Raw genomic sequence first — 126,669 nt, forward strand, 5'->3', positions numbered from 1 at the left:
TGGGCATGCTGAAATCTAACAGCATAACCCTACTTTCTCTCAGACGACATTCATCTGATGTGGATGACTATGTCTTATGTCCCCTGTTTGCACACATTTGGCCAGATACGTCTTTGCATGTGCTTTGCCTTGCAGACCACAGGAGATATGGAATATCTACTTAGGGTGACCATGCATGGTCAACCATATCACAGCTGCAAATGGGGGACACAGGGTGTCGGGAAACAGAGGACCCCTGCTGATCTCATATTGATATGCCATCAATATGAAAGTCCTGGACGACCTCTTTAATGCAGATGTATGTTAAGCCTTCAAGGTTAAAGAACACCCGATTTCTTTAGTTGCGATACTTTTGTAGTTTTGTAGATATTGTATAGAAGAAAACAACAAATAATAACTGTAATAAATATTTTATTCATATATATCTATTCCAGATATTAACGTTTGATCATAGCAGTAAAAATAAAAGAATCGGGAAAATGATTGTGCGAACGTAGGTTTAAAATCTATAAATGTGTGGATTAGTTGATAGGAGCTTGTCAAAAGAACACACAAAGTATGAAATGATAGATAAATATCTGGATGGAGACAAATGCAAATTGGGAAGAGTCCTTCTAGTAGGTCATATGTGTCCTATACATAACATGACCTTAAAAGTTAAAATCCGTGTAGCCAACTTAAAGGGAATGTCCAACATTTTTTTTTAATTAAAATGAGTTAAGTGCTAGATATATATCTTTATAATGGTCAGCGTCAGCGCTCTGTTTTTCTTATACAGAGCTCTAAATCCCTGGCACAGGCATAGATATAAAACATAACATGCTTGCTACCCACAGTCACCACTAGAGGGACCTTACTGCACACTGCTATTCATTGAACTCCATGATAGCACAGTATACCGTGAGCTCATATGTGCCCTCTAGTGGTGGATGAAGGTATAGCCAGAATGTTATCTGCCTACAGTTTCTGATAACTTTTCAGAATAACCTGCTATATGTGTATATAGTTTCAACACTATATCTGACCATTACTATACCTGGCATGTTAGCGGTTTTCTCCACTATATTCTACATCTCTTAATTCTCTGTTGTCCCGGAGCTAGTAGGTGGAGACTACCTGTAATGATGTCTGCCCATGAAATATACATGAAAACAGCAGATTCTCTACCCTATCTCACTCAGAATCACCATATAGGACATTATAGAGAAGTACTGAGCAGTAGTGATGTGAATAAAACACTTAGGGTGAGATATAACACTATTAGTTGCTGAATCATGCCAGTGTCTCTCGATCTCATTCTGCTGATTGCTGCTTCCTCTCCCTAGACTTCTATGGCATGATGTAATCTGATCCTTCAGTGAGCAGGCAAGCCCATCTTGGTCTCACAAGACAGATTTAACACAGAATCCGCGAATAATGTCAGATTAGGAAAGGGGAGGGTGATAACTGGAGAACAAGGCATTTTCTCTGATAAGATATATTACAAAGTTTCTTACATTCAACTGTACTACTGATTTATGCAAAGTTGTGTGAACAGTTAGTGACCATTTAAATCTATGTATAGCATTGGATTTTAATGAATAGGGCTGAACGTCATTTATTGTGTATATGAGAGCTAAAGTATATATGACCAGACAATAGCTACTCATACTTATCACTCTACCAGCTATGTACAGATGAATGAATGTATACAGGAGCCTCCAATCTGTCCCCTTATGGCAGATATCAGGACAAAGGAGTAATTTCTGTAATGTCGGGAGATAAGCCGCTGTCATAAGAGTCTGCCAGCTGCGCGTATCCCCTTCCCCTATCTAATAAACATGCATGCTCAGCCAAAATTAGTGGTAAAGCTGTCTTCCATCTGTTTCCTAGATCAACGCTCTCATCTATGTCCTCAGCTAATGGCGTCAATACTTAGGTGAATGTTATCTGACAACTAAGGCTTTACTCTAAACCACAGGGTTGTCACCAGCAGGTCATCTCCACACAATCACTGCTTGGTTCCCGGCTATGTTCACATTGCTGCTGGTGGCTCATATGACGGATCTGGCTCAGCATCATACTTTTATTTATGAACATGTCTGTCATCAAGGGATAGCGATATTCCGAATTCAGAAGTAAATAGATATGAGAAATATTATGAGAAAATTGTCTAGCCTCAGGATACACTTTATGTGCATTATCAAGAGGATAGTCACCACTGACAGGGGGTTTAAAAATGCATGACTTTATATAAAACATTGTGCAATAGACGTACACCTGGTTGTCCCTCTATAGTGCTGACCTGTCGGATGACCACAGCCACTTACTGGGGGAGGACATGAGACCACCCACAGGGACTAGAGCGCAGTCAGTAACTTAAAGATATTGCAGACTCTGATATTTGGCAATTTTGAGACCAAACATGTTTAATTCCCCAGTAAAGTGAGTACGTGAGTAGTTTTGACCACATTAAACGGTCCACAGCACTAGGTAGGGACTCTTCAGAAGTAGTGTGAATATGTCGTTTTATTCTTCCAGGTTTTGGTGGCGGAGATTGACTGTGACGTGCTCTCAGCGTCACAGCTCAGCAGTCGTCACGTATTCGCACTGCGCATCTGTCAGCAGTTTTGTCCCTATGACACTGGCTGACCTGTTACATGTGCACTTGGCAGCAGATGGCGTCTGTGTTGGTCCCATGTCCATATGTGTCCGCATTGCTGAGAAATATTAAAGTTTTAATAGATGCAAATGAGCCTCTAGGAGCAACGGGGGCGTTGCCGTTACACCTAGAGGCTCTGCTCTCTCTGCAGCTGTTGCGCCATCTGCACTTTAATTGACAGGATCAGGCAGCGTAAACATCATAAAGCCTGGCCCTGTCAATCAAATTTGAGAGGGTTCGGCAGTTGCAGAGAGAGCAGAGCCTCTAGGCCTGTGATGGCTATCCTCCGGCACTCCAGCTGTGGTAAAACTACAACTCCCAAGATGCACTCTTGCTTGGCTGTTTTTCTGAAATCTATAGAAATGAATGGAGCATGCTGGGAGTCGTAGTTTCCCCACAGCTGGAGTGCCGGAGGTTAGCCATCACTGCTCTAGGTGGACCAATAAACTAAGCAGCCAGATGTTACATTTTGGACAGATTTTAAAATTCCCCACAAAACACACACAGTTTCCTGGTGTTTTTCTTTTCCCGTCCCTTTGTCTTTTTTTTCCTTTAAGCATTTTTCGCTGATTTTTCTATAGGGGAAAAAAAGTCTACAAAAAAAACCACTAGTAAAACGTTGTGTGACTATAAAATGCCAGTCCTGGCATCTGCAAATTTCATGGTGTTTTTTTTACAAGCCAAAAAGCCCCCCCCTCCCCCCCTCAAAAAAAAACTGAAAAAAAAAAACACAGAGTAGCAAATATAATATTAATGAGTAGTTTACGTCAGCAGCATTTGTAATAAAGTAATGAAAGAATATAAACTCCCCTATTTCATCTCCTGCTGCTCCAATCCTCCCTGTAGTCATCTTCTTGGCTGCAGCAGTGACATGTGAAGTATACAGGCATGTGGTACACGACCAATGAGGTTAGCGGTTGGCTGCAGCGGTCATGTGACGTATACAGGCATGCGGTACACGACCACTGAGGTTAGCGGTTGGCTGCAGCAGTGACATGTGAAGTATACAGGCATGTGGTACACGACCATTGAGGTTAGCAGTTGGCTGCAGCGGTCATGTGACGTATACAGGCATGTGGTACACGACCACTGAGGTTAGCGGTTGGCTGCAGCGGTCATGTGAAGTATACAGGCATGCGGTACACGACCACTGAGGTTAGCGGTTGGCTGCAGCGGTCATGTGACGTATACAGGCATGCGGTACACGACCACTGAGGTTAGCGGTTGGCTGCAGCGGTCATGTGACGTATACAGGCATGCGGTACACGAACACTGAGGTTAGTGGTTGGCTGCAGCGGTCATGTAACGTATACAGGCATGCGGTACACGACCACTGAGGTTAGCGGTTGGCTGCAGCGGTCATGTGAAGTATACAGGCATGCGGTACACGACCACTGAGGTTAGCGGTTGGCTGCAGCGGTCATGTGACGTATACAGGCATGCGGTACACGACCACTGAGGTTAGCGGTTGGCTGCAGCGGTCATGTGAAGTATACAGGCATGTGGTACACGACCACTGAGGTTAGCGGTTGGCTGCAGCGGTCATGTGACGTATACAGGCATGCGGTACACGACCACTGAGGTTAGCGGTTGGCTGCAGCGGTCATGTGACGTATACAGGCATGCGGTACACGACCACTGAGGTTAGCGGTTAGCTGCAGCGGTCATGTGACGTATACAGGCATGCGGTACACGACCACTGAGGTTAGCGGTTGGCTGCAGCGGTCATGTAACGTATACAGGCATGCGGTACACGACCAATGAAGTTAGCGGTTGGCTGCAGCGGTCATGTGACGTATACAGGCATGCGGTACACGACCACTGAGGTTAGCGGTTGGCTGCAGCGGTCATGTGACGTATACAGGCATGCGGTACACGACCACTGAGGTTAGCGGTTGGCTGCAGCGGTCATGTGACGTATACAGGCATGCGGTACACGACCACTGAGGTTAGCGGTTGGCTGCAGCGGTCATGTGACGTATACAGGCATGCGGTACACGACCACTGAGGTTAGCGGTTGGCTGCAGCGGTCATGTGAAGTATACAGGCATGCGGTACACGACCAATGAAGTTAGCGGTTGGCTGCAGCGGTCATGTGACGTATACAGGCATGCGGTACACGACCACTGAGGTTAGCGGTTGGCTGCAGCGGTCATGTGACGTATACAGGCATGCCATTGATGCAGCCAAACAAACATAGCATCAAAGCAGCCCTGGAAGCAAGGGAGAGAGGTTATATGTTATGTTATCACAATTGCTGCATTGACCCGAACAACCCCTTCCACGGGCGGTGGAAGGAAAATGCCACGCATATGGCTGATGTTTACAGGCCCTCATGGACATAAGTAACCATTGTAAAGCTATACGTTGATGGTATTTTTGGATATCGGCTCTACTGCAGCCGCTACTTGGCCTTATCCTAGGAAAGTTTTTTAAAATGACTATAGCTAATATATTAAGGTGCACCTCTTTGCAGCACTATTTTTTGGGGAAGGCAATTGCTCAGGACCCCCGTGGACAGGACTGGAGCTATATGGCAATTACGTGGGCACTATATGGTAGCATTAATCACGTTATATGTGGCTATTTGGGAGCTGAATGACTGTGAGCACTAGTATGACAAAAACTGCCCCAAAATGGCAAGGACGTCTCTACTTTGCTTGTTCCCCGGGGTCCCATTCACTATAAAATAAATAGTCTGATATAAAAGTAAAAAAAATTGGGGTCTGCTAGTATTTTACAGTTAGTTTATCTTTTACATATAGTGTTCATTTAATGTGCATAGTATTACTTTTCATTTATTATATATATGTTTTTATTATATTGCTTGTAATTTTAAATTTTATACTTTCTTTTCTCATCATAGGCTTTTAGTGTAACTATTTTAAAGGCGATACCTACTAATGGAAACCCGATACTTCTACATATTCCTTTTTTGTAGAATGGTAGATTTCTTCAGTCAGTTTTCTGCACATTGTTTTGGGGGGCGGCCATCTTGCCCGAGCTGTTCTGAACAGCATTTAGACATCTACTTTCCATTAGCCACATGGACCGTAGGTAGAATAGGCTGGAGATGTTCATTGACTTCTAGCCATGTGTCCGTGACCTGTGCAGAGGTCACTGTGGAGGTAGGGGGAGTAGATAAGCTGTGATCATCCCCTATTGTAAATGGTGGTCCCTGTGCTATCTATACATAGGTGTTATCTGTCATTGTAATCCTGCCTCTGGTGATGATGAGATGACTGCTGAAAAGTGACCTCTACAGAACGGGAATTGTCAGCCTATTATTAGGCTTGCAGGATTTTAGGATCTTTTTTTCCAAATATAGATCGTGACATGGAAAATTATAAATATGTTGAACATAAAACATTCATTTAAACAATAGGTCATTTTTAACAAAATATTAATATACGGTGGGAATGGCACTAATTTAGTATGCAGGCACGGGGCAGGTAGAGGCCGAGGACGAAGCAAGGTGTTAGTTGTTGTAGGCAATGCTCATCTTGCGAGTCTGGTATGGGACCTCTTCTTACTGGCAGTACATGGTTAGGACATTCTTCTGGTTTCCTCTAACTAGAAGAACTGGTGGTCTCAGGTCTTGGGACAGGGTCTCCAGCCAGGCCATGTATAGAGAACTGGGACATTTACCTTTTCTGGCAACGGGCATTGCTCTAGTAAAAGAGAAAAAAGAAGACAATATGTCAGACAATAAAGAACCAGATGCAGTTTAATTTCTACTATACACCGGCCATCCCCAAATGAAGCCTAACTAGCTAAGCCTTAGGGTACTTTCACACTAGCGTTTTTCTTTCCGGTACTGAGTTCCGTCACAGCGGCTCTATACCGGAAAAGAACTGAACAGTTTTATCCCCATGCATTCTGAATGGAGAGCAATCCGTTCAGGAGGCATCAGTTCAGTCTCTCTAATGCTTTTTGGCCGGAGAAAATACCGCAGCATGCCGCAGTTTTCTCTCCGGTCAAAAATCCTGAACACTTGCCGGAATGCCGGATCCGGCATTAATTTCCATTGAAATACATTATTGCCGGTTCTGGCCCCAAGTGTTCCGGCAAAACGGATGCTCAGACCTTTAAAAAGGAGAACACAAACAAATACCGGATCCGTTTTTTTTCCGAAAGACGGACAACCGGAAAGACGGATCCGGTATTGCAATGCAGTTGTAAGACGGATCCGTCTCACGAATGCATCCGTTTGCGTCCGGATTGCCAGATCCGGGAGGCAATTCCGGCGACGGAACTGCCTGCCGGAATCCTCTGCCGCAAATTGTGAAAGCAGCCTAACCCTTCTGTTTGCAGGACACGCCCAGAACCTTTCTGCTGTGAGATCGTTTTCTGGTTCTGAGAATGGGGGGGGGTTTATTATTTGATCTGCCATAAAAAAAAAAGTCACACATTTTGACACAATTGTGAAATTTTTTTTGATTTTCTGCTGCTCTTGCCACCAGTTATGTTAGTGTACGCCAGCTTTATCACCTGCAACTTTTTACATAGTCTCACCGAAAAGTTTCCCTGTAGGTTCTATGGACAGTCCGCCCCGAACACACTGCATAGTCAGGCTCTGTTTGCAGTTCGGCATTAAAACCAGAGGTGTATTTTTTGCAGGCTGATACTTCTGCACATAGGCTATGGATGCCAGCAGATCAGCAGATTCTTTAATGGTTTCACATTGCATTTTCGCCCTCTGCTGGGCTTTCCATCGGAGATATACGTGTCAATACCTGAGAATGGTATTCAAACATATACCGTGATCTGGGCATCCAAATGGAGTGCAAATGATTCAGCTTTTATGGCAGAAAGAAAAGTGCTACAGACTGTTGGCAAAAAAAAGCCAGTGCCAAACAGATAGCGGGTGAAATGGAGCCCAAAGAAGAATCCTCTGGACTCCATTTGGCTCATTAAAGGGTTTCTATCACTTCGTATGCCATAATTAGCTGTCAGACACTAGCGATCCGCTAGTGTCTGCTCTGGCCAACCATCCTAATATAAGAGCTTTTTGGGCAGCCGTTTTGCTAAAAAAATAACTTTTATAAATATGCTAATGAGCCTCTAGGTGCTATGTGGGCGTCATTAGCACCTAGAGGCTCCGTCTACCTTCATACACAGCCGCCGCCCAGCGCGTCCCTCCAGCCCGCCCATCTCCTGATGAATGCGATCCTCCGTGTGACGCAACGGACGAATTCTCGCGCATGCGCCGTGCGCGGCTGTATTCGGCGCATGCGCAGAGAATGTCTGACCGCTTCCCTGCTCAGACATCTCCACTGCGCCTGTTCCTTGGAGCACTATGACGTCATCGGCGCAGGCGCAGTGGAGATGTCTGAGCAGGGAAGCGGTCAGACATTCTCTGCGCATGCGCCGAATACAGCCGCGCACGGCGCATGCGCGAGAATTCGTCCGTTGCGTCACACGGAGGATCGCATTCATCAGGAGATGGGCGGGCTGGAGGGACGCGCTGGGCGGTGGCTGTGTATGAAGGTAGACGGAGCCTCTAGGTGCTAATGACGCCCACATAGCACCTAGAGGCTCATTAGCATATTTATAAAAGTTCTTTTTTTAGCAAAACGGCTGCCCAAAAAGCTCTTATATTAGGATGGTTGGCCAGAGCAGACACTAGCGGATCGCTAGTGTCTGAGAGCTAATTATGGCATACGAAGTGATAGAAACCCTTTAAAGTGAATGGTATTGAGTACCATTTTCTGGGTAATTTAAGCCCAGCAGAGAGCTAAAATGCAATGTGAAATCCATACAGAATAAGGGCTCATGCACATGAACGTATTTCCTTTCCGTGTCCGTTCCATTATTTTTTTTTTTTGCGGACCGTATGCGGAACCATTCATTTCAATGGGTCCACAAAAAAAATGAAGTTACTCCATGTGCATTCCGTTTCTGCAAAAAAATAGAACATGTCCTATTATTGTCCGCATTATGGAGAAGGATAGCACTGTTCTATTAGGGGCCAGCTGTTCCGTTCCGCAAAATACGGAATGCACATTGACGTCATCCGTATTTTTGTGGACCGCAAAATACATACGGTTGTGTGCATGAGCCCTTAGGCCTCTTTCACACGGGCGTTGCGGGAAAAGGTGCGGGTGCGTTGCGGGAACATGCGGGATTTTTTCCGCGCGAGTGCAAAACATTGTAATGCGTTTTGCACTCGCGTGAGAAAAATCACGCATGTTTGGTACCCAAAGCCGAACTTCTTCACAGAAGTTCGGCCTTGGGATCGGTGTTCTGTAGATTGTATTATTTTCCCTTATAACATGGTTATAAGGGAAAATAATAGCATTCTGAATACAGAATGCATAGTACAATAGCGCTGGAGGGGTTAAAAAAATAAAATAAATTATTTAACTCACCTTAATCCACTTGCTCGCGCAGCCGGCATCTCTTCTGTCTTCTTTTTTGCTGTGTGCAGGAAAAGGACCTGTGGTGACATCACTCCGGTCATCACATGGTCCGTCACATGATCCATTACAATGGTAAAAGATCATGTGACGGATCATGTGATGACAGGAGTGACGTCACCACAGGTCCTTTTCCTGCACACAGCAAAAAAGAAGACAGAAGAGATGCCGGCTGCGCGAGCAAGTGGATTAAGGTGAGTTAAATAATTTATTTTATTTTTTTTAACCCCTCCAGCGCTATTGTACTATGCATTCTGTATTCAGAATGCTATTATTTTTCCTTATAACCATGTTATAAGGGAAAATAATAATGATCGAGTCTCCATCCCTATCGTCTCCTAGCAACCGTGCGTGAAAATCGCACCGCATCCGCACTTGATTGCGGATGCTTGCGATTTTCACGCAACCCCATTCATTTCTATGGGGCCTGCGTTACGTGAAAAACGCACAAAGAGGAGCATGCTGCGATTTTCACGCAACGCACAAGTGATGCGTGAAAATCACCACTCGTGTGCACAGCCCCATAGAAATGAATGGGTGTGGGTGCAATGCGTTCAACTCACGCATCGCATCCGCGCGAAATACTCGCCCGTGTGAAAGGGGCCTTTTAAGTAGCATGCTACTCATCTCCCTGGAAGTTTTTTTTTACCACGGTGTGGATTAAATTCCGCACAGAACTTGCACATGACCAGGGTTGTGTAAACCCCATTCACGTGCATGGAGTGCAGGGAATCTGTTCAGAATACGCCACGTGGGACCCCGATAATACCAGTTTAGTCAACTGGACAGCTCTAACTTGCCATTATTTCAAGCACATGTATACATTCTACTTTGTACTCACACGACAACCAGTGCAGCATCCCGGGAGTAATCCTGAAGGATCTCGTTCAATCGGATTTGTCTCAAAGACTGTAAAATAATAAACTACGTATATTTAGAAAACATTCATAATGCGGAGCTCTGTTACCTGAAGATGACAGGGTCCTGCTGAAATGGGGAGGAGGCCTCCTTCATTACTCCATGTGCCCTGACATAAATGAGGGAGTGAGAAATTACCCCAAACTAGACCCCCTAAGCAATAGATGCCATGTCAATGGACTGCTTACATCATTGCATTATATGAAAACGTCATTAAGGCTAAGTTCACATCAGCGTTCAGCCTTCCCGTTCTCCTACTCCATTATAGGGGCAGGAAAAACGGAAAGGACGGATTCGGCACATAACTGAGCTGAACGGAGCCCACGGACCCCATAGACTATAATAGGGTCCGTTAGGTTTCCGCCCAAGAGGAAGATTTTTGAAGCGGAGATAAAAATCCTGCATGCACTACTTTTCTCTCCGCTCCAAAATCATCTTCTGAGAGTAAACCTAACGGACCCCATTATAGTCTATGGGGTCCGTGGGCTCCGTTTGGCTCATTTATGTGCCGAATCCGTCCTTTCCATTTTTCCTGCCCCTATAACGGAGTAGGAGAGATGTGAACAAAGCCTTAAAGGGGTTGCGTCACGAAGCATATTCTACATTTTCCAAACAAGCACCTGAATACTTTTGTAATTGCCTGTAATTAAACATTTATTATAGCTACTGAGTTATTCACTGAAATGTATCTGTATAGCGCCACCTGCTGTTTATTCTTTTGCTTATTTCTTGTCCATCTCACTGAGCTGGTCGCACGCGCTCAATTGAAATCTTCAACTGCCACCAGCCATATGTTCTGTTAGAAGCTGTGGCAGTTACAGGGAGAGAGCTCCAGCAGAAAGGACACGCTCCTTAATATAGCAGAATAATTGGAAAAGTAAATGAGGAGATCTCTGGATCCATGTGAGGTACAGGGCGGCTTCTGGTTTTCTTAGAAAGATATTGTCATGCACCCTATGCTGTCTGTTTTTCATTTTTTACATCATGGCATAACCCCTTTAAGGAGCCAATTAGTAAAATTAGATGAGCCTTTTTGCAGGAGCTGTGATGTAAGGGCCCCTTTATACTGCCGGGGAAGCGTTCCTTTCCAACAATCGCCTGCTCATCAGTGGAGGAGAAAGCTGTATTTTCATGCAGCGATCTCCTCCACAGTATAGGGACTGATATCGCTGAGCAGCAGAGTGTTGTTTAGACGGCACAATCTGCTGTCCAGAAACGATAAGTTAGGTGACCGCACAATTGTAATACCCGATGAAAAAGCGATTCGCTCGTTCATCGGGTGATTGGCAGCACCTTTGAATGGCCCGATTATCTCTAACAAGCGTCAGTACAAATGTTCGGGCAGCCGAGCCCTTAATCATTTCCCTAGAATTGTCAGCCATGGAAACCCCTGCTGGAGGCGGCTGCCTGATTTCCGACAGTGTCACTGTATTCACACCTTGGCCCTGTTCCTCTTGATTTCCTCATCTGATATCTTCCATGGACAGTCGCGTCTCATCTCGTTTACCAGGACCTCATCTTTGAAGCCGTCGTTCAGCATGTACGGAGCGATGAGATCTTCAAACCGCTTCACACTGCCAACAAACATCCACAGTTTATATGACCGTCATATGAGATGAAGAGCTGATTTACGGTACCTGCCCCTCCTCATGGGTGCCTTATATACTACCTATAAAGGATACCCCTAGATCAGTACTGCAGTGTGCAGCCCTCCTGGTTATCCCAGGCAGTCCGTAGCTAATCCTGGCAAAGTCCATCTGTACAGGGTACCAATGTGCTATGCCAGCCTTTAGCCAAGCCGAAGGGGCACAGGCAGGAGCAGCCATGTGTGGTCCTGCCTGCACAGCGTTCACTGCGGCCCCCATTGCTCCAGTACAGTGAAATCCGTATGCCGCTAACAAGTCACAAAGTCTGAATATACTGACTCTAGAGCGCATAGGCCCCAACAACTTTGGAAACCTAGTTCTTTAGTAAAACTGCAATATCAGTTAATAAACTATATTAGAAAAATGTTTTTAGGCCATTTCGAATGGTTTTTTTTTAAGTTTATTAAAAGTTTGGTTACTCCCTAATACTGAGATCAAACCACGAGCGACTGATGTGAGCGAGTTATAGTGCGCCTCCATTTCTGACAGATACGTTGACATAATACTTATTCTTGCTTTTTGGACATTTTTCAGGTTCATTGCGTCCTTACCAGTGGCGTAAAATGACCGGACCCCGCAGCAAATTTCTGAAAGGGCCCCCCCCCCCTCCCCCAGCAACTCCTTCGCAACTCCTGACTCCTGTGCAACCCCTGCTCCTGAAGCTAGTCAAGATCGGGCTCTTAGACTAGGCCCGGCAGCCGCTCCGTACATTCCCTACAGTGTCACTGTATAATACTACGTGGGCCCCTACTGAGTTCGGGCCCTAAAGCAGCCGTTTCCCCTGCTTCCCCTATAGCTACGCCCCTGGTCCTTACTGTTCAGGCCGTGGTTTCTGGTTGATATCTGGTAGGACATGCACCTCATGAAATCCAATTCTGAACTTACTCAACAAAGAGATCATCCTGTAACACAGTAAAGGAGATCTGTCAGTAAAATCTGTAAAGTAAAAAATAGTAATGTAAGGTTGTAAGGTAAGGACAGTAAAGGAGATCTGTCAGTAAAATCTGTAAAGTAAAGGATAGCAATATAAGGTAGTAAAGTATGAACAGTAAAGGAGATCTGTCAGTAAAATCTATAAAGTAATAGATAGTAATGTAAGGTAAGGACAGTAAAGGATATCCGTCAGTAAAATCTGTAAAGTAAAGCATAGTAATGTAAGGTAGTAAAATAAGGGCAGTAAAGGAGATCTGTCAGTAAAATCTGTAAAGTAATGGATAGTAATGTAAGGTTGTAAGTTAAGGACAGTAAAGGAGATCTGTCAGTAAAATCTATAAAGTAATAGATAGTAATGTAAGGTAAGGACAGTAAAGGATATCCGTCAGTAAAATCTGTAAAGTAAAGGATAGCAATGTAAGGTAGTAAAATAAGGACAGTAAAGGAGATCTGTCAGTAAAATCTATTGACTCCATCATCTATGTACCAAAATTATAAAAAAAAAACCTCTTCAAAACGTTCAATAAAGCATAACTGATTGAATGAATGCACATACATTATACAGTAAAAGGGGTTTCTGAGACTTTGATATTGATGGCTTATCCTTAATACAGGCCATCAATATTAGATCAATGTTAGCCCAAATCCTGGCACCTCCATGATCAGCTGAGTGAAGGGGCTACAGTGATCAGAGGACTGCCATGTCCCCTTGACTAGGCACAGCTTCATACAGTTGGTAGTGGTTGTGACTGGCACTGCCACTCAGTCCCATTCGCTTGAATGGAACTAAGTTGTAGAGAGCAAATGTATTGGATGGGTACCCTATACGTCAATGTCTGGCCCTTGGAACATGAATTGAGAATTTAAAGTGTAACTGTCATTCTTTGTTTTATTTTTGTAATGTGTAGGGGCAGTGATACTGACCATTTTTTAATATACTTTAATTACTGAAATTGTAAATTTCTTTTAGAAAATAGCTCTTAAGTGTCTCTTTTTGAGCCTTAGCAATGCTTCTCTGTCTTCTGTTTACATAACAGTCAGTATTGAGCAAGTCTCCACAGTTATGTAAGCAGAAGACAGAGGAGTGTTGCTAAGGCACAAAATGGGATACTTAAGAGCTATTTTTCTAATAGAAATGTACTATTTCAGTAATTAAAGTATATGACAAAAATGGTCAGTATCACTGACCCTACACCTTACAAAAATAAAAAAAGAATGACAGTTACTTTAAAGGGGTTTACAGAATTTAAACACCTTGAGAATTTAAAGGGCTAAAGTTTTTCTGGTAAAAAATTATTTTTAACAAATTCCTGCAGCATGGCCACCGAAATAGAAGACTCAAGTCATACTTATCTGCTCCACGCCGCTCCCGTCCTCCGCGTTGCCTCCACTCTTTCCATTTTCTGGTCCCCATACCGTTTGCATCCGGCTGGCTACAGGCATGGTCATGTGCACCACTCCAGCCAATGACTGGCTTCAGTGGTGACCCGTTCCTTGTGGCTACATCATCACTGAAGCCAGTCACTGGCTGGAGAGGTGCATGTGACCATGCCCGTAGCCAGCTGGCAGATGTAAGCAGCACCAGAACCGGAAGGTGGAGACAGCAGGAGCAGCGTAGAGGACGGGAGCAGGTAAGTATATATCTTCTTTTTCAGGGTCCATACTGCAGGAACTTGTTAAAAAAATATTATTTTTACCGGAAAACCCCTTTAAAAGGAATCTGTCACTAGCAATTTACCCAATTTTTTTTTTCATGAATCCATGTTTAACAGATTACCTTTTTTCCATCTGTCTTGTTCTTTTGATTGTCCGTCTTGTCATTTCTTCAAAAAATCGATTCTTATGATATGTAAATGACGCTGTAAGGAGCCCAGAGGGGCGTTCTTCTTTCTCCACGGTGCCCAGGAACACCTCTCTGAAGTGCCGTGCCCGGCTAAATTTGAAAACTAATAACGCCTCCAAGTTCATCTAAATCGCCTCCCAGAGGCGCGGCTAAGTGCTCAACACCCCCCTCCTCAGCGCCGCGCTCTGCGGCAAACACCCCGATCCTCCTCTCGCCGGCATCCCAAATCCCGCGCAGGCGCAGTGCCGTCAGTCATCTTGTCATAGCGCAGGCAATCGCCGGCACTGCGCCTGCGCGGGATTTGGGATGCCGGCGAGAGGAGGATCGGGGTGTTTGCCGCAGAGCGCGGCGCTGAGGAGGGGGGGTGTTGAGCACTTAGCCGCGCCTCTGGGAGGCGATTTAGATGAACTTGGAGGCGTTATTAGTTTTCAAATTTAGCCGGGCACGGCACTTCAGAGGGGCGTTCCTGGGCACCGTGGAGAAAGAAGAACGCACCTCTGGGCTCCTTACAGCGTCATTTACATATCATAAGAATCGATTTTTTGAAGAAATGACAAGACGGACAATCAAAAGAACAAGACAGATGGAAAAAAGGTAATCTGTTAAACATGGATTCATGGAAAAAAAAAATTGGTAAATTGCTAGTGACAGATTCCCTTTAAGCAAAAATTTTCCCCATGTTTCTGGGTTTTTGCCCCTCGTCAGTGCTGAGCAGCGTACGGCTTCGGCTGGGTGAAAAGGCTTTGATGTGGTTCTGAGGAAATTAAAGGGGTTGTACGGGTTCAGAGCTGACACCCATTTTTACCCAGGCAGCCCCCCTGATATGAGCATCAGAGCATTTCTTGAATCGCGCAGGACAAGGGCTTTTTAAGGAGATCCAGTGACGTATCGGGCTCTCAATGGAGACTGCTAGGCGGAGGCTTCCGTTCAGCAGTGTGCCCGTGATGTCAATAGCACTAATAGGTCAGCTTTAGCGCTTCCCTAGCCTGTAAAACGGCTAGGGCAGCGCTAAAGCATGCCCATCAGTGCCAGTGACCAGTGATCAGTGATGTAACCCCCAACACTGCTAGATGGAAGCCTCCGCCCAGCAGTGTACCAAAGTACACAAAAAAAGCCCTTGCCCTGCGCGGTATTGCATGAAATGCTCCGATGGGGCGGAGGGGTGAAAATGGGGATATGTCCAGGTCCAGCTCTGAAACCGGACAACCCCTTTAAGCTTCTCCTTGTGGAGATCGCCAAGTTGTCATAGGGAGCCTCATAGGCCAGGCAATGCTCCAAAGTAAAAAAGCTCCTATCCAGGAGGACAAAAGCGGACTCTCTAGTGCCACCTATTGGATGGCTACCCTATAAATGGCTGAGAAATGTTTTATACATTATCAGGATGGCAACTTTTTTATAGAGCATAGAAACACAAACCACTCTGATTCAGTCCTACTACTGCCTATATTATTTGCAAATTACGCCAAATATCGATCCCATCAGTTGTAACACAGGCCTATACCGTTTTTACAAAAATGCAGCTTTGCGGAGTGTGATCTATTCCAGTTTACTCTTGGAAGGCTCTACAAGCGTTGTGAAGGCTTGCACACTACGTGAAACAATTGTGCACAACTGTACGGTATATTATCTAAGGGCAAGCTTACGCTTTACGCTCTTCATCCATCCTGTTGATCTGTCCTCCCACAAAAACTCGGATTTTAACTTTCTCCCATCTCTTTTTCCGGGTCAGAAGGTAGGGGATCAGTAGCGTCAGTCCTGCCAGTAAGAGAAGGCTTTGGTAAAGCATGAAATGACACCTGTCCTGTCTCCATACCTTGCAGGAGAGGAGGGCAGCCTGACCTCTGCCTTGTGAGCCCTGGGTGCCTATACACCCCCCAAAAATAAGAGGGCTGGTGAGGACAAGCTGGACAGAGAACGTTTCTCCAGAGTGGCATAGGGTAGAAGGGGTTTACTCTATGGCACATACCATCTTGAAAACTAAATAAAACCGCTGTGCCATTAGTGCCGTAGCTGTATACAGTTTCTGACATATCTCATGTCTTTGCTTATTTTGAAGGGCATCTGTCAGCAAATCTATACCTATGACACCGGCTGACCTGTTACATGTGCACTTGGCAGCTGAAGGCATCTGTGTTGGTCCCATGTTCATATGTGCCCGCATTGCTGAGAAAAATGATGTTTTAATATATGCAAATGAGCCTTTAGGAGCAACGGGGGCGTTACCATTACACCTAGAGGCTCTGCTCTCTCTGCAACTGCCGCACCCTCTCCACTTTGATTAACAGGACCAGGCAGTGTAAATCTCATCACACCTGGTCCTGTCAATCAAAGTGCAGAGGGACGTGGCAGTTGCAGAGAGAGCAGAGCCTTTAGGTGTAATGGTAACGCCCCCATTGCTCCTAGAGGCTCATTTGCATATATTAAAACATCATTTTCCCCAGCAATGCGGGCACATATGAACATGGGACCAACACAGATGCCTTCAGCTGCCAAGTGCACATGTAACAGGTCAGCCAGTGTCATAGGTACAAAACTGCTGACAGATGCCCTTTAATATTTCCTTTAACAAATGAATAAATACAGTACAGTAAATGATTTTGCCCCGTATATATATATACCTCCATCATCAAAGAGCCAGTAAATATCTATGGTCTTTTTTGTTTGGTTAATCTGGAAAATGGTGCTGGCCTGCTGCTCGACTGTGAGAGCTTCTGGGTCCACTGCAATTCACAAAAAGGTACAATTATTATAGTAGCTTTCATTTTGTTTTTTATTGGGCAGTGATGTCATCTGCAAATGTCAGGGTTACTGTGAACAGACGGCTAGTCTCACAGCAGCTAACCTGATGATACCCCACAAATGTTCGATAGGTGTGGGTCCTACTGAAAATAGCTGCCTTAGGGTACATTCACACGACTGTCCGTTACAAATGGTTAAACTGTCAGTTTTTCGTGGCCATTTTAGATCCATTTCCTGGTTGTTTTCCATCAGTTTTTAACGACTGTTAAAAACAGATGAATTTCATTGGCTTTTTTTTAAACCCTAACCCCTGCAGTGCCCTCAGTATATGTAATGCCCCCCACAGTGCCCTCAGTATATATATATAATGGCCCCCATAGTATCCCCAGTATAAATAATGCCTCCCTGTAGTGCCCTCAAGACATATAATGGCACCATAGTGCTCCCAGTATAAATAATGCCCCCAAACCACCCCTAGTAGTGACGACAAAAAAAAATACTCAGCGCACTGGAGGCAGCAGGACCTGACGCTTCCAACATGATCATGTGATGTCAGGTCCTTCTGCCTCCAGTGCGGAGTAAGTATTCCCGCACATGCCTGTGGTGAGGTGAGTATTTTTCTTATACTCCCTGAAAGGTCCTTTCCCGGTGCTCATGTACCCGTTTGGTGCATCAGTTAAAGGGTGCACTTCTGTCTAAATGGCCGTTAAAAACTGGCCCATTGATTTCAGTGGAAATAGCCCCGTAGACTTCAGTGGTTCTGAAAATGGCCGTGTGTTGTATGAAAGCACCCACATGTGTACTAAAGGATTACATCATCTATGCCTCCTATGGGCTCTCAGACACCTCCCCTCATCTCCCAGCACCACCCTCCTTATTTCTTTGTATGTTCCTTGATGTATCGAGCGCAGCTGATCAGTTCTGTCCTCTTGCAGAGACCAGGAGTGGAGAGATATGAGAGAAGTGAGTCCATATGGTGATCAGCTGTAGTTATAAATCTCCCCCAAATGTCTCTACTAACTGTGAGTGCTATTTGCAGATCTCCATTGTATGTTATGAGATGCAGCTTCACACTGCTCTTCCCTACCTCCTGCTTGTAAGTATTGACAGGAAGAAACCTATCACAAGCAGGAGGCAGGGGAGACAGGCTGCAACTGCATTACGTAGGATACACTGAGACTCTGCAGTGGAAGTTAGGGGACACCTGCGCTATGTCACTGATCTATGGACTTGCTGCCCTCAGAGCTGTGATGGTGAGGGGACCCCAGTCACCCTGTCTCTGCAAAGCCAGAGGCATAATGGACTAATGGAAAATGTAGGCTGCTTCAGGGGAACCATATCAGAAGGGATGAAGGTGCTAAGATGGCAGGCAACCCATAAATGGTACATCATCTAAAAGAGGTTTACACAAGGGCTCCTACTTTATGTTATAATAATAGACTATGTTGTAGTGTATAGACAAAAAAAAATGCTGGAGTGCTACCTTAAGAAAACAGAGCAGTGAAGGAATGTTTTTTTTTTTTTATAAACCAAAGTTTTATTGAATTTTTTTCCAGTTTTTTTTATACACATTTGTACATATCATATCAAGTTAGACATCTTTCCAAAGCATTATTTCTGGTGCAGTTTTTCAGATATAATCCTATTGCAAATAGGAATATTCAGAAAGGAATGTTTTAATGACACTGTATTGTATCTTTAATGGCTCAGATAGCATTTACTGCAACCTATAGACATGGGTGGACTGGGAACCTTATGTGGCACTTGAAAAAACAAAAATAAAAAACTAAAAGTGGCTCCATGTTGTTTGGTGAATGCAAATTGATGGAAGGCGGGGCAACACAAGTGGGTGGGGTCAGCAATACCATCCCATCAGAACCATATACCATAGTGCAGCACCATATGTTGCCCCAAAAGCTGTCCCTCTATGGTGGCCGTCAATAAATGCCATTTTCTGTACTCCTCCAGTTGCCTCTAATTCAAATATGGAGCAGGGGGCTTAGGAGGTGCAATGCGGGCCACAGCAGTTGAGTTCATGTGTGGTCGCTGGCCTGATACATGATCATTAAATATCACTGAGAGTTCATTATGTACCTGGCCAGTGGCAAAGAGGAGGGCTTGGGCGGCGCGCTGGACAGCGGCAAAGAGGAGGGTTTGGGCAGCGGGCTGGACAGCGGCAAAGAGGAGGGTTTGGGCGGCGCACTGGCCAGCGGCAAAGAGGAGGGTTTGGAGGCGGCGCACTGGCCAGCGGCAAAGAGGAGAGTTTGGAGGCGGCGCGCTGGCCAGCGGCAAAGAGGAGGGTTTGGGGGCGGCGCGCTGGCCAGCGGCAAAGAGGAGGGTTTGGGCGGCGCGCTGGCCAGCGGCAAAGAGGAGGGTTTGGGCGGCGCGCTGGCCATTGGCCCACAGGAAATTTTCCCTGTAAGGTCTATGGCCAATCTGCCCCTGCCCCTACAGATACGGTTCACAGTCTATTACAAACTGATGCACTAGAGTCACTTACATGTTCCTTGAGGCATGCAGTCTGCTCCGTTCTCAGCAGCAGTTTTCAGTGCTGGTTCCTCCATTTGCTCGTAGGCAGGATTTACTACGTAGAACAGTGTGAGCTTGTTAGCAAAGTATAGTTAATGGCAGAGCGAGGCAGACTTACCGTGTGTGAGCGCACTTACTGTGAGCTTGCATGACACGGGACATGTTCAGACCCTCCTTCATCCTCAGCAGGCACAATCCACAGTTAAAGTCAAAAGCATCACTACGAGATAGGGGAAGACAGGAGATTGAGTAGAGACCCAAACCCCAGCCCATTGAAGGAGGGTGGATGGGTCTTACAACTGGCCAAGGCTGGGAGTCAACTGGTAATACCCATTATAATCACTATGAATGACACTAAGATTATTATGTATTATTAGTTATTACTAAGGGGTAGCCTTCTTTGCACAGTCCATGACGACTAGGACAGCGCTAAAGCCCGCCCATCAGAGCTGGTGACACCACCAGGAAGCCTCCGCCTAGCAGTGTGAAAAATAATAACAAACGGCGCTTGCCCTGCGCGATCCAGAGAGCATCGGAGCATTTCATAACAGGGGGGCTTGTCTCTGTGAAAATGGGGATATGTCCGGGTTCAGAGCTGACCCCTTTAATACAAGGCACTTCCTAATGTATTGTGAGTGTCAGTGTCCATATTGCCTCCTTTGCTGGCTGGATTCAGTTTTCCATCACATTATACACTGCTCGTACCCAGGAGTTATGGCCACCGCTGCAACGCAGAGAGGCCGGCGCTGTTTCCTATAGTGTGCAAACATGACTGTCACTACTGGATCACAGGGTGGTCGTAACCATGGACATGAGCAGTATATAATGTGATGGGAAAATGAATCCAGCCAGCAAAGGAAGCACTATGGACAATCACAATACATTAGTAAATGCCTTGTATTCACTTTCTCTACATGATAAATGCCATTTGCTGAAGTGAGAGGACTCCTTTAAACCCCAGCTGGTTAATAGCATTCTGATCATTTAGCTGCCCCGTGGATTCTTTTGTACCAAGCATTCTCTCTTTAAATTCTATATTCACTGCTAAAACACATTTATAATACCAAAAGTGTGCCAGAGTACATTGTAATGAGAGGTATCTGCCACCTAGTGGGCAGAGGTGGTACTGTCAATTTACGGCGGTGTATAAAGCATAATAAACTACAATAGTAATTACAAGATGCCAAACAGCTTTATGTATAAAAATCGCTGATTAATTATTATGAGATGTTCATACATACTGCAGGATGGCCACATAACTTTCCACATTTCTTGGGTGAGATGATTGCCAGTTCTTCTTATATCCTAAAAACAGGACATTTGGTTTCATGTAACCGATCCCAGAAGCCTAAATAATGTTAAAAACAAAACAAAAAACAAGTAATGCATTGAAGATAACAGTACGTAATATATGGGATACGTCCCCACTGCATAAGAATATTGGACTTTACCCAGGAGTTGGTGACTATATATAAAGGCATGAGGTCATTGGAGGAGGGTGTATAAATGAGGGCGCAGTCTGGGTAGATATTCACTCAGGCGTCTGTACCTCTATATGGATCACATCGCTCAGAGGTGACTTCTAATAATCTTTACCTTTTTCTCAGCAGTGGGTACAATATTCTCTATAATTCTCACCTCACCTGCTGAAGTGCTCCATTAAGTGATTGATACATCATTTAAAAAAACACAAGGTCTGCTGTATCTGAGATGTGTATTATGATGTTCTGCAGCAGCTGAGGTGTGTATTATGGTTCTGCAGCAGCTGAGGTGTGTATTAGGAGGTTCTACAGCAGCTGAGGTGTGTATTAGGAGGTTCTACAGCAGCTGAGGTGTGTATTAGGAGGTTATGCAGCAGCTGAGGTGTGTATTAGGAGGTTATGCAGCAGCTGAGGTGTGTATTATGATGTTCTACAGCAGCTGAGATGTATACTATGAGGTTCTGCAGCAGCTGAGGTATGTATTATGAGTTTCAGCAGCAGCTGAGGTGTGTATTATGAGTTTCTGCAGCAGCTGAGGTGTGTATTATGAGGTTCTGCAGCAGCTGAGGTGTGTATTATGATCTCCTGCAGCAGCTGAGGTCTGTATTATGAGGTTCTGCAGCAGCTGAGGTCTGTATTATGAGGTTCTGCAGCAGCTGAGGTGTGTATTATGATCTCCTGCAGCAGCTGAGGTGTGTATTATGAGGTTCTGCAGCAGCTGAGGTGTGTATTATGAGGTTCTGCAGCAGCTGAGGTGTGTATTATGAGGTTCTGCAGCAGCTGAGGTGTGTATTATGAGTTTCTGCAGCAGCTGAGGTGTGTATTATGATCTCCTGCAGCAGCTGAGGTATGTATTATGAGTTTCAGCAGCAGCTGAGGTGTGTATTATGAGTTTCTGCAGCAGCTGAGGTGTGTATTATGAGGTTCTGCAGCAGCTGAGGTGTGTATTATGATCTCCTGCAGCAGCTGAGGTCTGTATTATGAGGTTCTGCAGCAGCTGAGGTCTGTATTATGAGGTTCTGCAGCAGCTGAGGTGTGTATTATGATCTCCTGCAGCAGCTGAGGTGTGTATTATGAGGTTCTGCAGCAGCTGAGGTGTGTATTATGAGGTTCTGCAGCAGCTGAGGTGTGTATTATGAGGTTCTGCAGCAGCTGAGGTGTGTATTATGAGTTTCTGCAGCAGCTGAGGTGTGTATTATGATCTCCTGCAGCAGCTGAGGTGTGCATTATGATGTTCTGCAGCAGCTGAGGTATGTATTATGAGTTTCTGCAGCAGCTGAGGTGTGCATTATGAGGTTCTGCAGCAGCTGAGGGGTGTATTACGAGGTTCTGTTGCAGCTGAGGTGTGTATTATGAGGGTCTGCAGCGGCTGAAGTGTGTATTATGATGTTCTGCAGCAGCTGAGGTGTGTATTATGAGGGTCTGCAGCGGCTGAAGTGTGTATTATGATCTCCTGCAGCGGCTGAAGTGTGTATTATGATGTTCTGCAGCAGCTGAGGTATGTATTATGATCTCCTGCAGTAGCTGAGGTGTGTATTATGAGGGTCTGCAGTGGCTGAAGTGTGTATTAGGATGTTCTGCAGCAGCTGAGGTATGTATTATGATCTCCTGCAGTAGCTGAGGTGTGAATTATGATGTTCTGTAGCAGCTGAGGTGTGCATTATGAGGTTCTGCAGCAGCTGATGTGTGTATTATGAGTTTCTGCAGCAGCTGAGGTGTATATTATGAAGGTCTGCAGCGGCTGAGATGTGCATTATGAGGTTCTGCAGCAACTGAGGTGTGTATCAGGAGGTTCTGCAGCAGTTGAGGTGTGTATTATGAGGTTCTGCAGAAGCTGAGGTGTGTATTATGATGTTCTACAGCAGCTGAGGTGTGTATTATGATGTTCTGCAGCAGCTGAGGTGTGCATTATGCGGTTCTGCAGCAGCTGAGTTGTGTATTATGAGGGTCTGCAGCAGCTGAGGTCTGTATTATGATCTCCTGCAGCAGCTGAGGTGTGTATTATGAGGTTCTGCAGCAGCTGAGGTGTGTATTATGAGGTTCTGTAGCAGCTGAGGTGTGTATTATGAGGTTCTGAAGCAGCTGAGGTGTGTATTATGAGGTTCTGCAGCAGCTGAGGTGTGTATTATGAGTTTCTGCAGCAGCTGAGGTGTGTATTATGATCTCCTGCAGCAGCTGAGGTGTGCATTATGATGTTCTGCAGCAGCTGAGGTATGTATTATGAGTTTCTGCAGCAGCTGAGGTGTGCATTATGAGGTTCTGCAGCAGCTGAGGGGTGTATTACGAGGTTCTGTAGCAGCTGAGGTGTGTATTATGAGGGTCTGCAGCGGCTGAGGTGTGTATTATGATGTTCTGCAGCAGCTGAGGTATGTATTATGATCTCCTGCAGTAGCTGAGGTGTGTATTATGAAGGTCTGCAGCGGCTGAGGTGTGTATTATGATGTTCTGCAGCGGCTGAGGTGTGAATTATGATGTTCTGTAGTAGCTGAGGTGTGTATTATGATGTTCTGAAGCAGCTGAGGTGTGTATTATGATGTTCTGCAGCAGCTGAGGTGTGTATTATGATGTTGTGCAGCGGCTGAGGTGTGTATTATGATGTTGTGCAGCGGCTGAGGTGTGTATTATGGTGTTCTGCAGCAGCTGAGGTTTGTATTATAATCTCCTGCAGCGGCTGAGGTGTGTATTATGAAGATCTGCAGCAGCTGAGGTGTGCATTATGAAGGTCTGCAGCGGCTGAGGTGTGTATTATGAAGATCTGCAGCAGCTGAGGTGTGTATTATGATCTCCTGCAGCAGCTGAGGTGTGTATTATGAAGGTCTGCAGCGGTTGAGGTGTGTATTATGATCTCCTGCAGCGGCTGAGGTGTGTATTATGGTGTTCTGCAGCAGCGGAGGTTTGTATTATAATCTCCTGCAGCAGCTGAGGTGTGTATTATGAAGGTCTGCAGCAGCTGAGGTGTGTATTATGAAGGTCTGCAGCAGCTGAGGTGTGTATTATGATCTCTTGCAGCGGCTGAGGTGTGTGTTATGAAGGTCTGCAGCGGCTGAGGTGTGTATTATGATGTTCTGCAGCAGCTGAGGTGTGTATTATGAAGGTCTGCAGCGGCTGAGGTGTGTATTATGAAGGTCTGCAGCGGCTGAGGTGCGTATTATGATCTCCTGCAGCAGCTGAGGTGTGTATTATGTATAGAAAATTGTCTAAATGTAACACAGCAAGGAAGTTGTCTTACACTTAGACTGGCGCTGGATACGCCAAAGTTATGTAGAGGCCGGCGCCTCTTCATAACCTTGGCGGATCCACCGTCAGCTATAGGGGTTATTAAGACCGGCGTCTAAAATGCCGGTCTTAATAAATGACCCCCATTGTCTGTGAATTCTGATCTTTTGTGATGGGCCAATATGACACTTAGGTTAGATGCACCTGCGGATCTGTAAAATATGGATACAGGTCGTGTGCATTCCGCATTTTCCTACTAGATCTGGCTATTCTTTTCCGCAAAATGGACAGGAATATATTTAGCAAAAAAGTACACAGGGATACAGACAGCACATGGATAAAATCCCATAGAAATGAATGGGTCTGCGTGTGATCTGCAAAAAATGTGGATCGGACGCAAATCAAAGCTACGGTCACGTGCATGAGGCCTTATTCTGAAAGAGATGGAGGAGCGAACATCACTACCTGAATGAGCATCTGGGCCCCGCTGCGTAGGTCATCAGCGATCAGTCCCGTGTAAAAGGCTCTAATCTTTCTCTTATTTAGCCACTTGACATGGCCGTCTGAGTTCAGCTCTTGGAGTTTTTGTTTCCGTGGGCCCTATGTAAGAGAAATGAAGTGTTACCTTTAAGTACTTTTATATGTGGCACAAAGTAGAATATGTGGTATTTATAAGTACTTGCACTTAAAGGGATTGCCCATCTTCTACACTAATAGTCTGGGGTGTAAACAGAAATCTGGCAAATGTACTTATTGTTCAATATGTGCACCATAAAACACCATGCATGCGGTGAGCCAATATCCCTAACCGGTGTGCACCCTGCCGATGAATCTGGTTTAGACTAAAAACAGCAGGTCGGACCTTTTCCAACACTTTTTTAAGTAGAAAAGTTGAGAATTTTTTAATAAACATGTACCACTGTGCACTAGACTGAAACCTCGCTCACACTGACTTGTCATACATTTATTGCTATTTCTCCTTCATACCTGTTTAATCCCTTTCTCTTGACTCTGTAGAGAAAATTGTCTGCCTGCAGCCACCACTAGGGGGAGCTCAGTGCATAGGAATTCATACAGCTAATATTGAACGCAATGGAAGCTGCAAAAATCTCTATGCACTGACTTGCGGAATGGGTGCGGATCCATTCATTTCAATGGGGCCGCAAAAGATGCTGTCCGCATCCGTTGTTCCTATTCTTGCGGACAAGAATAGGCATTTTCTATGAGAGTGACGGCCATGTGTGGTCCGCAAATTGCGGAACACACACGGGCCGGTATCCGTGTTTTGCGGATCCGCAATTTGCGTACCGCAAAACACATACGGCCGTCTGAATGAGCCCTTATAGAAATCTCAGTCCCTCTTCTTGCTACCCTACAAACAGATGGAAGAGAGGCGCAGTGGTGGCCGTGCTTCCACACTATAGGAAAAAGCACCAGCCTATGTGCGCTCCCAAGGCGGCAGCACGACCACCGCTGCTGGATTGCAATGTGGTCGTAACCCCTGGATACAAGCAGTGTATAATGGGATGGAAAAATGAATCCAGCCAGCAAAGGAAGCAATATGGACAATCACAATACATTAGTAAGTGCCTTGTATTAACTTTCTCTACATGGTAAATGCCACTTGCTGAAGTGAGAGGACCCCTTTAAGCTCTATTTTATAATTATATGCAAGGATCCGCTTTGTACTTACAATGATTACGTTCCCACAGATCATTAGGCTTTGCTTTTTTGTAAATGTTCCTACAAAATCCACCAGAGCTGGCCGGAAATTTGGAGGTCCTGTCAGGACTAAACACTGTGGTCTACACAGAGAGGATGTAACAGTGAATCAAAATGTCATGTACACATCAGACGTTATCAGAAGAATACCAGTGGCCACGCTCACTTTTAGTTACTATATCAAATGATATTCTAGCTGCCGGCTGCCACCACTAGATGGAGCTAAAGAGCTCAGTGTGTACTGTGTTATCATTGAACTAAGGCTACTTTCACGTTTGCGTTGTAAATTCGCATTAAACGGATCCGTTTTGACTTTGCACATCAGGATGCACCCGTTCCGTTACGATGCGGTTGTGTGAAATCAAAATGGGAAAAAACGGATCCGTCACTAAATACATTGAAAGTCAATGGGTGATGGATCCGTTTTTTTAGGCTCCATAAAAAACGGATCCATCACCATTGACTTACATTGTTTTCAGTGCCGGATCCGTTTTTTGTTTTTTTTCGTTTTTTATGGCCAGACAAAAATTGCAGCTTGCAGCGGTTTTGTGTCCGGTCACAAAACGGAATGCTGCCGGAACGGAAGACGTCCTGATGCATCCCGAACAGATCTCTTTCCATTCAGAATGCATGAGGACTAAACGGAATTTTTTTTCTCTGGTATTGAGATCCTCTGCCGGATCTCAATACCGGAAAACAACAACAACGCAAGTGTAAAAATAGCCTTAGTGTGTCAGCAGTATGCATTCAGCGCCCACCAGTGGTGGATGATGGTAGTCAGAATTTTATCATCTAAGGCTACTTTCACACTCGCGTTTGGTTCGGATCTGTCATGGATCTGCACAGACGGATCCGTTCAGATAATGCAACCATTGCATCCGTTCAGAACGGATCCATTTGTATTATCTGTAACATAGCCAAGACGGATCCGTCTTGAACACTATTAAAAGTCAATGGAGGACGGATCCATTTTCTATTGTGCCAGATTGTGTCATAGAAAACGGATCCGTCCTCCATTGACTTACATTGTGCGTCAGGATGGATCCGTTTGGCTCAGTTTCGTCAGACGGAGAGCAAAACGCTGCAGGCAGTATTTTGGTGTCCGCCTCCAAAGCGGAATGGAGACGGAACGGAGGCAAACTGATGCATTCTGAGCGGATCCCTTTCCATTCAGAATGCATTAGGGCAAAACAGATCCGTTTTGGACCGCCTGTGAGAGCCCTGAACGGATCTGACAAACGGAAAGCTAAAGTAAAAGTAGTGCGATCACATTTGCATTTTCCGTTTGTATATGTATTTCGCCATAGTGATCTGCACCTGCTGTGCTGACCCAACCCCTTATTTTTTTCTTAAAGTAAAAGTAAGCCTAAGTCTATGGGGGTCATTTACAAAGGCTGCATGCCAGTGTTCTGGTAGAATGTGATGATTCTTTAAAAAAAAAAAAAAACTGTTATATTCACCTGAAATTTTTGATGTGATCCTCCACTTGGTTAAGCCCCACACAGTAAGACAGAGCCATGTTATAGGATCCTGCCTGCACAGAGGAGCCCCAGTTTGCCTCTGTGCGGTAAATAAAAGCAAAATAGTTCCCCATGTCAAATCTCATATTACATACACACAGTAAAGGTTTTCCAGTCCGTTTATAGAGATGGCCTATCCTAAGGACAGGGCATCAATGTCTGATCGGCGGGCATCAGACACCCCACACCCTCGCTGATCTACTGGCACCGGAAGCCGGCGCTGGGACTATATCGTCATACAGCACTGCAGTAACCAGCTCTGTCCTCTACATGATGGATGGCGCTGTGTAGTTCCAGTGTCAGAGCTACTGCAGAAGAGCTGGCAGTGGTGCAGGGTGTTGGACCCCTGACGATCAGATACCGATGGTCTATCCTGAGAATAGGTAGCTCATGTAAAAGGACCGGAAAACCCCTTTATATCTTATATATATATATATATATATATTACTGTAATAAGTACAGATATCTGGAGAAATAAGACCGTATACATCATGATATATAGAACGTCATGTTCACCGTCACAGGGATTGATAAGAAATTAACTATAATGAGTGTTTATGAGGTCAGGAGATCAAAGATTACAACTACACATGAACTGTCAGATGATGGGATTCAAAGAAAACACAAATTGACAGCTTGCAAAAATCCTCTGTGTAGTCTACGGTAGAAATTGCCGCGGATCCTACCGCAGTTTTTCACTTTGTTGCGGTCCAGCTTGAGAACACCTACTGTGGCTTCCAAGCGGCTTCTGTCCGGCCCCCACAACAAGAAAGGAAGTGGCAAGGTTGCTGCAATGGTAGATGAACACTACACGCAGCCGCCACCAGAGGAATTTTGGGGCGGAATATGGCACAAACTTCCATCAGTAATTTCTGCTTCCTATTGGCCACCGCGAGCTGTTACGTGTTGGCCAATAGGAAACTGTAAAGTGCGCTACAAAGACTGAATTTCATGGTGATTTTTTACAAACCCCAACAATAGAAGCTTACAGAAATGTGATGGCCACTTACCAGGCTTCTTGTACAGGACGTACGCCAATAGAAAGATGACAATGCCAATAGCAATCAGGGCGCACTCCCAGGCCAGGAGGAACATGATGACGACAGAAATGACTGCTCCAAACAAGGAGGCCCATTTATTGTAATACTTAAATGAAGGTCTCCATCCTGAAGGGGAATTATTTAGATGATTACTATAGTGAGTTATTACTATTCTACCGTCATATTGTATGTTATTTTATGTTACAATACATCTATAAACTCTACTGTGTTCTCCCCGACACCCAAAAAAAAGTTTCAAATGTCTTTAAAAGGGTTGTACAAAATCCTAAAACCATGGCGACTTTCTTCCAAAAACAGCGCCAACCCTGTGCACGGGTTGTGTCTGGTATTGCAGCTCCACTTCATTGAAGTAAATGGGGCTGAGCTGCAGTACCACACATAACCTGTAGACAGGCATAGCACTGTTTTTAGAAAGCATCAGTTAGTTTTTTTTCTAATCTTGGAGTGCCCCTTTAAGGGTTAAAGTGGTAGGCAGCCTGTGGTCGAAATGGTCTGCAGCAATCAGGCACGTAGTGAGGTGAGGAAACGTCTGCCATCTGCTTACTCTTGATCAATCAGGAGTGTGCCCTGTGGGTTGGATGGTTCAGCAAATATCCAGAACTAGGTTTTCTGGAGAAACTATGACGGCCTCTTGCTCTAAACTTTAAACCTTTAGACTAATTAAAGGGGTTGTCTGATTACTCCAAAAAATCACAGGGTGGCTGGACAATGTGTAAAAAAAAGAAAAAAACCGCACACTCTTTCACAGTCCTACCATTCCGCAGTGCTCACGTGCCATACATGCATACGTCACTGCTGCAGTCAGTCCGTCAGCGACCAAAAATGATGGGAGCTGTGGCACTGGAACAGTGGACTGTAAAAAGAGGAGTGGTTTTCTTTAGTCCTTTTACGCGCTGTCCAGCAACCCTCTTCCACCAATTTATTTTACCTCCTTGGCAACCTCTACCGTACATGTTGGGGCTCGTTTAAATCTGTCGCTGAGGACGGTTATTGGTTGTAGCGGTAACATCACTGCTGCTGTCTGTAAACAAATGGCGGGAAAGGGACCAAATTGGCAGTGAAAAAAACTGTGCCAAAGTATGTCAACTTTTTTATTTTCACAGCATTTAGGGGTATTGGTAAAATGTATCATTTTCTCAGACACCCCCTTTAATAGAAACATTCTAATTTGACCATAGACTGCAACAGTGTACTATACAGTCTATGGCACAAGTTATCTAATGATCGAGTGTTTAAGTTCCCTAGAGGGGCCCAAAAAATAAAATAAAAAAAGGGTAATCTTTTACAGTGAATGCCGTAACGAATAATATCAAAATGCTAGAACCACCATTTTTTTCTGGCGCTACGTCTCCCGTTTTTTATTTTTTAAGAGCATTAAAACAACACACCCTGAAAATCTGATATCGCTGTAATTCTATTGACCCACAGAATAAAGCTAAATTGTCATATTTATCTCCCAGTCAATCCCATAAATTTCAAACCTGTAAAACAATGGGAGATTACATATTTATTTATTTTTTATTCCATTCCATTAATATTTTTTCCAGCTTCCCAATACATTGTATGGAATTTTATTGGTGCTATTAAAACTTGTCCTGCAAAAAAACCAAGCCTGAAGCCCTCAGTTATGTGAATGGAATAGTAAGAGAGTTGTGGCTTTTGAAAGGCAGGGATCAAAAACTTAAAGGGGTTGTCCCATCTCACACATTGGTGGCATATCACTAGGATATGCCACCAATGTCTGATAGGTGCGGGTCCTACCTCTGGGACCCACACCTATCTCTTGTACGAATTCTGCAAAGTGCCAGAGGGTGCACCGTGTATGCACGGCTGCACTCTATTTATTTCTATGGGACTGCCGAAAATAGCCGAGCTCTGGCTTAGCTATTTCCGTCAGCCCCATAGAAGTGAATAGAATAGTGGCCACATTTGCGCGATGCGCTTCTCATTCATTTCTACGGGACTTGGCTATTTTTGGCAATCCCTTCAAAATTAATAGAGGACGGCCATGCATGGGCGGTGCACTCTCCTTCACTTTGCAGGCTCCTTTTAAGAGATAGGTGTGGACCTGCAGCTATCAGACATTGGTGGCATATCCTAGCAATGTGCCACCAATTTGTGAGATGCATCAACCTCTTTAAAATAAAAAAAAGTGTAACTTGTGTTGTGTTATGACAACTTATGTTATCATAAAATTATAAAAAGTGAACACTTACCTGGTGAATTAGTGATCGATGCATGGAAACAACTGAAATTAATCAGAGCATAGGAACACAGAAAGAAATTCGAGATGATGGGAGCAATGGTGTTCAGTTCACCTGCAAGAAAAATAATCACTGAGTAATGGTCTTCGGCCAACAGATATTGAAAGTGTATGTAGGCCTTAGAGGAGTTGTACCATGAAACACATTCTACATTTTTCAAACCAGCACCTGGATCTGAATACTTTTGTAATTGCATGTAATAAAAAATTTGGTAGAGCCTGCAAGTTATTCAATAAAATGTATCTGTCTAGCGCCACCTGCTGTTTCTTTTTTTCCTTATTTCTTGTCCACCTCACTGAGGTGGCTGCACATGCTCAATCTTCAACTGCCACCAGCCATATATTCTATTAGAAGCTGTGGCAGTTACAGGGAAAAAGCTACAGCAGAAAGGACACCCCCCAAAAAAAGACACGCCCCCTCAGCTGCCAGTCTGAAATAAATCTAGCAGAACAATTTGAGTAATGAATGACTAGATCTCTGGATCCATGTGAGGTACAGGGTTGCTTGTAGGTTTATTAGAAAGACATGCGCTGTATGATGTTATATCTATTATCTATCTATTATCTATCTATTTCCTATCTCTCTGTCCATCTATTTAATATCTCTAATATCTATTATCTCATATCTATTTCTCTAACTATCTACAGTGCCTTGAAAAAGTATTCATAGCCCTTGAACTTTTCCACATTTATTCACATTACACCCACAAACTTAACAGTATCATGAAATCCAAGGAACACACCAGACAGGTCAGGGATAAAGTTGTAGAGAAGTGTAAAGCAGGGTTATGATATAAACAAAATATCCCAGGCTCTGAACATCTCACGGAGCACTGTCCATCATCCGAAAATGGAAGGAGTATGGCACAGCTGCAAACCTACAAAGACATGACTGTCCACCTAAACTGACAGCCTAGGCAACGAGAGCACTAATTAGAGAAGCAGCCAAGAGGCCCATGGTCACTTTGGAGGAGCTGAAGAGATCCACAACTCAGGTGGGAGAATCTGTCCACAGGACAACTATTAGTTATGTTCTCCACAAACCTGGCCTTAATCTGACTGAGCTTGAGCTATTTCGGCAAACATTTCAGCCTCTAGATGTCTAAAGCTTGTAGAGACGTACCCCAAAAGACTTGCAGCTGTAATTGCAGCGGAAGGTGACTATTGAATACAAATGCACACAACACTTTCCAGATTTTTATTTATGAAAAATTATGAAAACCATTGATCATTTTCTTTTCACTTAACACATATCATAATTGTTACTTTGTGTTTTTCTATCACATAAAATCCCAATCAAATACATTTAAGTTTGTGGGTGTAACGTGCGCAAATGTGGAAAAGTTCAAGGGGTATGAATACTTTTTCATCCATCATCTGGTAGCAATGTAATATGGCTGACATACCAATCAGAATGAATGCGCTTGCGATGAGAAAAGTTAGAAGGTATCCACGAATTGGCTCATTGTTCTTCCCATATCCTTTCCCAAAGAAGCCGATCAACGGGTACAAATTGTCCTTACAGAGACACTGCGCGAACACAGGGAACAAAAATAATATAGGACACCGACAACCAGGAAAAGTTAGGCCGTAGTAACATTGGGCAGATTTAATAGTCCTGTGTAATATTCAGACAGCGTCTAAGGCTACTTTCACATCTGCCTTTTTCTTTCCGGTATTGAGACCCGTCAGAGGATCTCAAAACCTGGAGGAAAACGCTTCAGTTTTGTCCCCATTCATTGTCGAATCTGTTTTGTTGCGTTCCCATGCTGGACACCAAACCACCGCAAGCAGCGTTTTTGTGTGCATGATGGGATACTGATCAAGACAGATCCGGCATGAAACAATGTAAGTCAATGGTGCCGGATTCCGCGCCCATTGACTTATGGTTTTAGTGCCGTCTTGCTCATTTTAGAGTTAATACAACCGGATCCGTTCTGAACGGATGCGTTTGGATTCCCTGTCGGGCTAACCGGGATGGTGCATGTGACTATGGCAGGGCCAACAGTTTAGTATCCTGACCACACACCACTAGTGGAAATCCACCAGCATTGTTCATTGCCCAGGTCTTCCAGTTCTGCACTGGGTAGGGGCGGCGGGGGGGAAATTTGATGCTGAATACTCCAGATAAGAGAGAAGTTGGGGGTTCGCTCATTAGTTCTTGCCACGGAAATGCCAGTGTGAACAGAGTCTCATCTAAGGGAGTCTATACACCTTTGATGCCTATCAGCTCATTCTTCTAACAACTATCTCTTCCAATTCGCATTACACATGCATGCTCAGTTCGGATGAGCGTGTATGTGTTGTCAGTGGGTAGACTGGGGAAAACTGCTGCCGAACACCTCTGGAAGTCGCTTATCACCCAGGAAAACAAAAAGATCAAGTGCTGAAATTCAAAGCGCCTGATCCTTTTCTCCTCCAAAATCAGAGAAAGGCGGGAGTTCCCCGTACACATTAGATTGATGGCAGGTTTGGCGGAATGTGTATGGGGGGATCTTTAGACCCACAACAAGGTGGCACTTCCATGGCTGCTCCAGGCTTCTAGGGTTAATGGCCTTCTGGTAAATCTCTAATCAGATCCATGGGTACACTATTATACATATAACATACATTCGCATATGATCCCGCTCATGAACACATACATACTGAGTATACTGTACCTGAAATACTTTAGGGGCTGAGACAAGACAAGCCAAAGCAGAGGACAGAGTGGCCCCAAAAATCCCAGCAGTAACAAGGGGAGCAAATCCAGATACCATGCTCATAGCCTGCAAAATACACACATTCTGTAAAGGGGTTATCCCATGAATCATTTTTATACCAAAAGTCCTGGAAATGCTGTTAATAGCAGGTTTAAAGTAATTTACAGTGTTAGCATACAAATACTTTTTGTCCCCCTTTGGTGCTACTGCTAATCTGGGGAAAGGCTCTGGCCTGAATAGGTCTCCTCCCCCCTCTGGCAGCTGACAATATAGTCCCTTCTTACTTTCCCAGCAGAATGAGCCATCTCAGCTATACCGCCATGCTATCGTAGTGGCTCTACTGCTGACCTGACAAGCAGAAAGCTATTTCTATTGGCTGTTCTGCAGAAGGCAGAAGATGACTATCCAGAGACCTGGCTGTGGGAAGTGACTGAGCATGTGTGACCAGCAGCACTCAGATCATTAGGTGGACATTCACATTGGTATGTGTCTTGAACACCAGGTGGCAGCATATTGTGTCAGTAAGTGTCATATGTCTTCAGCAGATAAACATTGCTCTGATGGCAACCAGTGCAGAGATAGTGACTTGTGTGCTGGTGGGGAAGGGGTTAAAAAGTTGGTGTCCTGTGTCCTGGTGGGTGGGGCCACAGAGATGGTGACCTGTGTGCTGGTTGGTGGGGGCGCAGAGATGGTGACCTGTGTACTGGTGGGTGGGGGCGCAGAGATGGTGACCTGTGTACTGGTGGGTGGGGGCGCAGAGATGGTGACCTGTGTGCTGGTGGGTGGGGGCCAGGGGTGGTGACCTGTGTACTGGTGGGTGGGGGCGCAGAGTTGGTGACCTGTGTCCTGGTGGGTGGGGCCGCAGAGATGGTGACCTGTGTGCTGGTGGGTGGGGGCCAGGGGTGGTGACCTGTGTGCTGGTGGGTGGGGGCACAGAGATGGTGACCTGTGTACTGGTGGGTGGGGGCACAGAGATGGTGATCTGTGTGCTGGTGGGTGGGGGCCAGGGGTGGTGACCTGTGTGCTGGTGGGTGGGGGCACACAGATGGTGACCTGTGTGCTGGTGGGTGGGGGCGCAGAGATGTTGATCTGTGTGCTGGTGGGTGGGGGCACAGAGATGGTGGTCTGTGTCCTGGTGGGTGGGGGCGCAGAAATGGTGGCCTATGTCCTGGTGGGTGGGGGCACAGAGATGGTGAACTGTGTCCTTGGTGGGTGGGGGCACAGAGATTGTGACCTGTGTGCTGGTGGGTGGTGGCGCAGAGATGGTGGCCTGTGTCCTGGTGGGTGGGGGCACAGAGATGGTGGCCTGTGTCCTGGTGGGTGGGGGCACAGAGATGGTGCCCTGTGTCCTGGTGGATAGGGGCACAGAAATGGTGACCTGTGTGCTGGTGGGTGGGGGCACAGAGATGGTGCCCTGTGTCCTGGTGGATAGGGGCACAGAGATGGTGGCCTGTGTCCTGGTGGGTGGGGGCACAGAGATGGTGATGACCTGTGTGCTGGTGGGTGGGGGCACAGAAATGGTGATCTGTGTCCTGGTGGATAGGGGCACAGAAATGGTGACCTGTGTGCTGGTGGGTGGGGGCACAGAGATGGTGATCTGTGTGCTGGTGGGTGGGGGCACAGAGATGGTGATCTGTGTGCTGGTGGGTGGGGGCACAGAGATGGTGGCCTGTGTCCTGGTGGGGGTGTAGATATCGTGACCTGCATGCTGGTTGGGGGGAGGAAGATTTGAACATTTTTCTATTAGGCCCAGTCATTTCTAGTAACGCCCCTGCTTAGTATGAAGAGGCAACATTTAGAACGGAGATTTGTGCATCAAACGCAACAGGATCACCTGGTAATAATTTATCAGCCCGTATTTACAGTTCTGTTTAAGGGCGCAGCTGGTGAAGTTCCATCCGTAGTCACATGCCAGCCCAACACAGTTGGTGCCTCCCTCAATAATGGTGTCATTTATACTGCCGGAGGCGTCTCGAACCACACAGGAGCCTGCAACGGGGGGAGAAAAATGCAATTCATGTGTATTTGACTAATCAGTGAATTCACACTGTGCTTGCAATGTCCATTTGCGCCAGAAAATCTCCTGCTGCATACATCACAGATATTTACAGGCCCCTATTTACCCGACAGAGGCCAAAGCAGTGTATTTCGGCACACCTTTTTTTCTGTTGAATACAATGGTGCGGTCTTCAGTGCTATTTCATACAAAGGCACCCAGTAAAAAAAACTTATACTGCGCAGCAACATGGAAGCCTATCAGCAATGGACGCCACATTTTTGCCATCAGAGGTATATATTGGGAATTCCTCCTGACGTATACCTCTGTTGGAATATCTGCTTCTGTCTACAGGTAAGCATGTATAGAAAGTCATTTCGGCTAATAACTGGATACAGGGTAAAATTGCGCATATCACGTGTAGTTATCTATTAAACCTCTATACCGATAGTGGCAGATATAATCAGATAAGAGACGGTCGTCCAGAAGATGGCCATCAGAGTGCCTTTAGGAATAGCCACGGCTGGGTCCTGAGTGAGAAAAAAAAGAATACAAAAACAATTATAAGACCAGCACTTGAAAATGAGATAAAAATAATGCATGCCTTCCGAATTCTAAGCCGACATAATGTGCGCGTGCGTTAGAAATCCGAATCGGCAACTCCCAATCTAATCTTGACATTCAGGTCGCGGTCCTTAGTTGTAAGTAAAATAGGTCCCTGTTTAGTATGTGTGAAGGGACAAATACTGTGTATTTCCATGTGGAATACAGCAAAAGGAAAAAAAAAAAAGTCTTAAAAAATGTGAATGTTTCCAAAAAGTTGACGGTGGCAAATGAGCGGAGCTTTTTGCAATGTAACTTAGGGGTGACTGTATACTGCAGGAGCTACAGGAATGACACTTAACAATCTATGATATCCATTGTACCTTTAGATCTCCAGAGATGTTCGCTCCAGCTAGAATCCCAGTGGCGGAGGGAAAGAAAATGGAGAACATTCCAAAGAAGCTGCCGTCCGGGCCCCTCCACTGAGGCACAAAATTTTCGGCAAAGATGTCAGCTGTATATACGTATACATTAAAGAAGGTATGGGATTACATGAAATGCTCCATTTAGGATCAGCTCCCAGCTTGGCAGAGAGGGTATGATTGGCATATCGCCGACACTTACCTCTGTAGCTGAAGAAACCTTTGGCTTTTTTCTCGTCTGTGGCCGGAATCACTGTCCCGACCAAATAGTTTACAAATGACACCATAATCACAATGAAGAAAAGAACCTGAGCCTGAGGAAAACAGAAACGACATTGTAGGCACTTGATTGTGTAGTGCACTATAGCGTGCAATATCTATATCACAACTTGGAAAAAAAATACCTTAAAGGGCATCTGTCAGCAGCTTTGTACCTATGACACTGGCTGACCTGTTACATGTGCGCTTGGCAGCTGAAGGCATCTGTGTTGGTCCCATGTTCATATGTGTCCGCATTGCTGAGTAAAATGAAGTTTTCATATATGCAAATGAGCCTCTAGGAGCAACGGGGGCGTTACCGTTACACCTAGAGGCTCTGCTCTCTCTGCAACTGCCACGTCCTCTGCACTTTGATTGACAGGACCAGGCAGTGTAAATGTGATCATGCCTGGATCTGTCAAAGTGCAGGGGGCGCGGCAACTGCAGAGAGAGCAGAGCCTCTAGGTGTAACGGCAACGCCCCCGTTGCTCCTAGAGGCTAATTTGCATATATTAAAACCTCATTTTCCCCAGCAATGCGGACACATATGGACATGGGACCAACACAGATGTCTTCAGCTGCCAAGTGCACATGTAACAGGTCAGCCGGTGTCATAGGGACAAATCTGCTGACAGATGTCCTTTAAAGAGATAGCTGCACAAACAACATTTACCACCGACAGAATAGACAATAAATGTACGATCACTGGGAGTCTGACCGCTAAGGCTACTTTCACACTTGCGTTGTTAATTCCGGTATTGAGATCCGGTAGAGGATCTCAATACCGGAATTAAACGGATCTGTTTTGATTTTGCACATCAGGATGCACCCATTCCATTAGGATGCGGTTGTGTGAAATCAAAACGGAAAAAAACGGATCCGTCACTAAATACACTGAAAGTCAACAGGTGACAGATCCGTTTTTTTAAGCTCCTAAAAAAAACTGAATCCGTCACCATTGACTTACATTGTTTTCAGTGCCAGATCCGTTTTATTTCCGTTTTTATGACCGGACACAAAACAGCAGCTTGCAGCGGTTTTGTGTCCGGTCACACAACGGAAGACGTCCTGATGCATCCCGAACGGATTTCTTTCCATTCAGAATGCATGAGGACTAAATGGATTTTTTTTTTCCCCGGTATTGAGAAAATAACAACGCAAGTTTGAAAGTAGCCTAAGACCACCAATGAGTCCCCTGTGTGGATGCATGACCGCCATTCTATTTACTAAAATGGAGCGGTGGGCATTGCATTTAATTGAATAACTCTGTGGCTAACTACAGATTGGCGTGGTATTAAAAAGCAGGAAGAGCTCAACCCCATATGCAGTGGTGCATCTATACCGGGAGGGGGGGGCAGATCCTTGCTGATGGCAATCCCCAGCAAAAATGCATACAATGGAGGATGCCTGCAGCGGACCACAAGTACCACAATAGACATGCTACACGGTATAGCAAATGTGTGGATGTGATAAACAGTAAAAATAATATAACAATAACATTGTATGCATGGTCACATGCTGGAGGTTGCTAGGAGATTGCTGTGAGTCCGACCTTGCGCTCCTATAATTCGCCCACTGGCTCCTGGTATTGCCCATACGGCACAGGTAGGTTTAGCGTTAGGTCCCGAGCTACTTGAGAAACTTTGGTGCGGTGCTCGGGCTCAGACATGTCCTCCAAGTAGGATATGTTGGCTAATCTCTCAGTATAAGGCTCCATTCACACGTCCGCAAAATGGGTCCGCATCCTTTCCGCAATTTTGCGGAAAGGGTGCGGACCCATTCATTCTCTATGGGGACGGAATGTGCTGTCCGCATCCACATTTGCGGATCCGCACTTCCACATCCGTGCTTCCGTTTCCGCAAAAAAATAGAACATGTCCTATTCTTGTCCGCAATTGCGGACAAGAACAGGCATATTCTATTAGTGTCGGCAATGTGCGGTCCGCAGAATGCGGAACGCACATTGCCGCTTTCCGTGTTTTGCGGATCCGTGGCTCCGTGTATCTGCAAAACACATTGCGGACGTGTGAATGGAGCCTAAGGGTTAGTAAGACCGCAGAGTGCACCCGTCTTTGTTATTGTTACATTATAACTCTGTCGCTAAACTAAATTTTTAACTACATGCAATTACAAAAGTATTCAGATCCAGGTGCTGGGTTGAAAAATGTAGAATATGTTATGGCACAACCCCTTTAAGCCGATATGTCCTCCTAATTTTCCTCTGGATACCTTAGTATCCTTTTACTTCTTCTGCGGCTGGGACAATTGTGTTGCTGCAATTTAGCAAAAATGACATCAAACACTATGATAAGATTGTGACACGTGCCACCCTCGCCTGCCACATCCGAAATGCATAGAGAATTGATGCTGCACGCCAAGCAGGACAGGTGGCAACCGTTTGACACTCACCAACTACTGCGCATGCACGATGCTTGCTGGGCAGGAAACGGGCTGGACAACCCCTTTAATAACATGATACGCTCTCCTACAATTTGAATGCCAGCTGATTAAAGGGATTGTCCAGCTTTCACTAAGACATGGCTTATCCTCAGAAGAGGTAAACAAGCAGCTGATCGGCGGGAGGTTTAACACCTCGCACCTCCACAATAAACTGTTGATGTCAATGGGAGCAGTGCTACCTCCACTATAAGCTTGACGGAGCTATGTAGTTCCCATTTCTGGCAATGGCGCTACACCCGAACAGCGGATGTGCAGGGTTTTAGCCCCTCGAGAATCAGGTAGTGATGGCCTGCCCTCAGGATAGGTCATCACTTACTGAAGGCTGGACAACCCCTTTAAATCTGAGCATAAATCACCTGAAAAAAGAAATGAATCAGTTTTCGGTGTAGTCCTTACCTTAGCCTCCCACTCCATGCCAGCTAGTGAAATTCCTAATAAGATCGCCACAGTAATGATGCCAACAATTCGGATGTCATTAGAAGGATCTACAATGGTTGCACCGTTTTCCTATAGTTCAGGAAATGATAAGTGTTATTTGTGGCAGCGTAAATCTATCTGCTAGAAATGACTGAAGGGTTATTAACAGGGAGGGCCAACGTCCGGCACTCCAGCTGTGGTGAAACTACAACTCCCAGCATGCTCTATTCATTTCTATGGAGTTCTGAAAACAGCCAAGCAAGTGTGCATCTTGGGAGTTGTAGTTTTACCACAGCTGGAGTGCCGGAGGTAAGCCATCGCAGGGATAGGGGATAACTATAAGATCGGTGGGGGTCCCCGAGTAGGACCACGAGAACAGGGGCCCCCGTATCCCCTGCCGATACCCCCCCCCCCCCCCCGAAATGAATGGAGCGGCCAGTCAATTAATTTCTGTTGAAATTCTGAAGATTGCAGAGTACAGCGCTCAGCTATCTCTGGAATCCCCATAGAAATGAATGGTGCAGCCTCTCCGTTCATTTCAGGGGGGCTGCATGATCGTGGGTGTCCCAGCTGTAGGACCCCCGACTGATCTAATAAAGGCATGCTCAACCTGCGGCCCTCCAGCTGTTGTAAAACTACAACTCCCACAATGCCCTGCTGTAGACTGATAGCTGAAGGCTGTTCGGGCATGCTGGGAGGTAACAATAAGACCTGCAGATAAGGGAGGGGCAATAGTGGTCTTAGATACCACACAGTAAGACAAAGAATGCCTGAGACAGCTGATGGATACCACTACTTATCAGAAATCAAAGGGAAATCCAGAACAGGAATTTAAGAAAATCCTGACCAACTATTGTGACGTTGGCTTAAAAGGCAACATCCTATCGGAACAAGAACGCAATTTTATCTTGGGCACACAGGAAAGACTACCCATCTTCTACTGTCTGCCCAAGATACACAAATGCCTGGAAAACCCTCCAGGTCGTCCGATAATATCTGGAATAGGTTCACTTACATCGAACCTCTCCCAATATATCGATACCCTACTACAGCCTGTGGTGAGGAGAACCGGGTCATACATCAAAGATACCACGGAGATCATTGGCATTTTGGAGGGCCTGGACGTCCAACCCAATTGGACAATGGGAACTTTGGACGTCCAGTCCCTCTCTACCAGCATCAGATATGACCTGGGAATGTCAGCTGTAAAGTCCCAGCTTGAGATAAACAGCACTATGTGCACCCAACAGATAGATTTCCTGATGGAGGGGATAAAATTTATACTCCACAATTATTTTTTCTTTGAGGGCAGTTACTTTTTGCAGCTCTGTGGGACGGCCATGGGGACCAGGTTCGCCCCCAGTTATGCTAATCTTTTTTGGGCACAATGGGAGCATGATAACATCAGTCCCAGACTGGGGACGGACCTGGTCCTCTGGCGTCGCTACATTGATGATGTCCTTTTTGTGTGGGGTGGAGATGCACATCAGTTACAGCATTTTTTGGGCAACCTAAACCTCAATAATATGAATCTGAACTTTGTGCCCAAGGTGGGGCAAGAGTCCACGGAATTTTTGGATATACAGATTTCACGACGGGACAACAAATACATCTGCAACACCTATGATAAACCAACTGCAAAAAACAGTTTTATACCCTTCACAAGTTGCCACTTACCACAGTGGCTCTTGAATATCCCCTCGGGGCAGTTCCGTTGGATCAAGCAAAACTGCACCGAGGGGACGAGCTTTGAAGTGGAAGCCTCAAAAATGAAGGAACAATTCAAATGTACAAACTACCCTGAAAAGGTTGTGATGGGGGCCTTAGAAAAAACAAGGAAGACTGATAGGAAGGCATATTTTCAACCATGGATACAGAAGGGAGAGACAAAAGAAGGAGAACTCAGAGTGATCCTACCATATAGTGCACAAGCTAAACAAGTACGCCACATTATCAATCAACACTGGCACTTCTTATTGAGGGATAAGATTATCGGCCCTATGCTTCATACCTCACCCCTTATTACATTCACCAAAGTACCCAATCTAGGGTTAAGGATTGCACCTACACAAAGAAAGATGGTATCACGCTTCAAAAATGGTTAAATATGAATGGTTTTTATAGGTGTGGGAAATGTTTGGGATGTAGGAATACAACATTCCCGAAAAAAAAAACACTAGGGTCCAATCCACTCAGAATGACTTTGCTTTAGACATCAAGGGTTGTCTTACATGTGACTCCTCCAGTGTCGTCTACCTTATCCAGTGCCCCTGCCAGAAACAGTACATTGGCAGAACTAAGAGAGCCCTGAAAGTAAGGATCTCAGAACATCTGAACAATATAAAGAAGGGCTTTGAAAACCACTCTTTATCGAAGCACTTTAAGATTGCGCACAATAGTGACTTCAGGGGCATCTCTTATGTGGCCCTGGAGAAGGTAGACGTACACTGGAGAGGAGGCAACCATATTATGAAAATGTCGCGAGCCGAGTCTAGCAGAATCTATGACTTTGGTAGCCTTCTCCCTTCTCTGAATTCAGACTTAGAGATTTTCGGGTTCAATTGAACCGCTGGTCCATCACTGCAGATATTGTACGTATTTATTTTCACACGAACCCATCTAGGGTTCAAAAATATCACTAGATTAGTGACATCGTCACGTATAAATATTTAATGAAGTGCCACACACACATTAGAACCACAAAGAGAGCACTTTTTCACTTTGATATATTTTATCTCACTTGCTCACTCTTAATGGAAATTGGACAAAATACACTCACTTTATGTTTTCTGAAAAATTTCACATGCAGAACAATAAGTAATAATTTTTGCACATATACTACAAAAAACGCAGGCATACTGAGAAAAACGCAGTAAAAACGTATCACTATAAAGATATGAGCCAAAAAACAAGGGATTGATAAAATCGAAAAGTATGAATGTGGTTGGTAAACTACAAGAATATCGGACCAGAGTTAAGGATAAAATCGAGAAGCGTGAATAACGCAAAAATAACATACTGCTTGAATGTAGAACTGTATATTGTATCCATTAGAAATCATTCAAAACCGTTGTTCTCAATGTAGATGCGATATATCCTTTTTTCTTTTTGTACCAGACAAGTTTGGTATAAAATCTGTAACTATGAAGAAAAAAATCGGACACCCCTAAAAAAATCGGATACCCTCTCTTTGAAAAAATCGGACATTCTAACTACTTAATCTAATTACCAACACATGTTAAAACCCGATGAGAACAATTAAGGATGGATGAAGAAAGTATAAAAGTCGAGAGGTTCAGACCACAGGTGACCCACTGAGGAAGAGATAAGCTATCTCGAAACGCGTCTGGGCGGAATATCTGTGCGCTAGATCGACTACACATTATACATGGCCATGTATTAAATTCGACTATCAAGGTGCAAAATATCGCTTCACTTACGAAACCTATAGACGGACCAAGTCTCACGAGAATTGGGACGAGATTCCGAAAGACGCTGCTAAACGAAACCAACATTGCTGGAGCGTGGTGTGAGCTGTGGGACGCCACTGAAAAAAATCTCCACACGCAGAAAAAGTTTTGAATCAGCGCAACGTATCGTGAGTAACAAATGTGTATATCCACTCTCTAAAGACTAAGGCGAAATTGTGTCCTCTATGCATAAAGATTAGAGCTCCTATGCAGACAGATTGATATTAGACATTTGCTACTGGGACTCTTACCTTTACAGACAAGCCTTCATAGGAAACCAAAGCAACAATCGATTCAGAATATTCCATTGATGTTCTATTCTATATTTAATATATATTCGATTTTATATATTTGACCTATTTTATATAATCAATGTATTTTATTGTATTTTATATATGAGATGTATAGTACCTAGGTAATTGTGATTTAATAAATTTGTGTTGCTCTCAGAATGTTTCGAGTGCCAGTCCAATTTTGTACATTATTATCGAGAATAAGGGGTGGCTCTTTTTGACCTGAGCTCCAGTCGCGATTATCCACAGTGAGCCATCTGTTTATTGCATTCAGCATGCTGGGAGTTGTAGTTTTGCAACAGCTGGAGGGGCGCAGGTTGAGCATGCCTGATCTAATAGATTGAAACAATCGGAATACCCCTTTAATACTGATGGGCACATTTTTTTTTCGAACCTGCATTAGATCCCGAACCGTCTCTGCAAAACCAACGGTATGCATGGCGACTGCAACAGCATTAGCAAATGCAAATATGAGTCCAATGGATCCTCCCAGCTCTGGTCCCAGACTTCTAGATATAAGGAAATAGGTTCCGCCTACATTTTCAGTAAAGAAAGAAAAACAACGGTTAAATTTGCAGAAACTAACCACAAGTAGTGCACTTAAATAAAGGGCAGAGGAGTCGTTCTCCACCATTAATGGACTAATCAGCCTTACATTTCCCCCGCTAGTTTTCTATATAGCGCCGATCAGACTGGTTGTTGTGGCTGCAGTGAACAGAGAGTTGGCCGTGCATGCCTGGCTCCCTCCACTGACTTCTATGGCAGCCAAGCAAGTAGTACGACTGTCTTGGAACTCCCATAGAAGTCAGTGGAGAGAGCCACGCATGCACGGCCACCTCTCTGTTCACTGCAACTAGCATTCTCAATTTTTAAGAGGTGGGACCAGATATACATTTCTGTGATGACAATACATTACATTTTTTACGCCCCCCAAAAAGGTAACCGCCACATGCTCCATAATTACTTTACCTGATTTGACCTTCCCGTTGGTGGAAATGGCCGAGATGGACAACCCTGTGATGCTGGTGACCGTTACAGACATGAGGATTATAAGCCAGGTGAGCGCTACGGGGAGAGTAAGCGATGAATGGCTGCGTAAAATATCAAACATGAGCAAGCGTAACGTGGAAGCGGCACGCGGTACTGACCTATGCCGGCCTGAGCTGTTATCCAAGGCAGTCGGAGGTAAAGAATCACTCCCCATATATTCAGCATGCAGCGGATCTGGAAGGGGATAAGAAATGGAACGTTGCAATACAGTCTTGGCAAATTGGATTTTGTATTAGACTAGAGCTACACGACGACATTTGTCGCAGTAATGTCACGCAACATAATTTATAATGCTAGTCTATGGTGTCGCACTGCGACATGCGAAATGCTGCGACACAACAGTAGCAAAAAACCCATCCAAGATGGATTATTGTGTGACTGTTGTGTCACAGTCGCAGCATGTGCGACACCATAGACTAGCATTATAAAATATTTTGTGTGACATAAATCTTGCAAACTCAATCCAGAAAAAAAAAGCTTCCAGTTAAAAAACGTCTTTGCTTTATTAATTGCAACAAATCACATACACAGTCCACGTATCTACACGTTTCGGACCCTACAATCATGGTCCTTACTCATGACATACTTATTTGTCATGTTATGTCATGAGTAAGGACTGTGATTGTAGGGTCCGAAACGTGTAGATACGTGGACTGTGTATGTGATTCGTGTTTGGATTTGGATTTTATTGCCTCATGCACACGACCGTTCCGTTTTTTTTTGCGGTCCGCAAACCGCGGATCCGCAAAAAACGGAAGCCGCCCGTGTGCCTTCCACAATTTGCGGAACGGAACGGGCGGCCGATTGTAGAAATGCCTATTCTTGTCCGCAAAACAGACAAGAATAGGACATGTTATATTTTTTTTTGCGGGGCCACGGAACGGAGCAAACGGCGTGTGCTGTCCGCAACTTTTGCGGCCCCATCGTGTGCATGAGGCCTAATAAAGCAAAGACGTTTTTTAACCGGAAGCTGGACAATACGTTTTTTTTCTGGATTGAGTTTGCTCACAGCCGGGTCCGTGCTTCCAGGTGAGAGCTGCTCTTTGTCTTTTGGATGTTGTGCGACGCGTGTTGCAGTGTAGTTGTACACTATATGTCATCTGACTTCTTATTGTCTTGCGGCACATGTCGCCGTGTAGCCCTAGCCTTAGGGACCTACCTGTTCAGGGGGTCATTACATGCCGCAGCTCTGTACGTAACACATGAGAAAGCAGATTAGACCTGAGGCTCCGGGGCCCCATTTGAGCACCTGTATCAGGTCCCACTATTTAACATGTGCCACTTCTAATACTGGTGCCTTTCTATGTGGCAGAGAGACCTTTGGGCCTCTTCAGGCACCTGGTGCACTTCCTATCCCTGTATCAGGCAACCATTTATACTATTGTAATGATTAGATAATATAAAAATGACTTTCAAAAGTTGAAGCTCCTGGACCCGAAGGCAAAATCTGTAACAGTGGACCTTGACCTACCATTGTGTCCTCCCTACGTGTCTTCGGACCCCAGGGTCTGGGTATGACTACTACTTCTGCATCCCCTTTGACGAAATACCAAAGTGGAACGTACAGAAATTGGCTAACATGATATCATCGTTCTTTCTGAACTCACCATTACTCCTTTTATCCACCCAAATCTGATGGGTTCCCATGATGGTTTCTCCACCACGTTCTCGGCTTCTCCATCGGGAGAGTCGTTACTGGTTTCATACACTGGAGGCTGCAGATGATCTTGCTGAGGAGACAGAGTGGGTAAGGTTACAGGCAAACGCGTAATGGTCAGCCCCAAGCCTAGCCAGAACCTATAGCATACCCTACACAACGAAGACATGGAGAAATGTTTTCTGCATCACCCCCCTGGCTGCAGCCATGTTTATATCGCTCAGAGGATTGCCCGGGCTCGACACACCTTTTTAACATTTAGAATTTTTTAACAGAGGGCATCCGTGAGATCAGGAAATGTTCAGAGCGTGTTTTCAGTACTAGTCCATTTCACTGACAGCAAGAGGAGATCTTGACGAGTGTGAGAAGTTAGAGAGTTAATCTCGGCAGGAAAATGGGGCTGGCTCTCAGAACCGCATTTAATAGCCTGGAATACACGAGCGAAATATTACGGAGTCTGATGTATTCACGCTATTTCAACCTTCGTGCTGACCTTCTTTCTAAGGGCCCAGTCACAAAACCGTATATATTTCTCTCCGTATCCGTTCCGCAATTTTGCGGATCGGATGCGGATCCGTTCATTTCAATGGATGTGGACAGTACACCGTGTGCATTCCGTTTCTGTATGTCCGTTCCGTGCTTCTGCAAAAAAGATAGAACGTGTCCTATTCTTGCCCGTATTTGCGGACAGGAATAGGCATTTCTATTATGGAGGAGGATGTTCGGTTCCGCAAAATGCAAAAGGCACATGGCCGGTATCTGTGTTTTGAGGATCAGCAATTTGCGGTCCACAAACACGTATACGGCCGTGTGAATGAGCCATAACTAGTGTTTACACATGAACCTGACATCACAAGGAAGCCATGTTTTAGACAGCAGGACAGTGGACTAATGGACAAATACCTCTGACAGCTATCCCTTCTGACCCCCCTGTACACATGCGGGTTGGCTGAGTATGCATGTGTTCCCAATAGGGAGAGGGAAACACTGCCTGACACCTCTGGTGGCGTTTATTGCCTTTATGAATAAAAAGCTTGCGCATATTGAAATCCAACTGTCCAATCCTCCTTTTTAGGGCTCTTTCACACCTGCGTTCTTGTCTTCCGGCATAGAGTTCCGTCGTCGGGGCTCTATGCCGGAAGAATCCTGATCAGTTTTATCCTAATGCATTCTGAATGGAGAGAAATCCGTTCAGGATGCATCAGGATGTCTTCAGTTCCGGACCGGAAAGTTTTTTGGCCGGAGAAAATACCGCAGCATGCTGCGCTTTTTGCTCCGGCCAAAAATCCTGAACACTTGCTGCAAGGCCGGATCCAGAATTAATGCCCATTGAAAGGCATTGATCCGGATCCGGCCTTAAGCTAAACGTCGTTTCGGCGCATTGCCGGATCCGACGTTTAGCTTTTTCTGAATGGTTACCATGGCTGCCGGGACGCTAAAGTCCTGGCAGCCATGGTAAAGTGTAGTGGGGAGCGGGGGAGCAGTGTACTTACCGTCCGTGCGGCTCCCCGGGCGCTCCAGAGTGACGTCAGGGCGCCCCAAGCGCATGGATCACGTGATCACATGGATCACGTCATCCATGCGCATGGGGCGCTCTGACGTCATTCTGGAGCGCCCCGGGAGCCGCACGGACGGTAAGTATACTGCTCCCCCGCTCCCCACTACTACTATGGCAACCAGGACTTTAATAGCGTCCTGGGTGCCATAGTAACACTGAAAGCATGCTTCAAATGCTTTCAGTACACTTGCGTTTTTCCGGATCCGGCGTGTAATTCCGGCAAATGGAGTACACGCCGAATCCGGACAACGCAAGTGTGAAAGAGCCCTTACCTTGGTATCTGCCATCACAGAAACAGTTGGACCACCTCCCGCCAAAATAAGTGGGTTTGGCTGACCTGTATCTAATGTGTATGCCAGTGCAGACCTTAAAGGGGTTGGTCCATCTGACACATTGGTGGCGTATCAGTACAATATGTCAGATAGGTGCAGTTTTTCCATATCCCGCTCCTGATTTATCAGGTAAATAAGTATTCAATCTTGGGTTTAATCCTCTTATTATAGAGCGTACTTGTGGTATGTTCATACAGAATGTCCTGCGCTAGTGCGCTTTTTACCGAACTCCAGTGCAATTATGTATAGAGCAATGCACACAAAACCCTAAGGGATGGCCTTATGTAAGGTGTCCTGCGCTGCTGCAGGTTGCGTGAGCTCCGCCACTTATAGTATATGAGGGACCGTGACTTAATTTCTACATTTTTATACGTATTTGCTTCCGTAATAAACTGGTGACAAATTAATGACGCCAACCAAGAACTTATAAATGTTCATACCCTAGAAACCACAGGTACCACCAGATTCCTGAACAGTCAAATAATGGACTCGTATAACCTTTGAAACAGCTTATGTATAAAGATTAGTCTATGACCGACCTCGGAAACTTTCAGTACATGCAAATAATAGGGCGTCGGTGCCAAAGGACCAGTGGGTGCAACAAATATACAACTTGTACTTTTTTTCATTAAGACCCCTGCTCTCTGTATGCCGAGGAGTCCATTAGGCGGTCCTATCAGTGTTTCACAGACATTCACAGGGGCGGACTGGGAACCTAAAGTGGCTATGGAAACCTAAAAGTGTCCCCATGTTGTAGACGGGTCCAAATTGACAGAAGGTGGGCCAACACAAGTAAGCAGAGCCAGCAATACTCTAGTGCAGCACAAAATACCGCCCCCGCAGAACCAAATACCACAGTGCAGCACAAAATACAGTACCACCACCCTCACTACAGCATTCAAGTAGATCAGGAGAGCATGTGCAGCCGCTGGCCAAGTACTTACCTACCTGATACTCCTACATTAATTAATGTTGGAGCATCAGATCATTATGTACCCGGACGGCGGCCGCGAGGAGGGCAGCAACCATGGGCATCTCCCCACCAGGAAATTTACATGTAGGGTCTATGACCAGTCTGCCCCGGGCATGCATACAAAAATAGCTGTCAATCACTGAGTAGGACCGCCCACTGGACTCCTAAGCATAGAAAGAGCAGAGATTTTAATAAATAAAGTGCAAGTTAGACTGAATCTTCTCCCACCAATCTATTGAATCAAATCCTGTTCTATAACGTGATGCTGGCAGATCAGACACCATGAGGGACATTTACCAAGCTCTTTACGCCATTAGTATGGCGTAACAAAAAAGTCGCAAATTATGGTGCACCATAATTTGCGACTTTTCTAAAGTGGCAAGAAAAGGAGGCAGGACTTCATGAGAGGGGAAGGGGCTTACCAAGGCCCGGTGGGTTTACTACAACTTGCGGAAGAAACTGGCCTAAGTTTTAGCTGAAGTTTATGCCAGCTCCTGGCTGGCGTGGACTTCAGTTCCTGGCGCACAGCAGGGCAGAGATGCCACCTGCCTCTAAATAAATGAGGCATATCTCACTCCAGAGCAGGGAGATCAAGACTGGCCTCTCAATGTCCTTGAATGTTTATAAACGCGCCATTATCTAAAATGAAGAAAGATATAGCACGGAAGACTTGAAAGGATACATCCATTTTAATTCTATTTATGGGGCCTCAGTTATAAAAACTGTCTGACAAACTCTGAGAGACGGCAGAGATAGGCCGATGTATCCGGAGCTGTCCTGATATCCTGATACCAAAGTGTATTGGGTGATTACACTTTAGATTGCACATACAGTACAATAGACCAGCAAAAAAATTAAACTGGAAATTGTTAACCACTCAAAATGGATGAAAAGCCTAAGTCTTCTTTGGGGGAGGGGGGTCCTCTAAAAGAAGAGAAGCTTCCATCTGGACATGTGTATAATGGATGCTGTAGTGGTATCTGACATCCATGAGCAGCCATGCTAGAAAGAAAAACAAACTACACACCCTGCGTGGCATATGTGTTACTGAATGGCTCTTTACCATATAGTACAGGAAACCCCAATGGAGAACCACCCAACGGAAACCAAAAGAACACTCTGATGGCCTCCGTTGGTATAATGGGGTTTTGTTTAACCTGGATGAAGTTTTGAGAACTAGACATGGTTTTGTTGTAGTTTGATTTTGAGATCTAGACATGGTGACAGTACATTCTGGTTATTGTCCTTTGTATCTCACCTTTAAGATGGAGTGAAGGTCCTCTAAAGTTGGCCTGGCTTTTTTCACCCATCCAGGCATCTCGGTATTTGCATAGTGATCATAGTTTGGGACGGCATCAAGGGTATTGTATCCAAACGTCCTCATGTAAAAGGTATTGGAATGGGTGAGGTTGTTGGGGTTGAAGGTATCATATGGGGTTTCTTGCTGTCCATACTGAGATTTGGTGCTCTCCTCAGTGCTGATCAAGGAGCGGATGGTAAAGCGGCCATTGGACGGGGCGCTCTCTGCCGCTGTCTCATCTCTGCTTTCAGCCATTTCATCACCACACTTGTGTTTCAAGTAACTCTTGCCATGAAATTGAAAATGTGGGTTTTATACTCCGAGGAACCAGTAGGAACCAAACCTGAAAAATCACTAACCAGAATAAGAGGCGATTAGATGCTTTGACTCCAAATGTCACAGCCTCAGGCCCAAAAAAAATAATTGCTCAGTGACCTGAGAACACATCGAGATGAGAGCAGATAAGAAACCGCAGTGAGGAAGGGGCAGGGCAGCCTTCAAGCTAACCACTGCTTCCTCCATGTGTCACAGTTTTGGTTTTTGAGGGCTCAGCATTTTGCAGGTCCAAATATTTGGTCATGAATATTGGATTGTACTTCTATAAATTCTTAAAGTAACTCAAATATATAAATGGCTTCAGTTTATCAATTTCCTTGAATTTGCTGATCATTCATCACCATTCATTATCATCCTACAGGACCATATTCTTCTCTATGTCTGTGATGTAGTTGAGTGCAATCGACTGGCATTTCAAGGCAAAGGCGAGACTGACTAATGTGCCTAGTTCAAAAATATGTCTGCACCCCTGAGCATGATCAGGGGATACATTAAAGGGCATCTATCAGCAGATTTGTACCTGTGACACTGGCTGACCTGTTACATGTGCACTTGGCAGCTGAAGGAATCTGTGTTGGTCCCATGTTCATATGTGCCCGCATTGCTGAGAAATATTATGTTTTACTATATGCAAATGATCCTCTAGGAGCAACGGGGGCGTTACCATTACACCCAGAGGCTCTGCTCTCTCTGCAACTGCCGCGTCCTCTGCACTTTGATTGACAGGACCAGGCAGTGTAAATGTGATCATGCCTGGATCTGTCAAAGTGGAGGGGGCGCGGCAACTACAGAGAGAGCGGAGCCTCTAGGTGGAACGGCAACGCCCCCGTTGCTCCTAGAGGCTAATTTGCATATATTAAAACTTCATTTTACTCAGCAATGCGGGCACATAGGAACATGGGACCAACACAGATGCCTTCAGCTGCCAAGCGCACATGTAACAGGTCAGTCAGTGTCATAGGGACAAAACTGCTGACAGATGCCCTTTAATATGCGAGTGAAAATCTGCTGACAGATACCCTCTAAGGAATGGGGGTCAGCCCAAAGATTATATTGGGTTCCCAGTTCAGTTTTTCTGATGTTGCAGCAGCCATTGAAAGGGAAACCCTGTATAGGTTCTCAACATCCATTAGAAATGAGGATGCCACTATGCCCTTCATCCTGGCACGTAGAAGCCTATTAACTGAGCCACCGAATACCTCAAAAGATTTGTTAGGAATAAAGCCTTCTAAATGTGGTCTCAAGAGCAGATCTTTGGGTCTGTGGGTGCCCTGATATGACTTACAATACTCCTCTTTCGGCACCGCACCTTATGCACTGTATTTTAAATCTGTGTCCGATCGGCATTTTTTCCAGATTGCATGCAGACCTGCTCATTTCTGTGGGACAGCACATGGATGGCATCTGTCTGCTGTCCACCTCCGCGTGTCTCTTCCACACATTATAGAACGTGTCCTATTCTTGTCCATATTGCCGACAAAAATAGTCATTTCTAGTAATGGGAGGAATACAAATGCGAACTACACAGCAAAGGTGTCTGTATTTTACCGATCTGTGGTTTGCGGACACAGTCGAGTGCTGCCTACATAATAAGAAAGTGGAATCAAGTGCGGACGTTTTTCAGCCAAGTGGAGTAGACCTTGGGGATTTTGTTCAGACTATTTTATTAAAAAACATAGTTGACTTTCTCCATTGCCCATTGGCACGAATTGGTAGGCGCTGGTGCATGGCTTGTTACAATAGAAACCGTGGTTCTATCTTGCAACAAGCCACAAACACAGATCGGCAAAGCCACAAAGAATTGACACTGTATAATAAACCTACATAACATTTCACTATAAATGATTACGTTTTATTTTCTAAAATTTTTAAAAACCTCAGGATGCTATTACACATGCGGCTTGCACTGCAGGCGGCTAGTTGTTGGGCTGCATCTATGTTTCAAGTGGCAAGTTTAGGTGCAGCCAGGCAATTAGCGGGAACCATAGTGCGGTACCCATGACTTCAGATGCAGGTGTAATAGTGCCCATCACCTCTGTGCTCCCAGCAAATCGCCAACACCAAGACAGAGGACATGAACATTTATTTGCTGATGGGAGGGCACAAATCCACAGCACATTACCGTATTGGCAAAGTGGATGCAATTTTATCAAGTCTCATACAGGTAAAATTCCTGTGCAGACGCTACATAACTTGCGATAGTTATGTACATAGTTTTCTTCCCGTGTGGAGATACCCTTAGGTCTCATGCACACGGCCGTATTGCGGCCCGCAAACAGCGAGTCCACAATATGCGGGCCCCGGCCGTGTGCTCACCGCATCACGGATGGGGACACATTCACTTCCGCGGGGTTTCTCTCCATGCCTCCGTACCGCAAAAAAATAGAACTTCAATTTGAATGGGTCCGGATGATGCCCCTGCATTGGGGACCGCAAATTTCGGGCCCCAATGCACAGAACAGCCGAACAACGGCCGCGTGCAAGAGGCCTTATTAGTATGCGCTGCTTCATCTCAGAAACAGGTTTGCAGGTGCGGCTCTAGAAAATGTTACTTAGGGGCGACCCACACAGTGTTTTTATCAGCCAAATTTTGGCGCAGGCAGCCGCACTGAAACCCTGCGTCCTTTCTGCCTCCCATTCACTGCAGCGGGATGCAACGCTGAGGAACGCAGAGCAGCAGGTTAAAGCAGCAGCCAGGCCGAGAACAGACACGTCCTTCTCAGTTTTGCCGCTGCTCTGCAACCCCCAGCGCTGCCTGAATGGAAGGCAGAAACCACGCAGCAGAATTTCAGCACGGGCATCCGGGGTGCAGAAGACGCTGTGTGAGTATGTCCTAAGGGTACGGCCACACGATCAGATTTTCTGATGTCGTTTTTAAAGCCAAAATCAGGGGTGGGTCATAAAAGGAGAGAAAGGACAGATATAACTTCTCTTATTTGGACCCACTCCTGAAATTGTCTTTAGAAAACCTGAACGTGTGGCCGTACCATAAGGTTGCTTCTATTGAACATGGCATTGCAGTACCACATGTAAAACAGCAATGCCTACTACATTAGGTTCCATATGCCACAGTTTACGGGGCTGAAGATGTAAAAATCCACAGCACAGTATTACGCAACATATTATGAGACCCTTTGTGTCCCATACAATGACAGCAGCGGCCTAATCTATAGATCTTCATTCAAACTGATGAGTTGTACTTTACTCAGCATTCATCAACCATTTAGATCAGGGATCGGCAATCGTTGGCACTCCAGCTGCTGTGAAACTACAACTCCCAGCATGCACACTTACACGACTGTTCTTGTAACTCTGATAAAAGTGAAGAGAGGATTCTGGGAGTTGTAGTCTCAGAACAGCTGGAGTTGCTGATTCCTTAGATGCACAGGGCTGAGAAATTAACACTTTATACTAAATTGCTAAATTTCTTCTCTTACCTTTTTCTCAAAGGAGCCTTCTGATTTGCATAATCCTGTACGAGTAGATTAGGGTGAGCTGCAGATCGTCCCGGAGAGGGTTGAGGCGGACACCAAAAATGCCAATGGGCACTACATAAAATTGCATTTCTTTCCTGTACATTTCCATAGCATTTTTTTCAACCCAACAATACAGGTCTGTGTTAGCCGAAGTACTCGTCTATTATCAGAAGAGCAAAATGACAGGCCTGGATTGTTAATTCTATGTCATATGGTTGAATGGCTCTCCTCCTTATGGGAGTCATTTAGTCTTCTTCTCAGTGCTGTATTATTAACCGGTCATTTTCATAAGGACTCCACATGTTCTGCGGCCCTCCAGCTATTGCAAAACTACAACTCCCAGCATGCCTGGACAGCCTACAGCTATAAGGGCATGCTGGGAGTTGTAGTTTTGCAACAACTGGAGGGCTGTAGGTTGAGCATGCCTGCTATAGGGCACACTACCTCTGTGTTATGGAAGAGTAGGGAATCTGTGCAGCCTGGAGGAGAAGTGCTGCCACAAGCTTTTCTCATCCGTGTGTATTCAAAGAGGCATCTCCCAAGAAAGAGAACCATCTCACCAGAGACACCTATTGGAAGTGGACCCCTCTGAGTCAAGATCCGACTTTCCGACAAGCCTTGGGATTTGACAAGGGAATAGAACCTAGTCAGATATCCATCCACAGACAGCTGTTTCAGGGTGCTTGCCCCTCATCATTGTGGAGTAGGATTCTGGCTGGGTGCGATCCCTTGGAAGTGACTTAGGCAGGATGCGGAACCTCCTTGAAGAGACCAGTCCTGCGTGGAGACTTACTGGAAGTACTTAATGGTATTGAGCAGGCATGCTCAACCTGCGGCCCCCTCCAGCTGTTGTAAAACTACAACTCCCACAATGCCCTGTTGTAGGCTGATAGCTGTAGGCTGTTAGGGCATGCTGGGAGTTGTAGTTTTGCAACAGCTGGTTGAGCATGCCTGGTATTGAGACTTACTGGAAGTACTTAATAGCATCGAAACTTATTCCCTTGTCAGATCCTGACTCATAGACAACCACTTCCAATAGGGGTCACTGGCGAGACGGTTCTCTTCCTTGGGAGATACCTCTTTGCATATTCAAATCCCATGGGGCATTGACAATAAGTCTCCATACAAAGTACTTCAAGTAAGTCTCCATACAGGAGAAGTCTCTTTAAGGAGATTCGGCATCCTGCCTAAGCCACTTCCAAGACATCGTCCCACCCAGCAAGAATCCTACTCCATACTGATGAGGGGGCAAGCTGTCTATGGAGGGATATCTGCCCTGGCCATATTCCTTTGTCAAATCCCAAGGCTTGCTGGAAAGTCGGATCTTGACTCATAGGGAGACACTTCCAATGGGTGGCACTGGTGAGATGGTTCTCTTTATTGGGAGATAGCTCTTTACATATTCATTTCCCATGGAGCATTAAGTCTTCATACCCTGGAGTACTTCCAGTAATTGTTCATACATTGTCTATACAGGACTGGTCTCTTTAAGGAGAGTCAGCATCCTGCCTTAGGCCTCATACATGTGTGTAACAATTGCTCTCCACAGCATAGATATATCCAACAGGACTGCTTTGCATACGCATCTAATTATTTTACATGGGTTTTCCAATTCTTAGATATTCGTGAACTTAGATCTACAATACCAGATCATGGGAGACCGACAACCGGCACCCCCACGTATCATGTGTTTAGGAAAGTTGCAAGAAACTATACAGTGGACGCAAGGTCCTGTCCTCTGTGTATTGGCTGTGCGGCCCCAAAAGCCACACAGTGAATGGAACCTTCAGCTTCCGGCTTCGTCCACTGTATAGTTCGGTGATGATGTCGCCCCCAATCTGATATTGATGGCCTATCCTGAGGATACGTTATCAATATCTAAGTACCCCATTAAATTTGCAGATATTATTCGAATGGGAAATGCTGGCTATTCCACGAGGCATCGACTCATCTGCAGATACAACACCGCTGATCCTGTAATTTATACATGTAAATCTCTGTTTGATCTGAACTCACTTGCCCAAGTAGACCCTCGTCTCAGGGACTGACAGCCAGAGAGTGCTGCAGGACAACTGAATACTTGCTGCGGGGTTCCCCTAAATATTACAGCTGATCACTGAGGGTCTCCACAGAAGAACATCCTGTGATCGTCTTCGCGTGGGAAGCGTATAACAAATCAAACTTGTGAATAAGTACCCTGCTGTAGTCACAATACAACAGATCTGCCAGAAAACCTTCCACAAAGGGTAAAAAAAAACTAAAAAAACCTTCATTTCAATGCATCAGATTACAACTCTCATTAAAATGATTGAACTCTTAGGTCACATGCAGATCACAGATAGTGATCTTTATCAAAAGCAATCGAGACAGCGGGCAAATTAGTTACACTGCAATGACTTATACTGAAAAGTTAATGGAAAAAGTGTATTGTCTGCCCTTAGGGTAAGGGAAAATTACAGCATTAACTTTACCTGTGCTGGGAGCTGGCAGTAATATATTGTAGTACAAAACTTAAAGAGGAACCAGGAAGCAAAATTGATGTTGGTCAATGCATCAGTGGGTGCACATCTGCCATTTGCTACAGACCCTGCTGTCCATTGTCCGCTATGACTATAAAGAGAAAGGGGGTCATTTATTAATCTGAAATACGCCTAAATCAGGTGTATTTCATACGCAGATGACCGTGCAACAGTTAGTTGCGCTGCCATCTGCGCCTTACCGCCCCCCCCCCCCCCCCCTCGCTTATGCCAGGTCTAAAATTGTGGGAGGTGATAGGACAGCAGGCCCTTCTCATTCATCATTTTCTACGCCAGTTTAAGGCGTAGAAAATGGTCTAAATGTAAGACAGCTCGGAAGCCGTCTCGCATTTAGACTGGCGCTGGATAAGGCCTGAGCCATGGGTCTTTATTAAGACCGCCGGTCTTAATCAATGTGCCTTTTCCCAAAAACAGATGTTCCCATTTTTCCTGTTTTACCATAAAATATAATTATTCAATTGGAGACCATGTCATACATGGTCACGTTGAGTCTGCAAATAAGTGAAGGCAAGTATGAGACTGGTGGGGGGTGCAGCTGCAGTATCAGAATCCTGTGCTATGGAGACACACAGGTCTATATATAAAAGCTGTATACACAAAAGGGTATATGATTTTTAATCAAGAGTTGATTAATCAAGAATAGATTTATTCTAGATGCACTGACACAATAAAAAATATTTTTAAAAGTTCATTTCCATGGTTTTCCAGGACTAACTTATTGACGTCAAGCAAATAGTAGCAGCACTGCAGTAAACAGACATGGACACTACACAACTAGGGAAAAAAAACATTTAAAAAACCAAAAGAAAAACAGCTGATCGGGGGTGAGGGGTGTGCTGGGAGTCTGCAGATCGGATACTGATAACATATCCTAAGGACAGGTCATCAATAAGTTAGTCCTGAAAACCCTATTAAACATCTTGAATGGAGGGGCAACTGAAAGTGCTATTTTTTTTAAGCAAAACATGCTGTCTTGCCTTTTTTCAGCGATTATTTCCCCATCTGAAGGTGAAATGCACTTTACAGTGCAACATTTGATGTTTTTTTTATCTTAAAACTCAGCCTCCCAATAGGAAAACAATGTACTGTGCACTTTGCACTTAATCACAAACCTACAGCTGAGCCTGTAAAACACGCTTGCTGGTCAAGGAATGCTTCTCCGAAAACTTGCATAACTATATATGTGGAACTGCTTACAGAGATCAAATAGTAGATAAAATGGGAACATTAACTGACTGAAACGGTCAGCCAATATAACCCTCGGCAAAGACTTTAGTAAAACAAAGCAATACATTACAAGGAGACCGTAATGCTCCCGTCAGCTCAACGGCCTAGAAAATGTTCCTGCTACTTATAGGAAAGGTCCAGCTTCGTAGCAATTCTTTTCCAATGCACCTAAAATAAAAAAAGTAGCTACTCTGCAAATAGTCTTTAAAAATTGTAACGTTCCGTACCACGCTGTAGAAAGTAAGAATTAGTCTTAGCGGTAATTGTATTTCCAGGAGTCCGACATGACAGAACCACATGGAGGATGTCTCCCCGCCCACTATTGGGACAGGAAACAGAGAGGTTAAAAGTTCCCCCCACCCCACTGACACCAGTGTTTTTTAAATGATCACCCAATAATGGATAACTACCGAAACCCCTTTAACAAATAATAGTGCAATAATAACATTAAAGGGAAATTAGGGAGGGAACTCCGGGTGCTGTCATGTCGGACGCCTGGAAATACAATTACCGGTAAGACTAATTCTTACTTTCCAGGACGTCCTCCATGACAGCACCACATGGAGTAATACCAGATTAATATACAGACTTAGGGAGGGACTACGGCTTGGAAAACTTTCCGTACAAACCTCTGGTCATGGTTTCCCGCAATATCTAATCTATTGTGTTTGCAAAAGGTATGAGAATTTGACCACGTAGCCGCCTTGCAAATCTGGTCAATAGAGGCTTCTGCATGTTCTGCCCACAAAGCTGCAGCTGCTCTGGTGGAATGGGTTGTGATATCTTGAGGACAGGATATTCCCTGCAACTGGTAGGAATCCCTAATCACTTGGCTAACGTTGTCTTAGAAGTTTTCTTGCCCTTGTTTCGGCCGGCAAATTGTGTGAACAGATTAACGTCCTGCCTAAATCCACTGGTAGCTTCTAAATAGATCAGAAGAGAACGCCTGACATCTTACAAGTGGAAGCTTTTTTGTCATTTTTTGGATCTGCACAAAAAGGTAGGCAATATAATTTCCTGATTTAGATGGAACGTAGAAACTACGTTTGGAAAGAGGGTTGGATCTAGTCTAAGTATGACCCCATCATTAAAAATTTTCAGGTAAGGTTCTCTGGTGGTTAAAGCTTGAATTTCACCTAACTTGCAGGCCAATGTTATCGCCACTGAAAGGCCGTTTTTTGGGATAGATGTTTTAAAGAGCTATCTTGCATAGGTTCAAAGGGTTCCTTTATTAAACCATTGAGAACTATAGTTAGGTCCCAAGGTGGGACTGAGGATTTCAGAGTTGGCCTGATCTGTGTGGTTGCTTTTATAAACCTGCTTATCCATCTATTTTCTGCCAGAGAATAGTTTAGAAAACAGCTCAAGGCTGCTATCTGGACTTTTAGGGTGCTTGGTCTAAGACCCCCTATCAAAGCCACCTTGTAGAAAAGTTCAGGATTTCCCCTGTTTCTCAATGCTATCCATGAACAGAATTTTTTCCAAATTTTATTATAGATGGCAGCGGTTACTTGTTTATGGCCTTTTTGAAGGGTTTAATATTACATTGTCCAAAAACCCTGCCTATTTCCGGGTTCCAAATTAGACCCTGAAACCGCAGATCTGGTCTCAGGGGAAGCGTTATCAGATCTTCCAAGGCCAACGAGGTTAAGACAGGAAACCACGCTTGTTTCGGCCAGAACGGGGCTATTAAAATTACTTTTGATGACCCCATCCTGATTTTCCTCAGAATAGCCGGAATTAGAGGGAAGGGGGGAAAGCATAGGCCAACTTCATATCCCATCTCTGGGACAAGGCGTCTACCGCCATCGGATGGTCTGCTGGGTCCCGGGAGAAGGAGGAATTTGTTTGAGTTTTTTTCCGTGTGGCAAAAAGGTCTATTTCGGGATGTCCCCACTTCATTGTTAAATCCAGGAAAATCTGTTTGTTTAGGGACCACTTGCTTGGGTCTAGGTAATGCCTCTGAACTAGAGGGTATCTTGTCCCCCCCCTGGTGTTTAAGAAACGCCACAGTCGTCATGTTGTCCGACAAAATTCTTATGTGCTGACCCAGCAGAAAATCCTGACCCTGTTGCAGAGTCTTCCAAACTGCTCGGAGTTCTCGGTAGTTTGAGGGTTTCCCTTTTATCTCTTGATCCCAAGTTCCTTGGTAGCAAAGAATTCCAATCTTTGCCCCTCATCCCTGCTGACTGGCATCTGTTGTTACAACGATATAGGGGCTTGGGTTCCAGGGAAATCCTTTCGACAGGTTGTCCATATTCTACCACCATTCCAAAGATTTCCGAGCGTCGTCTTTTATCACAATATTTTGATTTAGGGATTGATGGTTCCCATCCCAAACATAGAGGATCATCTTCTGAAGCGATCTTGTGTGATACTAGCTCCATGGCACTGTCATAATACAAGCTGTCATCAGGCCTAGGATACTCATTGCCTCTATGATCGTACAAAGGGATTTCTTCTGAAAAATTCCTATTTTTTCTATCAGATTTTCCTGTCTTTTCTCTGGAAGAAAGGATTTTTGCAATGTCGAATCTAGTACAGATCCGAAGAAAAATTTTCTGGTATCGAGTATCAGATCTGATTTTCCCCAATTTAGGATCCAACCTAGGTCTTGTAGGAGAGAAATCACAGTCTGAGTATGATCGACTAACATCTGTATTGAGTCTGCAATTAGAAGAAAGTCGCCCAGATATGGTACGATTTTTATTCCTTTCAACATGAAGAAAAGGCGGAATTTCTATTATTAATTTTATGAATACCCGAGTGGCCGATGATATTCCGAATGGAAGGCATTGGAATTAATAATGACTCACCCCGCCTTTTTCCCTTACTGCAAATCTTAAGTATTTCTGGTAATCTGGGTGAATTGGCACATGGTAATATGCATCCTTCAGATCTAGGGTGCACATTACTGCTCCTGGAGGAATTAGAGGTATGGTAGATCTAAAAGACTCCATCTTAAAGTGTCGATATTTTATTGATTTGTTCAGAGGTTTCGGATTTATTATGGTCCTGAACGAACCATCCGGTTTCCTTACAAGAAACAGTCTGAGTAATACCCTTTGCCTTCCTGATGTTTTGGGACTTGAATCACCGCACCTAGATTTTTTTATTTTATGACGTCTTCTATCAGATTTCTTTGACTTGTATTTTCTCCGTACCAGGTCAGCTAATATTTTTGTTGAGGAATTGACAAAAGTTCTATTTTGTAGCCTTCCTGTATGATTTGGAGCGCCCACGGGTTTTGAGTTATCTGGAGCCATGCTGGGAGAAAGGATTTTAGTCTTCCCCCCACAGGCCTGGCGTCATTGTTTGTTTTGGTAGGTGTTGGGGTTAAGTGAAAAAAAAAAAACTCCCTTTTCCTCCTTTCTGATAGGACCATCTTCCCGATTTTCCCTGGTCTTTATAGGTTTGATTTTTTTTGTTGGAACTTTCTTTTTGCCTGAGGCTTTTTCAAGGATATTGTCCAATACTGGGCCGAAAACATAAGCCCCTGAGAAGGGAATTGCGCATAATTTAATTTTTAGACACCAGGTCGCCCGACCAATTTTTTTTAGCCATAAGGCTCTTCTTGCTGTATTTAGAAGGGCTCCGTTTTTTGCTGCAAACCTGACTGACTCTGTCGATGAAACTGCTACGAATGCAGTCGCCATTTTTAGGAGTGGAATAGATTCCAGTATATCCTCCCTGGGAGTTTTCCAACTGGGACAACCACAAAAGCATGGACCTTGCCACCAAGATAGCGGCAATGTTAGTCGAGACTAAGGCTGCTGATGTCTCCCACATTTTTCTCAAGAGACTGTCCGCCTTTCGATCCATTGGTTCTTTTAGCTGTGATGAATCTTCAAAGGGAATAGCCGTTTTTCTAGCCACAGGAATATCTATTTTTGGGATTTCTTCCCACAATTTTGTCTCCTGTTTATCAAAGGCTAGATGATTCTTAAATTCCCAGGGAATAGTCTTTTTTTTCACATTTTCCCATTCTTCTAAAATCATCCGTTTTAGACTAAAATTTATAGGGAAAATTTTTCTTTTTTGCTGTTAAGCCTGCAAACATTTCGTCCTGAATGGACCTTTTTTGTTGTTCGTCTGCTATGTCCTTAGTTTCCCGAATGGCAGTGAGAATAGAGTCCATATCATCTGATGAAAAGCAGTATTTCAGCTGCTCATCATAGATTGTGGAGGGTAAAGAATCCATTTCTTCTTCATCTCCTTTGTCCGACTGAGTATATTGTACATCCATATCCTCTGAGTCTGAGATATTTGGAGGGGGTACAAGGGATGTCACAGATGTTTTTACTTCTTCCCTTATAATTGTAAGGTCCATTAAGAGAGAAGGCTATTCTTCTTTCATTATTTTAATGATACAATCCGCGCATAATTTTTTTGCGTATGTATCTTGAAGCCTTTTGTTGCAGGTAGCACATCTTTTAAGCTTTACCTTATGAGTGCTCTCTCCTAATAGAGCTGGAGGAATCAATAATGTAAGGACCCTGCTAAGCCCCCTCTAGTTTACATGCCCTCGGCCCTTACCCCTCCTGTTGCCGCGATGCTCCTCCTCTTCCTTTCCGGGACTCATCCTAAGAGAGTCATCCGGATGGGAAAAACGCTGTAGGGCGCCACCATCTTGTTTCCGGGCGCCTTGTGTGGAGTGCACTTGCGTTCCAGCCGCTGGAGGAATCCACTATGAGCGCCTCCATCTCAATTCCGGCTGCCCTTACTTTGGCGGAAGTGACTTCAGACGCGCTGCGCGCCTGACTCTTGCGACCCTGAGAGATTGCAGCGTGCACCAGGGATGCGGCTACCGATCCCCCCGCCCGCATAATCCGACCTCGAAATCAGCCACTTGGCCGTCAGGTACCGGAAGGGCTGGGGAAGCTAAGAGACCCCCAGTTTAGTAGGTTTTAGCCGGGTGTCAAGAGGAGGAAGGAGAGGAACATGCCCCCCGATCCCGGCCTCCGCCCTGGTCCAAAAATTCTAGAGACCTCATCTCTGCCCCATCCATTATTGGGACAGGAGAAACACTGGTGTGTGTGGGGTGGGAGAACTTATAAACTTTCTGTTTCCTTTCCCAATAGTGGGCGGGGAGACATCCTCCATGTGGTGCTGTCATGGAAGACGTCCTGGAAATGTCTTTTTACTACCAATATTACAGGACATTTATAGTCATTACAGACAAGTTTTGCAATGTGGCCAAGGGTTTCCTCAGCCTTTTTGTGAAACACCTCTCTTCTGAAACCAGAGCATCAAGATGTTACAAACTCTGTGCACACTGATCCTGGAGTAAAATTCATTCCATCTGACCTCTATAGGTTACTAAGAGGGATGGTTATATGACTGCAGGCCCAGACTACACAGGGTCTGTTTGTAGTCTGTTACCATGGATACACATAGATCTGCACAGAAGCTGTGTAATGAAAACTGTCTGCAAAGCCATAGATTTGCTTAGGACAAGAACAAAAATGGTTGCAATGCAGATGGACAAATATCTATATGACAAGATCCAGAACAAGGCCAGACAGCAGGTGCAAGCTAACGTCCCCAATGATCAGTGCTCTGAAAGATTCTGGTGGAGGATCTGATAGACAATTCATCAGTATAATCATCCAAACTCCATCCAAATCTGACCCGCATGTTTTGGTCAGATAAAAGTAAGCATTAAGGTTCTCATTTGGGTTATACTTTAGGAGTATACTACGACCAATGCACTGTATATCTATACCGTGTGGTATAATTGTTTGCAGCGGGCATTGTACCTCCAGAATGGAACCCCCGAAGTGAGCGGAGAGCAGCGGCGATATTCATTTCTATGGGACTGCCGAATATATCAGAGCACTGGCTTGGCCAATTCCATCAGCCCCATAGAAGTGAATAGAGCTCAGCCATTTTCGTCAGTAAAATTGAAATGAATGGTGGGAGGATGCACATGTGTGGTCCACTCTCCTTCACTTTGTGGGCTCTGTTCTAGAGATCTCCAGCAGTCCCATTGAAGTGAAAAGAGTGGTGGCTGTGCTTGCGCAGGGTGTTCTCCATTAATTTCTATGGAAATTCTGAAAACAGCAGAGCATGGTCCTGGAGATAGGTTCCGGTCTCAGAGGTGGGACCTGCACACTCATATCTGACTTCGATGGCATATCCTAGCGATATGCCATCAAAGTCCCAGATGACACAACCCCTTCAAAAATATTTTAAAACAAGTTGATTTTTTTGGCTTTGCATTTTTAAAGGGAATCTATCAACAGTTTTATGCTCCAACACATGCCAACGAGGCCCGTATTCATGAACCCACCTGCCTCTGACAGTTTTTTTCCAACTGAATAAGCAGCAACTGGTCAGGGAGCATAAAACTGTTGTTCGCCATGCGCTGGAGCTGTTTAGCACAAGATTTAAGCAAAATGGGTGAGTCAATTAAACAAGGATTTTGCTAAGGGGATCTGCAACTAGTTTATGTTGCCCTTAGTTAGGACACTATAAAAGAGATTCCCTTTAATCATAAAATATGGTAATTTTATGAAAAACACACTCAAGTGATTTTAAGTTTTATCTATAAAAAATAAATCAACAGATCTTGAAAACAAAATAAGTTGTATTTTGGATATTACAACAAAAATACTGAACATAGTGCTGGTACAACATTTCAGCAAGTATCTGCATCAGTTCATTAAGACTTCCATCTGTACAAGTCGTGCATTTGTGTCTCCAGACATTCTGAAAGGGATCATTCCAGCAAAAGTGATAAGGGCTCTGGCTTGACTGCGTAGCACCTGGATGAGACAAACCAATTAAAAACAGTTGTAAATAAAGAAAGCGATCACCTATAAGAAAGCAGACTGCTACCCACCGAGTCCTTATCCTCTAGACCCCGTTGCGGTTTCCCCAGAGTAGAGGGGCCACTGCTCTTCAGCCTCTTGTATTTGATGTATAAAATGTTCATCGTAGCAAGAAGAACTTCTGACAAATTATGCCTGATCTGGAGAGAATAGGAAAACACCATAAATTTATGTCAGTAAAGGCTCATTCAGACGACCGTATGAATGGGTCCGCATCCGTTTCGCAATTTCATTTCAAAGAGATCACAAAGGATGCGGACAGCACACCATGTGCTGTCTGTATCCGTTGTTCCGTTCCGCTGCCCCGCAAGAAAGATAGAGCAAGTCCTATTCTTGTCTGCAATCGCAGACAATAGTCATTTCTCTCAGAAAAATAGCCAAGTGGCATGCTCAGAAGTCCCACTGAAATAAATGGGAAGCGCACCGAGGAAGTGCTGCCAGCGCTCCATTCACTTTATGAGGGCTTACGGAAACAGACGAGCACCGGCTATTTTCGGCAGTCCCATAAAAATGAATAGAGCTCCGTTCTAATTAAGGAGGAGGGACCCGCACCTTTCAGACTTTGAGGGCAGCGCTGGCTGGAGAATAATGGACCCTTCACTGTTTAAGCAGAAACTGCGTTGCTTGTGTACAGTGGCCAGTGTAGCAGTTAATCCACTCAATAAACCGGGCTAGGCTGCATCACTAGGCACAGCCACTTGTATAAGGAACACCTTTCTGAAGACCAGTGGGAGCTCCAGGGGTTCACACAGTTTGAAAACAATGGTACCCTACACAAAAGGTATTCTGAGGAAGCATTCTCTCATCCGGTCATGTATAAAAGAAGTATCCTAAGGATGGGTGATGAAAGTAAGATTCTGGGGGAACCACTATAAAACAAATCATTTGCTTAAAAATGCAATAATTAAATCAGTCCTAGTTTACACACCTCATCATTAAAGTTTCTGAATGCAGCAACTCTCTCCTCCACTGTGTCCTGGCTGAGAGGTACAATCTTCAACCTGTCAACAATCTAGAAAGGAGACAGATACATTAGGATCCACAATATAAAGCCCTCTAGAGAGACGACAGTTTATGGACGAGATGCTCTGGGTCCCATAGAGACAGTGGCGCTGACACTTCCTCTATTCACTACATAACGCCCGCTGTGCTCTACGTAGACTTCACAAGAGATGACAGAAGTGGTTATAAATCGCTAAGGTGTTGAACACAATCACATTGGTGATTTTTCACAAGTATTTTGTTAGTGAAAATATTACACTAATTTGTGAACTTACATCAAACGCTACATCCACATGGCCAGCATGATAGTTATCAAAGAAAGTCATCAGATCCAGCAGCAGATAAAATGTGGAGTTTACGGATTTTTCTGCGGTTACACCTTGTGATCTGTATCTGGAGAAGGAGAAAGTTCCCATTTTAATTTGCAAACTAATAAATAGCCATCATAAACCGAGAGATTTTAATGTTGAATGTCTTGTCTTATATAACACAACATAAAGAAACCCTCCAGACCAAAATAAAAATCTGTAAGTGCCCTCATGAGCCACTCTGCTACCGTTCCTCCATTTGGCTACCCCATTGCAGTCATCAGAAAATGGTCGCCAGCGTCACACTACACTTTGCCCAGTGTGCAGCGAAAAGTCTGAGCAACTCTCTGTCCATGCTACATAGCGCTCTCATCCCTAGTAATCATTTCAGTTTATTCCCGCATCTGTACGTAGTTTACACACAGCAAAGCAAATGCACTTCGGATGTTACCTCTGGTTTCTTTCCTGGACATAATATAGCAGAGATACAGATGTGTTTTGGAATTTTAAATGGGGGATCTTTTAGTGGACACAAGTTGAACTGGAACAAACACATTGCACCCATTGTCCATGTAGGATACATATAGACACTTCAATTAATAAAGGACTGAGCACTCCAGTGAAATGTCAGGTCCTGTCAGCCACCTAACACTTTGTAGATATATTCCATGAACACTGCAGTGTTAAAAAATGCTAAATTTAATTAATTTAAATTTAATATTTTAGAAACAAAGTGCACAAAGAAAGGGATGAGTGCCAAAACTAAGTGCAGAGGACGATATATACTACAAGCCCATGTCCTTATTTCAGATTCAGAAGAAAGTACAGGGATGCTTTCATTGTAACCACACTAGAAATCACCAAGAAATTCCATGATCATATACAAGACATAAGGACACAGTTGAAGGGTAAATGTACTTTTCAGACACAGCAGGGAACTAGTGAAAACAACTGTTTACATTGAAGGGGTTGGACACCTTTTGGGGTTTTTTCTTTGCAAACCCCCCTCCTGGCCAGACCTGGAAAGGGACACATAATTACCTGCTCCCCGCCACTATGTCCCAGCGCCTTCGCTCCCCACCCATGGCTGACCCACCGTTAACACAAGAGAAGCAGGCCACCGCTGGGGCCAGCGATTGGCTGCAGCAGCATCAATGCGGACGTTTTTCTGGCGGGGGGGACCCAGGCGGGGCAGCAGAGACTGGAAAGTGAAGGAGCCAGGGTCGTGGGGCAGGTAAGTATGCTCCCCTTTGCAGTTCTTCCCAGGAGGGGGGAGGGGACCCCAAAATGTGACCAACCCTTTTAAGTGAACATTTAAGAAAACCACATCACTCATCTATACCAGACAATTTATTGAAATAGCATCTTTTATAAATACAGCACAAGAATCCCGAGCAGTAATAAGGATTCACTGCCACTTCAATACACTGACGAGTTTACATGAGGGAGTGCTGTACTCGTGCTCAATACACCCTGATGATGACATTAATGTTATATGCGATAGAAAGTGAATCATCTCACCTTTCAGCAATAGACAGTGCCATATGTTTCAGTCGCTCCTTGTTAGACTGCGGAGAGCTGATTTGAGAAATAACGGGACTCAACAACTTATTGGTCAACTCCAAAACCTTGTCCGGGTTCTGCAGATAGACATAAGCAAAAGCTGAACTTGAGTGTGCACAGATATTTAATTATGAGGCACGTACTTGTGCAGATACTATCAGAAATCACTACAGGCTGGAAACACCAATAAATAAATCTATGACAAATTAACATTCCCCAAAACTTTCCTCCAACATTGTGAGGTGCACTTGACATCATGAGATGCTCATTGCAAAATGAGATTTACAAGATTTACCTTTGCCAAGTCGTAGAGCTTAGCAGCTTCCTCAAACAGCCCCTTCTGTTCTGCTACAGATGCCACCTCGCTGATGATAGGATTTGTGTCCCTTGAAAATTTATCAATTGCTCCAGGCTGCCAACATAATAAAAATGCTATGACAAAGACAATGGATCATTTCTACGCGGCAAACATTGCAGACAAAATACCTGACAAGCTATAAATATGCTACAAACACAGTGTGACAATAGGCATATAATGTTACATTATACATTTTTGTAAATGATGATTGTGCCAAATAACAAATTCTATTACCTTTCTGGTACCATCTTTCTCCAATTTTCCGAGGAGCATATCAAACTAGAAAGGAAAGAAAAAAAAATGAAAAAAACTAAAGTCAGAAAACAAATAGAAATTAGGAAATAGAAATCTTCAGCGTTGGGGCATCTGTACCTCTCGACTTTCAATCACTAGTTCACTGACGCACCGCAGAAACATATTCTTATCCTGGCTGTCCTTCTCATTTCTGGAATAAAAAGGGTGACTTCGTAATGGAAACCAGTCCCAGCGTAAGGAAAATTCACAAAGTACATACAAGTTCAAATTACAATCCTCTAAAGATGAGAAACAAATCTGTTAAAAAGTGTAAGACTAAGGCTACATGCACACGAACGTTGTTTGTTTCCGTGTCCATTCCGTTGTTTTTTTTTGCGGATAGGATGCGGACCCATTCATTACAATGGGTCCGCAAAAAATGAACATGTCCTATTCTTGTTAGTTTTAGGTATTGTTACAATGAATCCGCAAAAAAAAAAAAAAAGATGGCATACATATTTTTTTTGGGTGGATCCGCAATTTGTGGACCAAAAAACATATACGGTCGTGTGCATGTAGCCTAAGGCTGTCCATACATATTAGATCTATGTTAGCTAAACCGGCCAACAATGTAATGAGCATGGGGCGTCCTGACTACCGCCAGAGGGGTGATGGCAGGGGAGATAACGATCGGCCACGTTGGATTTAAATGTCCAATCCTTTTGTTCTCAGTAGACAAGCTGGAAGCAGCTCTCTCTCTATTCAATACATGTGCATTGTAAGAGGGATTTGAAGGGGGCAGCTGTTGCTCGGCTGATAGTTTTCTCATGTGTATGGTCGTCTTTAGGCTAACCAACAGGGAAGTAGCTTGCTGGATGACAAACCTTCCCCAATAAAATGCCAGACTTTATCTGTGGTGAAGAGCCCCAGTTTTTCTGTTTATTACAAATGCCTATAAAAAGGGATTCTGTCACCTCCTTTTACGATTTTAAGCTGGCACCATCGCTATGTTGACTAAAGTACCTTATTTCCAGGACTCTTCTTTTTACTTTATTTCGTTTAGTAGTTTTGATGTAAAAGCGATTTTCATGTTATGCTAATTAGGGTCCAAGGTGCCCAGGGGGGCGTTTTTCTCACTCTCCGGAGCCCAGTGACGCCCCCCTGCAGTGCCCAAGACAGCCTCCTGATAGTCAAAACACCTCCCACAGCCGCGGCAAACGGTTCCGCCCCCTCACCACGTCATAGTCTACCTTATAGATATGCCCCGTCCTCCTTCCTGTCTGCAGCCAGAAAACTTGCGCAGGCGCAGTACCGCCTGCGGCCTGCGCGATCATCAACCTCCTGAGGGCAACAGCCTCAAAAGTCTCACTAGGCATGCGCCGAGCCCAGTGATGTGACCTGAGCGCTGTTGCCCTCAGGACGTTGATGATCGCGCAGGCGGTACTGCGCCTGCGCAAGTTTTCTGGCTGCAGACAGGAAGGAGGACGGGGCATATCTATAAGGTAGACTATGACGTGGTGAGGGGGCAGAGCCGTTTGCCGGGGCTGTGGGAGGTGTTTTGACTATCAGGAGGCGTTCTTGGGCACTGCAGGGGGGGCGTCACTGGGCACCGGAGAGTGAGAAAAACGCCCCTCTGGGCACCTTGGACCCTAATTAGCATAACATACAAATCGCTTTTACATCAAAACTACTAAACGAAATAAAGTAAAAAGAAGAGTCCTGGAAATAAGGTACTTTAGTCAACATAGCGATGGTGCCAGCTTAAAATCGTAAAAGGAGGTGACAGAATCCCTTTAAGGGTCCGTTCACACGTCCGCAAAACACGCACACTGGCAATGTGCATTCCGCACATCGCTGGCACTATAATAGAAAATGCCTAATCTTGTCCACAATTGCGGACAAGAATAGGACATGTTCTATTTGTTTGAGACAACCCCTTTTCATTTTTATGACACCTACCTGAGGAAGTAAAAATACTGCAAAGCTTCTCGGGGGTCTGTAGGTTCAAACTTCCGTGTGTAAAGCATAAGGAGACGGACAAAGTTGAGACGTCTGACACCAATAGGGTCTCCTCCTTCTTGGCTCACTGCAATGACAGATGTAAGGGTGTATAATACGATGTACTGTATTTGCAGAAACTGATCAGCAGAATGAAGGCGGTACTACAATAAACAAAAGCACAAAAAAAAGTATAAGAGTATAAATGAAAGCAGCTACTGGTAATACACAGTACATTCACGTATGCATTCAGTCCACGGTTATATAACCCCGGCCTCCTTTACTGCCAAGAGAGAAAAAGATATACCAAGTGAGACATAACTACTCAGGACTGCATACTTACACAGTTGTGCACTCTGTGATGATGATTTCAAAAGCAATTTCAATTCAAAAAGAGCAAGTGCCACATGCACAGCATGGCAGCGTGTGCGTTCTGTACGAAACAAGTGGGCAATAGCAGCTTCAAATTGAGCAGTAAGGAGTAGGACTTGAAAATACAGGAAAGGATGTTGATTGGCAGCGAAGTGTGATTCCCCTGTAACACAAAACAATCATAAAAATATTGTCTGGAATGCGTTTATTGTAGACATCTATGTATGCTATGTACCATAGTCTTCAAGAAGCTGCTTCTGGAACTGTGGCAGGGTCAGTCTGTCTTGAGGAGAACTGCTAGTGTCGTCATCAAAGCAAATCTGACTCAACTGTACAGAAAATACAGAACAGTGAGAGATAGAAGGTACACATACAATCCCTCAAGCTGACACCCGTTGCTTCTTTGTATTAAAAAGAGACTGTGGAATTACTTAAAAGGCTCAGAATTGTATAAATCAGTCACCTTAATGAACCTCAGCGTTCCCATTCTGACACTTCATGGTCCCCTGCAGGTCCCTTAAATCCATTTACAGATCCCCATAACTCCTGTTCTGATGCTTCATAGACCCCTGACACAGTCACTTACTTCCACCTTACCAATCCCAAGCACTCCATGGTTCCCTGCCAGTCTATTTCCAGGGCTCTCTCGACATACAGGAAATAACAGCTTAGGCTACTTTCACACTAGCGTTTTTGCTGTATCCGGCATGATGATACAACCGTCTGCATCCATTATGAACAGATCCGGTTGTATCATCTTTAACATAGCCAAGACGGATCAGTCATGAACACTATTGAAAGTCAATGGAGGACGGATCCGTTTTCTATTGTGTCAGATAGTGTCAGAGTTAAACGGATCCGTCCTCGTTGACTTGTATTGTGGGTCATGATGGATCAGTTTTGCTCCGCATCCCAGGACGGAAAGAAAACCGCAGCTTGCTGTAGTTTGCTCTCCGGTATGAGAACGGAACAGAACGCATTTTGGAGCACTCCATTCTGTTCACTTACGTTTTGTCCCTATTGACAATGAATGGGGACAAAACAGAAGCATTTTTTTTCCCGGTATTGAGACCCTATGACGGATCTCAATACCGGAAAATAGAAACGCTAGTGTGAAAGTAGCCCTAGCCGATGACTGCGGCGATGACTGGCTAAGCAGACATTTCCTATGCAGAGACCGGTGGGGGGACGGTGAAGTGTCGGCGGGAGATCTATAGGCAGAGTATGACATTATTTGACACCATCCTGAGCCTTTAATTTTTTTGTCATTTAACCGACAGACAACATTTTCTGCCCATTAGCGACCATCTGGCAGTCTAAATGTGCGATGAAAGGGCAAACGTTAGTTCATGAGGCAGTCCAGATCTTTCAGCACGCTGAAAGATCTGAATTTGCCGGCAGCAGATCGCTCTGTCCAATATGATCTGCAGCCAGCACATGGGGATGAGCGATGGCTGGGCAAATATCAGTTTTTTATTTTATATAAAAGGGACCCCATAAAAATGCAGAACAATGGCCGTGAAAAGCATGCAAAGCCTAGGAGGAAATCTTCATGGCAGGATTAAACCTGGCTGTCGCGTGAGGTCATGGGAGCCTAGATTTGCAACTTCAATCACAAGCAATATGACCTGTAGTACATTTTCTACTTGACACGTTTCCTCAGTTGCTTTTAGCCAAGGGACTGAATTATTCAGCGCCATCGCCCTCACCCTCACTAATGTCACATACAATTATATGCAGCTAGAAGCAAAAACCAAGAAAATAAAATGAACAGAAGGGAATGAAAGACATTGCACAGGATTATAAAAACAAGCCTTCTCTGTTCCAGAAGAGGAGCTACATCATTCAGTGGCTTGTGTCTGGTATTGCAGCTTAGTTACAGTCAACTGTACGGTGCTGAACTGCAATACTACACACAACCTGTGGACAGCTGTGGCACTGTTTTCAGAAGAGAGCAGCCATGTTTAGCTGATCATATAGAGAGGCTTGGGGACCTCTCCCCTGTGTCAGTTCATTGCACATCTTACTGGTTAAACAATACCAAATATCTGTGTCCTTTTCTGGTGATTATATAAGATTAATAAATAATATTATAGCTTAACAGGCATCTGTCAGCAGTTTTGTACCTATGACACTGGCTGACCTGTTACGTGTGCGCTTGGCAGCTGAAGACATCCGTGTTGGTCCCATATTCATATGTGCCCGCATTGCTAAGAAAAAGGATGTTTTACTATATGCAAATGATCCTTCTAGGAGTAACGGGGGCGTTGCAGGTTCTCCTAGAGCAGGGTTTCTCAACTCCGATCCTCCGTACCCACCTGCCGGTCAGTATTTGAGAATATCCCACAGAATAAATACCCGTGGTAAGTCCTGATGCATGGACACTAATTATATCACCTGCTCAATACTAAGGAAATCCTGAAAACATGACTGGTGGGTGGGTCCCAAGTACCAGAGTTGAGAAACCCTGTCCTAGAGGCTCTGCTCTCTCTGCAACTGCTATGCCCTCTGCACCTTGATTGACAGGACCGTGCAGATATTAACACGTTTAGGGCTCATGCAAACAAATGTACTTTTGAGCCTTATCTGATCCACATTTTTTGCGGGTCGGATGCAGACCCATTCACTTCAATCGGGTGCTGTCTGTTCTGTGGCCCCGCAAAAAAATTAGAACATGTCCTATTCTTGTCCATTTTACGGACAATGATACGACAGTTCTATAGAGGGCAGGACGTTCCACTTCACAAAATGCAGGACTGCAAAAACGGCAACAGCCGTGTGTATGAGCCCTTTCACTGTCTGTCCCTGTCAAAGTGGAGAGGGGTCTACATTTACAGAGACAGCAGAACCTCTAGGTGTAACGGCAACGCCCCCATTGCTCCAAGAGGCTCATTTGCATATAATAAAACATTTTTCTCAGCAATGCGGGCACATATGGACATGAGACCAACACAGATGTCTGCAACTGCCAAGTGCACATGTAACAGGTAAGCCAGTGTCATAGGTACAAAGCTGATGACAGATGAAATTTAAACTTTTTCCCTCATTATAGAAGAAAACTCAGTTCATAACGACACAGAAAATTCCCCCAAGATGTTCATGAGAAAATACTCTGAAGTACGTACTGATCATATTGTTTAAAAAGTAAAATGGCGAGGGTCAGGAAGAGCAGCACATGACAGTGTCAGTGCATCAGGGGATACATATACATCCAGATATGGAAAGAGACTAACGATGTCTAGGATTCAGTGTTTATTGCAGGCAGATCAGTTTGCAAATTTGAAATTTTCCATTGAAGAACGCCTCACCTTTAACCACAGATAGTCCTCAGTTTTATCTGCCACCTCATTATGATTATCGGCAACATCACAGCGACCAATAATACAGTAGACCGCTCTCTTGTAGGGATCAGTGCTTGACCTTACGGCTCTTCTGTAATGTAGACGCAGTTTGTTTTCTGTCGCTGGACATAACCTGCAACCGAAAAAAACTATTCAGTTACATGTCTAGAGTGGAATGGCTGCTCAAATAAGTAATGCAGACAATTCGTTAGCTTCTGCTAACAATCAGTAGCAGACAGTTTAGGACATACAGTTGAAACCAGAAGTTTACATACACTACATAAAAAGACACATATGCAGGTTTTTCTCAATATCTGACGTCAAAATCAGGAAAGGTTTATTCTGATTTCGTCAATTAGGAATAATATGAGAGAGAGAATGTTTTAAGGCATTTTTATTACTTTCTGCAAAGTCTAAAGTTTACATACATTTCATTAATATGTGTTACCGTTGGCCTTAAACTGTATGACTTGGGTCAAACGTTTTGGATATCCTTCCACAAGCTTCTCACAATAGTTGGTTGGAATTTGGGCCCATTCCTCCTTACATTTCTGGTATAACTGAGCCACGTTTGTTGGTCGCCTTGCTCACATCTGCCTTTTCAGCTTTGCCCAAAAATTTTCAATAGGATTGAGATCAGGGCTTTGCGATGGCCGCTCCAAAACACTGACTGTAATCCTTAAGCCACTTTGTAACCAGTTTGGCAGTATGCTTCGGGTCATTGTCCATTTGGAAGACCCATTTCCGCCCGAGTATAACTTCCTGGCTGATGTCTTGAGATGTTGCTTCAGTATTTCCACATAATTTTCTTTCCTCATTATGCTATCTATTTTGTGAAGTGCACCAGTCCCTCCTGCAGCAGAACCACCCCACAACATGATGCTGCCACCCCCGTGTTTCACAGTTGGGATGGTGTTCTTAGGCTTCCAAGCTTCTCCCTTTTTCCTCCAAACGTAATGATGGTCATTATGGCCAAAAAGTTCAATTTTAGTTTCGTCAGACCACAGGACATGTCTCCAAAAACGTAGATCTTTGTTCCTGTGCATTTGCAAACATTAATCTGGCTTTTTTATGTTTCTTTTGGAGTAATGGCTTCTTCCTGGCAGAGTGGCCTTTCAGCCCATGTTGATCCAGAACTTGTTCCACTGTGGACATTGACACAATCTTACCAGCTTCCTCCATCATCTTCACTGGGTCTTTTCCTTTTGTTCTTGGGTTGATATGCACATGTCGGACCAAAGCACGTTCATCTCTGGGACACAGAACCCGTCTCCTTCCTGAGCGGTATGATGGCTGGACATTCCCATCTTGTTTGTACTTGTGTGTAATTGTTTGTACAGATGAACGAGGCGCCTTCAGGTATCTAGAAATTGCGCCAGATTGAGCCAGACTTGTGCAAGTCCACAATTCTTTTCCTGATATCTTGGCGGATTTCTTTAGACTTTCCCATGATGCTACACAAAGACGCAGTGTGTTTCAGGTGTGCATTTAAATACATCCACAGGTGTGTCTCTATTAACTCAGATATTGCCAACTAGAGTTGTTGCGATACCAAATTTTTGATTCGGTTTCGATACCATGAAAAAGTATTGCGATACTCGATACCATTCGATACCACGCGAAAAAAATAAACAAAAAAAGCCACGTGCATTCCTCATTTTTAAAAATGGCGAATCGCGCAGTTTTTATTTTATTTTTTCTGTTCCGGCATTCACCACCTAGATTTTTTTTTTATATTTTAATAGTTTGGACTTTTCTGACGTGGCGATGTAATATGTTTATTTATATATTTTATATGTGAAATTGGGAAAAGGGGGGTGATTTATACTTCATATTTTAGTGTTTTTTTTTTTTTCACTTTTTATTTAATAACTATTTCCCCCCTTAGGGGCTAGAACCTGGGATCTTTCATCCCTTTTCCTATTCACCCTGATAGATCTCTATCAGGGTGAATAGGACTCCACACTGTCCCTGCTGCTCTGTGCTTTGTGCACACAGCATCAGGGATGTTACCATGGCAACCAGGGCTTCTGTAGCGTCCTGGCTGCCATGGTAACCGATCGGAGCCCCAGGCTTACACAGCTGGGGCTCCGATCAGAAGCTGCCACTGCACCACCAATGAGGGGGAGTGGAGAGGTCCCTGTGGCCACTGCCACCAATGATTTTAATACTGGAGGGTTGAGAGGGGCCGGCGCACTGTGCCACCAATGATTTTAATGGGATGGGGGGATTGAGGGGGGGGGCACACTGCACCACCAATGATTTTACCCCTTTATACAGGAGGCGGGTACTAGCAGATCAGCGGCAGTTAACTGCCGCTGATCGCAGCTCCCTGTCAGGGGCAGGGTGCCGGCAATGCGATTCTGCTGCCGGCACCCGCCTCCTGTATGTGTTAAAGACTGACTACTGTATATGAGTCCAGACTTTCACTATTAGGCCACACAGAGCGGCGCCCAGCGATGTCTCAGCACTCACCATTTAGTCCTGGGCGCCGCTCCGTTCGCCCGCAGTGCCCCATTACTGTCTCCTCTCCTGCTCCACATGCTGCTGAGCTGATTACTATCGGAGCGATGGGAGGAGACATCAGCTTCACTAGTGGGCGTTCCTTCTCCCTGGCTGTAGCGCTGTCCAATCGCAGCGCAGGGAAAAGGAACGCCCACTAGTGAAGCTGATGTCTCCTCCCATCGCTCCGATAGTAATCCTATCATTGGTGGCGCAGTGCGCCCGCCCCTCCTCCGCCCCTCTCTTCTCATTGCCGCCCCTCCTCCACCCCCTCTCTTCTCATTGCCGCCCCTCCTCCGCCCCTCTCTTCTCATTGGTGGCAGCGGCAGCAGCACAGGGGGAGGGAGGACAGCTTCCTTCTCCCCGTGCTGCTGAGAGAGAACATGAGCGCGCCGATAGCAGCGCGCTCATGTTCAGAGATACTAGACTGCGCAGCAGCGCAGCCCAGTATCGAAAAAACGGAAATCCCGGTATCGTATCGATACCGGGACAAAAGTATCGATTGGGTATCGAAATTTCGATACCCGCAACAACCCTATTGCCAACAAACCTAACAGAAGCTTCCAAACACATGACATCATCATATGGGCAGTTCAGAATTGTTTAAAGGGATAGTAATCTTAGTGTATGTAAACATTTGACTTTGCAGAAAGTAATAAAAATGCCTTAAAACATTCTCTACTCTCATTATTCTGGCATTTGGCAAATAATAATAATTATGGTAATCCTAATTGACCAAAAACAGGAAAGGTTTATTCTGATTTCATGTCAGATATTGAGAAAAACATGCATATGTGTCTTTTTATATAGCATATGTAAACTTCTGGTTTCAACTGTATGTAGGAGTGGATCCACAGTAACTAAATCGTATTTCCAAATTATTATTATTTTTTTTTAAATACAGCCGTCACATTTCACACTCACACTGTGCTGCAATGTATGCTTGGCGAATGTACCAGGAAGGCTCCCAGTGTATAGGAGTGAAATGTATCCAAAGGCTCCCACTCAACTGACGGAGGCCAAACTAGTCTCTTTATGGCCTCCATCGAGTCAGTGTAACTTTTTCTTTTTTTGCTATAAAGGGCAGAACAGTGAACTATGGAATTTTAACCGCTTCACGTCCGCCCATAGGATATAAACGTCCTATGGGTGGACCTCTATTTCTGACAGCACGTTTTAGAACGTCCTGTCAGAAATAGCAGCTGCACGCTAATAGTGCAGCTGCTGATCGGGTTGCCCGCTGTCAGTGACAGCAGGGCAACCCTAAGACAAGGCAGGGACAGTGCCCAGGTGTCCCTGCCTTCCGGATCGCTGCAGACACAGCGTTCACCGAGCGCTGTGACTGCAGAGAAGGAAGCGCTGTGCGCTTCCTGTTCAGGCCCGGCGGTCATGTGACCGCCGTGACCGGAGAGTGCAGGGGCTGTGTGAGGTCTCTCAGAGACCTCGATCAGCCCTGCTGTGAGGCTGTACAGTGCTGGATTGCTGCTGTACAGCCTCTCTAGGGGTGCATTTGTCCTGTAACTGGGGCTACTATGTCACCCCCAGTTACAAGAGAGAAATCAACAGTGAAAAAAAAAAGAAAAAGTGAAGCAAATGTCCCCCAGAGGTCTTGTATGACCTTATGGGGGACGAAAAGTGTAAAATAAAATAAAAAAAATAAAGGGTTGAAAAAATAAAATAAAGTTTCACATGTAAAAAAAAAAAAAAGTTCCCAAGTAAGGAATAAAAAAAAAAAATTTAGAAATAGAAAAAATAAAATACATATTTGGTATTGCCGCGTCCGTAAAAACCAGCTCTATAAAAATATCACATGACCTAACCCCTCGGGTGAACACCGTAAAATTTTTTTAACCACTTCCCGCAACTGTAACGCCGAAAGGCGTCATTGCGGCGGCTCCCCCAGGCTACGCTAACGCCAATAGGCGTCATCTCGCGTGAGCCGAGATTTCCTGTGAACGCGCGCACACAGGCGCGCGCGCTCACAGGAACGGAAGGTAAGAGAGTTGATCTCCAGCCTGCCAGCGGCGATCGTTCGCTGGCAGGCTGGAGATGTGTTTTTTTTAACCCCTAACAGGTATATTAGACGCTGTTTTGATAACAGCGTCTAATATACCTGCTACCTGGTCCTCTGGTGGTCCCCTTTGTTTGGATCGACCACCAGAGGACACAGGTAGCTCAGTAAAGTAGCACCAAGCACCACTACACTACACTACACCCCCCCCCCGTCACTTATTAACCCCTTATTAGCCCCTGATCACCCCTGATCACCCCATATAGACTCCCTGATCACCCCCTGTCATTGATTACCCCCCTGTCATTGATCACCCCCCTGTAAAGCTCCATTCAGACGTCCGCATGATTTTTACGGATCCACTGATAGATGGATCGGATCCGCAAAACGCATCCGGACGTCTGAATGAAGCCTTACAGGGGCGTGATCAATGACTGTGGTGATCACCCCATATAGACTCCCTGATCACCCCCCTGTCATTGATTACCCCCCTGTCATTGATTACCCCCCTGTAAAGCTCCATTCAGACGTCCGCATGATTTTTACGGATCCACTGATAGATGGATCGGATCCGCAAAACGCATCCGGACGTCTGAATGAAGCCTTACAGGGGCATGATCAATGACTGTGGTTATCACCCCATATAGACTCCCTGATCACCCCCCTGTAAAGCTCCATTCAGATGTCCGCATGATTTTTACGGATGCACTGATAGATGGATCGGATCCGCAAAACGCATCCGGACGTCTGAATGAAGCCTTACAGGGGCATGATCAATGATTGTGGTGATCACCCCATATAGACTCCCTGATCACCCCCCTGTCATTGATTACACCCCTGTCATTGATCACCCCCCTGTAAAGCTCCATTCAGATGTCCGCATGATTTTTACGGATGCACTGATAGATGGATCGGATCCGCAAAACGCATACAGACGTCTGAATGAAGCCTTACAGGGGCATGATCAATGACTGTGGTGATCACCCCCCTGTCATTGATTACCCCCCTGTAAAGCTCCATTCAGATGTCCGCATGATTTTTACGGATGCACTGATAGATGGATCGGATCCGCAAAACGCATCCGGACGTCTGAATGAAGCCTTACAGGGGCGTGATCAATGACTGTGGTTATCACCCCATATAGACTCCCTGATCACCCCCCTGTCATTGATCACCCCCCTGTAAAGCTCCATTCAGATGTCCGCATGATTTTTACGGATCCACTGATAGATGGATCGGATCCGCAAAACGCATCCGGACGTCTGAATGAAGCCTTACAGGGGCATGATCAATGACTGTGGTGATCACCCCATATAGACTCCCTGATCACCCCCCTGTCATTGATTACCCCCCTGTCATTGATTACCCCCCTGTAAAGCTCCATTCAGATGTCCGCATGATTTTTACGGATGCACTGATAGATGGATCGGATCCGCAAAACGCATCCGGACGTCTGAATGAAGCCTTACAGGGGCGTGATCAATGACTGTGGTTATCACCCCATATAGACTCCCTGATCACCCCCCTGTCATTGATTACACCCCTGTCATTGATCACCCCCCTGTAAAGCTCCATTCAGATGTCCGCATGATTTTTACGGATCCACTGATAGATGGATCGGATCCGCAAAACGCATCCGGACGTCTGAATGAAGCCTTACAGGGGCATGATCAATGACTGTGGTGATCACCCCATATAGACTCCCTGATCACCCCCCTGTCATTGATTACCCCCCTGTCATTGATTACCCCCCTGTAAAGCTCCATTCAGATGTCCGCATGATTTTTACGGATCCACTGATAGATGGATCGGATCCGCAAAACGCATCCGGACGTCTGAATGAAGCCTTACAGGGGCGTGATCAATGACTGTGGTGATCACCCCATATAGACTCCCTGATCACCCCCCTGTCATTGATTACCCCCCTGTAAAGCTCCATTCAGATGTCCGCATGATTTTTACGGATGCACTGATAGATGGATCGGATCCGCAAAACGCATACGGACGTCTGAATGAAGCCTTACACGGGCGTGATCAATGACTGTGGTTATCACCCCATATAGACTCCCTGATCACCCCCCTGTCATTGATCACCCCCCTGTCATTGATCACCCCCCCTGTCATTGATCACCCCCCTGTCATTGATCACCCCCCTGTCATTGATCACCCCCCCTGTCATTGATCACCCCCCCTGTCATTGATCACCCCCCCTGTCATTGATCACCCCCCCCTGTCATTGATCACCCCCCCTGTCATTGATCACCCCCCCTGTCATTGATCACCCCCCCTGTCATTGATCACCCCCCCTGTCATTGATCACCCCCCCTGTCATTGATCCCCCCCCTGTCATTGATTACCCCCCCTGTCATTGATCACCCCCCCTGTCATTGATCACCCCCCTGTCATTGATCACCCCTCTGTAAGGCTCCATTCAGACATTTTTTTGGCCCAAGTTAGCGGAATTATTATTTTTTTTTTCTTACAAAGTCTCATATTCCACTAACTTGTGTCAAAAAATGAAATCTCACATGAACTCACCATACCCCTCACGGAAACCAAATGCGTAAAATTTTTTAGACATTTATATTCCAGACTTCTTCTCACGCTTTAGGGCCCCTAGAATGCCAGGGCAGTATAAATACCCCACATGTGACCCCATTTCGGAAAGAAGACACCCCCAGGTATTCCGTGAGGGGCATATTGAGTCCATGAAAGATTGAAATTTTTGTCCCAAGTTAGCGGAAAGGGAGACTTTGTGAGAAAAAAATTAAAAATATCAATTTCCGCTAACTTGTGCCAAAAAAAAAAAAATTCTATGAACTCGCCATGCCCCTCATTGAATACCTTGGGGTGTCTTCTTTCCAAAATGGGGTCACATGTGGGGTATTTATACTGCCCTGGCATTCTAGGGGCCCCAAAGCGTGAGAAGAAGTCTGGTATCCAAATGTCTAAAAATGCCCTCCTAAAAGGAATTTGGGCACCTTTGCGCATCTAGGCTGCAATAAAGTGTCACACATCTGGTATCGCCGTACTCAGGAGAAGTTGGGGAATGTGTTTTGGGGTGTCATTTTACATATACCCATGCTGGGTGAGAGAAATATCTTGGTCAAATGCCAACTTTGTATAAAAAAATGGGAAAAGTTGTCTTTTGCCAAGATATTTCTCTCACCCAGCAAGGGTATATGTAAAATGACACCCCAAAACACATTCCCCAACTTCTCCTGAATACGGCGATACCACATGTGTGACACTTTTTTGCAGCCTAGGTGGGCAAAGGGGCCCATATTCCAAAGAGCACCTTTAGGATTTCACAGGTCATTTACCTACTTACCACACATTAGGGCCCCTGGAAAATGCCAGGGCAGTATAACTACCCCACAAGTGACCCCATTTTGGAAAGAAGACACCCCAAGGTATTCCGTGAGGGGCATGGCAAGTTCCTAGAATTTTTTATTTTTTGTCACAAGTTAGTGGAAAATGCAGATTTTTTTTTTTTTTTTTTTTTCATACAAAGTCTCATATTCCACTAACTTGTGACAAAAAATAAAAACTTCCATGAACTCACTATGCCCATCAGCGAATACCTTGGGGTCTCTTCTTTCCAAAATGGGGTCACTTGTGGGGTAGTTATACTGCCCTGGCATTCTAGGGGCCCAAATGTGTGGTAAGGAGTTTGAAATCAAATTCTGTAAAAAATGACCTGTGAAATCCGAAAGGTGCTCTTTGGAATATGGGCCCCTTTGCCCACCTAGGCTGCAAAAAAGTGTCACACATCTGGTATCCCCGTACTCAGGAGAAGGTGGGGAATGTGTTTTGGGGTGTCATTTTACATATACCCCTGCTGGGTGAGAGAAATATCTTGGCAAAAGACAACTTTTCCCATTTTTTTATACAAAGTTGGCATTTGACCAAGATATTTATCTCACCCAGCATGGGTATATGTAAAAAGACACCCCAAAACACATTCCTCAACTTCTCCTGAATACAGAGATACCAGATGTGTGACACTTTTTTGCAGCCTAGGTGGGCAAAGGGGCCCATATTCCAAAGAGCACCTTTCGGATTTCACAGGTCATTTTTTACAGAATTTGATTTCAAACTCCTTACCACACATTCGGGCCCCTAGAATGCCAGGGCAGTATAACTACCCCACAAGTGACCCCATTTTGGAAAGAAGAGACCCCAAGGTATTTGCTGATGGGCATAGTGAGTTCATGGAAGTTTTTATTTTTTGTCACAAGTTAGTGGAATATGAGACTTTGTATGAAAAAAAATAAAAAATAAAAAATCATCATTTTCCACTAACTTGTGACAAAAAATAAAAAATTCTAGGAACTTGCCATGCCCCTCACGGAATACCTTGGGGTGTCTTCTTTCCAAAATGGGGTCACTTGTGGGGTAGTTATACTGCCCTGGCATTCTAGGGGCCCAAATGTGTGGTAAGGAGTTTGAAATCAAATTCTGTAAAAAATGACGAGTGAAATCCGAAAGGTGCTCTTTGGAATATGGGCCCCTTTGCCCACCTAGGCTGCAAAAAAGTGTCACACATCTGGTATCTCCGTACTCAGGAGAAGGTGGGGAATGTGTTTTGGGGTGTCATTTTACATATACCCATGCTGGGTGAGAGAAATATCTTGGCAAAAGACAACTTTTCCCATTTTTTTATACAAAGTTGGCATTTGACCAAGATATTTATCTCACCCAGCATGGGTATATGTAAAATGACACCCCAAAACACATTCCTCAACTTCTCCTGAGTACGTAGATACCAGATGTGTGACACTTTTTTGCAGCCTAGGTGGGCAAAGGGGCCCATATTCCAAAGAGCACCTTTCGGATTTCACTGGTCATTTTTTACAGAATTTGATTTCAAACTCCTTACCACACATTTGGGCCCCTAGAATGCCAGGGCAGTATAACTACCCCACAAGTGACCCCATTTTGGAAAGAAGAGACCCCAAGGTATTTCGTGATGGGCATAATGAGTTCATGGAAGTTTTTATTTTTTGTCACAAGTTAGTGGAATATGAGACTTTGTAGGAAAAAAAATAAAATAAAAAAAAATCATCATTTTCCGCTAACTTGTGACAAAAAATAAAAAGTTCTATGAACTCACTATGCCCATCAGCGAATACCTTAGGGTGTGTACTTTCCGAAATGGGGTCATTTGTGGGGTGTTTGTACTGTCTGGGCATTGTAGAACCTCAGGAAACATGACAGGTGCTCAGAAAGTCAGAGCTGCTTCAAAAAGCGGAAATTCACATTTTTGTACCATAGTTTGTAAACGCTATAACTTTTACCCAAACCATTTTTTTTTTACCCAAACATTTTTTTTTTATCAAAGACATGTAGAACTATAAATTTAGAGCAAAATTTCTATATGGATCTCGTTTTTTTTGCAAAATTTTACAACTGAAAGTGAAAAATGTCATTTTTTTGCAAAAAAATCGTTAAATTTCGATTAATAACAAAAAAAGTAAAAATGTCAGCAGCAATGAAATACCACCAAATGAAAGCTCTATTAGTGAGAAGAAAAGGAGGTAAAATTCATTTGGGTGGTAAGTTGCATGACCGAGCAATAAACGGTGAAAGTAGTGTAGTGCCGATTTGTAAAAAAGGGCCTGGTCTTTAGGGGGGTATAAACCTGTGGTCCTTAAGTGGTTAAAAAAACTGTGTCAAAACAAGCAATTTTTGTCACCTTGCATCACAAAAGGTGCAACACCAAGTGATCAAAAACGCGTATGTCCCACAAAATAGTACCAATAAAACCGTCACCTCATCCCGCAAAAAATGAGCCCCTACATAAGAAAATCTCTCAAAAAATAAAAAAAACTATAGCTCTCAGAACATGGAGACACTAAAACATCATTTTTTTGTTTCAAAAATGCTATTATTGTGTAAAACTTTAATAAATGAGAAAAAGTATACATATTAGGTATCGCCACGTCCGTAACAATCTGCTCTATAAAAATGTCACTTGACTGAACCCCTCAGGTGAACGCTGTAAAAATAAATAAATAGAAACTGTGCTAAAACAACCAATTTTTTGGTCACCTTGCCCCATTAAGTGTTATAATGAATGATCAAAAAATCATATGTACCCAAAAATAGTACTAATAAAACTGGCACCTTATCCCCTAGTTTCCAAAATGGGGTCACTTCTTGGGAGTTTCTACTGTAAGGGTGCATCAGGGGGCTTCAAATGGGACATGGCATCTAAAAACCATGTGGAGTTCCTTTTCTTCTGCGCCCTGCCGTGTGCCCATACAGCAGTTTATGACCACATGTGGGGTGTTTCTGTAAACCGCAGAATCTGGGTAATAAATATTGAGTTTTGTTTGGCTGTTAACCATCGATGTGTTAAAGAAAAAAATTGATTAAAATGGAAAATCTGCCAAAAAAGTGAAATTAAAAAATTTGATCTCCATTTTCCTTTAATTCTTGTGGAACGCCTAAAGGGTTAACAAAGTTTGTAAAATCGGTTTTGAATACCTTGAGGGGTGTAGTTTCTACAATGGGGTCATTTATGGGGGTATCCACTATGTAGGCCCCACAAAGTGACTTCAGACCTGAACTGGTCTTTATAAAGTGGGTTTTGGCAATTTTCTTATAAATTTGAAGAATTGCTTCTAAACTTCTAAGCCTTCTAACATCCTAAAAAAATAAAATGACATTTCCAAAATGATGCCAACATAAAGTAGACATATGGGGAATGTTAAATAATAAATATTTTATGAGGTATCACTTTCTGTTTTAAAAGCAGAGAAATTGAAATTTAGAAAATTGCAAATTTTTCAAATTTTTGGGTAAATTTGGGATTTTTTCATAAATAAAAGGTGAAATATTTTGACTCAAATTTATGATTATCATGAAGTACAATGTGTCACGAGAAAACAATCTCTGAATGACTTGGATAAATAAAGGCGTTCCAAAGTTACTACCACATAAAGTGAGATATGTCAGTTTTGCAAAATTTGGCCTGGTCAGGAAGGGGGCAAATGGCCCAGATGGCAAGTGGTTAACAAGGTATCCAAAAAAAAAAAAAAAGTTTCCTTTTTTTTTTAAATGGCCGTTCATGGGTCAAATATATGCCTATACAGTGGCATATATAGGAGGAAACTGTTGGGTATATATATATTAGAAAAGTCATGGGCAATGCAGATTTGATAAGCCCAAGTTTTCATCCATGAAGCCTGTTGGGTACAATACACAAGTATTGTGACTAATTCACGGGGTGGGGGGCAAAAAACAAACAAAAAAACTCAAGTACGGCCTCTTTCAGACGAGCGAAACTGATTGTCAGAATCCGTCCAGGAAAAAACAAATGGTTTTGTACTCAAGTTCAAGCAGTTTTTTTCGGATTGCGTGCGTTTTTCACTCGCGTTAAGAATAACAATCTACATCCCCCAGCAACCATCAGTGAATAAAATGAGATGTAAAATCTCTTTCTCGCTTGATTCATTGGGGGACACAGGACCGTGGGTATAGCTTGCTGCTGCCACTAGGAGACGACACTAGGCTGAAAACTGTTAGCTCCTCCCCTGCAGGCTATACCCCCTCCAGCCTGGAGAGAGCATTTCAGTTTGTGTTCCAGCAGTAGGAGAGACCAAATTAAAGTAAAAATCAACAGAAAACTGTACACTGTCATGAGACCGAACCAAACACATGTCCCAACAGACAAAACCGAAACCCCACTTGCCTCACAACAATATGTGGGTGGGTGCTGTGTCCCCCAATGAATCAAGCGAGAAAGAGATTTTACAGGTGAGTTCACAAAAATCTAAATTTTCTCGCTCATATCATTGGAGGACACAGGACCGTGGGATGTCCTAAAGCAGTCCCCGGGGAGGGAAACAAAATTCTCCCAAACCAACTCTCTATGGAAGTCACTGAACTGCGGCCTGCAGAACCCTGCGGCCGAGAGAAGCATCCGCCGAGGCCAATGAATGCACCCGGTAAAATTTAGTAAAGGTGTGTAGAGAGGACCAAGTCGCTGCTTTACACAACTGAGACGCAGAAGCGTGGTGGAGGTGTGCCCAAGAAGCCCCGACCGCTCTGGTAGAGTGAGCCGTGATCCCGGGTGGAGGAACCTTGTCCCTGGAACGATAGGCCTCGGCAATGGCCGAGCGAATCCACCGAGCAATAGTCACCTTTGAAGCCGCCAAACCTTTACGAGGGCCTTCCGAGATAACGAACAGTGTCAGTGCGTCTAAAGGGGGCCACCACCGACAGATAGATCTTCAAGGCCCGTACTACATCGAGACGATGGAGGGAGACCTCCCGCGGATGAGAAGGCTGAGGGCAAAACAATGTCCTCATTCACGTGAAAGGCAGAAACAACCTTTGGTAAAAAAGATGGCACTGGACGAAGAACCACCTTATCTTGGTGAAACACCAAAAAGGGTTCCTGGTAGGAGAGAGCTGCCAGTTCCGAAACCCGTCGAATAGAGGTAATGGCCACTAAAAAGGCCACTTTCCAGGAAAGTAGACGGACGGAAACTTCACTTTGGGGGCCGATATGGGGGAACAGTATGAGCTACTCCTTGCAAGAAAGTCTTGACCGGACCTAGGACGGCTAGAGTACGTTGGAAAAAAATGGACAGAGCCGAGACCTGCCCTTTGAGGGAACTGAGAGCAATGCCCAGGTCCAATCCTGGCTGAAGGAACGCTACAACCGTCGGAAGGGAAGAACGCCTGGGAGGAAGAGCTCGTTCCTCGCAGAAACGCAAGAAGGATTTCCAGGTCCGGTAGTAAATCCTAGAAGAGGAAGGTTTCCTGGCCCTAATCATGGTTCGAATGACCGCATCAGAAAAACCTCTGCGTTTCAACAGAAAGGTTTCAGCAGCCACGCCGTTAAACGTAGCGTATCTAAACTCTGATGGAAGACTGGGCCCTGGGAGAGTAGATCGGTTCTGATTGGCAGAGGCCACGGAGCATCTCCTAGCAGAAGAATGAGTTCTGAGTACCAAGCTCATCGAGGCCAGTCTGGGGCGATCGGGATCATCTTGATGCCTTCCTTCCCGATTCTGCGTAGGATCCGAGGTAGAAGTGGTAACGGTGGGAACACGTAAAGAAACGCGAAGCTGTCCCAAGGCGCCACGAGAGCGTCCACGCCGTGTGCTGCTGGATCCCTTGCGCGAGAGAGGAAGCACGGGAGCTTGTGATTGAACCTGGACGCCATCAGGTCCACTTCCGGACGTCCCCACCTGAGACAGATGGCCTCGAACACCTCTGGATGGAGGGACCACACCCCCGGGTCCACTGTTGTCCGGCTGAGAAAGTCTGCCGTCCAGTTGTCCACTCCCGGGATGAAGACTGCCGAAATCATCGGAACATGGGACTCCGCCCACTGCAAAATCTTCGCAGACTCCTGCATCACCGGAAGGCTGCGAGTCTTTCCTTGGTGGTTCATGTAGGCCACAGCTGTGGCATTGTCCGACTGCACCCTGATCGGACGACCCTGCAGAAGTGGAGTCCAATGGACAAGGGAGAGATAAATGGCCCGGAGTTCCAGTATGTTGATGGGAAGTTTGGACTCTGATGGAGACCAAACACCCTGGACCGACCGTGTGGCGAGAACTCCGCCCCAACCGCGAAGGCTGGAGTCTGTTGTAATGATCGTCCATATCACTGGAAGGAAGGATTTCCCCGCCAACAGATGCGCAGACTGTCGACAACCGAGGGCTGTACGCGTTTGGAGGGACAGTCGGATCCGGCGATCCAGAGATTTGTCCCAAGATAACAAAATGGCTCGTTGAAAACACCTCGTGTGAAATGGACGGAAGGGAATGGCCTCGAAGGAGGCCACCATCATGCCCAGCACCCGCATGCAATTGCGGATAGACGTATTGCGGCGTTGGAGTAATATGCGTATAGATCTCTGAATGTCCACGCTCTTGTCCAATGGCAGGCGTACCACGGCTGCAACTGAGTCTAGTATCATGCCCAGAAACCTGATTTGTGTGGTGGGAGATAAGCAGGATTTCCGCCGATTGACTATCCACCCGAATCGGGACAGGTTGCTCAAAGTGATCTGAAGACTCTCCTCGCATTGGGAGACCGTAGATGCTTTGATCAAGATATCGTCTAGATACGGGAGAGTGATGCCCCTGGAGCGCAGGAGACCCAGGAGGGGGGCAAGCACCTTTGTGATACTCTCGGAGCTGTCGCTAGGCCGAATAGCAGGGCGACGAACTGGTAGTGACATGAATGAATGGCAAAACGAAGAAAACGTTGATGGTGCGATGGGAACGTGTAAGTAGGGAGTCTTGAATGTCTATCGATGCCATGAGTTCTCCCTGTACCAAAGAGGCAATCACGGAGAGGAGTGACTCCATCTTGAACCGTTGAATGCGGAGGAAGCGATTTACTATCTTGAGGTCCAGCACTGGGCAAACATCGCCTTCCTTTTTGGGTACTACGAAAAGGTTTGAATAGAAACCCGTAAATCTTTTGTGTAAGGGGCCCGGAATTATCACGCCCCGTATGAGAAGGGACTGGACTGCTTGGAAGAAAGCAGCCGCCCGACCTGGATCCTTGGGCGGCTGGGAGAGGAAAAAACGGTTGGGTGGGATAGATTTGAATTCTATCTTGTATCCTGATGTCACTACCTCTCGTGCCCAAGCGTCCGATATATGAGTTCGCCACATTTCCTGAAAAAGAAGGAGACGACCCCCCACCTGTAAGGGTGGGGCCGCACCTTCATGCTGAGGGCTGTTTCCCGGGAGCGGAACGAGGCTGTTGCGCTCGCGGACGCCATGCTGGCTGGGGTTTGAAGGATGGTCCTTTTCGCTGGTCCTGATTGGGTGGCCTAGATGCAGGTGGGGCCGCCGGACGAGTGCCCGCTAACCTACGAAAGGACTGATAACGGGGAAGATGTGACCCTAGGACGAAAGGAACGCTTCACCTTGGGTTGCGGTAAATGGGTGCTTTTTCCGAAATAATGTCATCTAGCCGGGTACCAAAGAGTCGAGACCCGGCAAAGGGAAGTCTTGAAAGAGAACGTTTGGAGGATGATTCCGCCGACCAGACTTTAAGCCACAGTTGTCGGCAGATAGATACCGCGAGAGCTGAGGAACGGGCGACCATCGTCCCCGCGTCCAAAGCCGCTTCGCAGAGGTACTTTCCTGCCTGCGAAATTTGTACCGCCAAGGACTGGAGTTCCGTTGGAGGAAGATTGGTCGCAAGGTCTTGGTTCAAACGGTGGGCCCACTCCAAAACCGCCTTGGCTACCCATGCCGATGCGAAGATCGGGCGTAAGGCTGAACCACTGGCTGCAAAGACCGACTTCGATAGAGAGTCAATGCGCCGATCTACTGGGTCCTGAAGAGAGGAGCCATCCGCCACCGGAATAGTCGTGTTCTTTGCGAGGCGAGCGACCGATGGGTCTACCTTTGGAGGTGAGGCCCATTTTTCCACACAATCAGTTGGAAAAGGGTAGAGCAAGTCTAACCGCTTTGGGACAATGAAGCGCAAACCTGGCTGGTCCCAAGCCTTTGCGACAACAACTGAAAAGTCGTGGTGTACAGGGAAGAACTTAGGGGTCTGCTTTGTACGCAAAAACGACACTCCCTGGTGGTTGGTGGAGGGGAGTTTCTCCTGAACTTGGAAAGTGTCCTGGACAGCTGAAATCAGACTATCTACCATAGACGCAATCTAGGAAGACTGCTCCAGGTCCATCTCCGTATCTGAATCCGCAATCTCACCATCTGATAGTGCGTCACCTAAAATGGAGGACGTCTGAGATCGGGAAACGGGAGGGGGAGTGGATGCAGAGGCGTCAGAAGAGGAATGACGACCTGATCTGGGACGCTTGCTAGTAAGCCTGCTCCTAGTTTGTGCGCCTTGCGAAGGAGAGGGCTGCACTGTGGGTGATCTCTCTACCAAACGACCCAGTAATGAAAGGGTGGAATGGGAGACTTTGGAGAGGTCTTCTACTGCCCGGGACAGGGACCTTGCCCAGTCAGGTTCTCCACAGCCAGAGGGGTCTTGAACTCCTGTGGGTTGTGACAATATGGATGGATGGCTCTGTGGGGCCGCCTGACATGCAGAGCATAGAGAGAGTGACTGGCCACGAGGGGATTTTACAGAACATGAGGTGCAGGCATAATAACTGGTCCTGCCGGGTGCCTGGGGAGGGGTCTTGGCTGGGTCTGACATTGAGTGGCTTCTCTATGCTGGAGGGGGTAGCGATCTTCTACCATTAGAAGTCCCAGGTCCTGTGTCCTTGTGGCAAGGGAGCCTGGAGAGGTCTTCCGGAGTGCCGCGGTGGGAAAATAGGCTCCGCCCCCCGCACGGAAAATAGCAGCAAGCTATACCCACGGTCCTGTGTCCCCCAATGATATGAGCGAGAAATGTACTGCATCCGGGTGCCTTCAGTTTTTCACGAGAGCCCCATTCGCTTCTATGGAGCCAGGGATGCGTGAAAAATGCACAATACAGAAAATACAGCGATTTTTCCTGAATGCAGAGATGAGAAGTGATAAACGACACTCATGTGCACAGACCCCTTGAGATGAACAGGTCAGGATTCAGTCCGGATGCATTTGCTACATACATCGCATCCGGACGGAGAACTCACTTGTGTGAAAGAGCCCTAACAGATAAAAATTACAACCTTCTATGTTGTGCTTCAAACCACCATAACGGACTGACTAATAACACTTAGAAGAAAAAAAGAAAGGTTTTTTTTTTTGCCACGGAAAGCATGAAAATGTCCATTATACTTTACATTAACCACTCACTTCAGTACAGAGAAGAGCTCTACACACTTCCATCTCCTTTATAAAATTCCTTCAGTAGTAATCAATATTAGTATTGAGCAATGATATTAGGGGTGCACCGAAATGAAAATTCTGGTCCGAAACCGAAAATTCAGGATGCCCTTGACCGAAAACCGAAACTGCCTTTTTGCCCAAATACTTTTAAAATACTTTTTTTTTTAATGATTTTATTAATAATTCTTTTTCATGAATGAAATTCATCTGTGGGTGGCGCTGTTATGGAGAGGGGGATCTGTGGGTGGCGCTGTTATGGAGAGGGGGATCTGTGGGTGGCGCTGTTATGGAGAGGGGGATCTGTGGGTGGCGCTGTTATGGAGAGGGGGATCTGTGGGTGGCGCTGTTATGGAGAGGGGGATCTGTGGGTGGCGCTGTTATGGAGAGGGGGATCTGTGGGTGGCGCTGTTATGGAGAGGGGGATCTGTGGGTGGCGCTGTTATGGAGAGGGGGATCTGTGGGTGGCGCTATGGAGAGGGGGATCTGTGGGTGGCGCTATGGAGAGGGGGATCTGTGGGTGGCGCTGTTATGGAGAGGGGGATCTGTGGGTGGCGCTGTTATGGAGAGGGGATATGTGGGTGGCGCTGTTATGGAGAGGGGGATCTGTGGGTGGCGCTGTTATGGAGAGGGGGATCTGTGGGTGGCGCTGTTATGGAGAGGGGGATCTGTGGGTGGCGCTGTTATGGAGAGGGGGATCTGTGGGTGGCGCTGTTATGGAGAGGGGGATCTGTGGGTGGCGCTGTTATGGAGAGGGGGATCTGTGGGTGGCGCTGTTATGGAGAGGGGGATCTGTGGGTGGCGCTGTTATGGAGAGGGGGATCTGTGGGTGGCTCTGTTATGGAAAGGGGATATGTGCACTGTTATGGGCATAACAGTGCACAGATCCCTTTCCCCATAACAGTGCACAGATCCCTTTCCCCATAACAGTGCACAGACCCCCCCCCCTCCCCATAGCAGTGCCATAGACCGATCCCCCTACCCATAACAGCCCCGGCCCTGCTGCTCACAGCATCACTCACTGCATCTTTATTTTACCTTACAATCGTCACGCTCCAGTAAGAACTCTGCAGGCAGAGCGGAGTGCGGCGTAACGTCACTTACTCACGTGACGCACCTGCTCCGCCCACTTTATGAATGAAGGAGGCGGAGCAGGCGCGTCACGTGAGTAAGTGACGTTACGCCGGCCTCCGCTCTGCCTGCAGAGTTGTTAGTTACTGGAGCCTCACGATTGTAAGGTAAAATAAAGATGCAGTGACAAAGTAAACCGCCCGCCCGGCGCCCGCCCGCAGATGGTGGGTGACAAATCCCACACCCCATATTTTCGGCCGATATGTAACAATATCGGCCGAAGTGGATTAGGTGCATTTTCGGCCGATATTTTCGGCTGCCGGAATTTCGGTGCACCCCTAATGATAATATTAAGCAGGGGAGGCAGTGCAGTTACCTGCGGTCATCGCTGTGAACATATTCTTGAAACCAGTTCTTGAATTCCCCCAACTGATGCTGTACTCTGTTCACCACCTGCTGTGCTGCCAAGATATCACCACAGCGCAAGCAGTAGTAGATCAGGGCCCAAACTGGGTAACCTTCCAGTTCACCATCCTGTAAATTTAAAGTGACATAAGCATCATCTCTCATACACATAACCATTTATAAGGTACGAGGGTCCTGGCTTTACATTCACCTGTAGTCCAGGAATGGGCGCAGGAAGCCTGATATTCAGGAAGCTCCGTACTATGTGATAAGTCCCAGGAACACCTCCTAGCTGTGCTTGTTGCAGGTTGGCGTATACACTTGTCATTGTGTAGGTTTTATAACTAGAAACAAATCAAATATATGGTAGCTAAGAATACAGTACAGACACAAGTCAAAGTGATACTTCCCTTTCAATATGTCATTACTGTGAGCTGCTTTAAAGAGTCACTGTACTTTCACATAATTTTATTTCATTTAGTAGAGAATGATGTAAATTCACTTTATTTAAAAAGAAAAATCTGCCTGCATCCACCTGAAAAAAATAATAATAACCTGTAAAGCCATGGCCACTAGGGGTCTCAGTTCCACCTAATTTACAGTCCACTGACTTGTCAGGCAAGATGCATCCCTGGTAAACAGAGACTCAGAAGACTGCTGAGAGGATGTGGGGCCGGGTCAGAGCTAGCTGAGATTTCTAAAGATTATAGGAGTCTCCTGGTACGTGTGATGTCCCCCTCCTTATCTATTCTGTGAGCTCTGAAGCTGAAAACAAACATAGTGCAAAGTAAAGGAAAGGACGTCTCAGCGGTACAATGCTGGCAGATTTCACGGAATGGAGAATCCAACTGCTTGAGATAGAAATGCATCTAGCTGTGCAGCACTGGATAATATGGCTGAAAATGACATTAGGGAAGCCCAAAAAAGACCTGTTCCTTTACAGTTAGAATTGTACAAAGAAGCACAGCCATTATGCAAACTTTTTTTGAAATCTCAGGTACACTTTAAATCCCATTTAAGACCCCTTGCAGACGAGCGAGTGTCTCGCTGCGGACTAGCAGCAAGGCACCCGGCCTGAACTCCCAGCACTGCAGGGGTCACATAGCATTATATTGATTTATGATGCTATGTAACCCTTACAGTTCTGGAATGTATTAGATGACACTGACATAATGCTGTCAGTGTTATCCACTTCACCCCAGAACTGTAAGGGTTACATAGCATCATAAATCAATATCATGCTATGTGACCCCGGCAGGGCTGGAGGTTCAGGCTGGGTAGCTCGCTGCGGACTCGCTCATCTGCAAGGGGCTTAATACCAGCTAGACGGCAGTTTCCAAAGTTACCTCTCTTCCAGGAACCTTAAAGCTTGTCTAACAAAAGCCATTTGCATCTGAACTGAGCAGCGACTTTTCATTGTATCAGAAGCTGGAACTAGCAGAACATCAGTCATCTGTTTCACCATCGCCCACACATCAGATACATTCTACAGGAAAGACAAAACCAAAAGAGATACAACAATCAGTCATGTAGAAGAAAAAAAAATATATATATATTTATATATATGATCAATAAAAACGCTATGGGAAAAATGAATGCTTGAATACAACTGTTTATATGTATATCTGTCATATGGTAAAATCATGAAAAGTGTCATTTCACTGTGTGACTTCCTACCTTATCGTCCAATTTCTCAGCAACAGCAGCGCACAGGTCCACCAGGTTTGGCTTGAGGTTTCCACTCACAACCTTCTCGTTGTACACATATATCTGCAGTGAACAGCAACTTAAATAGGTTATTTATGCATTGTGTGGTAGTGATATGTGCAGTAATGACATTGTGAAATGAAATGCTTGTAAAACAGTATCACAATTGTTGCAGACCTGGAAAAAATAGACCTATGATGCAAATGACTGACATGCAGGGTCCTGGTGTAGGCACTTTAACCCCATGTACAAACACAGTAAATCAAATAGACCAGTGACTGTGTATTGAACGTCCCAGCAGACCCCGCACAGCATTCTGTGCACTAATAGGAAAAGGAGCGTTCAACCAATGTTCCCTCCTTTTGCTGGCTCTAGCAGGACCTCAGTAGTACAGACCAGCTGTTGCTTTATACATTTATTCTATAGAGTTGGCTAAAGCAATAAATTACACAGGTCAGAATGCATCTCAAATTCACTGGGGGTAACTTCTGAAGCGACTGTGGCTGTGTTCACATCTGTGACGTGGTTTCAGTCATAAAATGGAAACCACAATGCAGTGCCAAGCTCCTTCACATGATGGACACTAGCTATGACAGAGGTCATGGACTCATAATAGGGTCCGCTGGGTTCTGTCACAAGTATTGCATGCAGCACTATTAGGGTCCATTCACATGATCGTGTCCGTATTGCGGAACTACAAAACACAGGCACTGGAGGGTGCATCCTGCATTTTCCCCTTCTGCAGGTCTTGCACTACGTCTTATCCAACTTAAAGGGGTGGTCCCAAGATTTAACTTAGTGACCACCCGTACGTGCTTTTACGGCAGTCACTAAGGGGCCTTAGGCTAGGCCGCTGTTTTTTTTACGGCGGCCCAGTCTAAGCGCTGCACAGGTCCTTCGTGCAGCAGGGGCCTGGCTCTCACCTGAGAGCCGCAGCCCTGCTCTAACAACCTGGACCGGCAGGTGTGCCGATCCGGGCTGTTTAACACTTTACATGCCGAGGGCAATGGTGCCCTCTGCATGTAAAGTGCTGACTGAGGGAGCGGACTTCCTCTGTCTCCCATCAGCACCCCGAAAATGCTATCGTGGGGTGCTGATGTGTGTGAAGGCTGGCTGCAGTCTCATGTAGGCTCCAGATCCGCCCTGAGTCATTTCCAGCAGGCTGTGTGCCTCTCTGGCGCAGCCTGCTGGTCAATGTCAGAATAGCATTACCATTAAAATGCAATGCATTATAGAGTTAGTGCATTGCATTTTAAAAGTTATCAAAATACTGTCTGTTATAGTCCCCTCGTGGGACTATTGAGTGGTAAAAAAATAAAAAACAAAAACAAATTTAATTTAAAAAAAATTCCATAAAAAAAATTTTTTTTTCCCATTAAAAATAAGCTTTACAATGAAAAAAGTAAAAAAATAATTTTTGATTGCAAAAAACTTGTAAAACGTAAAAAAAAATAATATATATATGTATTTGGTATCATTAATCGGACGGACCCAGAGAAGATATGTCATTTATACCGAAAAACGAAAGCTGTAAAATTTATAACGTAAAAACGCAGTAGCAGAATTGCTGTTTTTCCTATCTCCCTCCCAGTAAGAGTTAACAAAGTTAATCAGAAAGTTATGTGTACCCCAAAATGGCGCCATTAAAAACTACAACTTTTCCCACAAAAAACAAGCCCTCATACAGCTATTTAGATGGAAAAATAAAAACAAGTTATAGCTCTTGGAAGGCGACAATGAAAAAGGCTAGGTCAGTAAGGCCAAAAACAGGCTGGTCACTAAGGGGTTAAACTTGTCATTCTATCATCGGGATAGGTGATAAGTGTTCGGTAAGGGTTTGACCATTGGGACTCCACTGATCACAAGAACGGGGCTTGTGCATCTACCTGTTTGAGTGAAGCAGCAGTCGAGCATCTTTGCTTCCTCTCTATGGAACTGCCAAAGAGAAGAGTATAGCGTCCATCTCAGGCCCACAGCTTAGAATGGTCTGGCAATGTGCATGATTGGCCACTGATCCATCCACATAAGAGGACACAGCACCCCCGTTCTTATGATTAGTCGGGGTCCCAGCAGTCGGATTGCACAAATGGCATCAACAGCTTTTCTTCTGACTCACCTGTCGAGCATATGCCATTTCCACATTATCAAGAGAGCTGCGGCCCGGAGCTCCAAGATCACTGATGTAACTTGTCTGCCACAGAAAGCAAATTACAAATATTAAAAACAGAAGTCATTAAAACCTAAAACATGCATCAAAGACTAGCAACATATTTCATACCTCTGCCTCCTGCGAGAAGCCCAAATCATCTTCCCCAGAGGCAAGTAAAGTGTGGAGGATTCGCTGCTTTACTTGTTCCCACTCAACAAGCATCGACTCCCTATGGTATTCTTCTGCCATAGCAAATGTCTGCAGAACAAATACATTCATTCCTAAAAAATGCTGCAAGTTGTGAAGCTGTATCATCGAAGGTGAAACCGCCTGGACTGCTGTCATATTAAAAGTCTTTTGATCCAGATCTGCATCCGTATGACATCATTCCAGCTATCATATCAAGGCTATTGGAGTGGCCATATTAGGCTACTATCACATTAGCATTTTTTGTGGATCCGTCATGGATCTGCAAAAAACGCTTCCATTGCCATAATACAACCGCATGCATCCGTCATAAACGGATCCGGTTGTATTATGTCTTCTATAGCCATGACGGATCCGTCATGAACACCATTGAAAGTCAATGGGGGGCGGACCCGTTTTTTATCATGTCGGTGAAAACGGATCCGTCCTGGCACACAATGTATGTCAATGTCTTGCTCCATGCAGCGTTTTTCTGTCCGCCTCCAGAGAGGAATGGTGACTGAACGGAGGCAAACTGAGGCATTCTGAGCAGATCCTTTTCCATTCAGAATGCATTAGGGCAAAACTGATCAGTTTTCGACCGCTTGTGAGAGCCCTGAACGGATCTCAGAAACTGAAAGCCAAAACGCCAGTGTGAAAGTAGCCATAGTCTAAAACAATTGTTCGACAGATGATTTTAACACTGAACAATTGTTTTACCTGATGACAGACTGTCATTGTTTGTATTAAAAAAGAGTCATGTTTAAAATTTTTGTCCGATATTCGCTAGTCCACAAAGGATCCGTGAACCAATGTATAATGCGATGGGAAAATGAATCCAGCCAGCAAAGGAGGCAATATGGATAATAACAAGTGTCTTCTATTAAAGAGGACCTTTCACCTCTCCTGACATGCCTGTTTTAATAACGTCATGCATTCTCCATATAATAACAATTCTAGAGCATCTATCCTTGTCTGTATGCTGTGCCATTCCTTAATTATTTCAACTATAAAAGGTAAGAATGAATTGCTAGCAGTCTGCAGTAAGGGTACAGATGGGTGGTAAACAAGCTGGGGGGGTGTACCTGCCCAGTCTCAAAATAGCAGCACTGATTGGATAAAGTGAGACTGTGCAGGTACACACCCCCAACTGGTTACCACCCCTATGTGCCCTTACTACAGACTGCTAGCAAATTACTCATAACTTCTAATAGAAATAATAGAGGAACGGCACAACATAGAGCCATAAGAATAGATGCTCCAGAATTGTTATTACACAGGGAATGCATGAAGCTAATAAAACAGACATGTCAGGAGAGGTGACAGGTCCTCTTTAAGTTTCTCTACATGATAAATGCCCTTTACTGAAGTGAGACAACCCCTTTAAGGCTTAACGCACAAGCAAGCTACTGTAAAAGTTCTAGTGATTAAATGAGAGTCTTGTATGTGATCTACGTCATGGCTATTGGTAACTTACAAATGATACTATTCAATAAAAAAAAAAGGTGTTCCAGTGTTGGTGCAGTCACTCACCCTTCTTCTTGACTCATCAATAGCAGACAGCAGAGCATTATCCTTCTCATTTTTCAAAAAACCCTACAAATAAGATTTACAGCAAGTCAGTGTTAAGTCTCTGAATGCAGTTTTTTACTAGACAACAGACTGTATCCTGCAGGTTATTGGCAGATAGCAGCTACAGTCCCAATCCATACATGATATCACAGCATTTCTGTATATACATATTCTTCACCAAAATTATTCTAAATGCAAAGCTTCAGGTTAAGGCTACTTTCACACTCGCGTTTTGGCTTTCAGTTTGTGAGTTCCGTTCAGGGCTCTCACAAGCGGTCCAAAACGGATCAGTTTGCATTCTAAATCGAAAAGGATCCGCTCAGAATGCATCAGTTTGCATCAGTTCAGTCTCCATCCCGCTTTGGAGACTGACACAAAAACACTGCCTGCAGCGTTTTGGTGTCCGTCTGATGAAACTGAGCCAAACGGATCCGTCCTGGCACACAATGTAAGTCAATGGGGACGGATCAGTTTTCACTGACACAATCTGGCACAATAGAAAATGGATCCGTCCTCCAATGACTTTCAATGGTGTTCAAGACGGATCCGTCTTGGCTGTATTATCTGAACGAATCCGTCTGTGCAGATCCATGATGGATCCGCACCAAGCGCGAGTGTAAAAAAGTAGCCTTAGACAACAACTATTGGCAATTAAATTTATGCCTAAAGCCTCATGCAGACGTCCGTGGAACACGGTCCGTGAGATACCGGACTGGCATTGCAGGAGCGCACGGCGTCATAGCAACGAATGACGCCGTGCGCTCCTGCAATGCCAGTCCGGTATCCCACGGACCGTGTCCCACGGACGTCTGCATGAGGCTTTACTGAGGTGGAACAGACCGGGAGTGTTGCAGATCAAAGCCTAGAATAAAAATAAAAAAAACTTACATTGCCATGAAAAAAACATCACTTTCTTATTAGATCATAAATTATTAGCAAAAAGCGACTCCAAATTCACATACTCTGCAGCGCTGTATTGACCCCTTAAAAACTGACAACTGATATATGTTCCTGCATAAAGGTTATATCTAGGGATCGACCGATTATCGGTTTGGCCGATATTATCGGCCGATATTGAGGATTTTGAACGTTATCGGTATCGGCATCTATTTTGCCGATATACCGATAACGTTTTGGGAACACAGAACGCGCTGCTCTCAGCGCTCTCTGTGTTCCCTCCGCAGCACAGGGGAGAAGGAAGCAGTGTCTCCTCCCCCTGTGCTGCTGCTGCCGCCAATGAGGGGATAGAACATAAGAGGAGGGGAGGGGCTGTGGCCGCTGCGCCACCAATGAAGATAAGCCTTTCATTCATTCATATATACAGGAGGCAGGAGCTGGCTGCAGAATCACATAGCCGGCTCCCGACCTCTATGAGCGATAGCTGCGGTCCGCGGTAGTTAACTCCTCAGGTGCCGCGGATCGCAGCTACCGCTGATAGAGGTCGGGAGCCGGCTATGTGATTCTGCAGCCAGCTCCCGCCTCCTGTATATGAATGATCGATAGACTTATCTTCATTGGTGGCGCAGTGCGCCCCCCCAAGCCCCCCAGTATTAATCATTGGTGGCGCAGTGCGCCCCCCACCCCCATCCCGGCCAATAGTAAAAACATTGGTGGCGCAGTGCGCCCCCCCCCCCCAGTATTAATCATTGGTGGCAGTGGCCACAGGATCCCCTCTCCCCTGCTCCAGCGATCGGAGCCCCAGCTGTGTAAGCCTGGGGCTCCGATCGGTTACCATGGCAGCCAGGACGCTATTGAAGCCCTGGCTGCCATGTTCAGCTCCATGCTGCTGTGTGCACTATGCACAGAGCAGCAGGGACAGTGTGAGATCCTATTCACCCTGATGGAGATCTATCAGGGTGAATAGGACAAAGGTTCTAGTCCCTAAGGGGGTTAAAAGTTAGTAAAAAAAAAACAACACAAAAATATTAAGTATAAATGAAAAAGATTTATAAAAAAAAATACACATTAACAATAAACAAAAAAAATACACATTAACAATAAACATATTAATTTTCAGCAGATTTGTGTAGGAATTTTTTTTTTTCTCAAAAATGAAAATTCCCAGAATTTCGGTATAAATTATCGGCTATCGGCCTGAAAGTTCACAAATTATCGGTATCGGTATCGGCCCTAAAAAATCAATATCGGTCGATCCCTAGTTATATCCATCATAATAATCTCATGGTCGCTGCTTAAGGTCTCTATGAAATTGTGGCATAAGTGCAGCTGCAACATATGGCTGGGCTAGCGCCAAAACTGGCGGGACCTGAACTAGCTCTGATCCCATCAGCCTAACCTCTAAGCTGTCGACAGAGGAAGGGGGCTCCCAAGGCTGCCATAAGTATCAGAGGCATGACCTAATAGGTTGCCTGTCAGCGTCAAGCTGCAATGTTATAGAAGCATTGTACAAGCAATCAAAGGATCCCTGATTAAAGTCTACTACAGGGACAAAAAAAAAAAAAAAAAAAAAGAGTCTTATTATACTCAATAAAATGTAAAGGGGCTATCCAGTATCTACAACAGCCACCCCTATGTGCCGGGCCCCTCCGTGGGAATATACTTCCCCCGCTCTCCGTGCCGCTCCTGGTCCCCGCACCGCCGCTTCTCCCTGTACACAGATGAAAACATCCGGTGTCGGGGGGGGGGGGGGGGGGGGGGTATGGGGCAGGGATGGGGACGAGCTGCTCTAGTGTCACCCGTGGTGCCATTAACCCCTTAAGGACCTAGGACGTACCGGTACGCCCTATTTCCCGAGTCCTTAAGGACCCAGGACGTACCGGTACGTCCTGACTTAAAATCTGTATTCCGGCGCCCCAGGGGTTAATTGGAACGGGATTTCGGCTGAAATCATTCAGCCGGCATCCCGTAACAATGCAGGGGGGGGTCATTTGACCCCCCCGTATCGGCGATCGCAGCAAACCGCAGGTCAATTCAGACCTGCGGTTTGCTGCGCTTTTTGCAGTTTCTGATCGCCGCGGTCCCTGACCGCGGGGATCAGAAACTTTAGAGTGGCTAAAATAAATATTTTTCACCCCCCCCTGCATCCCTGCACGATTTTATGCCGGCGGGTGGTGCGGGGGGGGTGTCGCAGGCGGTGGGGGCGGTGCGGGAGGCGGGCGGTGCGGCAGGCGGGATCGCGATCCCCCGCCCGCCTCCCCATGAACGATCGTTGGCTTCTAGTGGTTGTACCAGGGTGCCAGCACATTGCTGGCACCCTGGTATAAACGGCTGACATCTGTGAAGATGTCAGCCGTTTAACCCTTTCCATACCGCGGTCCGTACGGACCGCTGTATGGAAAAAGTTAACTGTCATCGATCAGGGAGCTCCCTCCCTCTCCATCGGGGGGCTGCTGTGCCTTTGCAGCCCCCCGATGGAGAGGGAGAGAGCCCCCCTCAGCCCCGTGCTTACTCTTCCCCGTCTGCGAAGTTCTGAGCAGACGGGGAGGGTTCCCATGGCAACAGGACGCCTGCTCAGGCGTCCTGCTGTCCATGGTGCTGAACAGATCTATGCTAAAAGCACAGATCTGTTCAGTGTAAGTAAAATACAGTACAGAACAATATATATTGTTCTGTACTGTATTATACAGACACCAGACCCACTGGATCTTCAAGAACCAAGTGGGTCTGGGTCACAAAAATGTAAAAAAAAGTGAAAAAAGTTAAGATAAAAAAAAACATTTATCACTGAATAAAAATTAAAAAAATAAAATAAACTACACATATTAGGTATCGCCGCGTCCGTAACGACCTGATCTATAAAATGGTCATGTTACTTTCCCCGCACGGTGAACGCCATAAAAATAAAAAAATAAAAACTATGAGAAAATTGAAATTTTGCCCACCTTACTTCCCAAAAAAGGTAATAAAAGTGATCAAAAAAGTCGCATGTACGCCAAAATAGTACCAATCAAACCGTCATCTCATCCCGCAAAAAATGAGACCCTACTCAAGATAATCGCCAAAAGCTGAAAAAACTATGGCTCTTAGACTATGGAGACACTAAAACATGATTTTTTTTTTTCAAAAATGAACTCATTCTGTAAAACTTACATAAATAAAAAAAAAGTATACATATTAGGTATCGCCGCGTCCGTATCGACCGGCTCTATAAAAATATCACATGACCTAACCCCTCAGATGACCACCGTAAAAAAATAAAAACAGTGTAAAAAAAGCCATTTTTTGCCATCTTACGTCACAAAAAGTGTAATAGCAAGCGATCAAAAAGTCATATGCACCCCAAAATACTGCCAATCAAACCGTCATCTCATCCCGCAAAAAATGAGACCCTACTCAACATAATCGCCCAAAAACTGAAAAAACTATGGCTCTTAGAATATGGAGACACTAAAACATTTTTTGGGTTTTAAAAATGAAGTTATTGTATAAAACTTACATAAATAAAAAAATATGTATACATATTAGGTATCGCCGCGTCCGCGACAACCTGCTCTATAAAAATACCACATGATCTAACCTGTCAGATGAATGTTGTAAATAACAAAAAAAAAAAAAACGTGCCAAAAAAGCTATTTCTTGTTACCTTGCTGCACAAAAAGTGTAATATAGAGCAACCAAAAATCATATGTACCCTAAACTAGTACCAACAAAACTGCCACCCTAGTTTCTAAAATGGAGTCACTTTTTTGGAGTTTTTACTCTAGGGGTGCATCAGGGGGGCTTCAAATGGGACATGGTGTAAAAAAAAACAGTCCAGCAAAACCTGCCTTCCAAAAACCGTATGGAATTCCTTTCCTTCTGCACCCTGCCGTGTGCCCGTACAGCAGTTTACGACCACATATGGGGTGTTTCTGTAAACTACAGAATAAGGGCCATAAATATTGAGTTTTGTTTGGCTGTTAACCCTTGCTTTGTAACTGGAAAAAAAATATTAAAATGGAAAATCTGCCAAAAATGTGAAATTTTGAAATTGTGTCTCTATTTTCCATTAAATCTTGTGCAACACCTAAAGGGTTAACAAAGTTTGTAAAATCAGTTTTGAATAGCTTGAGGGGTGTAGTTTCTTAGATGGGGTCACTTTTATGGAATTTCTAATCTAGGGGTGCATCAGGGGGGCTTCAAATGGGACATGGTGTCAAAAAACCAGTCCAGCAAAATCTGGCTTCCAAAAACCAAACCGCGCACCTTTTACTCTACGCCCCGCTGTGTGCCCGTACAGTAGTTTACGGCCACATATGTGGTGTTTCTGTAAACGGCAGAGTCAGGGCAATAAAGATACAGTCTTGTTTGGCTGTTAACCCTTGCTTTGTTAGTGGAAAAAATGGGTTAAAATTGAAAATTAGGCAAAAAAATGAAATTCTCAAATTTCCTCCCCATTTGCCAATAACTCTTGTGCAACACCTAAAGGGTTAACAATGTATGCAAAATCAGTTTTGAATACCTTGAGGGGTGTAGTTTCTTAGATGGGGTCACTTTTAGGGAGTTTCTCCTCTAGGGGTGCATCAGGGGGCTTCAAATGGGACATGGTGTCAAAAAACCAGTCCATAAAAATCAGCCTTCCAAAAACCAAACGGCGCACCTTTCACTCTACGCCCCGCTGTGTGGCCGTACAGTAGTTTACGGTCACATATTGGGTGTTTCTGTAAACGGCAGTCAGGGCAATAAAGATACAATCTTGTTTGGCTGTTAACCCTTGCTTTGTTAGTGGAAAAAATGGGTTAAAATGAAAAATTTGACAAAAATATGAAATTCTCAAATTTCCTCCCCATTTGCCAATAACTCTTGTGCAACACCTAAAGGGTTAACAATGTATGCAAAATCAGTTTTGAATACCTTGAGGGGTGTAGTTTCTTAGATGGGGTCATTTTTGGGTGGTTTCTATTATGTAAGCCTCGCAAAGTGACTTCAGACCTGAACTGGTCGCTAAAAATTGAGTTTTTGTAAATTTCTGAAAAATTTCAAGATTTGCTTCTAAACTTCTAAGCCTTATAACATCCCCAAAAAATAAAATATCATTCCCAAAACAATTCAAACATGAAGTAGACATATGGGGAATGTAAAGTCATCACAATTTCTTGGGGTATTACTATGTATTACAGAAGTAGAGAAACTGAAACTTTGAAATTTGCTAATTTTTTTCAAATTTTTGGTAAATTAGGTATTTTTTTGTGCAAAAAAAATAATTTTTTTGACTTCATTTTACCAGTGTCATGAAGTACAATATGTGACGAAAAAACAATCTCAGAACGGCCTGGATAAGTCAAAGCGTTTTAAAGTTATGAGCACTTAAAGTGACACTGGTCAGATTTGCAAAAAATGGCCTGGTCCTTAAGGTGAAAATGAGCCCGGTCCTTAAGGGGTTAAAAACCCGTTGGAGGCTCGTCCCCGTCCGCCATGCACATGGGGGGAGGGGGCTGTTGTAGATACTGGATAACCCCTTTAATTAAAAAAAAAGTTCCACCCACAAAAAAAATAAAAAATAAAATAAAACAGTTTTGAATAAAAACATTTTTTAAACGGTTCTCCATTTAAAATATAAATATTTGGTACCTGCACAACTTGGAGAATAATTACTATTATTATGATCTATTATTTCTATTGCACAACGTATTTCTTCTTCTATTCCCCACTGCCTCCCAAAAAATTATAAAAATGAGAAATTATATGCACCCTTTAATGGTACCAATAAAACCTACAGTACGGCAGTGGTAGAGAAATAAAAATTGCTCTCAGAAAGTGGCACATATTTGGTATCACCACATTCACACTGACCCATAGAATAAAACTAACATATTATCACATGGTAAAGCAGCAGCAACATAAAAATCTAAACAACAATGGGGGAATTGCTTTTTTATTTTTTTATAATCACCACCCCCAAAAGAAATTAATACAAGCTAATCAATAAATTATATGTGCCACTGAAAAATACAACTCATCAAAAAAAAAAAAAAAACAAGCCCCCATACAGCTATATCGACACTGCCATTAAGTGACAAACAGGCCCGGTCAGCCTGGTTACTAAGGGGTTAACGACTTTGTCCGCCGACGAGATGCCCATATATTCACAGCATTAGCTTTGTAAGTACTCACCTGTATATCAGTGTCCTTTACCGGCTCAAGAGGTTCAAACGTTGTGGCTGCGCTCAGACTCTCCAGTCTCTGAGATATGTGAGATATGTCCAATCCTTTGGAGCCCAGCAACACAGACCTAGAGAGAGGACAAGCAGCTCAGGTTATGGTACCATCTTCCAAAAAATAAAAAAAATCGTAGTCTAAAAAGTGACAAATCATAATCGTAAAATGTATGGAATCCGATAGATTAAACATCTCCATGTCTCTGTATAAATTCAGAGGTAAATGAAGACACAGTACTGCTCTACAGGAGTCTGTTAGTGCCATAGAGGCTTTCTACAACCCTTAGGTCAGCGGTGGGCAACCTGCGGCACTCCAGCTGTTGTGAAACTACAATCCCCAGCATGCTCCATATTAGGGGTGGGCGATATAGGCGATATGCGATATAAATTTGTGCCACGATATGGATTTTGAGCATATCGCCTATATCGCCGGACCGCGATATGATCCTGAGCCGGCACAGTGGAGAAGGAGAGAGTCCCTCCCTCCCCACTGTGCGGGCTGCCGCTGACCACCAATGACAAAAGAGGAGGAGGGGAGGGACTGACAGTAAATCATTGAGTTTTCACGATCTCAGTGAGCGCGTGAAAACTCAAATCCGATGGTATATTCTAACCCGCAGGCGTTCCCATGGTGACAGGGACGCTTGCCTGGGGGTTAGAACATACAGGGCCACGCCGCTGACAGTAGAACATTTAAAAACTAATCAGTAACTTTAACTTTATTAATTGGTGATCTCTTTACTGTATACCTTACTAGGTCTTAGCTCCGGTAACTAGTGATGTCCGGTTCATGAACGAATCGTTCATTTGAATCGATTCAGTTCAGTGAACCGGAGGAGTCGATTCACTTGAATGATCCGATCTGTTTGAATCGGCTCTTCTCAGTCCCAGCACACAGACACTGCAGACAGAGACGCTCAGCTCACCTCACGCTGGCAGCAGGAGCCTGAGGGAGGGACTGGGGAGGAGTCAGTAATATGATCTTAGAGTGGAAGAGCTGCTTCTGCCAGCCCCACCCCTCCCCGCCCACCAACCAATCACCGACCAGAGCTGAGGGGGCGAGGCCAGCACAGCACACTGCAGCTCTGACACGAGTCCTCGGAGTAGTGCAGGGTCAGGGAGTCTAAAGGAATCGAATGAGTCACAAGAACCTAAAGATCCGACTCAGTCAGTGACTCATTCCATTCATTGAGTTAGAAGAGCCGGAGTCAGACTGTAGAACAGTTTACATTACACTGAGGCTGTCGGCTCTTGTTGCAGCAGTGATAAGGAGCAGAGAGATAAGAGAAGGGACAGATGACACAGAGTTTAGATTACAGGATGAATTAAATTAACCCTTTAGAATCAAATTGGCTTCTCAGGAGATATATATGTTAAAGGCATATATAGGCAGTACTACTGAATGAGATGCCTTTAACATATATATCTCCTGAGAAGCCAATTTGATTTGTGGGATCTGTGGATGGCACCGTTTAGGGGAGGGGGGGGATCTGTGGATGGCACCTTTTAGGGGAGGGGGGGGATCTGTGGATGGCACCTTTTAGGGGAGGGGGGGTGTCTGTGGATGGCACCGTTTAGGGGAGGGGGGGGGATCTGTGGATGGCACCTTTTAGGGGAGGGGGGGATCTGTGGATGGCACCGTTTAGGGGAGGGGGGGATCTGTGGATGGCACCGTTTAGGGGAGGGGGGGTGTCTGTGGATGGCACCGTTTAGGGGAGGGGGGGGGATCTGTGGATGGCACCGTTTAGGGGAGGGGGGGGATCTGTGGATGGCACCGTTTAGGGGAGGGGGGGGATCTGTGGATGGCACCGTTTAGGGGAGGGGGGGGATCTGTGGATGGCACCGTTTAGGGGGGGGGGGGGATCTGTGGATGGCACCGTTTAGGGGAGGGGGGGATCTGTGGATGGCACCGTTTAGGGGAGGGGGGGGATCTGTGGATGGCACCGTTTAGGGGAGGGGGGGGGGTCTGTGGATGGCACCGTTTAGGGGAGGGGGGGGGATCTGTGGATGGCACCGTTTAGGGGGGGGGGGGGGATCTGTGGATGGCACCGTTTAGGGGAGGGGGGGGGATCTGTGGATGGCACCGTTTAGGGGAGGGGGGGGGATCTGTGGATGGCACCGTTTAGGGGAGGGGGGGGGATCTGTGGATGGCACCGTTTAGGGGAGGGGGGGGGTGTCTGTGGATGGCACCGTTTAGGGGAGGGGGGGGGATCTGTGGATGGCACCGTTTAGGGGAGGGGGGGGGGGATCTGTGGATGGCACCGTTTAGGGGAGGGGGGGGATCTGTGGATGGCACCGTTTAGGGGGGGGGGGGGGGATCTGTGGATGGCACCGTTTAGGGGAGGGGGGGGGGATCTGTGGATGGCACCGTTTAGGGGAGGGGGGGGGATCTGTGGATGGCACCATTTAGGGGAGGGGGGAAGGATCTGTGGATGGCACCGTTTAGGGGAGGGGGGGATCTGTGGATGGCACCGTTTAGGGGAGGGGGGGGGGGATCTGTGGATGGCACCGTTTAGGGGAGGGGGGGGGATCTGTGGATGGCACCGTTTAGGGGAGGGGGGTATCTGTGGATGGCACCTTTTAGGGGAGGGGGGGGATCTGTGGATGGCACTGTTTAGGGGAGGGGGGGATCTGTGGATGGCACCATTTAGGGGAGGGGGATCAGCTCCCTGCTGCTGTGTGCACAAAGCACAGGGCAGCAGGGATAGTGTAAAGTCCTATTCACCCTAATAGAGCTCTGTTAGGGTGAATATGACAAGGGTTCTACGTTCTAGCCCTTAAGGAGACTAATAGTTATTAAATAAAAAGTAAAAAAAAGTTTAAACACGCCCCCCCAAATATAGAAAACAATATATCGCAATATATATCGCATATCGCACATGCTTAAAATTATATCGCAATATAGATTTTAGGCCATATCGCCCACCCCTACTCCATATATTTCTGAAAGAGTTCTGAGAAGAGCTGAGCAAGTATGCATGTTGGGAGTTGTAGTTTCACAACAGCAGGAGTGCCGCAGGTTGCCCACCTCTGTTGGTTGTATAGAGTCACAATAAGGGTTTCTCAGTACTGGAGGACAAGGACACTCGTCTGTGATGCTTCATTTTATGAAACAGTAACCTGTTTTACACATTTGTTTGGCTACGTCCACATCTGCGGTGCTCTATTCTTGTAGTCTGTTCCGGCAGAGGGATCGGCGGGGCCCAGGCTGCACCCAGCTATGCCAGATACAATAATCCTCTATCAGAATACAGTACCGTAGATGTGAACCTAGCCTTAATTGGCCAGTTTCAGAAAATATAACAGGGGTTGTCCAGCCTCTTTTAAGTGACGGCATATATGCAGCATAGGGCACTTAAAAAAGGCTGGACGACCCCTTTAAGGTCCATGGTTTATACATTATACACTTTTTATTTAAAATCAGTCCTTACGCTTTAACATTGGCTGACTCTTGAGAGGTGCGGGTCATGGTCCTAGAGCGCAGCCTCTCTCCAGCCTGCTGGATCTCCTGAAGATTTCTTTCCACATGAGGCAACTCTGTTACTCCCTCTGTCTCCGCAGCCAACTGCTCTGCTTGCTGCAGCAGCTCTCCGAACCCCTCGATGTCCATCTTGGGGGCCTGAATTGTAATAACAAGGTATAAAGTTTGTATTTTCAAAAGTAAAAAAATTTTAAAATACTGAGAATGTACTTAGTGTTACACCCCTTACTAAGACCATCAAAGATCAAGATGGCCGGATATAAGCAGCGTATAATATGATGGAAAAATAAATCAAGCCAGCAAAAGAGGCAATATGGACAGTCACAATATTTTAGTAAGTGCCTTGTATTAACCCCTTAAGGACCCTGGGATTTTCCATTTTTGTTTTTCACTCCCCGCCTTCCCATTGTCCTAACTTTTTTATTTTTCCATTCACATAGCCTTATGAGGGCTTATTTTTTGCAGGACAAGTTGTACTTTGTAATGGCACCATTTCCGGTTGTATACCATGTAGTAGGGAGCGGGGAAAAAATTCCAAATGGGGTAGAATTGGGAAAAAAACGCAATTCTGATAAAGGCTTTTTTTTTTTACACTGTACACTATGCGGTAAAATTGACCTGTTATCTTTATTCTTCAGGTCAGTACGGTTCCAACGATACCACAATTGTATAATTTTTCTTGCATTTTAATACTGAAAAAAAATTAAAACCTTTGAGGAACATATTTTTTTTTTCATAACCATATTCTGACCCCTATAAAACTTTTTTGTACGGGGCTGTGTGAGGGCTAATTTTTTGCGGGACGATCTGTTCTTTTCAGTGATTCCAATTTTAAGTGTGTGCGACTTTTTGATCACTTTTTATAAAAAAATTATTGGGTAGTTGAAGTGACCAAAAATGGCTAATTAGCAGTTTTTTTTTTTTTTTTTCCACTATGCCATTAATATTGTTATATTTTAATAGTATGGGCATTTTTGTACACGGCGATGCCCATAATGTTTTTTTTATTTTTTTATTAGTTAAGTATTTTTATTTTAAGGAAAGGGGTGATTTGAACTTTTTTTTTTTTTTATATTTGTAAAAACTTTTTTGTTACTTTTTACCTTGGGTGACAATAACTGGCAATCATTCGATTGCCCATAGTATTCAGTGTTGGCTAAATAGTCATCATTGAAGACTTAATTTGCACTATATCAATACAAGGCTGCCACCTAGTGGCCTGTATTGATATATACATCTAATTGACTCTGACACTTGCTTGAGGCTTCGGTCAATTAGATCGCGGTAACAGGTCCCCCGATCTCAGCCGGGGAACACTGTTACCGGACCAGAAGCGCACGACTTCCGGTTCCGGTCTGCGCAGATGCTGTGGTCACATTTGACCACAGCATCTGAAAGGTAAGATGTATGCGGCCAGCCTTATGGCTGATCGCATACATGTGCCGCAGAGACCCCGCGGCTAAGGCGCCCGCTGCACGCGCCATGTTTAGGGATCGAGCCCATGACGTAGCTGTAACCCTTAAGGGGTTAAAGGATACCTGTCAGTGGATTTGTACCTATGACCTGTTACATGTGCACTTGGCAGCTGAAGACATCTGTGTTGGTCCCATGTCCATATGTGCCCGCATTGCTGAGAAAAATGATGTTTTACTATATGCAAATTAGCCTCTAGGAGCAACGGGGGCGTTACCATTACACCTAGAGGCTCTTCTCTCTCTGCTAGAAGTGCACTGAGAGTTTAGGAAGGACACAATGGGTTATATACCTAACTGCCATGAGACACTGACAATGTAAGAGTACTTTCACACTAGCGTTATTCTTTTCCGTCACAGAGTTCCATTCTAGGGGCTCAATACCGGAAAAGAACTGATCAGTTTTATCCCCATGTATTCTGAATGGAGAGAAATCCGTTCAGGATGTCTTCAGTTCAGTCACTGAACGGCGTTTTGGACGGAGGAAATATTGCAGCATGCTGCGGTATTATCGCTATCCAAAATTCCAGAACACTTGCCGGAATGCCGGATCCGGCATTAATTTCCATTGAAACGTATTAGTGCCGGATCCGGCATTAAAATTGCCGCATTAACTTATCCGCTATTCCGGTCTGCGCATGTGCAGACCTTTAAAAATGTGGGAAAAAAATTGAAACGGATGCGCTTGTCCATATGACAAACGGAGAGACAGACCTGTCTACAAATGCTGTCCGTTTGCGTGCAGATTGACGGATCCGGCAGGCAGTTCCGGCGACGGAACTACCTGCCGGAAATCCTCTAACGCAAGTGTGAAAGTACCCCAAGATGAACTAATGAGTGCCAGGAGCTCCCACAGTACAGCGTGGGGTCAAATACTGTGGCATCCAGCTGAAAAGGAAATCAAGAAGATAAATAGGAAGACAGATCAGTCTCGTCTACTATTCTTAGCAACCAAGCATTGATGAGAATGCTCCAAGCAAAAACAGCATTATTGTGGTTTTCCTAACAATATTGATGCCATATCCTCAAAATCAGATTGGGGGGGGGGAGGGTTCCGTTCTGCTGGCCTTACACCGTTATTATGCAGCATGCCGGAACTTAAATTACGCGAGAACGGAATCCATTACGTAATTCACTTAAACCCCGAACCTGCCAAAAGGCAGGTTCGCTCCACGCTAGTTATAAATATTGTTTGTCCGGAAAACCCAGTGAATCCAGAAGGCCCTGATTTATCAAACTAGTTTTGTTTTTTGTAGTAAATTGTGACTTTTCTGTGGGTTTACTTCTAAGGCGCAAATATTTATCAATAGTCGGTGACAAGCCATAGTTATCTTTTGCTACAGAAATCCAGCGGTTTGTGGGCTCTGCTGTGGAGTACGTGGAGGCCTTATTTATCATAATGGAGCGTCTCAAAAATGTTTCTCCACTCCTGACCTGCTGTGTCTGTGGCCGGTGAAGATAAATCACCTTTAGGCCTCATGCACACGGCCGTGTTCTGCGGCCGAGAGCTGTCCGTGGTAACCCGGCCGGGATTCCTTCTGACAGCAGGAGCGCACGGCGTCATTGGTTGCTATGACGCCGTGCGCTTCATGCCGCCACTGCTGCTGTAAAGTGATACACTCGTATGATCTATACAAGTGCATTACTGTACAGCGGCGGCGGCAAGAAGCGCACGGCGTCATAGCAACCAATGACGCCGTGCGCTCCTGCTGTCAGAAGGAATCCCGGCCGGGTTACCACGGACCGCTCTCGGCCGCGGAACACGGCCGTGTGCATGAGGCCTTACACGAATGTGAAGACAAATTCAAATTGTCCCCTGTTGATAAATCAGGGCCATAGAGTCCAGATGACTATTTTTTGCCTTCTCCTGCTGTCAGGGCTGAAGTACATTGTCAGGACTGCTGTGCACGCGCAGTCCTCTCCATTGTCCTGACTGTGGATTTCAGTGCAGCTTTGAGCGCTGACAGCGGGGGGGGACCGCCTCGGAAGCAGAGTTCGGTTATAAAGTTTTGTAGTGTTTTTCCACTTTAAAAATCAACTACTGAAGTTATTCAACAAAGTCACGCGTCACTTTGTCCATCACTGACTTCGGCTCATCGGAGCTCATACATTCTAATACCGTACGGAGACAGATCTCCGTATAGTATTAATCCAGTTTTGAACAAAGCGACTTCGGACGTAGGATCTGACGCTCACCACTAGTTGGAATAAATAGAGTTTTCCCGTGACCGCCACGCACGGGTTAGCAGATAGGTGGGGTCCCATGTTTCCTTATTTGAATGGAATGATGGGCACGTATTAACTCTCTAGGTCCTGCGGACATGGTGGAGCTGCTGCTGTACAGGACATACACTCCATCCCCACAGATAGGCCAGAGACGTCCAGGCGGAGAGAGAACGGAAAGGTGACAAGCTCGGCTGTTTCTGTAACTCCCACAGACTTGAATGGAGAGAGCAGCCCACATGCATTAGAGGGGGTCCCAGATGTAGGGCGCCCACCTGGCACATATTTATGGCTAGGACAGAGATATCTATGGTGAGAAATGGAGCCTGCAGTCAGCCAACGCATAAGGAAGGGGGAGTAGCAGAGCAACCAATCAGATTGCTGCTTTCTTTTTCCACAGAGCCTTAGAAAAATGAGACATCGCATCTGATTGGTTGCTATGGCTAACCGCCAGGCCTCGCACTCTAGCGGTGACTGCTCCTGTCAGCACGCCTCCCCCACCACACCGTCACTGTCTGTGTTCTCTGTGAGGTAACATTCCACCTCCCTGCCTATCTCGCCGTGAATTTCCGGTACTTATAGCCCCGCGGCAACCGGAGCGGTACAAAAGCGTGGCCTAAAGCCGCCCCACAGCTCGCCCGTGGTGGCCATACCTCTTCTCCGGCGCTCTCCTCCCGCTCTCAAGCCGCTACTTTCTAATTGGTCCGCGCCTCCTGGCCAGAATGCATTGCGATTCGAACAACTTTATCGACAACAGGAATTCTTAACAGTAAACCGGTTGCTATGGAGAAAGAAGTGTAGGTTACGGTAAAAGCGCACATTTGTGGACAGGTCTTTGGTAGACTGCCGACTATGACTGGCACAGTTTATTTTTATAACTTGTTTTAAACTGCTCAACCATTTCACTGCTCGGCTTCATAACATATAAGGCTTCTGGTGCCTTTTGGACTGTCCCTCGAATAAAAAGGGGTGGTGTTTGTGTAAATTTACATAAAGGGCGGGTCTAAAAGTGTCCTGCGGTTTGCTTTGTGAGGTATTCTTCAAAGATGTCTGAGTGACAGCCCTGTAGTTGTCCAATCAGATTCCACCTTTCATTCTTCAGAGCTGCTTTGGAAAATGAAAGGTAGAATCTGATTGGTTGCTATGGGCAACTACACCAGTTCTACTTTACACCAGTTTTGATAAATCTCCCTAATCTTTTATATCTGGAAACAGGTGTAAAAGAAGAGTAAAAACGGCTCCAGTCAGGGGCCCAAGTAGTTTTTACCCCAGGCACAAGGGGGAACATTTGCTAAGACCAGCTTTTTACTCTGGTCTTAGTTTCCCCTGCTGTAGGAGTTGTCTTATTTATGACGAGACTCTATGGCAGTCCTTGCACCTGGCGTAAAAACTATGTTTTTCGCTAACATTTGCACCTGTTTCTAGGCGTAAATGTTAGTAAACTTGCCAAGGCTGGAGTCTTGGCTCCTGATACACCCACACTTCGCCTCCTTCCCACCCAACTGGCGGACACAGTATAAAACTGGCCGTACGACTAAATACTGACGTACAGGCAGGTAAAAAAGGGGACTTGTGCCCCACGGTCTGCCGGTGGTATGCCTAATTATTGACAAGACCTGAGCCTTGCCGTAAATGAGGCGCTTTCTACGCCAGAGCTGGGGGGAAACAAAGGCCGGCATCACATCTCTCGTGCTGCACATGACGCACCTCGTAGATATTCATTCACACACAAAAGGCTTCTGTGAGTAATATGGATTATTATTCTATATCAGCCATGTTCCCACACCAGTCATCTGCTGTCAGATAGCAGAGGTAGTGAACTCCACGGGGGGGTCCCTGCTTCAAAGCCCAGCCAAATGGCATAGAGCTTCTAGCAGGCCACCTGTGTTTACATCTCACACCTCCATCCAGCCAGCCAGAAACCCAGCTAATGGAACAGGAAAAACCTCCCTGCAGGGGGTCTAGGCCATTCCCCAGTTCAATGAACCAACATTATCAGACATCATGGAACCGGCGGTTTATAAGGAATTAAGAATCGCCCGTCCATCACAGACATAAACCAGATACACATTTGTGTCCCTGTGGCCACGATGAACAGGCCCGTGGTCTTAGTTTGGTGGTGGGATGCCAGGGAGGGAAGATATACATATCTCCCCACAGAAACCAGATAATGGTACCATGCTTGGACTCTATTGGTAGCCGGAACCCAGGCGGATCCATGGTTCCCAGAACCACCTCCCTGCGACATTCTGGTCTGGAGCCATGAGCCCGAATCAGTTTTGAGGCTCATTTGCTGCCAGCCCCAGCAGAGGGGGAGTGGACCCCTCCCAGAGGTCGGGAGGGAAGGAGCCGGTTACAAGTTAAAAGGCTTGTGCCAGCAAGCAGGCGTGTCTTTTTCTGAAAGGGGGTCACATTGTGCCATGTGTTTAGAGGGACCTGCAACTTGCTGACATCACTGCCTCCCATGTGAATACAGCTAAGAACCAATCACAACCCAAAGGACTCCTATACCTGGTAAACTAACTTTTGTTCTGCTTAACCCTGGTTGTACCCTATCATGTGCATTTACCACTCAGACCTCTGTATATACACTGTCCATCCCAAAAAAAAATTGCCACCAAAAATATTTTGTTGGACCGCCTTTAGCTTTGATTACGGCACGCATTCGCAGTGGCATTGTTTCGATAAGCTTCTGCAATGTCACAAGATTTATCTCCATCCAGTGTTGCATTAATTTTTCACTAAGATCTTGAATTGATGATGGTAGAGTCTGACTGCTGCGCTAAGCCTTCTCCAGCACATCCCAAAGATTCCCAATGGGGTAAAGGTCTGGACTCTGTGGTGGCCAATCCATGTGTGACAATGATGTCTCATGCTCCCTGAACCACTCTTTCACAATTTGAGCCCGATTAATTGTCATCTTGGAATATGCACGTGCCATCAGGGAAGAAAATATCCATTGATGGAATAACCTGGTCATTCAGTATGTTCAGGTAGTCGCTGACCTCATTCTTGGAGCACATACTGTTGCTGAACCTAGACCTGACCAACTGCAGCAACCCCAGATCATAGCACTGCCTCCACAGGCTGGTACAGTAGGCACTGGGCATGAAGGGTGCATCACTTTATCTGCCTCTCTTCTTACCCTGATGCACCCATCACTCTGGGACAGGGTAAATCTGGACTCATCAGACCACATGGCCTTCTTCCATTGCTCCAGAGTCCAATCTTTTTGCTCCCTAGCAAATTGAAGCCTTTTTTCTGGTTTGCCTCACTGATTAGAGGTTTTCTTACGGCTACACAGCTGTTCAGTCCCAATCCTTTGAGTTCCCTTCGCATTGTGTGTGTGGAAATGCTCTTATATTCACTATTAAACATAGCCCTGAGTTCTACTGTTGTTTTTCTTCAATTTGATTTCACCAAACATTTAAGTGATCGCCGATCACGATCATTCAGGATTTTTTTCCCGCCACATTTCTTCCTCCAATACGATGGCTCCCCACTATCCTTCCAGTTTTTAATAATGCGTTGGACAGTTCTTAACCCAATTTTAGTAGTTTCTGCAAACTCCTTAGATGTTTTCTCTGCTTGATGCATGCCAATGATTTGACCCTTCTCAAACAGACTAACATCTTTTCCACGACCACGAGTTGTGTCTTTCGACATGGTTGTTTAAGAAATGAGAAGCAACTCATTGCACCAGTTGGGGTTAAATAACTTATTGCCAGCTGAAAGATAATCGCCCAGGCAGTAATTATCCAATAGGAGGCTCATAACTATTTGCTTAGTTAAATCCAGGTGGCAACTTTTTTTTTGTATTATTTTCTGTGTATAGTGTTATATCTAGTGAGCCCTTAAATCCAGGTGGCTTGAGGAAATAGCTAAAATGACATTGAAGGGGGAGGTTATCATTATGGGAAACTTCAATCTTCCTGATGTAAACTGGAAAACCAAAATAGCTAGTTCTGCCAGGAGTACAGATATTCTAAATTCCCTACTGGGATTATCTCTACAGCAAGTAGTTGAGGAGCCAACCCGGAAGGAGGCCATTTTAGATTTAGTATTCACAAATGGGAATTTGGTATATGATATTACTGTAGGGGAAAGCTTGGGATCTAGTGATCACCAGTCAGTGTGGTTTACTATAAGTACAGTGACTGAGTCACACCACACAAAAACAAAAGTTTTAGATTTTAGAAAAACAGACTTTTCTAAAATTAGATTAGTGGTATACGAGTCCCTATCAGATTGGAACAGTTTCATTGGAGTCCAGGAGAAATGGGACTACTTAAAAGTGGCACTATTGAAGGCAACAGAAAATTCCATTAGGCTTGTCAGTAAAAGCAAAAAAAAGGAAGAGACCACTGTGGTAGTCAGCAGAAGTGGCCAAAATCATTAAAAACAAAAAGATAGCATTTAGGAATTATAAAAAAAACAAAAAACGAGGCTGACAGGCAAATTTATAAGATTAGGCAGAGAGAGGCCAAACAAGTTATAAGAGCTTCTAAAGCACAGGCAGAAAAGAAATTAGCTCAGTCAGGGAAAAAAGGCGATAAGGCATTCTTCAGATACATAAATTAAAAAGGAAACTAAAACAAGGAATTACCAAATTAAAACCAAAAGAAGGAAAGTATATAGAAGAAGATAAAGAACTAGCTGACTGCCTCAATGAATACTTCTGTTCAGTTTTTACAAAGGAAAATGAAGGAAAAGGACCAATGAAAAGACTAATGAATTTTTTTATGCATGTGTCTTTACAGAGGAAGAGGTTCTAAGTCAGCTGTCTAAAATTAATACAAATAAGTCACAGGGGCCTGATGGGATACACCCAAAGCTATTAAAAGAGCTCAGCGGTGAACTAGCAAAACCATTAACAGATTTATTTAACCAATCACTGGCAACATGAGTCGTCCCAGAAGATTGGAAATGAGCAAATGTTGTGCCCATTCACAAGAAAGGTAGTAGGGAGGAATCGGGAAACTATAGGCCAGTAAGCCTGACATCAATAGTGGGGAAATTAATAGAAACCATACCTAAGGAGAGGATTGTGGAACATCTAAAATCCCATGGATTGAAAGATGAAAAACAGCATGGGTTTACTTCAGGGAGATCATGTCAAACTAATCTTATTGATTTTTTTGATTGGGTGACTAAAATAATAGATGGCGGAGGTGCAGTAGACATCGCTTATCTAGACTTTAGTAAGGCTTTTGATACTGTCCCACATAGAAGGCTTATCAATAAATTGCAGTCTTTGTGCTTGGACTCCCATATTGTTGAATGGATTAGGCAGTGGCTGAGGGACAGACAAGAGAGGGTTGTAGTCAATGGAGTATATTCAGACCATGGTCTTGTTACCAGTGGGGTACCTCAGGGATCTGTTCTGGGACCCATATTGTTTAATATCTTTATCAGCGAAATTGCAGAAGGCCTCGATGGTAAGGTGTGTCTTTCTGCTGATGACACAAAGATTTGTAACAGGGTTGATGTTCCTGGAGGGATACACCAAATGGAAAAGGATTTAGGAAAACTAGAGGAATGGTCAAAAATCTGGCAACTAAAATTGAATGTTGATAAGTGCAAGATAATGCACCTGGGGCGTAAAAACCCAAGAGCAGAATATAAAATCAGTGATACAGTCCTAACCTCAGTATCTGAGGAAAGGGATTTAGGGGTCATTATTTCAGAAGACTTAAAGGTAGGCAGACAATGTCATAGAGCAGCAAGAGATGCTAGCAGAATGCTTGGGTGTATAGGGAGAGGCATTACCAGTAGACAGAGGGGGGTGCTCATGCTGCTCTACAGAGCACTAGTGAGACCTCATCTGGAGTATTGTGCTCAGTACTGGAGGCCATATCTCCAGAAGGATATTGATACTTTGGAGAGAGTTCAGAGAAGAGCTACTAAACTAGTACATGGATTGCAGGATAAAACTTACCAGGAAAGGTTAAAGGACCTTAACATGTATAGCTTGGAAGAAAGGCGAGACAGAGGGGATATGATAGAAACTGCTAAATACATAAAGGGAATCAACAAGGTAAAAGAGGAGAGAATATTTACAAGAATAAAAACTGCTACATGAGGACATAGTTTTAAATTATAGGGGTAAAGGTTTACAAGTAATATCAGGAAGTATTACTTTACAGAGAGAGTAGTGGATGCATGGAATAGCCTTCCTGCAGAAGTGGTAGCTGCAAATACAGTGAAGGAGTTTAAACATGCATGGGATAGGCATAAGGCCATCCTTCATATAAGATAGGGCCAGGGGCTATTCATAGTATTCAGTATATTGGGCAGACTAGATGGGCCAAATGGTTCTTATCTGCCGACACATTCTATGTTTCTTAAGGCAATTAAATATCGAATTCAATCTTGTGCTGTCTTGTATCTCGATCACGAATCCCCACGTCCGTGTTTCGGCCTAGTCTTAGGCTACTGCTGGTTGGTTTCTCACCCTATATAATCCTGTTAGCGGACCAGGCTTATATCAAACGAGAAGCTGGTGGCAGTATACCCGGGCTGAGACAGGAGGAGTCTGTGTAAACTGTAACAAGCTGACCTTACCTGCTCCTCAGGGACGGCGTCCTTGGTAACCAGTGACCATACCGTATCTCGCTGGCTCTACGTATATTTGATGTCCAACGTCAGTCGGGGTACGGTATTCGTCACAGCTTCTTTCACAGATAAAAGTTGACACTTGGTTTTTTTTTTTAGGCACGGGCTACACTGCGATCTTGTGACACTGGATCACTATGTAGCACTGCAGCCATTGAAATCAATGGCTATGGCCCCAGAATCACTAAAAATTCCAACCCTGCTGGAGATTTTTTCAGTTCTAGGGTTGCAGTCGCGGCAGCTAAGGCTACTTTCACACTTGCGTTATTAATTCCGGTATTGAGATCCGGCCGAGAATCTCAATACTGAAATTAAACGGATCCGTTTTGATTTTGTACATCAGGATGCATCCATTCTGTTAGGATGCAGTTGTGTGAAATCAAAACGGATCCGTCACTAAATACATTGAGAGTCAATGGGAGCCTAAAAAAATGGATCCGTCACCATTGACTTACATTGTTTTCAGTGCCAAATCCGTTTATTTCCGTTTTTATGACCGGGCACAAAACCGCAGCTTGCAGCTGTTTTGTGTCCGGTCACAAAACGTAACGCTGATGGAACGGAAGACGTCCTGATGCATCCTTGATGGGTCTCTTTCAGAATGCATGAGGACTAAACGGAAAGTTTTTTTTTCCCATATTGAGATCCTCTGCCGCATCTCAATACCGGAAACCAACAATGCAAGTGTGAAAGTAGCCTAACAAGTCACGCTGCGATCTCATTAATTTCTGTGGCTGCCCTGCTATACGGCCATGCTTGGTCACGTGACTGGTGTCGCTGTTGGGATCGCTGTGTAGCCCCAGCCTTACAGCTAAAACCCCCCATAAAAAAACACTTGTGTTATTTTCCATACTGCAAGCGTTTTTTAGGCTGCTTTCACAATGAGGTTTTTGCTGCACTTCTGCATTTTTTGCGATGTAAACCTTTAAGGGATAATATATAAAATGTGCTGCGCCAAAAACACTTCAAAAACCGCAGCAGTTATTCTTGTGTTTTTAAGTGGTAACAAAAAACAAACCACCAGCGCCAATTCATGTGTGTAGAGACCCTTAGGCCTCTTTCAGACGGGGGCGTCCCGGATTTGCTCCAGATGCGTCCCGGGTGCACTGCGGGAATCCCACGCGAGTGCACACACAATTTCAGTCAGTTTTGACTGTGATTGAGTTGCATTGTTCAGTTTTTATCACGCGGGTGCAATGCGTTTTGCACGCGTGTGATAAAAAACGGAATGTGGTACCCAGACCCGAACTTCAACTTCTTCACTAAAGTTCGGGTTTGGGTTCGGTGTTCTGTAGATTTTATTATTTTCCATTATACCGTGGTTATAAGGGAAAATAATAGCATTCTTAATACAGAATGCTTTCTAAAATGTGGCATGAGGGGTTAATTTTTTTTTTTAAATAACTCACCCCATCCACTTGATCGCGCAGCTGGCATCGTCTTCATCCTAATGCATTCTGAATGGAGAGCAATCCGTTCAGGATGTCTTCAGTTCAGTCTTTTTGACTGTTCAGGACGGAGATAATACCGCAGCGTGCTACCGTTTTATCTCCGGCCAAAAAAACTCAACACTTGCATTACACATTTTTTTTACATAGGAATGTATTAGTGCCGGATCCGTCATTCAAAATACCGGAATGCTGGATCCGTCATGCGCAGACCGAAAAAAATTTGAAAAAAATAAATGCCGGATCCGTTTTTTCCGGATGACACCGGAAAGACGGATCCTGCATTTCAATGCATTTTTAAGACGGATCAGGATCCTGATCCGTCTTAAAAGGCCATCAGTTTACATACGTTTTGACGGATCCGGCAGGCAGTTCCGGCGACAGAATCCTCTGCCGGATTCCTCTGCCGCAAGTGTGAAAGTACCCTTATAATTGAAAATAATAAAGTCTACAGAACACCAAACCCGAACTTCAGTTAAGAAGTCCGGGTTCGGGTCTGGGTGCCACATTTAGTTTTTTCTCACGCGCGTGCAAAACGCATTGCACTCGCACGGAAAAAACTGAACATCGGAACGCAATTGCAGACAAAACTGACTGCAATTGCGTGCCTACTTGCGCGGTTTTACCGCAATGCACTCTGAATGCAATGCATCCAGCCCTCACCCGCAACGCCCATGTGAATGGGGCCTTAGGCTTCCTGCACACAAGTCGGAAATCTGCATGGCAGTCAATTTCTGCACAGAAAAAATCTGGAAAGTGTACATGATACTTGTGTATTCTCATACACTTTGCTGGTACGCTGCGAGAATCTGCGCAGAAAAACAGCACATATTCCACAAAGAGAGCAGGTGGCCTTATGGTGTTAACGAGTGTTTGAATGATGGAGGAGGGGGGATGAAAAGACACCTGAAAAAATGGAATTGCTTCAATATGTTGCATCTAAAAAAATGAGAGCCAGAAAAACCCAGCAGTGATGGCCAGTTCGCAGTGTTCGCCAGCGAACACATGCGGGCTGCCATCTTGACTCACAAGTCCAGCGATGCACAGGTAAGCCCTTACATGTGCCTGTGCCGCGAGCCGGTCTTAAACAAATGTGGTCACCAGGAGCAGGCAGTTCCGAGAACAGCCACCAGGGGCCTTCATCGGGCTGTTCTCGGAACTGCCTGCTCCCAGTGACCGCATTTGTTTCAAACCAGCTCGCGGCACAGGTAAGGGCTTACCTGTGCATCGTCGGACTTGTGAGTTAAGATGGCAGCCCGCATGTGTTCGCTGCCGAACACTGCGAACTGGACATCACTGAAACCCAGCAAGGAACTAAAAAAATGCCAGGGACATAAAAACACATTTGTATTTTATATTTCCTATAGAGTTTCCGCCCCAAAAAAATACGCAGCCCAAAAAACAGGTGGAAAAAGTGCTGAAAAATGACACTAAGAACCTATGTGTGAACCTACCCTTAGGTCTCATGCACACGAACGTATTTTCTTTCTGTGTCCGTTCCGTTTTTTTTGCAGACCATACACGGAACCATTCATTTCAATGGGTCCGCAAAAAAAACGGAAGTTACTCCGTGTGCATTCCGTTTCCGTATGTCCATATTTCCGTTCCGCAAAAAAAATAAAACATGTCCTATTATTGTCCGCACAACGGACAAGGATGGAACTGTTCTATCAGGGGCCAGCTGTTCCGTTCCGCAAAATACAGAATGCACACGGACGTCATCCGTATTTTTTGCGGATCCGTTTTTTGCGGACCGCAAAATACATACGGTTGTGTGCTTGAGGCCTTAAAGTGGTTATACAGCCCTGGGGACCTTCTCTGCAGACCCCCCAGCATGGCTGGACCCGTTGTGGGAGTCTTACCTTAGTGATTCCTGCTGCTGGGTTCAGACCCCTTCGCTCCCCCACCGCAGCTCCTGGGTCTCCCCTCGTCAGCATCCGGTATCACGTGGCATTACACACATAAAACCTACGTAGGAGTTCGCCCCACTTGGCAATGTGTAAAATCTATTTAGCACAGGACTATGGTAGCGAATAAATTACAGAATAGTACAGTTACAGTTTCCAGCCTACTACCGGGTGTGACCACTAGGGGGCATTAAGATATCTTTTCAAAGGAAAGGAAATGGTTAGATACTTATGCAGCCCCTCACATTTTATGTTTCTGAAAATAATGGAAGTTCTGGTCTTCCGGGTGCAGAACTCTGCTTGATGAGACGAATCAATTCGCACATCTCTGTTGTGAGTATTTGACTTTAGGGCTCATGCACAAACCGTATGTATTTTGCAGTCCGCAAAACACGGATCCACACAAAATGTGAATGGCGTCCGTCTGACATCCGTATTGCATCCGTTTTTTTTGTTGATCCATTGTAACAATGCCTATCCTTGTCTGCAAAATGGAGAAGAATAGGACATGTTCCATCTTTTTTGTGGAACGGACTTGCGGACATACAGAAACGGAATGCACACAGAGTCATTTACATTTATTTTTTTACGGAACCATTGAAGTGAATGGTTCTGCATATTGGCCACAAAAAAAAACGGAAAGGACACGGAAAAAGAATACGTTCGTGTGCATGAGCCCTTAGGCTAATTGCTCAACTTCGGCTGTTCTCTCCGGCAGGCTGTTCCGGCATAGAATGACATGAATCGGCCATAAAAAAAAACGTTGCGTGCAGCGTTTTTTGTGTATGACCGATTCCTGGCATATTTGCAGTGTAGCAGCTGGATCTCTACTAGACCCCATTATAGTCAATTGGGTCCGGCAGGCGGGCGGCAGTATTCGGCGAGGCGGGATCCGGAGAACTCTGGCAGGCTGTACTATGCAGGAACAGCCTGCTGGAGAAGGCAGCGGCAGATGTGAAACTAGCCATACGCAGTCTTTAAGGGGTTGCCCCATGAAGACAGCACAGGATAGGGGATGTGTCTGATCGGCGGGGGTCCCATTTGAATGGGGTAGTACTCACGAGTGCGCTTTGCCACTCCATTCAGCTCTATGGGGTGGCCAGAGATAGCCGAGCGCTTGTACTTGGCCACCTTTGACAGTCCCGAAGAGTTGAATGTAGTGGAGAACATTCATGCGTGTCTGCCGCTTCATTTAGGTCAAAGCACAGGCCCCTAAATCGCGTGATAAGTTGTCTTCATGGGACAACCATTTAAGGCCCCCATACGCATTAGGGCTCCTGATCGGCCAGGGAAAGGCGTACATGTCTCAGTCGCATCTCCTGGCCTGAGCTGACTGTATCCTAGGGATTTATTATACAGTCAGGTGTATCTAATGGCGGGGCAGGGCCATTGCAGTGTAGTGACATGATAACGAGAGCACAGTACATGGGGCGCGATCAGATAGAGACCGTACTGTGCTCTCATCATCACGCGAGTACAATGAAATACCCCTCAATCAGATAGGAGCGGACTGTGTGATAACGCAGTATGATGCAGTCAGGTCAGGAGAGCCACGGTCAGCCCGGGAGATGCGGCCGACACACGTACCATGTTTCCCGGGCCGATCTCGAGGATTGTCGGGACTGGCCAACTGTCTAAGACCTCATGCACACGGCCGTATATTCGGTCCTCACTGCCAGAGCCTTATCTTCTGTAAAGGGGATCTAAGATCGTATATAACAACATTTTGTCAGAGGGAGACAATCACCTGCAAGTCGGCATAGGAATTCTGATGCCACTTAGGCTCATGCACATGAACATATTTTGTTTCTGTGTCCTTTCCGTTTTTTGTGTGGACTGTATGCGAAACAATTCATTTCAATGGGTCCGCCAAAAAAAAAGCTGTTCCGTTCCGCGAAATATGGAATGCACATGGATGCCATCTGTATTTTTTGCAGATCCGTGTTTTGCGGACCGCAAAATACATATGGTCGTGTGCATGAGCCCTAAGGCTGCAGATTTCACTCTCCGAAAGTGTGAAATCTGTACCAAAATCCAGAAAAAACTACGGCATTCCCTTTCAGATTTTTAACAGCTGCAGACTGTGTGCCGGCGGGGCAAATTGCAGTCCGCAATGCACGGGCACCGACCATGGGGTCGCCGCATGCGGATCGCGGACCCATTCACTTGAATGGGGTCCGCCATCCGCATCAGACTGTTCGCACCGCAAAAAACTAGTCCATGTACTACCTTTTTGTGGTGCAGAGACACGGACAGAAAACCCACAGAAGCGCTCCGTACTGCTTCCGTGGGCTTCCGATCCGTTCTGCACCGCAGCTCCCGGATTGCGAACCCATTCAAGTGAATGGGTCCTCATCCGTGATGCGGGGTGCACATGGCCGGTGCCGGTGTATTGTGGACCTGCTGTTTGCATGAGCCCTTGTTTTCACACCTTCTCTTAGGAGCCACAATCTCCCCGCCCTTTCCTCTGCTCTTAGGGAACCAGGTTAATAGTTAAAGGGAAACTGTCATGAACTTGATGCTGATCTCACTTAGGGCAGCATAAATTAGTGACAAGAATACTGATCTCAGTGGGGTGTCACTCATGAGCTAAAAGTAAGTGGTTGCTGAGAACCAGCATCATAATCATTGCAGACTGGGCCTGGAAAAGAGTCAAATCTACCTGAGAAGAGTCCTGGTTATTCCTAATCTCCTGCTCTCCCGCCCATCTGCTGATGATTGGCAGTTCTCTCCTAGAGAGAAAGGGAGGAAACTAGGTATTAGGCCTAGTTCACACGACCATTTCCCCCCCCCCCCCCCCCCCCGTTTACTGGCCGTTTTTTGCGCTCCGTATACGGTCCGTATACGGAACCATTCATCTCAATGGTTCCGCAAAAAAAACGGAATGTACTCCGTATGCATTCCGTTTCCGTATTTCCGTTTTTCCGTTCCGTTTAAAGATAGAACATGTCCTATTATTGCCCGCAAATCACGTTCCGTGGCTCCATTCAAGTCAATGGGTCCGCCAAAAAAACGGAACACATACGGAAATGCATCCGTATGTCTTCCGTTTCCGTTCCGTTCCATTTTTTGCGGAACCATCTATTGAAAATGTTATGCCCAGCCCAATTTTATCTATGTAATTACTGTATATACTGTATATGCCATACGGAAAAACGAAACGGAAAAACGGAACAGAAACGGAAACAAAAAACGGAACAACGGCTCAGTGAAAAATGGACCGCAAAACACTGAAAAAGCCATACGGTCGTGTGCAGGAGGCCTTAGACTGTCAGTCATCAGCAGGTGAGGAGAGCAGGAATTTATGAATAACCAGGACTCATTGTGATGTTGGTTCTCGGCAACCACTTACTTTTAACTTATAAATGACAGGCCGCTGAAATCAACTCACCTGTCAGTACTTTAGGCCTCATGCACACGACCGTTGTGTGTTTTGCGGTCCGCAAATCGCAGACAAGAATAGGACATGTTATATTTTTTTTGCGGACCACGGAACGGAGCAATGGATGCGGACAGCACACGGAGTGCTGTCCGCATCTTTTGCAGCCCCATTGAAGTGAATGGGTCCGTATCCGAGCCGCCAAAACTGCGGCTCGTATGCGGACCAAAACAACGGCCGTGTGCATGAGGCCTTATTCTGCTGTTAGTGTGGGCAGCATAAAGTTGGTGACAGGTTTGGTTTATGTTGTTATTACGGCCTCCAATATAAGGGCGACTGTTATTGTTCGCTATCAGATTGTATGCAAACATACTGTATATTTATAGGGGGGGGGGGGCGTTTGTATGGCAAATGTTAGTTGCCTTAAACTTTAATAAAAAGAAAAAAAGAAAAAGAAAATCAACAGCATGCCATCAAATCCATGGGAGTGTGTTTTTTAAACCCCATTCATGTGCATTGTACAGTAAGTTTTACTTGAATTTTTGGTGCAGAATCCACATCTGAAATCTGCGACAAATCTGCCATCATAAAATACAGTCAGCAAAAAACATTTAGGAAAACTCCATTTTGTTTGCATTTTTCAGTATGAGTCAAGTTGTGCTTGTGAAATTTATTTGTGTTGTTCAATTTCAGAGTCTGCCCTAGAATCCGGGTCTGACTGAAG

The 126,669-nt window shown here is 45.2% G+C and overlaps 2 protein-coding genes across 2 annotated transcripts; both read right to left on the reverse strand.

The window, feature by feature from the left end:
• Window positions 1-5,012: 5,012 nt before the first annotated feature.
• Window positions 5,013-50,617, reverse strand: SLC12A3 (solute carrier family 12 member 3). Its single transcript, XM_040409312.1, has 26 exons — window positions 50,321-50,617; window positions 46,150-46,272; window positions 44,641-44,716; window positions 44,462-44,557; window positions 43,887-44,026; window positions 39,709-39,819; window positions 36,797-36,908; window positions 36,556-36,686; window positions 36,075-36,159; window positions 35,468-35,622; window positions 33,592-33,699; window positions 32,338-32,461; window positions 30,885-30,986; window positions 28,618-28,773; window positions 27,548-27,647; window positions 26,059-26,170; window positions 24,831-24,965; window positions 20,910-21,016; window positions 19,806-19,888; window positions 19,640-19,723; window positions 17,019-17,120; window positions 16,044-16,155; window positions 12,440-12,526; window positions 11,417-11,552; window positions 9,902-9,969; window positions 5,013-6,312 (listed from the first exon to the last, which is right to left on the reverse strand). The coding sequence occupies exons 1-26, from the start codon at window positions 50,615-50,617 to the stop codon at window positions 6,171-6,173; spliced, it is 3,084 nt and encodes a 1,027-aa protein (XP_040265246.1). The 3' UTR covers window positions 5,013-6,170.
• A 13,892-nt stretch (window positions 50,618-64,509) lies between these two features.
• Window positions 64,510-113,303, reverse strand: NUP93 (nucleoporin 93). Its single transcript, XM_040410205.1, has 22 exons — window positions 113,250-113,303; window positions 108,852-109,039; window positions 105,377-105,494; window positions 98,285-98,347; window positions 96,695-96,823; window positions 96,533-96,607; window positions 94,387-94,479; window positions 94,056-94,195; window positions 92,921-93,053; window positions 92,681-92,838; window positions 73,915-74,080; window positions 70,842-70,935; window positions 70,578-70,769; window positions 70,196-70,322; window positions 68,375-68,447; window positions 68,237-68,281; window positions 67,940-68,056; window positions 67,603-67,721; window positions 66,049-66,166; window positions 65,700-65,783; window positions 64,783-64,911; window positions 64,510-64,705 (listed from the first exon to the last, which is right to left on the reverse strand). Exons 2-22 carry the CDS (start codon window positions 109,028-109,030, stop codon window positions 64,595-64,597), a joined length of 2,463 nt encoding a protein of 820 aa, XP_040266139.1. The 5' UTR covers window positions 109,031-109,039; window positions 113,250-113,303; the 3' UTR covers window positions 64,510-64,594.
• Window positions 113,304-126,669: the final 13,366 nt, after the last annotated feature.

Source organism: Bufo bufo, chromosome 10 (genome assembly GCF_905171765.1).
Source record: "Bufo bufo chromosome 10, aBufBuf1.1, whole genome shotgun sequence".
NCBI classification, from domain to species: domain Eukaryota; kingdom Metazoa; phylum Chordata; class Amphibia; order Anura; family Bufonidae; genus Bufo; species Bufo bufo.

Excerpts from the sequence above, each read along its gene's own strand:
- SLC12A3 (XM_040409312.1), bottom strand. The coding sequence starts at position 50,617 with ATGGCTGAAAGCAGAGATGAGACAGCGGCAGAGAGCGCCCCGTCCAAT. Across the intron at positions 36,909-39,708 it reads GCATGGAGTGGGAGGCTAAG|GCTCAGGTTCTTTTCTTCAT; the intron begins GTAAGGACTACA and ends TGTTTTCCTCAG. Across the intron at positions 19,724-19,805 it reads CCGTGTCATGCAAGCTCACA|TAAATCCTGCCTACGAGCAA; the intron begins GTAAGTGCGCTC and ends TGTTCTACGTAG.
- NUP93 (XM_040410205.1), bottom strand. The coding sequence starts at position 109,030 with ATGGACATCGAGGGGTTCGGAGAGCTGCTGCAGCAAGCAGAGCAGTTG. Across the intron at positions 96,824-98,284 it reads TTGATGAGTCAAGAAGAAGG|ACATTTGCTATGGCAGAAGA; the intron begins GTGAGTGACTGC and ends TTTGTTCTGCAG. Across the intron at positions 64,706-64,782 it reads GTCTAGAGGATAAGGACTCG|GTGCTACGCAGTCAAGCCAG; the intron begins GTGGGTAGCAGT and ends TGTCTCATCCAG.